Source organism: Apteryx mantelli, chromosome 13 (assembly GCF_036417845.1).
Source record: "Apteryx mantelli isolate bAptMan1 chromosome 13, bAptMan1.hap1, whole genome shotgun sequence".
Lineage (NCBI taxonomy): Eukaryota > Metazoa > Chordata > Aves > Apterygiformes > Apterygidae > Apteryx > Apteryx mantelli.
Window position 1 is genome coordinate 25,692,374 of NC_089990.1, and position 136,221 is coordinate 25,828,594.

A 136,221-nucleotide genomic window follows, 5' to 3' on the forward strand; every position below is an offset into this window, starting at 1 on the left:
TGGTCAGGGGCAGCGCCAGGGCCAGGGGCAGGACCGCATACACGTTTGTATGTGTGCATGTATATGTGTGTCTATGTGGGTATGTATATGCAGGTATACGTGTGTGTATGTATGTATGTGTATATGCATGTATGTGAATGTATTAGTGTATCTATGTGTGAGCTTACACGTGTATGTATGTGCATAAGTGTATGTCTTTATATGTGTACACGTGTATGAATGTATGTATGTGTGTGCATGTACATGCATATGCATGCATGTATTTGTATGTGTGTACACATGTGTGCGTGCAGGTGCATGCCTGTGCATGTATGAATGTGTATGTTTGTGTGTGTGCATGCACATGCATGTGTGTATTCACATGCATGTATGTGCATGTATATGCATACGTGGGCATGTATGTGTGCATGTGTGCATTCACATGCATGTACTTATGTGCACGTGCATGCATGTGTGCACGTGCACGTTTGTGCATGTGCATGCGTGTGCGTGTTTGTGTGCATGTGTGCGCACGTGTATGTCTGTGCCTGCCTGTGCGTGGATGTGTGCACGTGCCTGCGCGTGCACGCGTGCCCGGGGCGGCGCGTGCGCCCGGGCCGGCAGGGGGCGCTGCCCGCCGCCCCGCGCCTGCCCCGGCGCCGCGCTTCCCCCCGCTCCCCGGCGCCGGGCCGCGCTCCGGCCCGTCCGCGCCGTGTCCTGCCAGCTCCGTAGTTAGCGGCCGCCCCGGGGCGGCTCCGCGCGGCGCCGGCAGAGCTGGGACGGGGCGGCCTCGGAGGCGTGAGCGGGCTCGAGGCCGGCGATGGGCTGCGGGCGCGGAGCGAGCCGGGGCGGCCGGCGGGAGGCGCCGGGCAGCGGCGAGGCCCTGCCAGGACCTGCGGCCGCCCGGGGACGCCGCCGGCGGGCGGGGCGCGCCCGCGCTGTCCCCGGGTCACCCCGGCCGCCGCCGCCGCCATCGCCATGCGCAGCCGGAGCGACTCGGGCGTGCGGCTGGACGGCTACGGCCGCCTGGTGCAGCAGACCATCCTCCGGCACCAGGTGGGCGCGGGGCCGGGGCGCCGGCGGCAGCGGGCCAGGCGGAGCCGGCGCCCCCGCGGCCCCGGCAGCTCCTCGTTGCCGTCCGGCGCCGCCGCCCGCGGCCCCGCTCCTTGAGCGCGGCGGCGGGATCGGAGCTGTCTAGCAGCTGTGGGGAGGGGGAGCAGCCGGCAGTCGGGGCTCCGTGCCGGGAGGGTCGGGGGAGCGGGGCTGGCGGCCCTGCCTCGGGTTGTGCAGGAGAGCTGGGGGCCTGCTCCTGCATCCCAGCCCCTATTGCTGCAGGTCTGCGGCTTGCTGCTCGCACAGCTCCGGTGCTGGTGGCTAAATGCAGCGTTGCGTGTGTTTGGAGGGGTAGCGGGGGAGCACCCAAAGCAGCCTTAATTGGAAACAGCTCTTCGTTGCTGTGTGCTATGGAGCTGAGAAACTACCTGCTCTCAGAGCCATCAGAGACCTGCTGTAGCCGGGTCCTGCAGCCCTGCACTAGGCTGCAACATGCCTTTGAGGACTCCATCTGTGGCTCCTGGGTGGGGGGAAAGTGCCCCAGGTGTCCCAGGGCCCTGGAGAATCTGTGTGTGCCAGGCTGACACCTGAGGCTGGGAGAACTGACATGCTTCACCCCCATCCCCTGTCTGGAGCATGCTTGGGGCCCAGGTACATGGAATAACTGGAAAATGGGTGAATGCTTCTTTGCATGGGGTTGTAGGAGAGGCTGGAGTCAGGCTTGGGGCTCATCCTGGAAGCCATCTCCACACATGTGGAGGAAAAGAAGGTGATCAGGAGTAGTCAGCATGGCTTCACCAAGGGGAAATCATGCCTAACCAATCTGATAGCCTTCTATGATGGAATGACTGGCTGGGTAGATGAGGGGAGAGCAGTGGATGTTGTCTACCTAGACTTCAGCAAGGCTTTTGACACTGTCTCCCATAGCATCCTCATAGACAAGCTCAGGAAGTGTGGGTTAGATGAGTGGACAGTGAGGTGGATTGAGAACTGGCTGAATGGCAGAGCTCAGAGAGTTGTGATCAGTGGCGCAGAGTCTAGTTGGAGGCCTGTAGCTAGCGGTGTCCCCCAGGGGTCAGTACTGGGTCCAGTCTTGTTCAACTTCTTCATCAATGACCTGGATGAAGGCACAGAGTGCACCCTCAGCAAGTTTGCTGATGATACAAAACTGGGAGGAGTGGCTGATACACCAGAGGGCTGTGCTGCCATTCAAAGAGACTTGGACAGGCTGGAGAGGTGGGCAGAGAGGAACCTCCTGAAGTTCAACAAAGGGAAGTGCAGGGTCCTGCACCTGGGGAGGAATAACCCCAGTCACCAGTACAGGTTGGGGGTTGACCTGCTGGAAAGCAGCTCTGCTGAGAAGGACCTGGGAGTGCTGGTGGACACCAAGTTAAGCATGAGGCAGCAATGTGCCCTTGTGGCCAAGAAGGCCAATGGTATCCTGGGCTGCATCAGGAAGAGTGTTGCCAGCAGGTCGAGGGAGGTGATTCTCCCCCTCTACTCAGCCCTGGTGAGGCCCCATCTGGAGTACTGTGTCCAGTTCTGGGCTCCCCAGAACAAGAGGGATGTGGCACTACTGGAGCAAGTGCAGCGAAGGGCTACAAAGATGATTAGGGGACTGGAGCATCTCTCTTATGAGGAAAGGCTGAGAGAGCTTGGCCTGTTTAGCTTGGAGAAGAGAAGGCTGAGAGGAGATCTTATCAATGTGTACAAGTATGTGAAGGGAGGGTGTCGAGAGGATGGGACCAGACTCTTTTCAGTGGTGCCGAGCGACAGGACGCGAGGCAATGGGCACAAACTGAAACACAGACACTTCCATCTGAACATGAGGAAAAACTTTTTCACTGTGAGGGTGACAGAGCACTGGAAGAGGTTGCCCAGAGAGGTGGTGGAGTCTCCTTCTCTGGAGATATTCAAAACGCGCCTGGATGCAATCCTGTGCAATGTGCTCTAGGTGACCCTGCTGAGCAGGGGGGTTGGACTAGATGATCTCCAGAGGTCCCTTCCAACCTCAGTGATTCTGTGATTCTGTGATTCTGTGATTCTCTTGCCTCCTTGGCTCTTTCCTCTGCTGGAGCCGCAGCAAGGCTCTGGAGTGCCCGGACCCTGGGAACGGTCCCATGCCGTGAGCCTTGCGCTGAGATGACTCACCCAGCGACCGCAGAAGGGGGTGAGCGGGGAGGTGAGGAGCTCAGTCCGGGCATTGCAGTCGCAGTGGTCTCTTGTGTGCTGGCTGTGACGTCCCCTCCTCTCTGTGGACAAGGCGCTGCGCTGGGTGTGTGGCCTGCGTTATGAGCTGTCCTGTGGGTGAGCGGCCATTCTCCTGCTTTGTCTCCGATGCTTCCGGGTATTGGGCATCCTGGGCTGCTCTGAGCTGCCAGCCCTTAAGTAGTGTTGGCAAGTGGGCAGCCATTCTGATCAAAGAGGCTGTGCCAAGGCCCTCAGAGTCAGACCAGCCCAGAAGAAAGGGTTTGCCCCTGCTCTGGGCACACACATGACCAGGGAGGGCTGGCGCAGGCAGAGGGAAGGGGTGTGTGAAGGCAGATTCAGCAGCCCAGGTGGAGAGCTGATGCCAGGACCAATGTGATTGCCAGTGAGGATCAAATTCCTGTGCTCCCTGCAGTGGTCTCACTTCCTTACTCCATAGGACGCGGTGACAGGCTTGCTTCCTGCCAGTGAGGATCACAAAGATGCCTGGGTCCGGGACAATGTCTACAGCATCCTGGCCGTGTGGGGCCTGGGCTTGGCGTACCGCAAGAACGCCGACCGCGATGAGGACAAGGCAAAGGCCTACGAGCTAGAGCAGGTAGGAGGAACCTTGTGGGAGAAAGGACTCATCCTGGGGAGTTAGTTGTGACCTCCTGACTGATTTGCTCTTTGCACAGCCCAGCTGTAGGATTGAAAGACCCTGGCAAGCTGTACAGTGAAGACATGGGGACAGAGCTGCCCCCAGGTACTGGGGAAGCCCTAGCTTCAGTGGCAATAGGAGAGGATCCCAGATTGTTCTGGAGCTAGAGCTGAAATCCAACCAGAGATTCAGCTCTGTTTCTGGGGTGATCTGGGGACTCAGCCTCATCTCCCAGAGACTGAGCAGCTGTGTCCTGCGAGCTTGCCCTCCCACTCCCAGCACAGCAACTTGGCCTTGCTGACAGGCCCTAAAAGCTGTTTTTCCCTCTGCCACTTGCCTAGAGAGCAAGGACTATGGAAATGCGAGCAGGGGTTCTGGTTACAGACACTGGAGTCCCGCAAAGGTCAGGGACCAGCTGGTCCTGAGTCAGGGTTTCTCCTCCCTGGACAGGGATTAACAAGCCTGTTTTCCTTGTTCCTGCAGAGTGTGGTGAAGCTGATGCGGGGACTGCTCCAGTGCATGATGAGACAGGTAGGGGCTAGGGATCACCTCTGTGAGTCAAGTGGTCTCCTTGGAGCCCAGCTGAGATCTGTCACCAAAACAGTCAGACCCAGCCATGCTGGGTCTCCCCAACCGTTCCTGATGAGTAGAGGGATGGCCCCTTCCAGGAAGTCTTAAAATAAGCTGACTTGGCCTCTGTCCTGCTGCTGAGCTCTCTTCCTGGTATGATGGGAGTCCTAGTGCTGTGGGCTGGTGTCCAGTAGAGTCTTTGCCAGCTGCTCCCTCTCTTGTGGCCTGGCTGGCCCTGGGGCTGTGTAGCTCCTCTCCCTTAGGGAATTTGGGGCCACCCTTTTCTCTCTGCATGGTGTAAATGCAAACATGTTTTCTCCATGGCTTGCAGCCTTGCTGCAGCAGTGCCCTGTGCTGAGGGTGGTGTATGAGCTCAGACCTGCTGCCTCGGTGCTTCCAGGGGCTCAGACCTGTGGTTCAGGCAGAGAGGCTGTGGGATTCCTACTTCACCAGCTGTGGCTCCGCGTGCTGGGGCTCACGGCATGGGACAGCCCACAGCTCTGGGGTTGCAGGACCTTCCTGGAGCCTGGGTTTGACTGACCCCTGCATCTCTTTGCCCTTCTCAAGGTGGATAAGGTGGAGGCATTCAAGTACAGCCAGAGCACCAGGGACTGCCTGCATGCCAAGTACAACACCTGCACCTGTGCCACTGTGGTGGGGGACCACGAATGGGGTCACCTGCAGATGGATGCCACTTCCCTCTACCTGCTCATGCTGGCGCAAATGACGGCCTCAGGTGATGCTGTTGGAGGGATGCCATTTTGAACTTTGTGGCTCAGAGGGGAAAGGCTTTCTGCTGCCTGTGTGAAGCAGCCCAAACACCCCCAGGGCAGCTGCCATTTGAGCAGGCCCCTCCATGGAGGAGGGAGGAAAGCTTTGAGTGTGCTCATCTCCAGGGCTCTCCAGGTTCTCAGCTTGTCTGTGTGAAGCTTCCTTGGATGCTGGGCTGCTGGAGTCACCACCCCAACCTCACTGTTATCTTATACTCACAACCTCTGAGGCAGATTGGGGTCTTTCGATGCCCAGCTCCCTAAAAGACACCATTTCTCTGAAATCCCAGAGCTGCTGCATGGGGGTGGGAGTGCTGGGGAAAGGGGCCTGCCAGGATAAGGTTGCCACAGAGCAGATATGCAATGAGGAGGAGAGGAGTCAAGTCTGGGTTACCTCAGGCCCTTCCTAGCAGCTTGTAAGCTTAAAGGGACTAAAGTGAATTCTTCCCCCTGCTTCAGGCCTTCACATAATTCACAGCCTGGATGAGGTCAACTTCATCCAGAACCTTGTGTTCTACATCGAAGCAGCCTACAAAACTGCGGTGAGTAGTCTCCTGGGCCAGCAGGCCTTGGCTGGGGAAAAGGATTGTGCCTGGCTTCCCTGGGGGTGGAGATAGCCAGCTGGTGCCTGGGGCAGCTTACAAGTCTCCCACGAGCTGGATGCGAAGTCCTGCGACGCCTGCTGGGAGCACTGCCGATGGGTGCTGTCAGCTGCATGACCAGGCAAGGGGCCGAGGAAAGCTCTTGAGCGGGCTGTACATCACAGCAGCATGCAGGGAGCCGGGTTCTCTGGGGCCAAGGCTCTGAGATTCAAAAGCTTCCCATGAGTGCCATGAACCACTGTCTGCCCCAACATGCTGCTGTCTCTGTGCAGGACTTTGGGATATGGGAGCGTGGAGACAAGACAAACCAGGGCATCACCGAGTTGAATGCTAGCTCTGTCGGCATGGCCAAGGTGAGCTGGGGAAAGGCGCTGGGAGGCCAGGGAGAAGAGGGTTGTGTGGGGATGGCACTGCTGCCGCAGCTGTGGATAGCTGTGAGTTTGGATGACCAGCGGCCTCTTGCCACTCAGGGGATGTAGAGGGGAGGCTGAACTTGTTTAAGTGTTGGAGCTGAGGGTGCTGAGCATGGAGCCCTGCTGTATAGTGATCAGTTCCTGGGCAGGAAACCCTTTCTACTGGTGCACTGGGATAAAGTCATGCTTCTCTCACCTGAGCTTTACTTTTGCTGGGAGCAAAGAATGAATTGGGTTGTGCAGCAGGCATACCTGTTCCCATCCAGGGTCCTGTTGGTATCTGGCTACCTATGGCTTTGGAGATGCGATTCGTCTCTGATCAAGAGTGCTCTGTAGCCTCAGCAGGGTGGAGTGGGTATTTGCATCTCTTTCCCTGTTTAAAGTTGGGCAGCATGTTATGCAGAGGGGCTGGCATGGGGGTGAGCTCTTATGGAAAAGCAGCCTGGTGGAGGACTCACTGCCTTGGGTCTCTCCCTGCTTGCAGGCTGCCCTGGAGGCACTGGATGAGCTGGACCTCTTTGGAGCGAAGGGAGGTCCGCAGTCCGTGATACGGGTACTGTCAGATGAGGTGCAGCACTGCCAGGTGAGTCCTGGCTGCTTCCCAGCGCTCTAGACCTCCAGTAGGCAAGCACTGCCTGTGCCTGGCTGCTCAGCAGAGCATAGGGTGCCTGAAGCAGATGTGTCTTCAGGGAAGAGCCCCGTGTGGGGCAGTCTAGGATGCCCTGGTACCTCTCCAGGGCTGGGATCAGCCTATTCCATAAACTGTGTCAATGCCACAGCAAACCACTCCCTGGAGAGCAGGTGCTGGTTCTCTGCATGTGTTAGCAATGGCCCCACAAGTATACGGGTGCTGTCTCGCAGCTCAACCCTCTGTTCCTTGCCGGTATGTGTACCTTGATTCTTTCACGTGGGTAACATCATCACAGAATTAACTGAGATCTGGTGGGGTTACAACATGAACAAGCCTGTCACTGGTGTGCACTGGGCCTCCCAGTGCCAGCCCTGGCAGTCTAAACAACCCTCCTTCCTCTTTACCCAGTCCATCCTCCATTCAATGCTGCCGAGGGCCTCCACGTCCAAGGAGGTGGATGCCAGCGTGCTCTCTGTCATCTCCTACCCAGCATTTGCTGTGGAGGACAGCAAGCTGGTGGAAATCACCAAGCAAGAGATCATCACGAAGCTGCAGGTGAGCAGCTGTGCCCTTGTCTCACCCTTCCTGGGAAACAACTGCAGAACCACAGCCCAAACCCCACAGTCCTTGCCTCCCCCAAAACACAGGCTGGGAAGGGTTGCCAGGACCTATCCTCTCCCAGTCTCTGCACCTGTGGTAGGAGAGTGCAAGTAAATGGTCCTGAGTGCTGTCCCACTGTGTGGTCCAGGGCTGTGAACATGGTGGCTGAGTGCTAGGTGCATGAGTGATGGGGATGTTTGGCCAGAGGAGCCACCAGACGGGGTGTGAGGCTGGTTCTGGTGTGGCAGTGTCCCCCTCTTTTCTCGGGGAGGGCTTCATGCTTCTGCAATGAAGGCACAAAGTATTCCACAATAGGCCTCCTGCTCGGTATCTCTCTACCTCCCTTCCAGGGGCGCTATGGATGCTGCCGTTTTCTCCGCGATGGATACAGGACCCCCAAAGAGGTAACTGCCCACAGCCCTGGCACCTACTAGGACAGGCTTTGAGCACTGAGTAATGACTGCCCTAGGTTGCGTTTGCAGCCCTCCCAGGTGCAATATAAAGGCTGTGGCAGGGAGCACTGTGGAGATCAGAGCCCTGAGTGGCTCTGACACCCCTACAGCCCCAGGGAGTGTCAGGGGCCTGTTTCTGAGATGGTACATCCCACCCATGCCTGCGGCAGACAGGCGAAGGCTGTCTCTGCTCACATCCCGGGACTTGGGGTTGTTGCGTATCTCTCAGGCTTGAGGGGAGATGGGACTGCTGCCCCATGTGAGAGCCCTGCAGAGGCTGACCAGGTCTCCCAGGGTGGCATGAAGCTTGAGCAAGGGCCAGAGGTGCATAGAGGGGACTATGCAGTGCTCCTTTCCAACAGCCTCCAGTTTGCAGCATCCCTTGGGTCACAGAGCTGCATCTGCCTCTCCCAGGACAGCGTGCAGCTTGTGTACTGCCACGCTTGACTGTGCAGAGCGAGGGGAGACTTGCTGCTTTGGAGAGGAAAAACAGGAAATTTCTATAAGCAACTGTCATTTAATAACCACAGAATCAGGAAATGGTACTTGGAGGCTCTTTTTATGTCACCAGCTGTTGGGCCCTTAACCTGATGGGGGCTCCTGCGGGTGCTTACTCAGCCTGGGGCTCTTTTGTGTGTAACATCAGCGCGAATGCTTCTAAAAGCTTCTCTTCTGCTGTGTCTCTTCAAACCTGACCATAATAGGCAATGTGCATCTCTAGGGCTCTCCAGAGCCAGAGAAGAGCAGCAGCATCTCCAGTCTTATTTTCCCCAGCACTTGTGAGCTTTGCCACCAATCCTTCAGAGGAGCTGTGCCTCGCTGAGGCATGGGAACAGCAGCATTGCTTGCCTACAGGAGCACCACAGCTGCCTGGAGTCAAATGGGAGTTTGGGAGCTCGTCGCCAGCGTACAGGCACTACAGAAAACCTCTGCTGCCTGAGTCTCTGTGGGGACTGCTGTGCCCTTGGCCTGCCTGTTTGCTAAGGCCAGCTCTGCTCCTTCTCTGCTGCACACAGAGTTAGAACAGTTAGTGGAGGGTCAAATGTAGGTTGTTGGAACACTCTATGCTGCATGTATCTGGGAGTGGGAGGATTCAGGAAAGGCACCTCTCCATCCCAACCACTTCTCTCATGTCAGTCTCGCAGTCAAACAGGACAGGGGAAAGGACCCTGCTCTCTGGCCGTGTATGATCAGTAGCAAACTCTCTCATATAGCTGGCATTCCAGTTGGGGCCAGCCCCGCAATGTTCAAGGCAGGCACCGGGGTGCTGCAGCAGAGCAGGCAAGGCGAATGTGACGCAGGTGTCACCGGTGGAGCAGAGGATGTTGTGCTGTTGTACAAGGGCTCTGGGGTGCTCTCCTGGAGACTGCATAGGCTCTTGCTGCCTGGAAAGAGTGACTTCCTCCAGCATGGGTGCAGGAGGCCCAGGAGGGGATGGTTGATGGAAACTATGTGTCTTGGAGGTGAAACTGCTTCTTGACTCTGTCATCAGCCGTCATCCACAGAGGATGGCTGTGGTGGCATTTGAGGCTGGTGTCTCTGGGGGAGCAGGAACCCCATCAGTTTGAGAGGACCCTGTAAGGTTGCTGAGCCTGCCTTGCTGTCTTGCCCTCTCTGCAGGACCCCAACCGCCTCTACTACGAGCCTGCTGAGCTGCAGCTCTTTGAGAACATCGAGTGCGAGTGGCCTCTGTTCTGGACATACTTGGTCATCGATGGGATTTTCAGTGGCAACGTGGAACAGGTAATGGAGGCAGCACGTGTAGAGCAGGGGAAGGGAGTTCCTGGCAAGGGGGGCATGAGGAGGAAGGATACATGGAGCCCTGCCTGGAAGTTGATTCCCCTCTGTTCTCTTCCCAGGTGCAGGAGTACCGGGAAGCCCTTGAGGGGGTCCTTGTCAAGGGAAAGAATGGTGTGCGCCTGCTGCCGGAGCTGTACAGTGTCCCACTGGATAAGGTGAGCTGCCCTGGCCTACAGTGGGGATCTCCTGTAACAGAATCATAGGGTGGGAACTGTTTCATTACCAGGCAGTTAAGATTTTTACCAGCTGATTAACCCAAATCAGTAGTAAAACAGCAAGTGTTCTGCATGGAAACCCCATGTAAAAAGGATGATTGGAGTCATTAAAACTATCTTAAATATGTTCGATAAATAAACTACTTTTTTCTCTGAAGCATGTCTTGCCATCTTAGAAGGGAGTGCTTTGGTGACCCAGTCTGTTGTTCTGGAGTCCTCTGAGACCTCAGGACAAGCAAACCTGCACTGAGAAGCTCCTACTAAACTCCCATTCAATGTCAAGGGAATGTCTGTGTGTGCCTGGGCTGAAAGCATTGGTCTACTGTTCCCCAGGTGGTACAAGAGCAGTGCTCTCCCAGTCAACTCCTGAGAGCATTGCCACAGCGTTCCTGGAACACATCAGTCATTCCTGTGAGATGGGCCATGCTGGGAACCCAGAGGTTCATCCAGCTGACCATGTTGCCTGAAGCGGGTGCTTAGGGGGATTGCAAAAAGAAGGGAGGAATGTAGCCAGGATATTTTCAACCCTCTGTGGCAAATGCTTTTGTAGGTTCTTGTTTTAGGCCTGAAATTGCTGGACTCTAAAATGCAATTATAATATTTGTTTAACTATCCTATGTCTGTGGGATTCCTTCCTGACCTCCTGGCTTGTCTTCCAGGTGGATGAGGAGTACAGGAACCCCCACACTGTGGACAGGATACCTATGGGCAAGCTACCGCTTATGTGGGGCCAGTCCCTCTACATCCTGGGCTGCCTGATGGCTGAGGTATGCTCACCCCTGGTGCTGGGGAGTGCTGAGCAGGCCAGGCTCTGAGCCCCAAATGGGCAAAGGCAGCTACCCAGAGCCACCTACCAGGGCATGTGGGCGGAGGGAGGTTGTTGCCTCCATCCCCCAGGACCTGTTAGAGATGATTGTGTTTGGATTTTCAGTGGGCATCACTTGCTCTGCTCTGCCCTGCCCATGAGATGTTTGTCTCCTCATGCTTGTTCTTTCTCTAGGGGTTTCTAGCTCCTGGCGAAATCGATCCCCTCAACCGCAGGTTTGCGACCGTCCCCAAACCCGACGTGGTGGTCCAAGGTGAGGGGAACAGACCGGTCCCAAACCCCCTCATCCAGAGCAGACTTCTGTGCCCACCAGGACTGGGGGCTCTGCCCATGCCAAATTCATGTGGGTGGCTCTGCTCCTGGGTGGCCACAAGTGCAGCCACATCTCAACCCTGGCAAGGGTTAAGGCATTTAAAGGATTTTTCTCCCTCTCCCTCTGGCTAACTGCAGGCTTGTACACAAAGATGGCTGCATCCGGGCTGCAGCTGAAAGGAGAGGGGGATGTATTTAATTCCCATGAAGTCCTTTGGGGTTTGGAGAATGCAAGGGGGGAGAAGATGGGGTGTAAGTCCTTCTCGTGGACCCCATGTTGTCCCAGGGACAGGTTGAAAACTGCCCTATCCTCTAGCTGCTCAGTAAGGAGGTTTGGGTTTAGTAACTTATTGGAAAAGGGAGCAAGGCAGGCCTTCTCTGTAGTGGAAACTTGTCCCTGAAGGGCTGCTGGACCCCAGACAGTTCTCTCTATGTGATGTGGCACCTTGTGTCCCCAAGGCACTGGGGCAGCACTGTCGCACCATTGTGCTCCTGCCTGCACTGAGCCTGTTCTACTCACTCCACAGTGTGCATCCTGGCAGAGACAGAGGGGATCAAAGCCATCCTGAAGAAGGAGGGCATCCATGTGGAGACTGTGGCTGATGTGTACCCCATCAGAGTCCAGCCTGCCCGCATCCTCAGCCACATCTATGCCCGTCTGGGTAAGCTGGGCTGTGGGCTTCTGAAGCAAAGGGGGTACGGAAGGGTCTGTCCCATCCCCTGGTGCTCCTGCTTATAGATGGTTGATGTCCTGCCCTGTTGCTCCCTGCCTGGCTGATCAGGGCTCTGCCATAGATTACTGGGTCTGGTAACGCTGCTCCTGCCAGAAGGGGAGCAAGGGTTGCAGCCAGTGCTGTTTAGGGGGATTCTGGAGGGGATGAAGCTCTGGTCTTGCAGTTTCAGAATTGCCCCAGGGATAAGCAGAGGCTCTGAGCAGTGGCCTTTGGAATGGACCTGGTACGGGCAGGAGCCAGCTCTTGTTCCTGCACCCAAATCACGATGTTGCGGGCAAGTCAGATGCCAGGAAAGGGTCTCCTGGCAGTCTCTGGCAGAAGAGAGTCCGTAGCCTTGTTGAGATGTTATTGAAAGGGTAGGCAGTAACAGCATGAGAGGATGGATGCGTTGAGAGCTTTCCACACTTATTCCCTGATGCTGCAACTCCTTAGACATGGAGCTTGTTTTGCAGGAGCTGGAGATCCAGCCTGGGCCAAAGGAGAAACCCAATCTGTGACAAGATGCAAGCACTGGCTAATTTAAGCTACCAAAAGGCCAAGTGTGACATTGGCAAAGGGGGGAGGGGAGCAGGAGGATCTGTGTGCAGAGATGGAGGCAAGTGCTGCCCAGCAGCTGCCAGAGCATCTCTCCATGGGCTTAACATGGCCAAGAGGCGATGTTGCTGCACTGCCCTGGGCTCTGGGAGCCATCCAGGAGCCTGGGTATGCTGATATAGGTGGCAGGCAGCTTCCCAGTGTCAGACAGCCCTGTGCAGTGGGGGAATCCCTGGCCCTGCCCCAGTATGACATCTGCAAAGACCTGGAAGCGTGGCTTATTGTCAAAGTCAGGACTGGCTCTATGTCCCTGCTCCAGCAAGAGTCCCTGGGGAGGGCTTGGGGGGCCAGGGCATTATTGTCCCTTAGAGCTATGCCAGCTGGATGCTGGGCCTTGGGATACCCCAACCACAAACCAGGCTTTTCTTGCTGGCTGATAGCATAGTGTCCTGTCTGATACTTGCTACCGCATGCCCTTTTGAGAGGAGGCTTGGAGGAAACGTATTAAAATTTTTCCCCGCAGGCCGCAACAAGCAGATGTGCCTCACAGGACGCCCCTTCCGGCGCATGGGTGTCCTTGGGACCTCCAAGCTCTATGACATCAGGAAGAACATCTTTACCTTTACCCCACAGGTGGGTGGCCCTGCATGGCAGACAGGGCTTGTTCCCAGCTGTCACATGATCTGGAACCAGGTTGAGCTGGGCAAAAGTGCTCAGGACACAGAGCACTTGCTCTGTTCTGCCAAAGGGGGGCTGCAACTGGGGGCTGCCATGTGGTGCCTCTCCTAACCTGCCAAGCTGGTACTTTGGGAATAGCTGCCATCCCACAGCAGTGCTTGTGGGCGTACCGGGAAAGGAAACATTTATTCTGTGCTTCCAGGGGATGGGGTAGTGGAGATGGAGTTGAATCATGTTGGCATGGAGATTTCTCCCCTGAACTACTGGCCGAGCTCTCGAGTTACTGTCCAGGGGGCCGGATGCTCCCTGTACAGCCTGAGTTCCTGGGAGAATGGAGCAGCCCCAGCTCCACTGCTGTGCTGCCTGCCTGCTGCTCAAAGCAGCAGAGTTGGTGCCCTTGGCTGTATATGTGCTGGGAGGAAATGGTTTTGTTGCCCTCTGAGGCTCAGTTCATTGGGAGGGAAGGGAAAATCCCTTTGCTCCATCTGGCAAGGACACCAGGAGGAGGCTTATGGCAAGACAGGGATTCCTCCATTTTCTGGGTCCAGCCTAGCATGGCGACGAGGCAAGTGTGTGGCTGGCACTGTGGGAACTGCATGTTCTCTTGGGATGGACACAGCACAGACTGGGTGCGTGTGGCCTGGGAGATGCTTGTGCTGACCTGCTCTGCTACATCCTCATAGCTGTTAGCGTTAGTGGCCAGTAGCTGCTCTGGGACAGGCACCTGTTGAGGTTCCCTTGCTGGACTGTACTGGCACCTCCCAGGCAATGTGGAATGAGCCATCAGTGCCAATGGGTGTCTCCCACAGGGCTGTACTGGCCTGGCTGAGTGCCCATCAGAAAATGCGTGTGCCAGCAAAGGGGTCTGGTGGTTGTGGAAAGGACTGCTCATGTCTCCTGCTCTCCTTGCAGTTCATAGACCAGCAGCAATTCTACCTGGCTCTCGACAACAGGATGATCGTGGAGATGCTGCGGACAGACCTCTCATACCTCTGCAGCCGCTGGAGGATGACCGGGCAGCCAACCATCACCTTCCCCATCTCTCACACCATGCTTGGTACAGATCCTCTGGCCTCACAGGGCATTTGGCTAAAACAGCCCCAGAAAGCAGCCTCTGCAGGAGGAAAAGTGGATGGATGTGGGACCATCTAGGTGATAGGGACATGGCAGAGATGGACCAGCCAGCAGCATCCTGTAAAGAGCTCACTGCTCAAAGGAATCACACTGAGATGGCAGCTGTCCTGGTAGCTAGCAGGGCTGCCTGCCAGGCATTAGTACATGCAGCTCAAAGGATGTTCCCTGGCACAGTGGTGTTTGGTCTCCAAGCAGCTAGGCCTTTTGGGAAGCCTTATGGAAGCAAGACAGAGATTTTTAGGCCAAGAAAATAATCCCCCTGTGAAAGCATTCTTGGGGCTGTTCCTGCATCCTGGTTTGACTCTTCACCAAGATTGTCTGTTAAAGGCTTTTCCTAGCGGACAAGGAGGAGAAAATAGCAAACAGGAAGGAACAGAAAGCTCTGCAATGGCTCAGAGCAAAACTGGCTCCCCTGGAATAGCGCTCTCCATTCCCAGCAAGCCCTGTGCAGTGAAGGGACTCCCTTCTGCTTTCAGGCCATTTCAGTTCTCCTCGTGTACTTGAAATCCCCTTAAATGTCTCGAACGTGCTCTTAGCTGTGGTCCCTCTATTCCCCCTTCCCCCCCTGCCATCAGCTCCCCATCTGCTGAAGCATAGAAATCTAGAGAGGGAGGGAGAGGCTGTTTGGGTCTTGCAGTGTGATGCTTCAGGCTTCACCTCAGGGTGAAATCCCAGGGCCTTGGAGCGTGTTTTGTCTTGACTTTGCTGGGTATCCAGGCTAGACAGAGTCCTGAGTTTCCATCCTTGGGTGATGCTGTTGGTGCCACAGCCTGGCCACGCAGCCCGGAGCAAGGCTGTGGCCCATGCTGTGGTGCTGTGCATGTCTGAATGCCTGTCTGGCCCATGCATTACTGGGAGCCTGTTTGAGCAAGAGGGCCTGATTGCCTGTTTCTCTGTCCCCAACAGATGAAACGGGCAACAGCGTGCACCCCACGGTTCTGGCGACGCTGCAGAAGCTGCAGGATGGGTATTTTGGTGGTGCAAGGTGAGTGCGGCTTCCTGGGTGCAGGGGAGAAGGCTGGTGTCCTCCAAGAGCCTGGTGGGATGGGTGCCAGCCAGGCCTGAGCACTGGAGCTGAGCAGCAGTTGTTTTGGGGCAAACTGTGGAGGCAGGGCAAGATGTGTTGGGCTGTGCTGTGCCATGGGTGCACCCCGGGACTACAGTCCCACAGAGGAGGTGCAAGAGAGGAGGTATCTCTTCAGGCGGTTAAATCCATGGCCGTAGGATTCCCCTTCCACTTTGGGCAGCCCTTTCAGTGCCCCACATCTGGTACTCTCCGATACCTACATCTGACTGGAGATGCTACAAACAGCTGGAGCAGGCACTGGGATGTTTGTGCGCACTCCCTGGCAAGTGTGTCTATCTCCGCTGAAGGGGCCTGCCCTGAGTCTAGAAGGTGAGCCCAAGGGTACACTGCATCCCCATTCCTCTCTCCATGACTTCCCCTCCTCTCACCCAGGATCCAGACGGGTAAGTTGTCTGAGTTCCTGACAACGTCATGCCGAACACACCTCAGCTTCATGGACCCCGGGCCGGAGGGTAAGGTCTTTGCCAACGATTACGAGCTCAGCATTGACAGCTTTGAGGAGCTAGACCCTGAGGAATGGCTGCATGGCTTGAAGTTAGCAGATGATGGTAAGGGGGAACAGACCAGTTACTTCTGTGACCTGGAAAATGCTAAACTCACCAGTAAACCCCTAACTTCAGGCCTCCCAGCCAGGGCCTGCCATCATGTTCTTAATACACTTGGGTTTCCACCATGTGTTTGTTTTCATCTGACCCTCCATCAATTAACCTTGTCTGTGTGACATTTACAGTGACATTAGCAGGGCGGAGGGGCTGAGTGATTTGATGTGGCTGTTGTAACCCCCTTGCCAGAGGCATTTCCCAGCCAGATGTTGCTGAGGTGGGTAGATGTGGCTGTAGAGAGCACAAGTGATGTTCTTGAATGAACCTTCTAAACCTCTGTAGACTGTTTTATAGGGAGAAGAGGAAGCCTCAGCCTGCCAGATCTGCTTTGGGGGTTTGCCTCAAGTTTTTTGGTTTTGTCACTACAAGTGTAGCACAGAAAGTGATGTTGGCAGAGAAGACACAAAGTGCCTGAGATGGCAGGAAAGAGCCAACAGTTTCCATGTCCCTGAGCAGTCTCTGGGTGTTATTTTCACAAGGCCTTTAGCCCTTCCTGAGCAGAGCTGTTGGGCAGCTGCTCTAGTGTATGCTGAATTGAGGCCTTGCTGTCACAGACTGCCCACTCGGGACCTGGTCTGTACCCATGTTGTGGTAGGCTGATCTTGGCCTGAGACCATGGAGGGATGCAGGTTATGCTGCACCCCTTGCAAGCAGGCCTGGATGCATCCTACTCTTGTGCGACTTGACGATGGTCCTCTTCCCAGCCTTCCCATCCATCTGCTCTGCCCAGCTCCTTCAGTGCACCTGTAGCCAGCATTTCTACCACTGAGACTCTGAATACTGGGCTGGCTTCTCTCGTGTAACTGTCCTCCTCTCACTCTACGCTCTTGGGCTATGCTGCAGCCTCTAGGCCTTTTGCGGGCCCTGGCCAGACTTGTCCAAGGTGTCTGCATCCCCAGCCTCAATGGGTGTGCCCACCTTTGCCTCTCTGCAGCAGCTAAAAGACGCTCAATGTTAAGTTTTTCCTATGGTCAGATGCTACATCCAGACAGCCAAATGGGAAGATACTCTCAAGCTCGATGTCTTGGGGGACTTCTCCAGCATGTCAGCCTCAGCAGAGTCCCCTGCACAGTATGCCTGAGTGGCTGCTCTGCCTGACAGAGCCTCTGAGTGCTGGCACAGAGCATCCCCACCAGATGCGGAAGGGGGATGCTGTGCTATGTTGGCCTTGGAGACCATCTGCAGTTCACCTGCTGGAGCGTAAACGCCTCAGAGTTTGTCTGCTATCTGAAAAGTTGATGCCAAGTCTGCATGGAAGGCTGCAACCTGTCCTGTGTCCTAATATGGCTGTGCCTTGGCTCTCTGAACCAGGCAGCCCAGGTCCCTGGAGCGGGGCAGCCATGAACCACACGGTGTTTGGGGGAATCTTGCAACAAGACTGGCATGCCCCTGGCCCACTGTCTGGAAGCATACACTGACAGCTCACCATTGTGTTGCATTGCCTGACAGCTCGTGTGCTAATATCAGCCTGTGCAGGGGCATCTCCTGCCCTGGGCCATCCCCTTAGCTGTTGTGCAGTACTGTCTGTGTTCTCCTGGGTGAGTGGAGATGTGGCTTCTGAACACCATCCTCCATGTTGCATGTAGTGGCTCTGGCACTCCTGTTCCACCTGAATGCTGGAAACAACGGGAGCTGTTAGAGGCAGAGCAGGGAGCAAGACACGAGCCAGTGGCTAATGAAGGAGAACAGGCTTCTGTCCTGTGAGGTGGAATTGTCTAATTGCTGTTAATTTCTAATTAGAAATAATTGTTGCAAAACAAACTGTTTTGTTCCTATGCTTGGATGAGGCCTCTTCTGTGCTGGCGTGCTCCCAGGTGGTCCCTTCTTGGATGGGCTCTTCCCAGAAGCATGCCTTCCTGTTCTCCCCTGGAGGGACTGAGTGAAAGGGTTTCACTGGGGAGTTCAAGCAAACCCCGATGTCTTTGTGCAGGCTGGAGCACGTGCACAGAGCAGTTACTCTGAGAGGCAGGGACCTGATGGCACTGCCAGAGATGCAGAGCTGAGTCAACCCTTCAGTCCCCAGCAGGAGCCCAGACAAGTTAGCTTAGATGAAACGTGTTCTTCAGCTGGGTGACTTCCCTGGCCCAGGTCTGAAGGCAGGGTCTCCAGGCAGGACTCAGAGGGAGCCCAAGCTTGGCTGGAGCTGGCAGCTGGTGTCCCAGGTAGCAGAGGCAGTGTAGGAACAGGGGTGTCACAGCTGCTGCGCTTCATGAGTCCTGCTGCCAACACCATCTGGCTGCCCATCCGGCTGCTGGTGCTAGCCCTGTGCTGTTGCTTTGTGCAGCAAGCAGAGCTTTGCCCCTGCTGGGGTGCAGCTGGGGAGCTCTGCCCTCGATTTGGGGGGAGGATGCCAAGGTGCAGAGTGACTAAAGCCCTCTCTTCTTCCTGCTCTTCCAGCTGACACGTTTGATGAAGTTGCTCAGTACTTAGACCACCTGCTGCAGCGCACAACTCCCCAGTCCAACCTCCCTCCCACCACCCAGCGGGGTGGGCTGAATCGCTTCCGAGCTGCCATACACACCACCCGTGATCTCATGTCCCTGGCATCCAAGGCTAAAGATCTTCATGTCCAGAGTGAGTAACAGCCTCCTCTATCCTTCCCGGCTTGGTGTGCTTGGCACCCTCCAGATCCGAGTTCAAGCCAGGCCGTGGTGCTGTGAGAGGCTGAGGTGCCTTTGACAGTTTTCCTAGGAATCCAGGACCCAGTGTGACGCTCTGGGAGCTGTGGGGATGTGCTGCTGGCTTTGGTGGTCATGGGCTCTTGTGTGTGGTGCACAGCAAAGGTGGCTGGGCAGACTTGGAGCAGCAGGAGGGACCAAGATGTTTCTCATGCCTCATCTCCCATAGCTTTATCAATCTGTCAGTGAGGCTGTTTCTGGCACAAGGCAACATCACAAAGCAGCCAAGCCCAGGGCCTCACAGGTCTCGCGCCTCTGTGCTAGTATCCGGGGTCTAGCGTGTTTGTGTTGCCCTCCCTGCTATCCTGGGACAGGTCCTGTTTTGTCTCCATAGCTGTTGTGTTACTAACATGGGCAGCTGCTTATTGGGGCGTCCCTTGTGCTCAGATCCCTGTCCTACCTCTGTTTCTCATTCCATCTGTTCATGTGCTGTTGGGAGGGCCTGCTGCCACTGCAGCATGGAGCATGCCAGCAGCAACCATGTCATAGCCCTGAGGAGCTGGAGTTTCGTGGGGCTAACGTGGTTGTGGAACCCTCTCTGCCCCAGCCCAGGCCAGTTCTGGGACCAAACTGGTCCCTCAGGCTGTGAGTGCATCCAGCTCTGCTCCAGCCACTGGCTTGTTCTACCTGGGTCTGTCTGTACAGGCTTGGTTGCTTCCCTGGCTCTAAAGCCAGGCAAGTGCCAAAGGCTGGGTGTGATGAATTGGCCCAGACTGTGCTGGCTGTCTGCTTGGGCACCAGGAAGTGGGGACAAAACCTTGTGGCATAGGCAGCTGCACCTCTGTCAGCAGATAACAGTCCTGCAAGAACCCAGGGCTGCTGTGAGCTGTGTGAGGCAGCTCAGCAGAGCTGTATCCATCTTCCCTGAGCATGCCTTGGTTCTGTTCCCAGCGTGGCTACATCTGCAGTGGGGAGAAAGCCACTGAAAGCAGCAGACTAGTGTTTTGGTGAAAAGCAAAGGCATGCTCAAAGGGCAGACTATTAACGTCTTAGCTGCTTTCTCTGTGACATGAGCCTGTAGGACTGTCTGGAGACTGCAGAGCAGCTGAGCCTTTGCCTGAGGAAAAAACACTTTAAAGCTCATATTAGCTCTGGCCACAGAGTATCTCAGAGCTGGTGTTTGCCCAGTCCTCATGGAAGCTCCTCAGCAAGCATGAGTCATGAGCTGCCAGCTCCCCATGCCATTCCTCTGTGGCTTTGTGGATGGGCTACCACTGCTGACTCCTCTACAGGGGTTTCTGGGAAGCAGAGTGTTAGACCTCCTCTGAGCTGCTTTGTCATGTGGTGACAAGAGTTGAGTTTGAGAGGTGTCCACACCAACCCTAGGTTTCTTTCAGATATTGGGATGTATATCCCCAGCAAGATCTTCCAGGTATCCCAACAGTCTGTGAACTTGCTGAGCTCTCCTCCCCAACATGACGTGGATGGCAAGGTAAGCATGTCCCCTCTCTGTATGGGAGGGCAAGTCCTGCACAGGGCCTGGCTGAGGAGTGCCATCCCTTTGGAGCAGGAGGGTCCTTGTGGGGCTGCTTTGGGCAAGCTTGACATTTCAGGGAGGGGGGGATGTCTATGGACAAGCGGCCTTGACTCTGCAACCTGACTGCACTCCAAGTGCAGGGTGCTGGGAGTGCTAACCAGGACTGTGGCTCTCCCTTCCCTCAGAGCTACGTGCTCAATGCACAGATGAATCTACCCAGAGATGAGGCTGGCAACGTGAACTGCAAGGCACTGGTGGACCAGCTATGCATCTGCCCCACGCTGCAGGAGCAAGCAGACATCCTCTACATGCTCCACATCCTCAAGTATGAGCACTGAGTGCCACTGCTCTGTCCCTCGCATTGCCACCTGTGTCTTGATCACACTTCTCTGGGCAGCCTATCTGCTGAGGGGACCATGGTTCCCCCACCCTTGGACCTGGGCTTGAGCATCCAGCGGTCAGCCCTGGGCTTACAGTCCATCCTGTGGCTCAAAGCAGATCAGTTCTCCCTAAAGCATCCTGGCTCGTGGCAGGTCTGCTCACACCTCTCTCCACAGCAATGTGTAGCCAGATAACCCAGAGTCCGTTCACTGAGTGGAGCCACCCTTGAGAACCAGGGCTGCCAAGCATGTGTTGTGACCTCCAGCGCCCATGCGCTGCTGGGAACTGCCCGGGGGTGAATTGCTGGCTATAACCTGGCATCCCCTTTGTTGCAGGGGGCCCGATTGGCACACTGGGCTTGAGAGCCAGCCCGGGCCCACCGTCAAGGAGCTCCTCACCGAGCTGTACGTGCAGGTGGGGGCCACGCGCCAGTGGGCCCTGATCCGTTACATCTCCAGCATCCTCAAGAAGAAGGTGGAAGCTCTGGACGAGGTAAAACCCTGCTGCCAAGTTTCAGGCAGTGGGGGTGAGATCTGTAGGGGAGGATGCAGCAAGGAGGGCAAGTGAACCTTGGCTACATCAGCTCATGGGACATCTCCCAGACTGTGACTCATGCCAAGGCCCCAGAATCTGTGCAGCGTGTGTCTGTTTCTGTGGCTGAGCTGGAGGGGTAATGCTTGAGGTGACGCTTTCTCTCCCCAGGCCTGCACTGACCTCTTGTCTCACCAGAAGCACTTGACAGTGGGGTTACCGCCAGAGCCACGTGAGAAGACCATCTCTGCGTGAGTGTGGCACTTTTCTCTCCCCATGTGTGCTGGACTGGGGTCGTATGTGAGCCCCTGGCTCTGTCTGCTCTGGGATTTGTGGGCATGGGTGGTTCTGGATGGCTGCCTGCAGCCTGTGTCCTCCTTGTCTGGGCTGTGTGGCATTGAGCTTTCCAGTATCGCAGGGATGGGGCACTCTGTCCCTCAGCTGAACAGACCAGGAGAAATGTGGGTCTCTCTCTGCTCCTGAGATTGCAGCATCTTACTTGTCCTGTCATCGCATCCCTAGCCCAATCCCCTATGAGGAGCTTGTTCACCTCATTGAGGAAGCCAGCGAGAAGAACCTCAGTGTCTCCATCCTGACCCAGGTAAGGGGGCTGGGCAGCAGGGAAGCCACATTGCTGGGGCTGGAGGCTGGCTGTCTACTCTAGCGAGCAGCTGTGGGGTGACCTGCCCCTTCCCCTCCAGGAGATCATGGTGTACTTGGCCATGTACATGCGCACCCAGCCCTCGCTCTTCTCTGAGATGTTCCGCATCCGGATTGGGCTCATTATCCAGGTGATGGCAACAGAGCTGGCACATTCCCTGCACTGCTCGGGTACGTGCGGCAAGACTGGTATCCCGGCTGGGTAAGGATGTTGCTACCAAAGTCCTTGGGACTCTGTCAGCCAGGGAAGAGAATTGCCTTTAAAAATGGTCAGCACTCAGCACCAGGCCAGGACCTTGCATGAAAGCGCCAGGGTCTTCAGCTGGGACTGTTCTCTGGCAGCACAGGCAGGCAATTTCACTGCTATCTCTGTTCAGGCATACTGGGCTGATATGGGAAAGAGTCCCTGTTATAGGCAACACCTGGAGTTAATGTGTGTCTTTGGAGACACCTCCTGTACCAGTATTTCCTCTGCTAACAAACAGCCTGGTGTGTAGGCTAGAAATCGCACAGTGGGGCTGTGGAGGGAGGACAGTATCCCAGCTCTCTCTGTTCTCTCTAGCTGGAGAAGCCACTGAGAACCTGATGAATCTCAGTCCATCGGATGTGAAGAATCTTCTCTTTCACATTCTCTCTGGAAAGGAGTTTGGGGTGGAAAAGAGTGGTGAGTCTCCACAGGGCTTTGAGAGCATCACTGGACAAAACTGAAACTGGGTGAGGAGCATGGCTATCTCCAGGCTTTCCCACCTGTGGTGTATGGGGTACACCCCTGTCCTGCATGTTCAGCACGCAGGCTTGACCGACTTGTTCTGCACTGCAGTGGTCCAGCAAGAAGCCATGCTCTTCAGTGGGGTGGTGCTGAGCAGATTTCCTGGGACTGAGCCTGTGTCCTGTGGGGCTGGCTACCTGGGCTTTCCTTAGCTCAGCACTTTAGTCTGAGCCAGGCCTGAATCGAGGCAGCTCTTTGCTCACAGATCTCTTTGTGGTGCTGGTTGGGATAGAGGGCAAGGCTGGGTGTAGGCCTCAGCACGAGGCCTAAAGGTACCAGCATCCAAGCAGCAATGAGAGACATCCTCTGAGCTGTGGTACTGACTTCCTATCTCTCCTCTCCTCCAGTGCGATCAGTCGACTCATCAGTCACCACTGCTATCTCCATCTGCGAGGTGGGGGCTGTTGGGGCCACCAAGCCCGAGCGTGCCGGCATTGTCCGGCTGAAAAGCGAGATCAAACAGGTAAGCGCAGGTGGTGCTAGCTGCTCCCTTGGAGATCTGTGGGAGACAAGCGGCTCCAGGACAGACATGGTTGATGAGAGAGCAGGAGGGAGTCAAGTCCTGGGCTTTAGAGAGCTTACAGTTGCCTTGAGGACCTCCTTCCAGCTCCAGTCCTGCACCAGGGGGGCTGTGGTGTAAATCTGTTGGTGGTGGAGGGGGTGCTCTGGCAGTGCAGTAAGGGGGGAGCACAGGGTGCTTCAGAAACTGCAGGGGTGGGAAGGACCTCACAGTGTCCCAGGTGTGGATGGTATCCTGGTGGGCCCCTTCCAGCAGCAGAAACTTCATTTCCTTCTTCTCTTTCAGCAACTGGATAAACGTAGGCGGTCTCTGACTCGGAGTAAGGTGAACCCACCCTGGTCCCCCTACAGCCTCAGCTTTTATCCCTAACACCACACACCAGAGCAGCTTCCACGCACACGTGAACTAACGAGCTTTCCTAAATGACGCTGCTGAGCGAGCTGCTGTAGCAGTGAGCTGGCTTCCCCTCTTGGCAGACTCTGGGCTCAGAGTTGCTCTGTTCAGCCTTGGGGAAGGAGGCTGGCTTCCCAGGAAGAAGCCAGTGTGGCTAAACATGCTGCGGAAGCCTGGGGCCAGCACCACCCCTTTTGGGGAGCTCCCCTTTCAGAATGGCACCTGTCATGTTTGGGCCAGATGGGAGCTGTGCTCTGTAGCTGCTACAGCTGGACAGATCTCATTATACCCACAAAAAAATGTGCTGAGCAGGATGGCATGAAGTCCCCAGTGCCATGACCAACTGTGGCCCTGCTGAGAGCTTCACTGGCAAACACATTATCTTTGGAGCCTGCCTGTAGCCTCCCCAGACTGTTTCCTTGCAGGGAAAAGAGGCTTGTGCCCAGCTACAGATGATGAGGGACCACCTCTTGTGCCTGGCCTGTGTCCAGGAGGGGTCCCTAGGCTTGTGGGGCGGGGAGGGGGAAGTCCTCTCCTCATAGTGACAAGGCCTGTGTGGCCCAACAGGCTTCCCTGTGTATGGTCAACCTGCTGCAGTGTGGACACCAGCATCACAGAGAAACAATGCACGTGGCAAGAAGGATCAACTATGTGCAGCAATCTGCTGCAGGCCCTCAAATCTGGCTGAGACTAAATCCTCTTTGCCTGTGCTAGCTGCCAATGGAGCAGTAGCAGCCCTGCTGCTGTCTGCTGGCCAGCAGGAGCATGCCGCTGCCACGGCACTGGCACATGGGGGCCCTGTAGCTGCTCCGTGCCCTGATGCATTCCTTCCCCTCTGACACTAATGTGAGACTTTCTGCAGCTCAACTTTCAAAACTGCCTCAATCTCCAGCTAACCACAACCCCTGGGATAACCACCCCATGATCTGAGCTTGGTCTGTGCCACTGCTGCTGCTCTGCTCGCCACGGTACCCGTTCTGCGCTATCAAGGTTTGATTTCTCTCTCACTTTCTCCTTTAGGCCATCGATGTGCAGTCCGGGGAGGCAGATCTGACGTCCTCTCTGGTAATGTGTGTTTGCTGGATACATGCGTGGTCTCTGTCCTGTTTGTGGCTGCAGAAGGCAGCTGTGCTCAGAGGAGGGGTCTTGCCCTCTGTGCTGTCTGGGAGGGAAGAGTGCTCACTGTTGCAGGGAGCCACAGACTGCAAGGCCAGTGCTAGCAGTGGAGAGTTGGCCCATGTGGATATTTTGAGGGGGCTCTAGCCACCATTGCGATGTCAAACAGCAGTGCAGTGTGCTGATGGCCTGCACAGGGCTCCTGGGGATGCGGTCTTTGAGTCAGGTGCCGGCTCCCATCCACAACAGATGCTATTTGTTGGCCTCTTGTCCAAGCAGTGGCCCAGCCTGCTCCTTCATGCATGGCTAGCAGAAATAAAGCATGGGTTGAGGAGGGCAGGGGAACAGAGCAGTGTGTCTCTCCGCTTGGGGCCAGAGTTAATGCTCCTTTGCCCTGGACAAGCACAAGCCCTCAGGCAGCTGCGGGATGCATTCTTGTGGGGTGTTTAACTCTGCAGTGGTTTCTGTGGTCCTTGTTTTGTCCACCCAGTCTACTGGGCACTCGGAGCTGCTGGGCAAGGGCTCTGCCACAAGCTTGCTGGAAGACCAGGGTGCTAAGGACAGCCGCCAGGGCCAGTGGCAGCGGAGACGGCGACTGGATGGGGCCCTCAACCGTGTCCCTGTGGGCTTCTACCAGAAGGTCTGGAAGATCCTGCAGAAGGTAAGCTGGAAGTCTGGCTGGCTCCTCTCCATGCGTGTAAGTCTGTGGTCCCAGGCACTGGCCTTCACAGGGGGATGTGGGCACCTGGGTTGGTTGTCAAGGTTGTGTAGATGCATGCTTCATAGCCGAGGCCTGCTGCTGGCCCTGGAAAGCTGGGAAAAAGCTGGATGGCTCTCCGGCTGGAGCTGCCCTGGAGGCATGCAGGACCTACTTCATCATACTACGCTGACCCTTGCAAATGGGGCTAGGTCTGCTCAGGTGCTTCACACATTAGGGCCAGGAGCAGAACGGTAAGCTGTTGGAGCCCAGTGCTGGAGACACAACTGAAGCAGCTCCAGGGTACTGCCTGCCCACTGTAAGCCGGGGAGCAGAGCCCTATGCTCTGTGTGGGAGGACTCCAGCCAACACCACTGGAGCACAGATGATAGGAAAAAGAATGACATTATGCTGATCTGAGTGCTGTAAGGAAAGTTTATCTGGGGCGTGTGGGCAGCACATGCAGCCTTTCAGATGGGAACGAGTGGGTGCACTGAACCTGCACATCTCAGCACAGTGCTCCTCAGTGCCGTAACCATGGTCCCTCTGTCTTGTTGTGTAGTGCCATGGCCTCTCCGTGGAGGGCTTTGTTCTCCCCTCTTCCACAACCAGAGAGGTAAGAGGTTTACATGGGGGAAACGGGGTGGGTGGGTTGGCGCTGGCTGCAGGGCTGCACTGGGCAAACGGCCATCATGGCTTGTGCTGGTGATACTGTGCTCTAGGCATGTTTCTTCCTCTCCCTCCTTGCAGATGACCCCAGGGGAAATGAAGTTTGCAGTGCATGTGGAGTCAGTTCTCAACCGCGTGCCCCAGCCGGAGTACAGGCAGCTGCTTGTGGAAACTATCTTAGTGCTCACCATGCTGGTGGACATGGAGGTCCACACTATTGGTGGCATCATTGCTGTGGAAAAGATCTTGCACATTGCCAACGACCTGTTCTACGAGGAGCAGGTATGGGGCTGGTCCTTACGTGGGGTGGATGCAGCCTGCACCCTGGGCAGCTGGCTGTGTTTCTGAAAGCTATGCAGGGTTCACCCAGCTGGAGGGTCCAGTCTGCTCCTCCCCGTTGTGTTTGTGGGGCACAGCAAAGATAGTGGGCCTTCCTCTCGCTGCTGCCATCAATGTGTCACTCTGCAGGTGCCACAGAGGATGCTTGGGGGACTGGTGGAGGCTGGCAGGGGTGCTGCCCTGTTCCTAATACTACCTTTCTCCTTTCATGTCTAAAATCCAGAAGGCTCTGGGTGCTGATGATCAAATGCTGGAGAAGGATCCCACCACCGGCATTTGCAGCCTTCTGTACGACAGCGCACCCAGTGGTAGGTTCGGCACCATGACCTACCTGTCCAAATCGGTGGCAATATACGTGTACGACTTCCTGCCCAACGAAGGTTGCTCCATGCAGTAGTTCTTGGAGCTCTTCTCCCCAGTTTGCAGACTACTTGTGAGGGTTGTTTCGTACAGCTTTTCAAGTCAGGCCTTAGGCTAGTTTGCAAGTAACCTGCATAGTTATCTCGCCTCCCAGCCCTGGCCTTGCTGCTGCTCTCAGTGGGAGAGCAGCTCTCCAGAGGGGCTCTGCAGGAGGTGTGTGTGTCCACACTGACCTGTGTCAGTGTACAGACTGCAGAGCAGGAGCTGGCCCAGAAAGGCTGGACTTTGAAGTCTGCTTGTGTTAGGAATGTCTGTTTGCATGGCTGCTTGGGCTGTCGCCCCCTGGGTAGGGTGGTGTTCAAGGGAGACAGCGAGAGGACACCCCTGACCTGGTGTGTGCACTCTGCACTGCAGCATTCCCAGTCCAGCTGATGCTCCCCCCACCTCCAGTAGATTTGAGGAGTTTTTTACGTGTTCTGTGCTGCTTTTTGCTCCAAACTTGCAGGGTTTATAATAAGGTAACCCAGAGCCCTTACTCCTCTGCTGCTGGTGGAAAACTTGGACTTGCCCTATGAAGCAGCTCTAAATGTGCTGCTTGGTTTCGTGTTAGCTGCACACACCAGCTGGTACGAAATGGGCTTAATACTCAGCTCTTGCTTCTGCTCCCATCCTCAGCTCTCACAGCCTAGGACAGGAGGATGGCAGTGACTTGAGTAGATCAGTGCCCTGCTCTATCTCACAGGTGCTCACAGCTTGAAACCCACATAGGATATTGCTGTTAGACTGATGGAGGTCAGGCACACCATAGATTCCCACAGCAGTTCCTCCCAGCGCCCCTTCTCCCCCAGCAGCATGCAGGCCAGTGGGGAAGGTGGATTTCATGTGTGTTGTCTGATCTCCAGCTTTATTTGGCCTTAGAGCTGGGCTGAGAGTATTTCTTGGGTCGCTTTCAGGAGCATTTCCTGACTGTAGCAGTTACGCTGTTATCAATGGGCACTGATCCGCCAAACCCCTTTTCTTTAACTTCCCCTTCTGCCAAGTGAATTGATGTAACACCTCTTGCCCCACTGGGCATTTGAGATGTTGCTGGCAACCCAAGGAAGTGTGAAGTGAAAGAGGGGGACTCAGGAGTAGCTGAAGTGCTAGAAAGCTTCTCTTCCCATGGGCTTTATCCACATGCGATAACCCTTGCCATGGATCTGAGCCACGGAGAAGAGGAGGCTGGAGGAGACCTTACGCCATTGCTGGATTGCCCTCCTAGTCTTGAGAAAATCAGGCACTAGGATTAGAGCCACCAGGGCTCTTCCACAAGCCTGGGGCAGGGTGTTTGGTGCTTTAGAAAGCACTGCTCTCTGCCTACTGCCGGAAAACAGGGTCCTCCTCAGCTGCAGAGCATCTGTGGGGGTTGTTCTGTCTGCTCTGGGGCAGCTGCGGTCAAAGGAAAATTGGAAACTGTGTGTATGTGCCCCCAGGCCTGTGGATTTTTTTTAATACCTTTTGGGAAAGTGCTAAAAATTCTCCTTCTTGGGAGAGAGCGTGGGGCTCACGCCCTGGCCGCTGGTGGGGTGCAGCACCCGTGGGGCGTACACTGGGCCCCGCCACCCTGTTTACCCGCAGCAACTCGAGCAATTGCGCCCTCAACTCTCTGCCTGGTTGCGGTTTTCAAAGGGGGGCAACCCGCAGAAGTAGTTTTATGCGTGTTAGACGATGCATGCAGGCAGTGGGTTTTTTTTTTTCCTTTTGTAATAAAAACGATGATATAAGAAATATCCACCCAGGTGTTTGACGGTGGTGGGAGCCTGCAATAAAATGGTTCATCACAAGTGTACAGCGTGCTCCTGCGTTGTGGCAGCGCCGGCGGCGTTGGGGACGGGATGGCCCCCGGGCTGGTGGGGCAAGGGCGGGGCGGAGCGGGCATGGCGCCGGGGGGGGCGGGGCGCGGCCTGCGGCCTACCCGTCCCGGCGTGCTGCGGGGCGGGGGCGGAACTACCCGTCCCGGCGTGCTGCGGGGCGGGGGCGGAACTACCCGTCCCGGCGTGCTGCGGGGCGGGGGCGGACCTACCCGTCCCGGCGTGCTGCGGGGCGGGGGCGGGGGCGGAGCGGGCGGCCGGCGGCGCTCGGTGTCCCGGCGCTCGCGGGCCTCATGGCGGCGCCCCCGCCGGTCTATGTGTACAGCGCCGAGTACGTGGCCCTCTGCGACTCCCTCTGCAAAGTGCCCAAGCGGGTCAGCGCCGCGTCGGGGGGTCCCGGGGGGCCTGGGGGCTCTGAGGCGGCGCCGAGGGAAGGGGGCTGGTGGGGGTGTTGGGGAGCGAGGCGGCCGTGGCCCTTGGGAAGGGGGGTGAGCCCCTGCGGGAGGGGCGGGGGTGCTCTGGCGAGGCTGCCGGCAGCTGGGGCCGGGGAGGGTGTTGTCGGGGTGCGGAGGACTTTAGGGAAGGAGGGCTCGGCCCAGAGGGGCTGCGGTGCCGGGGTACCCGTGGCGCTGGGGGGCAGGAGCATGCTCGCACGCACGGGCTGGGATTGGGGCTGGCGGGAGCGTGGTCTTTCCACCGAAGACTTTGTGGGAACCAGCCGAGTTCTGGGTTATGTGAAATAGGGTTGGCTATTGCATAAGAACAGCCATACCGGATCAGACCGCGAGTCTGTCTCTCCCCTTTTGTCGCCTCCAGTGGGTCGGGAGCAGGTGGCTGGGAAACAGAAGTGGTGCTTCCCAGGAGTAGGCTCGCAGGACCCTCCACAGCCACCCCACCAAAAGGTCGTGCGCTGTTCTGTGTTGTTTCCTGTAGCACTGGGAAGTTCTTCCCCAGAGCGGGGCCCTGCTGTGCTACATGCTGCACACCCTCAGTGAGGGTGGCCCTGTCCGGGGATCCTACGTGCAATCATTGTTGTGGGTTGAGTTTGGTGCCAGTTTAGCTATGCTGCTTGGAGAAGTCAGAATTGCCACCTACACTGCAAGTAATTTAGCTCCTAGTAGCTGTTCTTCTGCTGTCTTCTATGTTAGAGCTGCTTACCTTCTTCTTTTTTTAGGCCAGTATGGTACATTCATTGATTGAAGCATATTCCTTACTCGACCAGATGAAGTAAGTGGCTCCATTTTCTGTGAGGAAAATATTATCTTCTCTGCTAAGGTTTGGAAGGTACTGAGTAATTGCTGGTCTTGTGCTGTCCCCACTGGTGGCATGCTTATAGAAGTGTACACATTGTGTATTTCTAGGATCTAAGAAGAGTCTGCTTGTTCCACTAAATGGACAAGATTATGGTAATCAAGGCAAATGTGGTATATGATTACCCTTCCTGGTCTGATGGGGTACTTGTGCTTTCTCAGTACAGCACTCTGCCACCAGTAACTCTCGCAGCTCTGAGCAGAAGTGACGGCATAGAAACCATCCTTGGTGCTGCTCTGAATCCACTGGACAGTGCTGAAATTGAGAGAAATCATGTTGTTTTGCTGTTTTGCAATTTGGGAGACTTTTGGCGAGCTCTTGAGACTGTTCAAGAGAGATAACACTGATATTGAAGTTTGAGATAGAAGAGTAAGAACTCTTCAGTCTCCCGGTAGGCTCTTGAGTTTGGGGGTGGAAAGGGAAAAAAAGACCTAGTGTAGCTTCTCTTGCATAGTATCTCATAACATCTTAAAAAATCCCAGACTGCTGTTCACTAGGGCCAGACAGTCCCTATGGACTTTTTTCTTTTTTTGATTCTGGTCATTTTGGCAGAGTCTGTTTGGGAAATGGTTACACATAGAGTTACAGAGGCAGATCTGGGGAGCTGTTGTCCCCGGGAGCAGGGAGAGATGGTCCCAGCACCTGGGGCTGGCTTGGAGCTGCTAACTTCTTGCATTCTTCCAGTAGCGATGGAGCTGTACTGTCTGTGTGCCTCAAGAGGCCCGGGCTAGAGGGGGCCTCAACACGTTGCAGGGTTTAAGCAGACAGATTGCAAAGCACCCAAGCCCAGGAAAAATGTGTGCAAGTTCCTGAGGTCAGAAATTGTCTCCAGTTTGAGTACAGGCAGAGTTGAGAGTACGGGAGCGTCACTCTTTGGATCTTGCCCCAGCAGATCAGCAGCCTGCAAGAACACTGGGCTGGGCCTTAAGGTTTTGACTCTGTAATTTCTTCTAAGTGTAATCAGAATGTTGGATCTGCTGGTGACTGCCCAAACTGGGAGAACAGACAGAAAAGGGAAAAAAATGTAAGCAAGCTGGGAAGGTTAATGCAGGTAGCACCTGCAAATGTTCTTCAGCAAGGGCAGGTACAACAGACAGTGCCACACCTGGGGTGAAAGGCATGCTCCAGCTCAACAGAGCAGCTTTCTCAATCAAAATGACAGTCTACTGTGGTAGGGGGAGTTGTTTTTTAACAGTAACTACTGAAAAAAAGATTCCTAGTCTGAGGACATTAAATTTGGACATCCCAGTGATACCCTGGTGCCTCCTGTACTGACCCCCTCCCTTCCCCCTCTCTGGCTAGGATAGTCAAGCCAAAAGTGGCTTCCATGGAGGAGATGGCAAGCTTCCACACAGACGCTTACCTGCAGCACCTACAGAAGGTCAGTGAGGAGGGAGATGATGACCATCCAGAGTCCGTGGAGTATGGACTTGGTAAGAAGCCTTTGGGGATGGAGGAATGGAAGGCGCTCAGTTCATTTTCAGCCTGAAGCTTTGTGTGTTGGCCAGAGAGAGCAATCTTTCTTCTTTTCAATGTTTCTTGATTTAGTTTAGTGCATTTTTGCTTTGAGAACTGTTCGCTAACTGTTTTCTTCTAATGTGCATTAATTGCCTGAACAAGGTGCTTTATCACTTCATACTGACTAAAATCACTCCTCCTGAGCCTGCAGAACCAGTGCAGCTCTCTGGATAGGCAGCTGAATTCTGTTTTGCCTCATGTATCTTCAGCATGAGATCAACTGCGTATCAGGTCCAAGGTCTTGTTTGCTGGAGCTGATGTGAGGCAGCGAGTGAGCTCAAGTTGACTATTGGGTTATGTGGGTGAGATTGCAGGGTTAGCATCTAGGAGAAGGACGTGGTTTCACTCATGAAGTGAATACATTGAGAAAACGTGGGAGTCCAGAACAGGCAGATGAAAAGTTCGCATTTCATGGCTGAATTGAATTTTGATGGCTATGTTTAAACAAATTTAACACGGACTTTTTCTGGATTTTTGGAAATATCTGCTAGAGAGCTACAGGCTTAAAACTGTAAGGACTTGGTTGCGTCCCAAAGAGGAGCAAGCCTGATACGGTGTTGCCAAGCCCCCTGCCTCCCTCAGTGAGCAGTCACCTGTCAAGTTAGCATTTTCGGTGTGGCCAGCAGAGGGTACTCTCATCCTCACAGTGCTGCTTGGTGCAACTCTGCAGTGCCCATAGCTGCCAGGAGCCAGAGCCTTTTGCTGCTACTTGGGTGCTGCTTTGGGCATATTGAGCAGGACGCAAGGCCCTGACATGCTGCCCTTCGAAAATAGTTGAGGACTGGCTGCCTGAGCCTGCAAGGCTGCTGTAGCAGAGGACACTCATGAAAAACATCCTGGAGCTGGCTTGTGTGCCCAGGCAGGAGCCAGAACGGCTGCTGTTTGCCTGGTGGCTTTGCCCATGTCTCAGGCAGTGGGTTCTTGCCTGCCTAAGCTTGATAAAGTTTGAGCAATGTGGTAGTAGTTAAAGCAAATAAAGTAACTGTGGGTACTGCCTTTATCTCGATCTGCCCTTTGAATTTCTGAGGCTGCTCTGTCCATGCTCTGAGGAGCAGCCCTGGGCTTGAGCTGAGCTGGGGAATGGCTCCAAAAAGGCTGCTGTAGGGATGAGAGAAGATCATATTCTATGGAGTACCTATGGAGTATCTAGGCTTGTCTTCCTTGTGGGCACCTCAGTTTCTAGAAGGGCAAGGTACCTCAGTCTCTGTGTCAGGGCTTTCCTGGTGGACTAACCGAAGAACTGAGAGTGTTTTTGCAAGGTTGGTGTTAGGGACCAGGAGGCCAAGCAGGCCGGGCACACATTTTAGAAGTTGGCCCAAGACCCTTCTGTGAGTGATTTGAATGCAAGAAAGCATTTTGATTGTTGACATATTTATTTTTACTATTTATGGCACCTGGATCTGCTGTGTGTGTCCAAATGTGGTATCTGCTGTGGGGATCTTGTGCCATGTTTTTTCTGGAGTGCTCAGAACAGAAAGTTAGAGCTGTGCTTGAAGACCCATAGCTCAGAGCAAAGAGGATGTGCTTCTCCCAGAGGGAATGGCCTGCCGTGTCTGATGCTCTGGTTCTTGTCTGTAGGTTATGACTGTCCAGCTACGGAAGGGATCTTTGACTATGCAGCAGCTGTGGGAGGAGCCACCATCACTGCAGCCCAGTGTCTGCTGGACGGCAAGTGCAAGGTAGCAATTAACTGGCCTGGAGGGTGGCATCATGCAAAGAAGTAAGAAAACAATCTCTTCCCTTGTATTTTTTCATCTGGTGTCTGAACCTAGCCTCCTAGCTCCCAGCTTCCTTGTGAACCCTCAGGGTGAGAAGATCCAGTAGTGGCTAGAAGAGAGAGTAAGGTGTGAGAGTGGGCTAGGGAAGACAGGAGGTAGCTAGCAAAGGTCAGAGTGTAGTGGAGAGCAGGCTGGTTTCTGCCCAGTCCTGATCCTATCATGGACTGCAACGTGGGTCTCGGGCAGTTGTATTCAAAGGTCCCTTGAGCCCTCCATCCAGTGATACGTGCTTATCGCCTGGGGGCCAAGTGAGAATTGATTTTGCAAAGCACACTGTGGTCCCTAGAGGAGGGCTGTGGAAAGGCAAATGATTGGTATTGGTTCAACCTCAGAAGAGAATGGGAATGTGGCAATACATTGTCCAAATTGTCTTTTGTGGTTTTTTTGATTTCTTAATAAGAGGAGGAGTGAAATAGTGCAGTGCTGACCTCTGTTTTTTTCCATGCTCTGAGAGTGGCTGTTTGCTCTGAACTCTACTGTCAATAGTAGTCCTCCAGAACAGCGGGAGAGGAAGTAGAAATTTTGTCCCTGAGTCCTGTGGTTCTTCAGTCCTAAAATCACTTGTTTCTGTGGCCCATGGGGTATATGTATTCTTTTAACTTGAATGCCTCTGTCTTCCAAACCATGAGGCCTGTCTGCAAGTACAGATAAGAAAGTATCCTACCCTGTCCCCAAGTAACAGAATTTTCCATGCCAGAGTGGATTGACTGCTCATCTTTTTCCATGCTGTGTCCTAGTAACCTCTGCTGTGTGCAGGCCTGCCACTTTGCTGGCTCTGCGTTTGAAGGCAGGTATGGTTTCTTCTTGACCTTTGCAGTGCCACCCTGTTTCCCTGAGGAGCCCCAGAAGTTAGTGCGAGTCACAGACATAACCTAGCTCTTTCTACATGAGCGTGCAGATTTCCCTTCTTGCAGCAGTGGCTTTTCTGACCTGGCAGAGAAACTCTATGGAAATATAATAATGCTGTACAAATTCTAGCGAGTGGTCTCGATCTGTGGTACTGCTTGCTCTGCTGGGAACCTGCTGCTTAGGCATTTCTTCCACTGATTTATTTAATCGCTTCTAGATCCCATATGAAATTGTTGCACCCATGACGTCTTGTGGCACAGAGTCCTGTGGTGTCAGTAAGCATTATATTCCCTTTCATTTATTTTCGACCTGTCAGCTGCTAGCTTAATTGCATGCCTGCTACATCTCACATGATGAGGCAGAATGCATAATTGTTCCCTATGTGCCTTTTCCGTACTGTTTATGATTTTTCAAACCTTTGTCATATTCATCGTGAGTCATCTCTCTTCTAGGTTGAAGAGTCCTATGCCTTGTTTAGGAGCTTTTTGAAGCACGCTGTGAACTATTTTTATTCATACCAAAGTCCCCCAGAGTTTGCATTTATTGGCAAAGTCTTTCAAAAGTCTTGCCTGGCACAGAGAGGACTCTCTTTTGTCCTGGGTGAGATTCCCTCTGTGCTTAGGATGGGATGGGCTGAGAACCTGTCATGAACTGTTCTGTTCTCATTCCGTGGTGGCCGTGGTGGGGTGTGTGAGGGGTGTTGAAATTTGCCTTACTCTTGGCTGGACCATCAGTTCAGGTTTGGATGATCCTCAGCACTGGCTTTTGGGGAGTTTTAGGAGTTATGGATATTTATAGGGTATTTTATAGGGATATTTATAGGCTCCATTTCCTAATGATTTCTCAAGGGATGCAAACTTGCTGTGCTTTAATTTCTTACCTAGCCAGGTTGTGTACAAAAGCCTGTTTGTAGCACAGGGTAATGCCAACATTACACATTAGCTCACGCTGAGAAACTTTTAATACTTCTTTCTCAGCCATACCCAAACGGGTTGTAGTGTGCTTCTGTGCTCTCCTGGGCCGGTTGTGCCACCACGGGCCTTCCTGGTGAACACAGGGAGGCTCGAGGCTGAGTGTTTGTTATCTGCCCCGTTCTCCTCTCGGGATTGGGAACAAATGGCCTGTCCTTGCAGCTACCTTTGTGGTAGGAAATGTTGGCATAAGCCTGTGGTGCAGATGTGGTTTATCCCTTCTGTGGGTCATGCTGGTGTTGTTCAGTGAGGCTGCCAGCAGAAGGCAGCTTTTACTGGTTGTAGTCGTGAATAATATGAACCTGGTCTTGGGTATAAGCACTTCACTTGATGGCTCTTTCTCTGCAGCGTTCTTCAGCCTACAATGCAGTGTTGCAAGACAGCTGTCAATCATTTTTGCAAGTCATCAGTACACAGGAGGAAGCATAGGTGTGTGGGATCCAGTTAAGCATCAGGGAGGCTTCAATGGGTGAACATGGCATGCTGCACACAGATCTCTCTCTGTGGTGGCAAGTTTCTGCCCAAAGGAGCCCAGGATCAAACCTTGAGGTTTGTGCAGGAATGAGAGTTGTGCCTAGTGCTGTGTCTGATACTGCCTGAACTGTAAGTCACGCCAAGCTGATTGCACAGGGAAGAGGTTAGCAAAGCCATTTTGTCAGTTTTCAGTCTGTTTCCCTTATATGGGTATTTTCTCACTTGCTGAAATGACTTTTATAAACAGTGAGGGAGCAAAAGAAAGACTGATGTGCTTCAGAGAAGGAAATATAAAAGGACAGTCCTCAGGTCACACTGTTTATCAGGTGCATCATCAGAAATGAGAGGTTTTTTCACGCAGGCATCAACAAATTCAAGTTGTGCCCTTTTAGTTTTATTTTCAGGGCTCCGTGGAGTATTTGGTGACTGACTGCCACCAGACTTGTGTGTAACCCTGTAGATGGGAGAAGACTCCCCTGTGAGATGCTGTCCAGCTCATCATTAGCAAGGCCTGGTTTGCCCTGCCCTGGCCTGTGAGTGGAGCTGAGTCTGAGAAGAGAGCGGAGGTTAGCTGTGCTTGTCAGATTTTTCCATCATCAAAGTTAAAAGCTTTATGATTGTATTTTTCTGATATTTCTGTTTTTTTATGTTTTGGGAGTTTAGCTTTTATGATAGATATCATGAAATCGTTCATAGTCTCTCCTATCCTCATAGTTTTTTCTGTCTTCTTAGATGATAGGCCCAACCTGGCAAGACACAGTAGTCCAAGTTCCTGCAGGTGTCATATTCAGCCAAGCCTTCCCTTTCCCCCGTATCTGTTGTCTGTACTCGTTAGCTTTTGATCTAACCAAAAGTGTCAAACCCTTCCAGACAATGTGGCTTTTAACAAAAGTGGACTGTTTCCCTTTATCAAGAGCAGAGTGAGCTGGGGGGCATCTCCACACAGATATAGATACAGAGCTGTGAAATTCACGAGTTAAATGATTCCAAATTTCTTACCCTTCCCCCTTTTTAATAGTGGAAATATTGTTGCTATAAAAAGATAGGAGCCCTCTTCTTTAAAAGTGACTGAAGAGATCTTGCAAGATCCCTTTTTTGCACTGGGCTCTCAGGGCATTGGGCAAACAGTTTGAACAATGGTGATAAGGGAGGAAGCAGCAGAGAAGACACAAATACAGAAATTTGCCTTTTCTAAAAGTAGAAGTAGGTTTCTCAGGGAAAAGTTAATTTGGCTGGGCTGTTTTCAGGTTCCCAGTTGTAGTGTTAAACAGCTTCACACCTCGGCCTGATGCTTGTTGTTATCCTCTTCTCCCTCAAGTCATGGCATTTGTTGGAAAGCAAGAAATCAACCTGCTCTTTGAAGAGAGAGACTTTGATAAAGGGCATCTTATTCAAAAAGATCTACCCAAGTGAGCTGCTTGGAAAACGTTCTCCAGAAGTTACTGGTGAGCTCTGTAGAGTCTTGCTGAGCTATGCCAGGGTAACACCAGGCCATTTTGTGCATCAGTATCCCAGATTAAGTTCTGTGCAAAAGCATCTATACAGGTGGAGTGAACTGCCAGTGTGGTGGTGTTTAGGGAAGGATTCTTGATTCTTAGCTCCCAGAGCTAATTTGCAGGATCAAGCTTTAAAAAATTAGCTATTTACTACAAGCACATTTTCCAAAATTTGCTGAGAAACACTCCTTGGGTGTCTTGCTCCTTAAAGTTGTATTCCCAAGTAGGACTGTATTCAGAGGAGATTTCTTTAGCCATTTTTATAATGTCTTGCTAGTAGTGTAAGTGTTTCATTAAAGCTTTTGAGCTACCTCTGAGGTGCTCTGTGATTATAGCATGCTTCCATTTCCCCTTTACCATTAAGCCTCTCCTTCAGAGGCTGTGAGGTTTAATTTGTCCTTTAGGAAAGAGCTCTCAGATTCTGCAGTGGAAGGTCCTGAAGAAGAGCAAAGAGTCGCTGTCTCAAACTCAGCCTGAAGTTTTCTTGTCCCGGCCTGTCCTTATGTTGTCTGTCAATAGCTCAAGTGGCTGTTTAGATATGTGCAGGCCTCTAGAAAGTTTATAGGTTGAAGCTTCCAGCTCTTCTGGTATGTATTATAACATTTGAGTGAGAAGGGGAAAGTCCCAAGGCAGGGGCTGGGCAACTGGGTGCCTGTTTCCAAGGAGCTAAGATGATGAGGCTGCTCGGGCTCTTAAGAAACTTCACTGGCTGCCAGAGGTCTGCAGTCTTAGTTTCCACAAGTGTCACCTGGAGTTTTTGTAGCCTGATACACTCCCAGAAGTCTGGAGCATTTGAAAGGGGGGTTGGATCTCTACTGAATTTTCATAAAACCTGTGTTCCAGGACCTTCGGTATTGTGGGGCCGGAGTGGTGGGTTGGTCTTTTTTATTTTCTTCTGCCCCTCCCCACTCAACAGAACAGCAGGTGCAAACATTTCCAGTGCTGACCACAAAAGAGAACCAGGGTGAAGAATAACAGAGGAAGCAGCTTCTGGTCTTGTCCTCAGGGAGCCTGGCCCTGTGCTGCTGATATTCTGGGCAGAGCGCATGGAGAAAGAAGTGCAGTGGCCCAATGCATACAGATAATGGAAAGAAAATGGAGGCTATAGAGCTTTAGTGCTGAAAGGTCCTTTTTCTGATCAGTCACACTCAGCTCTCCTGTCCTGGTTCCCCAGGTCCCTATTCTGATAAATCCAATGGGGTGGGGAGTGTTAAAGAAGAAGCACCTTCTCAACGCTCCAGCCTACTCTCTTTTCCTTTCCTGAGTTGTTTGACTTTGTCTGGAAGATATTGGACCCCAGCTGCTGAAGAAATGCTGTTCTGGATGAGTTGGGCCCAAGATTTGAAGTCATTTCTAGTTTGTGCATAAGGGCTTAGCTGTCAGGAGGCATCTTCTCAGCTGTGGGCTCTGTAATCCTTGCTTCCAAAACATCTCAGGCTCCCTTTACTCCCTGAGCAGCTGTGAGCTCCAGTTCTCAATCTCCGTGCTGCAACACAGAACACATAAATACAGTGTTTGAGTATGAAGTTTAACATGAGGTTGTAAAGCCTGATTCAGTGGTATTAAAACACATCCCAGTTGTTGGCAGGTGAAGACTTGTGAAAACGTAGAAGCTGGGGTGGATCTGACCCATTCCCAACTCAAAGGGATGACTTATTGCAGCACCCGTTTAAGCATCTTAGCCAACCTGGTACTTACCCTGCCACAGCTGAGGTTTCAACCCCTTCCACAGTCAGCTCTGCCCTCCAACAGCAGTGTGATACTGATGTCCACCTTACTTATCACTTTCTTAATTTCACCTCATAGTGACCCCAATCTAACGAGCTGCTCCTTCTTTCCCTGCCTTCTTGGAGTTACCACCTTTGATTCCTCCTCTCTTCCTTTTGCTGTTTTGTCTTAGCCAAGTCATTCAGTCTGCTTTTGTAAACCAGCTATCCCTGAATGTTGTGACTGATTGTCTCTGAACTCCCTCCCAGTCTGTCCAACAATTTTTGGACCACGTCAGGTGAAAAGTTCTACAAGTAGCTGCATTCAGAAGGACCGTAAGCATCTGGCTCTGAGATGTGATGTCCCATTCTCAGTCCCTTTGCCATTTATGTCTGATATGTTATATCAGTTTTCCCATCTCGGTGGCACTCAGCATCAGTGCTTTGGGCTTTTCTCTTGCCATCGACTCTGTGGGAATATTTCCCGCTTGTTTTTTTTTTTTTTTTAATTTCAGGCAGAATTGAACTTTCCTGCCTTTGTTTCCTTTTCTGTGTTCTGCAAGTTTCATGTTTGCAGTGCATTTCAGTTCAGGCTTATTTGTAACTTCCATCAATTTTCTGTTACTTCCCTATCTGGCCAATTAATAAAGCTAGGAGTAATTGTAGCAGGTCCTTGTCAGCAGTCTCTTTGCGTCTTCCCCCCACTTCCTTCCTGCCCACTGAGGAGTGCAGTTATTGCCCCTTGGTTTCTATTTTTTGTTGTCTCTCAGACAACATCTCTGTCTAAATCTGTGCAACTTCTTAAACTACTGAGATGCTGTATCTAACAGGTTGGCTAAAATCTAATTGTTCCCAATGCAGAGTTCCCCCCTCTTTTTTTTTAATAAAAAAATCAGGTTTGTCTGAGTTTTCTGAAGGCTAAGTCTTTGCACTGCTTAATGCTTCAGGCTCCAGTAGCCACTAGTCTCACAGTAATTCCCCTCTTCCTGGTGTTTGAATTCAAGTTGGCTGGATGGCTGTTCGGAGAGACACTCTTTCCTCTTTTTCTTTCAGCGTTGGTATTGCATTCATTCCTCAAGTTGCTGTGTTTGGTACCTCCCCGTTTCCCTCAAAGAGCATCAGCAGTCTAGGAAGCTCACAGAAGTCTGCCAAACTGAAAGTGCGTCTTTGTCTTGCGTTTAGCCCCAGCAATTTGAGACCCAGCAACAAGCAGCTGATTGACCAGGCTATAATCTTTCTGTGGGAGAGACAAAAAGAGAGACCATTTATCTAGCAGGTGCACATTGTTGGGAGACATGCAGTTAGCTGATTGCAATCGAGTGCACGGCTGCTAAAGGCGATGAGCTGCTCCGCTGTCTTGAGAAAGAGTAAATGTCTGTTGTCACTATGTGGCTTTTTTGTAAGTTGCTTCTCTTTCTGCAGCTTGAGTGTGAGCGTTTATGCATATGAACTTATTCAAGACCCACAGTTGGTACATGAACGCAAAATACACATCCTTTTGTCGACAAAGAGCTGCTGTTGGTGGCAGGGAGAGCAGGCTTAATTACTTCCCAAGGTCATAAAGATGGAAGTGGTAACCGTTGCCACCTTAGGTTTTTGAAATTCCCAGTTTATTAGGATGCCTTTGGGGCAGAGGCTGAGATGATGAGTTGATGCCTATTATTGATCTGGCACTGCCCTCCCTGCTGGCAGTGATGCTCGAAGCTTGTCCCTGTCATGAACCTAGGAGCAGAGATTCCAAGTGCTGGCCCAAAACTGCAGCTCCGAAGCTGGGCAGCCTCTGTCCAGGCAGGTGTCCCAGTCTGTTTGGCCTTGAGGCTGAAAGAGGTCACATGTAACAGTGTGAGGAGAGTGCCGTGGGGCCCCACAATGCTTTGCTTAGGTGTGGGCAGGAACTCCTCAGTTTTCCTTTCCCCAAGCAAAAACCTCTGGAAACCTCACTCCAAAAGGATGTGTGCAGTGCCTCCCTGCCTTGTTTTGCATGCTAAAAGCAGATGTTTCCTGGATGTTCTCCCTACTTTTCGCAAAGCTGCATCTCTTTGGCCTGATCTGCACTAGCTTGTCTCCTAGAAGCTTCCGCTCTTGGTCCTGGTTGCAGCAAGTGCTGGCTTAGATGAGAGGTTCGGTTTACAGAGTTAGGAGAGTTAAATCCGTCAGTCTCTTGAGATTGGGCTTAGATTTTTGGCAGCCATTAGCATTTTAACTGATGTGTCAGCTGGCTGGGAGAGACCCTCCCGGGACTCAAAGTCTAGCAACTGGCTCTGCCAGTGTTCCCACCTGCAGTGGACTTGCCTTGATCTATATCAGAGGGCAAACTGGATTCCAGGGCAGGGTGAACGTCAGCAGCTAACGTGAACCTGAGGCAGTGCAGTTTGGGCCGGGGCAGATGAAGCTGTTGGGAATGGACTGTCTGCTCACAGTCCGTACTCAGGGCATTGCTCCCTGCAGGGGAGCAGGACGTGAAATAGTTCACCTTGCTTCCTTGTGGGGTAGGGAGGAATATAGAGTGTAATTACACTTCAAGAAGATTCTCAGGATACCTGCTAACATCCCTGTTTTTAGCATCACTATGGATGAACAGAGCTAGAGCATCCCTGAAAAGAATCCATGCTCAGAGAGATTTGCAGCAAGTGTCAGAAAGTGCAGTTCTGCTGCCCTGTGCGTGCTCTCACTTTCTCCAACTGTTTTCTGGGCATGGGAGCATCAGGGGGAATTGTGCAGAGTACTGTAGCTGAAAGTCAAGAACCATTTCTAAGAGGCACATCTTGGACTGTGGAGTGATTTGAGCCTGGAGAAGAGCAGCTTGGGCCCTCCTGTTACAAACTAAAAGGCTTTGGCTTAAATCAGCTGTCTGGGGTTGGCCTAAGAATGCACATGGAGCTTGGCTTTGGGGTGGCAGCTTGCAAAACTGTGATGAGTAGGTGTTTTTTTGCTGTGTGCCTGAACCCAGTTTATGGTCTGATGGCGAGTGGTGACCAGGGACTTGACTTAGAAGCAAGTCCAGAGTAAGGATCAATAAATTTTCTTGTTCCTTTGGTGCCAGGAATATGATAGCTCCTCCGTGATGCAAGTGAAAGATAACAGTTTCTGTGCAACATTTGGTCCTCTGTTTAGCTGCTGGGGGCTCTCCTCTGGCTGAGCCCAAGATCAGTGTTGTGAGGGGCTTCTCATGGGGTCTTCATATGTTTTCATTTTCCTGGGAAGGAAGGATAATGTTGTTTTGGGAGAGGCTTAAACTTCGCACACTCTGGAAGGGAGTAGCAGAGTATCACCGTTTCCTCCCACTGCCTTGAACCTGCTTCTCACTCACAAGAGCTTCTCAGGAGCTGTGACCCAGACAGAGCAGTGACAGGGTGGCTAGTGGACTGAACGGGGATGCCTGCCTGTGCCTGTCCAGGACTCAAAGGAAAATATCAACTGGGACTCTGCAGGGGTCTGTCCTCTTGCCGCAGTGGGACTGAGACAGAGGGGCAAGGAAAGTACAGTAGGCAGCAGGTTTGACTTCTTTTCCAGTGGCTCTGAATTGCTTTAAAATACTTCAGCTGCAGAAAGCTGAAGTTTTATTTGTACAACAGTGAAATGGGTAGAGACATCTTGCCAAGTCCTCTGTTGTCAGAGCCTCTCCTCAGCAGAGTGGGCTGATGCTTTAGCCAGCTGATGGCAAGCCCAGGCCTTAGAAGCGATTGGTGTAAGCAGTCATGTTTTCTGTGCTTCCCAGCCCTGATTTCTGCTGCTCCTGACCAATCTCTTGATGGCTGCTGGGCCTTGGCTGGGTTGTGCATCCTTCTCTCTATCCCTGCAAGGAAGAGCATTGCAAAGTGCGGGTGGGAAAGGCGAGATCAGCAGTGGTTGTGGTGGTGATGTTCAGCCTCATAACCGTTTTTTCACAGAGACGAAGCTTCTGGCTTCTGCTACCTGAACGACGCTGTCTTGGGGATCCTGCGGCTGCGCCAGAAGTTTGACCGCATCCTTTATATCGACTTGGATTTGCATCATGGGGATGGTAAGGCCCAGTGCAGGCTGCAAACAGCACAGCAGCACAGACTATGAGGGAGTAGCAGCAGATGTGAAGGCCTGTTGATGCAGTAGAGTTTATCTGCTGCAACAGCAGTGGCTTTATCTCCTTTCAGTGCAATCAAATTCCCTCAATCCACTTCTGTCTTGTCCTGGTTTATAGATTTGCATCATGCCACTCATCGGTTTGGTGTTACTAAAGTACACTGCTCTCTCATGAAGTTCTTCTGGGCAGCGGTCTTGTATCTAAAGTGGCAAACTGCACTAACGATGTGTCCTAATCCCCTCTGTCAGAGGCTTTCCAGAAAGAGGACCTCCTCCCGCCTCTTGTCTCCCATCTCAGAAGAACAGCCAGTGATGATGTTTGATTGTTTAATGTCACCAGTGCAGGATTGCAAGAGGGAAGCAGTCAGTAATAAAAGATGCTTTTAAAAGAAGGCTTGACGCTATAAAACTAAAGCCAGAGCGGGCCTTGCTGAAGCTGCTCTTTGCTTCAGGGACATTATTTCAACACCATTTAACACTTCCTGCTTTCCTAACTTTTATGGTGTGTTTCATTTTGCTCCATTTTCCCCCCACATTTGGTTTCTGTTAAGTTCTCCTGTTATTTCTTTTCCTCTCCTCACCCCCGCTATTTTAATGTGTCTTTTAGAAAACAAAAATGTTGTGTTGAATTGCAGCAGTGCTAAGAACGAGCAAGAGAGCCCAGTAGCTCTGTTTCTAATCAGAGCTGAGCCCTGGCCAAGGCATCCTTCCTCAGCTCCCTCCCCCAGCCTTCCAGGCCAAGCAGTGCAGCCCAGTGCTGCTAACATGGGCACTGGCCTGAGGTGTTGCGATCCATTCAGTAATGATTAGCATAAGACCAGCCAAATTCATTTCAGTTGTGACCTTTGCTACATCTGAATGCAGGTCTCCGTTTATTAAGGATAGATTTATTGAGCCACATCTGGTTTTCTGTTTCATTAGTTCCGTTCCTGCTCCACTTTGCTGCCCCTTGTTTGTTGAGTGGCTCATTTGTGTGTTTGGGCTCTGCCACTTACGTGAAAGATCCATGAAAGTTTTTTCTCTTCCCTCTTTTGATAGGTGTTGAAGATGCCTTTAGTTTCACCTCGAAAGTCATGACTGTTTCTCTGCACAAGTTTTCACCAGGATTTTTTCCAGGCAAGTTCAACTTGAGGTTTGTGTTAATTCAGTTTACACATTACTGACAAGGCCCCAGCAAAGGCAAGTCTCGTCCCCTCAGTTCAGCAGAGGTTTCTCACTGCCTTCCTGTCTAAGTGCCTCTCCTATTGACCCAGGAGAAAGAAAGAAGGGAGGAACTGCATGTTTGGGCTAATCTCTGGCAGAGCTGCTGCTGGGCTGCCACCTTCCCTTGAACATGCGTAATGTCAAGTAGCTGAGGTGAGAGATTGGCGCTGGTTTTACATTGGTTTTCCCAAGGAACTGTGGGAGAGTATGTCTGCCCTGGGGTGCAGCAAGAGGCTGGACTACACTGACAAAGCGAGAGGGAAAGATGTGTTCCCCCTTTACCAAGGGGAGCTAAGATTAAGTGACTTGTCCAAGGAGATCAGGCAGAGATAGGGTCCAAACCTTGAGTCCTGGTCTATCCCTTAACCGTCAGACCATCTTTTGCTCTTAAAAAATGATGGTCTCTGAAGTCTCCCAGCTGGATGGTTCATGCCCAGAAGTCCAAGAGTCCTTTCTGGGGTGCCTTCTACCTCCCCACAGGTGCCACAATCCATTTCCTGTGGCAGCCTTTCTGTGAGTGATGTAGTTTCTGCCATCAGTCAGGGGCTCCCTTGAAAGTGAGAGCCTGCAGGACTTGAAAATTTAGTTATAGAGTAGGGCAGACAACTAGACCCAGGTGCATCAAAACCCTTCTTTATTGGAGATGGTAAGCAGACTTCTCCACAGGCATGCCAGGCCCTGGCTATCTGTTCTCGTGTGAGACATCCCAGACCTCTTTCTCTTGTTGCTGATCCCCTTTCCGTCTAAACTAACTGTTGGCCATTTCTGTTGTTCAGGCACTGGTGACGTGACAGATGTTGGCCTGGGGAAAGGTCGCTATTACAGCGTGAATGTGCCTATTCAAGATGGCATTCAGGATGAGAAATATTACCAGATCTGTGAAACGTAAGCCCTCTTGCTCTGATACAGTTTGTTTTCCAGGGATTTCAGAGAACAGAGACTGCACAGATTTATTTATTTATTTACTATTTTTAATTAAAATCCTTCCTGTAGATTAAGGTTTGTCCTTTCCCTTGCTACAGTTTTTGATTACAATGAAGACAGATAATCTTCAGACATCTCAGAGGTCTCGTCCAAATCCTTGGGCAAACTGAATATACAGAGGCCTTTGTTGTGGGTGGGAGGGTCTCTTTGCCATGGGTCAGCCTTGTGTGTTTAAGGAGGGATTGAAAAGGGAAATGTACTCTTCAGCCGTGGACATTTGTCTGTACACTTTTTTTTTTTAAATAAATGCTCTGAACTCCTGAACATTCGTGAGAGACACGCTTGGGGCTGAGCTAAAAGTGTTTTCATAGCACCTTTTGTCTACCCTCGAAGAATGAAAGGCTGAAGCTGTTCCTGTCTGTGATGGAACTGCTTCCTGGCAGGCCCCTCCATCGCTTGCTTGATGGGTGACATACCTCTCAAGCTGTTGTCCATACTGAAGCTGAACTGCTGGGCTTGTTCTTTTCTAGAGACTAGCCTTAGCTCAGGGCTGCAGGACATGGTAGCACATCCATCTCTTAGCTGTAACACCTGAGGGCTAACAGCACTCAGGATTTATAGCCTGGTAGGGCAGTCACACTGTGGCATGCCTCCTACTGTCTTGTTGATTGCCACTGCTGGTGGTATGGCAGCCCTCTTCCTGCTGGGGGTTGTGTTTCCAAAAGGCAGGGTGGCTTTAGGAGCCAAACAGGGAATTAGGAGCCCAGTCAGGACTAGCCTGTTGCATACATTCCCAGTTGAAGGACATCAAAACCTACCACAGGTTTCAAGCTGCATATCAACAAAGCATCTAAAAAGAAATTCTGAGATCTCTTGGGCAAACAGGAAGAGTTCTGTCCTGGCCAGGAGATAGTCATATACATGATCATGGGTATCTCATCCAGCTGATGTCAGAGGATGATCACAGATTCAAATTGCACATGCTTTCCAAAGCTGGATTGGAATTGGAGCTGGTGACCTCCTCTGACATGGATTTCTGTAGGTTGATTACACCCTGCGCAGAGCATTTCCTTGTATTCTTCTTCTCAGTGTCCCCTGCTGGTGAGAGAAGACCTGCTCCTTGGCAGGCCTTTCCTCTTTGTGGAGGTGCTGCCAGCTCAGGCATTCCCAGAACAAAAAGCCAGGGAAACATTATGCAAAACCATCTCATCTCCCTGTGTCTTGGGGACAACTGCTTCCCTTGTCTCTATGGAGACTTACCCACTGCAGCACAATGATATAAATAAATAAGGAGGAAGTTTGCTCTTGGAGTCTTTGAGCATGTGCACTTTGAACTTGCCTCTCCATAAATTACACTGCTTGTGTTTGATTGCTTTTGTTGTAGTAGATAAACTCCTATCCTGTTTCTGGGTGGTATGGCACACGGATAACTGCCTATTGTTTCTGGAAATTGAATGACTTGGGCTCCAATTAAAATACATTGTTAATAATAGCTACTGTGTGGAAGAGGGGCAAAGTGTGACTTTTTTTTGGAAAGTCTGACGTGTCTTTAAAAGTTTGAAGACAAAGGCAGCCAGAGCTTCCGAGCTGCAGTAAGAGTGACGGCACCAGTGCTGGATGCTGAGCTGCTGCAGTATGCAACAGTTGTAACTTGTGCAGAGATGTATCCAAGGCATGTTTCCACTCACAGCCCTCTGGGAACCTAGCTGCTCACATAGCTTCTCCATCAAAAGAAAAGTTATGAGGGTCTGGCTAATCGTAAGAGCATCCAGAATAGCTCACTTGTTTGATCACCTTCCAAAAATGCCCAAATTAATAAATCAAATCAATTCTGATAGTATGTCAGTACATTTACCTGGAATCTAAATATTAATCTTTTGAAGCTCAAAAGAAAGAAAGGTGCAGCATGTGAGAAACATTATAAGTGCAGAAAACTAAACTAAGAAATAATCCAGAGACATTCAAAGACCTTATATATATTCAAAAGACAAGGAGAAATCTGAGATATTTTAAATTGCTGTAGCACTTTATATTGCAAACTCGCACTTAATTATACCAGGAAGAGATATTTAATTATCTGTTTCTCTTATAGTACTGTCCATAATGTTAAAAAAAAAAAAAAATCTGAGTGGTGTTTGCTTGTGTTGTTATAAATGATGCACGCCCACTGTGTTAACACTGTGCATAGGCATGAATGTAGGGGGGATTCTACATTAGCTAGGGCAGGCTGAGCTGTGTGACAAAGATCTGCTTCTCTGGAAGTTGTGTCGTGTCCATTACTTCAGTGGAGAAACAAGATAGTAACATAAGTCACTTCCAAAGAAAGCAGACAAAACCTTTATAGCACCAATACTTTGATATGCCTTGCATGCGATCAAGAAAGAAGATATTATTCCTGTATTTACAATGTATTATTAATAGTTACACAATGAAGAAAGAATGGTTGGATGGGATATTTTGTATCCCAGCAGCCAGAGGCCAGTTGTCTTGATTCCTTTGGACTCTGTTTCTGAAGATGATCTGCCTTTCATTGGGATACCTGCTGACTGCCTGGTGGTAAGACCATGGTATGGGTATCTCATCCTGTTGGCCGTGGTGAGGCTGGTTGCTCTCAGAGGCACAATGTGTGACAAGCAGGGCCAGTTCCTCCCTATCTGATCTGACGTGCTGTTTCCTGTTCAGCAGGCTTTTGGTGAGAGGGAAAAGTAATACTTTCTTTTAAGTTCTTTCAGAAGCTAAGTAAGGGCTTTCCACCTCTGTCAGTGTGTGGGCATTTGTAGTGTCCTAGTGGCAACGTGGATCTCTGTAGATCCAATTTCAGTCTCCTCAAAGGTGGCTGACTTTCTTTCAGTGCCTCGTGTGAATCCTGTAGTTGAGCCCCAGACTGGAAATCCCAGACTTGACTCTTTTTTTTGAAGCACAGGTTTCCCACTTGCAGGAATAAGGCTAGAATAAGGGAAACTGCAGTACCTCTTTCACAGTACCACTAACTGCCTGTTACCATCTGTGACAGGTCAAAGGTGCGTACCGACTTGTCCTTCCACACATTTCAGTGTTAGGGAGGATGTCAGCAGAGAGGCAAGTAACCTCTTCCCAGCGGAGTGCCTGTCTAACGCAGTCAGTGGCAGGGGGAAGTAGGGTCAGAGACTTGAGTGCAGGTAAAGCATATGAAATGCAGGAGAAAATGCAATTATTGTGTGCCTGTGTCATGTATCTAGTGGGGCTCTTTCACATAGTACTGGTATATAAATGGGACCTCCTGGGGAGAGACTGCTGCCTCTAGGTGTAGGGTGCAGAAGGCTTAAAAAGCACCTTGTGGCCTCCAAAACAGGGCTTGCATGTCTCGGAGGCAGTGCTAGCCAACAGCCTTGTGAAAAGCTGCCTTTCTCTTGTCCCCCTCCAGCTTTCTTTCCCCACTAGCCTTGCACTGGCCAGGCCTGTTTTATCTTTCCCATTCCCAGTTCTCTTAAGTTTTGGAGCCCTGGAAACCTGAGTGCAGGTGGCAAGAGCAAAACTTGGGCCCTGTGGGTTGGTAGGCAGCCAGCAGCAATGTGCTGGGTGTGTTCCCTGGAATGTGCATAAAATAGCAAAAAGGGGAAGCTGGAGGTCATTCAGAAACTAAAACCAAACTGTAGATCAGTTTTTGAGGGAGTAATGTTGGGAACAGGCCAGAGCTGTCCCTGCTGCTTCTATGGAGAAGAGTATTCAGAGAAAGATTAAGCACGGCTGCTTCACTCCTATCGTGGCATCCAGATGAATGCTTGGCCTGTTTTAAATGCTGAGCATGCTAATTTTTCCAATCATTGACCTTAGACCATGACCAGCAATAACTCTGGATATGGGATGGGAATGGAAATGCTGTAATTATATGGGATCAGTTCTGGATCTGGCCATTGGGTTTAGGAACTGAGCACTACAGATTCCAGAATGACTATGTTATTTGGAGGCTGTGGGATTAGGAACATGGCTTGACAGCTGGGTTTAGGGTCTGCTTGGACATTTTAGGGTCTTCAACTTCCTATCCTGTAAAGGTTGAATGCGGCAAGGGACAAGCAGCGAATGCAAGAGACCTAACCCACCATCTGGGCTTCACTGGCTTGATCTAGTTTTCATCATGGAGCAGAGCTTAGATCCTAAATACACTTCCAGACTCTGAAAGTTTAAAATATATATAGTCCCACAAACATAAGTGTTGCAGAAAGTTCACATTCTGAGCTTTTCAAGGTTTAGGATGAAATTTTGAAACTTAGGCTGAGAATCCAGATCAAGGCTTTCTTTTGAACAACTCCCAAGTCTAAACCTTGTGAAAAGGTCCAGTTTAACCCACTGGATCATGCTTTTTTCTGTGTGCCTGTGCTGGTAGGCTGTATGCATATGGTGGGTTCAGGCACAACCAGCAGCTCAAATCTGCATTCCAGTTGTGGAAATGAGGCTGGCTGGTTTCTTTAGCTTGTAGACAAGGCTGGTATTGTTCCTTATTGCAGCTGTCACATGTGCTTTAGTGTGTCCTGGATCTCACTAGGACATGTACGAAGCACAGACAGTCTACAGCAGGGTGGCAGGCTCATGGGAACCAGGAGGTGAACCAGCATGGAGAGAACTCGCTGGCACTTTGAGAGCAGCAGGGCTCTGGGCCGTTGGGAAGCTCTGGTTCTTGTCTGCTTGCAGAGGGGGAGAAAAGAGGAGCAGCTGGGGCCATGTGTCAGTGTTAAGGGGACAGTGGGTATAGCTTGATGGCTTGGTGGGGATTGAATGCAGCATCCTGGAGGTCAGAGGAGTATGTCACAATCACAGAATCACAGAATGGTTGAAGTTGGAGGGGACCTTTAGAGATCGCCTGGTCCAAACACTCTGCTCAAGCAGGGTCACCTAGAGCAGGCTGCCCAGGACCATGTCCAGACAGCTTTTGACTATCTCCAAAGATGGAAAGCCCACAACCTCTCTGGACAACCTGTGCCAGTGCTCAGTCACCCTATCTATCCAAGTAGATTAAAGACCTCTGATTTGGGGAGCTCTTTCCCATTCTTCCAGGCTGACAACCATCTCTTGACACTCAGAGGAAACGTTGAGCAGCACTGGTCCTCTTCCAGTGGCAATCCCACTAATGCTGTGACATTTTGACTGCCGTTCTGGGTTTGCTTGAGAAATTGCAGAAGCCTATTTTCTTCCATCCTCCCCATCAGCCGTGGAGTCTTTCAGCTGTTCTTCTGACCTCTCTGTGGGTAACAAAAGGCTACTTCTCTGTCAGCCACTTCCTGTTTTCTTTGGGGGCTCAAGGGGAGGGGGATTGAATTGGATGCTGGTGAAAGACAAGTCCTGGAGAGGTCTGGAACCTGCAGCATCTGTTCATCTCCACTACAAGGACAGGCAATGCAGCCCTGCCTTTGCACACTGCCCTGGTTGGGCCAGAAAGGAACTGCTGGGGTCACCTACATTGCTCATGTGACTTCCCTGAATTAATTCCTGTTAGAACAGGGGCAGAACATCCCCTTTGCAAGTGTGTCAACTGAATACACTTTGTCATGATCTGAACCAACTGGTTACAGTACAGTCAGTGTTACACTGCTTAACTTGGTGGTTTAAGCATGGCTGTGAACAGACCCCATTCTGGTGTGTAGAGCAGCTGAAGTCATTGGACTTCCTAAAAGAGCAGATGTGTATGTAATGGGCCTGGGGTATGCAGGAGTCCAGGTTGCACAGTTCTTTTCTGGCTGTGCAGTTCCCTGGTGGCAGTGATGGAGGGGAGCGGGCAGGGGATATACCATCCCACTGGAGGTAGCTGTCACAGGTCAGAGGTTACAGCACCCACAGCTGAGAAACTGTGAGAGATCTCTCCCACACTCCTGATGCGTTTTCATGCAAAGTCAGTTGTTCTAGCTGGGTTTAGAGTCTTGCCTTTGCATGGATGTACATCAGGAGTTTCCTGTTCAGTTCTTTCTGATGTCTTGTTTTTTAGGGACAATGGCACACAGCTAAGCTTGCACATGCTGAACCAGCAACAGCTAGACCCAGGAGGGCTTGTTTAACTGCACCCTGAGGCTGACTACATGTCTTTTTTCAGATGGTTGAACATGTTTTCCCAGACAGGCATGGAGCTCTGACAGCATGAATGACTTGATCTTATTGAGGGATGCTGACAGAAGGGGGGAAGAGTCCCATTCCTTTCTCCTTGCACTTGGCTGCCCAGTCCTTTCTTCTCTTTCTCCTGGGGTGACCTTGCAATGAACCGGTTTAGGGAGTCAACCCAGCAGAAAACTAACCCTGGTGAGCAACTTTCTACTAGTGCAGTTCTCTGAAACTGCTCACTGTGGGATCAGAGCAGCTCAAGCATAAGCAGAAGGAAGGGGATGGGAAGCATGGGTGGAAGGGACTGCCCTGCTGGTGCTCCATCAGTTTAGCTTTATTGTCAGCTCAAGCTTGTAGGCTGCATGCATGTGAGTGTCTGTAAAAATTTGGAAGGAGCTGAGGCTGCAGAAAAGCCCTTCTGCTGACTTCCCAAAACACCAGAAAGAGTTACTCTCTGCCTGAGCATAGCACAGAGTGAGAAGGGGGCTAAACTATCTTCATGCATTAATGTAGATCCCAGGAGTTACAGGCAAATGCTGTCATGTCAGGGAGATTTTTATCATTTAGGTAATATCTGCAATGTGCTTTGAAGATAAAAAGCCCTGGGAGGCAGCAAACTTTGTTTAAAACTCCTCATGCAGCCAACAAAAACCTGCAGGGATGTGCTAAAAGACTCTTCTCTGTCCTTGCTGGGAGATCTTGCTGAGAAATAGTAGGAAGTCTTGGCTCAAGGCTTGGTTCAGAGTGGCTGGAAACAATTTGTATATGTCCAAGTGGGTTTTTGGGGGGAATAATTGTAGGATTCATGTGGTAGCAATCACATTTTGGTGGAAGTGTCTGTCCTTGCACAATAAGACAACAGCCACATCAATGAGGGGGCTGTGCGAGCATGGGACCCCCCAGGCTTTGCTGCTGAGAGGTGAACATTCCACTGTCCATGTTGTTTCACGTGCATCTGCCCTTTTCTGGTCAATCTTTGAGAAATGTAGAGCATCTTGAGGAAAAAACAAATTATTTGGGTTGGCCACTGTCTGATGCCTGTCTAGCAAAAGTGGATAATTGTGTCAGAGAGAGATGGGGAAAGAGGGTCCCAAAGACAGCCCATGGGAACTAGCTGTGCTTGCAGAGGTCTGACTGCAGGCTATGAAAGCCCTCAGCAGCAGCAGGAAGTGCCAAGAAGCCCTTGAAGGAAGCCAGTTCAGTCCTCCTTACTTCAAGAAAGAGTAGTACAACCTGTGCCTTGGAGTGGGAGGGCTATGTGAGCAGAGGGGAAACGCAGCACACACCCCTTGCTTGTATGCAGACGCTGACATCAACTTCCTAGTGGGGATTTACCCGTTTTCATAACCCTACTCTATCTTTGGTTGGTAGTTCATTATGTGGATATGTTTTTTTCTTCTCCAGCCGCTAATGATTCCTGTGGTTCCTTATAGTTGCCATAAATGAAGCCTATACAGTGTAGCATGGCCTTGTGCTCTTAAGTGCGGGTTGAGTTTTTCCCAGAGGTGCCTGTATGTCAGTGATTAGGGCAGCCTTTAATTTGTGGTGCTTGTAGAGCTGGTGGCCTTAACCTTGCAGTCATCTGCCTTCACAGATTGCATTATGCTCAGTGGGGTTCCTTGTCTGGGTGAAGTGACTTGATAAGTTGCCTGGCATGAATGCTCTGTAAATGTAAGCTCATTGTCATGGGGAAGCAGCTCGCCAGTTTGACACCAGACTGGTTTATAATTGCATATCAAATAAGATCTGGAGATACTTAGATTCTCTGTTTTCCTCTCTTAGCGAAGGCAGAAGCATTTATTCCAGGGATCACATCTGTTTCTACTTTAGGAAAATAAAAACACTGTTGAGAAAGGAACATGTTTTTCTCCTTTATTTGCCCTGTGTTTTGTGCTAGGGAGCACAGCATTGGGAACAGTATTATTCCCTTTGTGTTCCTCTTAATACCAAAAATCTCCTGAAGTAAAGCCAAATGCATGACATGCCCAACTGCCTTCTCCAAGAAAGAATGTTTCTAATAACAAATGATCAACAGGATGCCATCCTTGCTGCACTCCAGCATCTGCTAGATCCTCAGGGAAATGTGTTTCTGCCTTAGGAGCCATATGGGAGAGGGTAGAGTGAGAACCGGGACAGAGTTCTCTGTTTGTCCTGTGCTGTCTTTGTGAGAGGTGTTTGACAGTTTAGGAGTGTTTTTTCACCAGACACCACTCCTCATTCTGACTTTGCCAGGGAGGAATGCCCCTGGGTTCCAGCCCTTCTGTTCAGAGTGGCTGATGTTGCAAAATATGTCGTTTGATGCTACAGCTAAGCTGATGAGCTCTTTCAGAGGGCTAAACTCAGTGGTAGAGAGTGATGGAAGGGGAGGCTAACTGGGAGCAGAGGGAGCATGACTGGTATGAAGGGCATGGGAAAACATAGCCAAGGGTGGGGAGCGAAGGCAGCACTCTGTCAGGGCAACTTAGATTTGCTTAAACCATTGTGCAGCCTCAGGTGAGTTTCTACTGGGAGCTCTGAAAAATGTCAAACACGCAGTTATGCCAGGATCTGGAAAAAGGTGGTTTGGTTTGGTAGTTTAGGTGAAGGCAAACTCTCTGGGTGATTTGACTTGACGTGACAAGTCTGGAGTAGAGAATGCTGACGCTCAGGAAATCTTGAGAGGCATCAAATGACTTTCAGGGAACAGAACTTTGGAGGGAAAGGACCAGGCTTCCCTAGCCCAGCTCTGATCCCACAGCCTCTGATTAAAGCCTTGGTCCCTAGCTCTGTGTAGTGACAGAAACCCAGCTCTTTGAGATCTTTTCTCAGGAAGCCACAGGGTCTTTTTTTAAAATATTATTTTCGCTTTACTTTTGGGTGTTGGCAAGGAGGCAGAGAAGTCTTTTTTTGTGGGCCAATTAGGGTCTGGGGATATGTGGGAAGGTCCTGGCTTGGACTCAGTGCCTCTGTATGGCTTTTAAAGCTGCCAATGTGCAGTACATGTGAAATGATCAGCCATGTGACACCCAGAACAACCTTTGTCCTGGCATTTTGGGAGGTGGGCAGATTCTGTCCATCTCAGAACTGAGCATGCCAGCATTCAGAAAGGCAGAATGCTGCAGTGCTGCTGTCTGCAACAGCATCCTTTTGCAACATGTGCTTGTGGTAAACCCCACCACTTCTTTCCGCAGTGTGCTGAAGGAGGTGTATGCTGCGTTCAATCCAGATGCAGTTGTGCTGCAGCTGGGGGCAGACACAATAGCTGGAGATCCCATGTGCTCTTTTAACATGACGCCTGAGGGAGTGGGCAAGTGCCTGAAATACGTTCTGCAGTGGCAACTGGCAACTCTCATCCTGGGAGGAGGTGAGTACGCACATGTGTCGTGCTGTTCATAAAATAACAGGTTTGTCCTCTTGTGACCATTCCTCAGGAGCATGCTCTTTGGGCTCAAAGCCCACCTGAATTTAGAAGGGTGGCTCGTATGGTTATCATGAGGAGGGCACTGTATAGCTGGTAGAGTGCTGTTTTTACACAGACATGAAATCCTTGCTATCAACAGGTCCAAGTCTCAATCCTGACCCCAACATCCTGAGTTAAAGGTTGGCTCCTCTTGAGGGGAGCAGAGTCCTTTAACCCCAATGAACTCTGACTCTGGCTTCTCAATGCCATCTTTGAGTCCTAGCTCTGCTGATCGGCCCTGCAGGACTTCTCTTTAAAAGTGAGCGCTGTGTTCCCAAACCTACTTTGGGCATCTGGCAATGAATGATCTCTTTTGGATTCAAGCAGGGGCTTGGGAAAAGGATTGGCTGCTTGCATGGTATAGCAGGACTCTTGATACCCAGTGAAAGCTAAGTTTGACTTGCCTCTGCCATGCTGGGTTACCAGCTGCTTGTCCAGTGGGGAGAGCACAGTACAGGCCTCTTGCAACAGAGCATTTCAGAACAATCAAAAGCACTCTGTGTCAGGGAGAGCCTCCCAGCTCTGTGCTTGAAGCCTCATCAATTCTAGCTGTTGTCCTTTTCAGGAAGGGAGAAGATCAGATATAGTACGTTAAGCCTAAAATTTAATGCGCCTGGTGCAGGCTATTTTGGAAAGGTTCCAAGTGTTCGGTCCTGCTGTGACTATCTGTGTATGCTGGGGAAGACACCTTTCAAACAGAAAGAAACCCCAAAACTTTTGCCAAGAAATGAGAGAAAACTATTTCTCATGGTGAAAACATCAAAGGAATGTCCCACCACCACAGCTTGCAGAGGCGTTTGAAGTGGCAGCTGGGGGATGGAGTCAATACTTGCTGAAAAGCAAAGGGAGGGGAAAGTTGAAAAATATGGTCATCCTCTCCTTTCAGTCTTCACTGCTGGATAAAACTCTTGAGAGTCTCTCACAAGATTGCTTTAAGCTAAGTTTCCTCCTTGTGAGGACATGTCCGGTTTTGACCATTACCATACTGACTGTGAGACCTCATTTACTGGTAAAGCAGTCACAAGTTGAACTAATTAGCTTCATATTTGTCCTCTCACACATGGTAGTGCTGGAGAGCCCACCAACAAATGGTTGAGCTTGTGCATCATTCTTCATGGGTCAAAAACTGACGTTAAAACAGTAATCCCTAGTCTCCACTGCTCTCATTGCACTCCTTTCCTGCATGTGAACACTCCTCATCATCAGGAGAGAGCCCAGTGCATAAAGCTGAGTGCTCGAGCCAGGTCTGAAGAGGTGGCTGGAAGAGGCTGTCTGCTGGCCTGTGCCATAACTGGAATGACCTGTGGTTCAGTTCTGGAGGTGTGCCCCTTTTGTACAGGACCATTTGGATTTGACCTTGTGTAGCCAGCAAGAGCAAAATACAGTGATTGTGCATGGCTTGAGTGCCTGAAATAAGCTTTATTCATGCAAACTGCTAGCTTTACCCCCACAGTTTGTTCCTTCTAGTAAAATCTCTCCCTCTCTCATTCCTCTCTTCCCTTTCCCCCATCTTTCCCCTTCCAAAATCTCAATTCTTGCTGGAGACAGGAGGCTACAACCTTGCCAACACAGCTCGTTGCTGGACATACTTGACTGGGGTCATCCTTGGGAGAACGCTGTCCTCTGAGATCCCCGATCATGAGGTAAGGCTTTGACAAACCCTCCCTTCTCCTTGTGAGAGAGCTGAGTCATTCCACCTAATCTGAACTGCATCCTTGCCGCTCAATGCTGTTTTGTTGAGAGACACTCCTGTAACAATAACACACTGTCCCAGCAGCATAGTGGGTGCTTGTTTCCAAAACCCGAGACTGTCTGCATCTTTTTGCAAGGCATCTCAGAAGCCAATCAACTTCAGAGTCTCAGATAATTACAGAGCGGATGGGGGGGGGGGGGGGTTACCTGTTTGCTCAAAGAGCTCTTTAGGATGTGCACATACTTTTGCAAGGAAAGAGCCAGACCTTTCTCAAAGCTTAATTTTTAGCCCTGCTTTCATCAACTTACAGAAAGTACCAGGTGCAACTTCCAAACTTTACTGACCAGTAGTCTTCCAAAGGGCCATGAGGCAAAGCGTTATTTACATTCACATATGAGCTATCTCAGAAGGCTCAGTTCCAGTATTGATGTTCTTACAGTTTTGAGCAGGGCTGGATGACCAATTCGAAGGACACAATCTAGGCTGAATTTGGTTGGGATAACTATAGTTTCATAACTGTTTCTCCCCAAGGGCTTGTTAGTGCTCTTTGCTTCCCAAATTACAGGTCCGTGTTATTGACCCTACAAAAACAAACCTGTACATGCAAAGCAGTTCAAACCTATAGTGATTACAGAGGAGAATAATATTTTGTCTTTGTCTGAGGATCTCATAGACCAGTATGCATGAGGAATTAAAGTGTATATGTGGATTAAAATTGGAAATGCATCATTATAAAAATTAGCGATTACAGATACAAGGCACTTTTTGAGAGGTGTCCTGCTTAAATATGATCCTTTAACCAGATACCAACAGAAACAGGATCCAAACTGGAATAAGAGAATCTTTTGTATATGTGGGAAGTCCAAAGGGTGGGTACCTCTGTAGGAATTAACTGCCGGAGATGTTTAGACTTGGCCTTTTTGTTGTTGATTTAGCAGTGTATTTGTCATATTAATGATCCCTGCACAGAGTGCCCTGAAGGATAAGAGCAGTGTGGAAATGAATTGGTTGCAGGATGTCACAAGGTGCACAATGGGGTTCTGTGTGCTCTGCCTGCTGTAGCCCCTTCTGGGAAGGCCAGCGGTTAGCCTGCAGAGCTGAACTGGCTGCGAGTTCTGATGCTGATGGTGGCCACCCTGGCCAGGTTCCCCTTGCAGCAGAGCAGTGCTTGTGATTTAGTTTTAGGAGTTGAGATGAGCTGTCCTGGTTTCACCCTTCTGTAGGAGCATGTTTCCAGAGATGAACTCAGACTGTCTATTGGCTCTGTGGTGCAGCACTTGGAGAGGCATGAGATGGAGGGAGGGGAACTATGGGCTGCACTGCATGAAGCTGTCTCCAAGTGCTGTTGTTCCCACTTGAGCATCTGTAGGAGAATTTTTGTGGCAAGCTCAGAAAACCCAGTGCCTTCCAGGAGCAAGTGCATCTTGACTCCAGCACCACAGAAAGGATTTAGTACGAATCGTCTCTAGGGTGGTGACATTAGCCAGCAAACCAGCTGGTGAAGATCAGAGGAGAGACAGCATGGAGAGACCTATTTAGAGATATACATATGATCAAAACACACTAAGCCTGCTGGGATGATTGCCTTGATAATATATTAGAAGCATCTTCCTCTGTCTAGAGCCTTAGTCTGCCCCATCTCTCACTTTCTGTCTGTATTTCTTGTTGTGCTATCCTCTGTCTGAATACGTGTTCTTGGCACCTTGCTGCAAGCGAACTTTTAGTCAACTGTTATTTCACTAGCCCATTCTTCCCATCTGCTCCTCAGATTGTGAGCTGTTCTAGAACATGACTGCAGCACTTACTGAATGCCAGATTAAGTGGCTGGAGTGGCTGTTCAGCACAGCCAGAAAGGTCCTGGGTGAATGGAGTTTGCTGGAGCTGAACCAGAAAAGATAATTCTTCCCTGCTCTGCTAGAATATACTTTGGGTCCTCAAAGAGTGCATGGAGACATTGGCACATGATTAAGTAGTTTGATTATTTTAAAGCCTGTGGCTTTGTCCTTCACCAAAGGTGCTAAAGAATGTAACCTTGGTGATAAAGTAACCTTGTTAATAAAGAAATAGCCTTGGTACGAGATTTGAGCTGTTCTGAATCAGATATCAGCTAAAAGATGGTGATATTCATGTCAGTAAGGAGCAGCAGCTTGCCGTGAGGCCCTGTAGCAGGGAATCTCCACATCTCTCGTGACTTGAAAAAAGTGGGTAAGCAAACTGCAGTGGGGTTCAGATCCTCAAAGACAAGGCCCCTCCTTTACCAAATGGGAGCAGTGAAGTTCTTTTTGAGCAGTACAAGGTAAAGTATGCCAAAACACCTTAGGTGTTGCAGGGGTTGTCGACCTTTGGGGTGCACAAGCATACACCTCTGACCAGTTCTGTGGCAATGGTCATGTGAACAGCACTCCGAAAGGCCACTGTGGAAACCTGTGCTCTGCTCTAACTTGGGAGCACAGGTTTAGTCTTAGACTCTTCCATCCCAGGAAGATACAGCTGCAGGCTTTGGGTGACCTTTCACGTAAAGGGGGAGAAAAAATGGGGTGAAGACAGAGGCATGTGATGAGAAATGTCTCAGAGTGTAGCGCATTTATTGCTCTTAGGCAGTCACAGTAATGAACCTTCTGTTACAGCTCTGCCTCTGCTCCTTATGTAGTAGAACAAATGGATATACTCTCCCTGGCTTTGAGGCATTGATGAGTTGCTAATTAAAAGGCACTGGGAAGAGTGTTCCTTGTGGATGAGTATGTTCCACTATTATCCACCACCGAGCCTCCTGGGAGCTGGTACTGGTTTGCAGCTGAAGGTGAGATTTGGGGCTGTGGTGCATCCCCCATGTGTGTGGAATACCTTGCAGCTGTCTATGGCTTGTGCAGGTCCTCAGTACTGGAACAAGGCAAGAACCAATTACCACGCTCATATCTTTGCCTGCAAGTGCCCTTTGTGGCCCTGCTTCACAGTAAGGAAGGTATATATCCTAGGATGGGTGTGAAATTTTTATCTTCACTAGCTGGGCATTGGCTCATGTCCTCTGGCAGGAGACCGAGAGCCTCATTTCTAGTCTCACTAACAGCTCTGGATGCTATTTTTCATATAAATATATAATCCTGTTTTGAAATGTATTAAGCAGTTTGTATCAACAAGCATGCTGAAGCCCAGAGCCACAGTCCAAGGCTTATAGTTTTTCAAAGGATTTCTTTTATCAGTTTTAAATCTGTTTTCTTGCCTCTTTCCATCAGAGATGGTCTGTGTTTTAGCTCTTGAACTAGAACCAAGATCAACAATTTCTGAAACCAACTGTCTTGAGAAGATCGTTGAAGGATTGTGTTTGTTTTCTTTAATATAACTCTGATGCAGTTATCTGCCCCCTCTCTCCTCCTAAATTGGATCATTTCATAATGCTGGACATAATATTTACTTAGCTAGGAGTAAAGGTCCCTCTAATGTTTTCATATTGGATGCTGCAAGGTCATTTGCGTTGAAACTGAGATGTCTGAACTTTGCCCGTTGAAGGGTTATATTGGCAGCTTGCGCTGAGCCTGGGAAGCCTTGCCCAACAACCATGAGGTAAATCAGCTTGCATTTGCTCTCATGTTACTACACAAAGCATGATGATAAACACAGTGCACTGCAGCACGCAGTACTGAATTGGCATCTGATTGTCTGCTGTCCAAATTCAGATGGAGCACGTATGCTTTGAACGATTTTACTGATCCACAGTGCTTTTTTGTGATTGTGCTCTGTCTTCTTGGGAGTGGTGAATAAGGCAGTTGAGGAACCTTTCCTAACATCTAACTAGCCTTGTTTAGTTGCCCCCAAAAAGCTCACCAGCCAGGGATGGTAACATTAAAGGACTCCAGCAGGAATGGAGAAAGGAGGTCAGGGAGGGAAGAATCTCAGAGCATGATGCTGATGTCCTTGGACATCTTTGTGGACCTTGGTAGTTCGTAAGATGCAGGGAGGTAGGCCTAGAAACAACTGCAGAGAGGTATTAATCCACATATTCATGCTGCAGAGAAACAGAAGAGGAAAAGTAAAAGTAATAAGTGTTATAGTTGAGGCAAATCTGTGTTTGGTTGTAAGAGTAAACCATTATGAAACTCTTTCATAAGTGATTCTGGGATTTTTTTGAAAGGTTTGGTGTTCTGGGATTTTCCAAAAACGGAAGGCCGAGAGATCTGAGTATCCTTGCTCTGAGAGTGCTCAGTGTAAGCAAGGTGGCCTGGTGGGCCCTGACCCATCTAGCAGAGGGGTAGTGCTCTCAGCCACGGCCTTGTGACTGATGTGCTACTTCATACTCTCCTCTTTAAGGTTGTTTACCAGAAAAGAGTTAAAAGTAGCTCCGTTTTGCACCCATCTGGGGAGATTTCACCTCCATGTGATCGTGTGCTCTGGCTGCACTCACAGGAATCAGGTGTTTTGTGTTAGCTACCAACTGCATGTATCCAGGCAGCAGCAAGTCTGCAGCACGTTCAGTATTTGGGGTCACAAAACAGCGCTTGCAGGGTGCTTTTTTGAGTGTGATGCTTTGGGGGAAGGGAGATGTTAGCATCTAAAATAAAGGGACCGCCAGCCAGTGACCAGCACAGGGGGTGGTGATTATACAGGGCACCGCTACTGTGGGAGGAGGTCCTGGGGCAGACAGAGTCCCCCTGGGCCAGTTTGTATAGGTCTTCACTCTTGAATTCAATCTTTTTATGCTCTTTTCATGAGCAGGGATCAAAGAGGCAAGCTGCGGCCCTGCTAAGATACCACAAACTGAACACAGTCACGTTCCTGAACTGCCCCTGCCCCTTCTCCAAGGGACCCCAGGAGGGTTAGAAGCAGGAGGAGCAGCAGCTCGGCCCTGTCTAGGGAACAAAAAGCACTTTGTACCTGCTGAATAACCTCCACTCCACTCCCCACTCCGCCAGCTGCTGCTGCTGCTCCCAGAAGTGAGCAAGCAGGAGGCTGGGCCTTTCCAAGAGAATGTGAGGGGCTCGAGGCAGGGTAGAGGATGATTTGCATTTAGGACAAAAAAAAAAAAAAGCACAATCACAAAGCCCTGATTGTAAGTGTAGCCCTTTTGTTGTTCCTAGTCTGTGCGTTGAGGCGCGTTCCCCTGTCTGCTGGCTGCTTGGCTGCTGGTGAGCTAGGCGCCTGGCCCAGCAGACTGCACTTCTCAAAAAGCGCAAGCTCTTCAGCAAAACTGAAGAGAACTTGGAAGTGGAGTTGAGCCCTCTGCAGATAAGGCCATTTCCCCTTCCCAGCCTGAGCAAGCTTTCTTTCCAAACTGTGTCTGCGATTTTTTGCACGCACTGCAAGCAATGGTTGTTTCACACTTGGATTCACTGCATGCGTTTCTCTTGCTCGCTGACTTTGCTCACCTGGTTCATCGCAATGCTCTTAAATAGTATGGGAATGTGATGGGGAGGACTGTGCCTCCTTCGCCATGTCAAGTGAGCAGTACTGTCCAGAAAAGTGTTAGTTTAATCTCCTCTCTGCCACAGTGGCCAATAGCAGACACATGGGGATGAGTGTAAACAACAGTGCAAATAGAGTTTCTCAGCTTCCAGCTTTCAATGATTTAAGGCCAAGAAATATCCTACCGTCTCTGTATCTAAAAGTTCTTTGTGGCATTTCTTCTGTGATTTTGTCCAGTTGTTTGTTTGAATGCAGACTTTTAGTAATCACTGTGTCCTTTGGCAAGGCATTCCACAGCTTAACTGTGCACTCTGTGGAGAATCTCCATGTTTTCTTTGAGCCCACTACTTTACTTCTTAATTTGTTATGAATGCTTATCCCAGGGTTTTCCCTGTCGGCATGTTTTGCAAAACATGGCTTATCCAACAGGAATAGGATATGGCGTTGTCCTCATTTCGCAGATGGGATCTAAGGCACATGGCCACACATCCATTATCTTTGTTGTCTCATTGGTAATGCTTGGTTTGTGAGAGGATTCAATGTTATTACAATACGTAGATGTTTAGGCCAGTCCTGGATGCTCAACACTCCTCCAAATCTGTCCAAATCAAGTTAGACCCTAGGCAAAAAGAAATGCAAGGTTAGTGGCTGCGTGTGCACAGTATGCTTTATGGGACCTGCCTAGCACACACTGGAAAGCTAGGCACAGGCAAGGGGGAAATTCACACTTCTCCAGGGCAGCACATTTGAGACTATCCTTTAGGTGTCCGTAATTTCTTGCTCACCATCCAGTGCTTGTCAGGGCTGCGTTGGCTGAGACGTTGGTGGGGAGCGAGGTGGGGATGCCTGGTTGTATGCCATACCCTGATCCAGTATGCATCCTGCATGGGGTAGCGCTACAGATGGGGGCTTTGATCCCTCCATTCCTCATTAAAAGTCCATAAACGAAGCCCTACAAACTACCAGTGGACAACAAAGATAATGGATTCTTTGGACAGTGACGGCTGTGTGCCTTAGATCCCCTCTGTGCCCTGGGGACAGTGCCATATCCTATTCCTGTTGGATAAGCCATGTTTTGTGAAACACATGGAAACTCTGACAGTGAAAACAGTAAATGAGGTGGGGCGTTATACAGGACCCCTCTTTGCCACATCACCTTGAGCTACCTGGAGCAGGTTGATCCACCCCAATGAATGAGGATGACAGGTCCAGTGGAATAATAGTATCTGTAGCACTGAGATTTCAAGTGTTGAAGATAACTGTGCCAATGTTATGGATGGATTTTACATACATGCAGCAGTGTCAGCCTGCATCTTCTGAGCTTTCTGCCTGCTGAATACAAATCAGCAGTTGAGGAAGTCATGGGTAGATTATTTCTGCCGGTTCTACCCATCCTGTGTATTAGGCTGTGTAAGTTTTACTGTATGGATAAAAAATATTTTTGGGGGGAGGATTGCTAAAGGATACCCATAATGGGGTATGTTGAATTGGTAACAGTTGCCAGGACTTCTATTTTAAAAATAAATGAGTTAAAAAAAAATACCAGTCTCATGAAAACTAGACATGGAAAAAATAATTGCTTTAAGATATCAAAGCTCCCCCTCCAAAGTAAACTGGCACCCAGTGCTGAACGTTCCCTTTTGTTTATGCTCTAGGGCTTTATCTGGGTTTAGATAATGGAAGCAGTTGGGCTTCCACCACTTCCCTTAGGAAAATTCCACTTTCAAAAATATTTCCATAACAGGAAGTGCTCAGATTTTCGGTTAGTTCCCTCAGTTTGGTTTTGTCCCAATATTCCCAGTGCCATCAGATCAGATTGCGGCTGCCTAGCTCTCAGGACTTAGGCCTTGCGGTTTGAGACTCCAGCAGCTCCTTTTGCAGTGTATATATTTGGTTCTTGCCGTCCTTTCTCCCCCAGTAAAACCTTTCTGGCACTCTCTCATTTTAGTTGGAAACTGCATCTTTGGGTTTATAGCTTAATTTGTTTTCGTACTTTCAAGGAAAATGGGAAGCAGTGCAGCTTTGCAGCAAAACCGTGAGTAATTTCTCCAGCTGATTTGCACTCAATTGCTTGACAGTGGGTTAGGTCTGGGCCTGAATTTCTGTTAGCAGAAAGACTACATCACAGAAATGTGCTGGTGATGTCCACGCTGGGGTTGCTGTTATCCCCACTCTGAAGTAGAGACAAATGCAACCATTTCTGGTTATTTGGTCCTGTGTTTGGCTGAGGGTGTCTGGCAGAAAAATTACAGCAGCAATAAGCACCTTCTTTGATGTGGCTTCCAAAGACCACCCCATATCCTGGAAGGCTGGAGAGGAGAGCAATTGTGTTTTCCAGGAATGGAAAGCTTTGTTGAAGCTCAGCTACAGTATCCCCTCTTGATTCAGTCTAAGTTTGGGTACTTAAGTAAGTGGAAGTTTCTTTTAAACACTGCGACACTGCCGTGGGCAGGGAGGCAGGAACCTTGGTGCAGTCTGACAGCTGCAGGCAAACTGCAGCTAAGCTGGCGTCCTTCTTACTGTTTGTCCAGTTTTCTGCAAGATCAGAGGCCGCAGTTTATCGCTAGCAGTCAGTAGTCTTCGCTGCCATTAACATTGCCTTTTAATTTGGATGCTGTCCCCAAGCTGGCTCCTCTCCATACAGACCAAACTGCTTGATTGTGCTCTTTTGGGTTTTCAGCTTGAACCAGCTGGATCAACTGAGGCTGCAGCCTGGTGGCTGCTTTACTCAAGCGGGTAACTCTTCCTTGTTGCCAGGGTCCTCCAAGGTCTTCTCACAATTCCCCCTGTTTGCCTAGAGACAATTTCTTCTACCACTCACTGGGAAAGCCTAGCTTACCCAAGGTCCTGGGATGTGCCCCCAAAGCCTTCAGGACTAGGAGCAGCAAGTGCAGTCTGCGAGCAGTCACATCTGATCACATCCCCATGCTAAGGTGGTGGAGGTGCTCGACCTTGAGTGTTGAACTGAATGAGTGAATTCAGCCATAGTGATGGCTCTTGAGTTACCTGAGAGCTCTGATGGAGCCTGTCACCCTGACATGAGCCTTTCTGCCCTGTTCTGTGCACTACTGTAAAAATGGGGAAAAGGTTCAAGTGCTCTGGCCTGAAAGGCTTCTCTTTGAGTCAAAGTAGGAGACTTGCCTTTAATCAGGTTGGGGGGGATGACACTGTCTCTGGGAGACAAGCCCAGACTCATTATAAGAAATATATGTAGATTTAGGTTTGTCCACATGAATTTGTATGGGCTAGTTCAAACTGACATAACATTAGACTGTATTTGAGCAATTGTTGTATATAGTGTGACCTGAAAATACCTTGAAAAGAAAGATACTGTTTCCATCTGCATGGTAGACTTGAGGAGAGGGACTAGAGCTTGGATGTGGAGTGGCTTTGCCAGCCAGCCTTGTGCACTGGTGATGGGAATGTTGCCAGCCATGGGTGATGTTTCTGGGCATCGCTGTGCTTTCTCAAGAAATAGAAGACTCCCTAGGGTATCGAAGATGCTGCTAATTTCAGGCTTAGCCAAGTGCCAAAACCTTTCTCTCCAGCTATCTAATAAATGTCAGGAAACATCATCCCCAGTCTGCAAAGGGCAAATTCTTTCCTTCTCCTTCAGCTTTGGGAAGAAGAGCAGTGCAGTAAATTACCCTGTGGCAGAGGTGGCCCTACAACACAGCGACACAGTGCCCCTTGTGCCTGTGGCAGCTCCAACCTTTCGCAGGTAGCCTTAAAAATGCTGTACCTCTTCTAAGATACTCCAGATTCCACCATCTCCAAACACAAACCCATGTGGGGCAGTGGGAGTGAAGATTCTTCTGGGGGTTTTACATTTCTTGTGCCTTAAAGTGCACCATCCTGAAGGCCCAGCAGTCAGAGAGCTGTGTGCTGCCTCCTTTGCAGGCCAACGCAAACACACTGTCAGGCAGCTGCTTTGTTTGCCTCCTCAGAGCCTAAAGTTTATGATAGGAAACAGCTCTGCATTATTTCCCAGTCATTGTTTTGCGGCCTCTTAGCTAATGCAGGAACCAATGCATCCGCCTGTCATTCATGGAGGAAGAACAGTCAACTGCAAACCTCGCCAACTGGAGCTGTTTACCTGTCAGCGGGAAATTAATAGCTGAGGCTGATAAGTGAGTGAAGCTGTGAAAAGGCTGGTCTTTGTGTTGGATGTGACGGTTAGAGCCTGGGACCAGTAGGGGCCAGCTGGGAAAATGCTGTTGCTTGCTCATTTGCAGAAGGCATGTACAGCCTGACCAGTTGAGAGAGGACAGTTTTTCTTGGTCAGGCTTCAAAATTGGCTTGCACACCTCTCCATTGCAGCTGTCAAGGAAAGGTCCCTTTCTGTCCCTTAAGCTCAGAGGATATGAGGGTCGGTGTGTCTCTCCTTCCCAGCTCTTGTCTTAGCAACTTTGGTCTTCACCTCTGTGGTATCCCTGCCTTTGGATATATTAATCTGTGCCTAGTAGTGTCTTCATGCCAAGGGAAACAAGTGTAGGGGTAGTGGAGGCCAAGAAATGCCCCTGATCATTTTGGCACTTTCACCTGTGGTGTGAGGAAGTTCATTTGTGTTACCCCTGCCTCCTCTCCTTCATTATGACTGCTCTGCCTTTTATGTTTCCTGGTTCCAGACAGTGATGAGGGTGCAGGAAGTGTCCCAGCCTGTCCTCGCTTCCTTCCCAACCTCATCAACCCTGCCATGGAAATCCCCGCTGGTTGATGGAAGTCATGGGAGAGTCCCTGCCACCTGTGGATGCCCCACATCAGGGCTTCTTGAGGAAGTTGATGAGGCCTTCTACAGACAGCTGGAAGTAGCCTCACGATCCCAGGCCCTGGTTCTCATGGGGGACTTCAACCACCCCGATATCTGCTGGAAAGACAACACAGCTAGGTACAAACAGTCCTGGAGATTCCTGCAGAGCATTGGTGACAACTTCTTGACACAGGTGGTGGAGGAGCCAACAAGGAGAGGTGTGCTGCTGGACCTCGTACTAACAAACAAAGAAGGACTGGTGGAAGATGTGAAGGTCGGGGGCTGCCTTGGCTGCAGTGACCATGAGATGGTGGAGTTCAGGATCCTGCGAGGAGGCAGCAGGGCACCAAGTAGGATCGCAACCCTGGACTTCAGGAGAGCAAACTTTGGCCTCTTCAGGGACCTACTTGGAGGAATCCCATGGGTGAGGGCCCTGGAAGGAAGGAGTGTTCAAGAGAGTTGGTTAATATTCAAACATCACTTCTTCCAGGCTCAAGAGCGGTGCATCCCTATGAGTAGGAAGTCAAGCAAAGGAGGTAGGAGACCTGCATGGATGAGCAAGGAGCTCCTGGCAAAACTCAACCAGAAGAAGGAAGTCTACAGAAAGTGGAAAGGGGGACAGGCCACTTGGGAGGAATATAGGAATGTTGTCAGAGTATGCAGGGATGCGACGAGGAAGGCTAAGGCCCGTTTGGAATTAAATCTGGCTAGAGATGTCAAGGACAACAAGAAGGGCTTCTTCAAATACATCAGCAGCAAGAGGAAGACTAGGGAAAATGTGGGCCCTTTGCTGAATGGGGTGGGTGCCCTGGTGACGAAGGATGCGGAGAAGGCAGAATTACTGAATGCCTTCTTTGCTTCAGTCTTTACTGGTCAGGCCAGCCCTCAGGAACCCCAGACCCTGGAGGCAAGAGAGAAAGTCTGGAGAGAGGAAGACTTTCCCTTGGTGGAGGAGGAGTGGGTTAGAGATCATTTAAGCAAACTTGACACCCACAAATCCATGGGCCCTGATGGGATGCACCCACGAGTGCTGAGGGAGCTGGCGGACATTATTGCTAAGCCACTCTCCATCATCTTTGAAAGGTCATGGAGAACAGGAGAGGTGCCTGAGGACTGGAAGAAAGCCAATGTCACCCCAGTCTTTAAAAAGGGCAAGAAGGAGGACCCAGGGAACTACAGGCCAGTCAGCCTCACCTCCATCCCTGGAAAGGTGATGGAGCAGCTCATCCTGGAAGCCATCTCCACGCATGTGGAGGAAAAGAAGGTGATCAGGAGTAGTCAGCATGGCTTCACCAAGGGGAAATCATGCCTAACCAATCTGATAGCCTTCTATGATGGAATGACTGGCTGGGTAGATGAGGGGAGAGCAGTGGATGTTGTCTACCTAGACTTCAGAAAGGCTTTTGACACTGTCTCCCATAGCATCCTCATAGACAAGCTCAGGAAGTGTGGGTTAGATGAGTGGACAGTGAGGTGGATTGAGAACTGGCTGAATGGCAGAGCTCAGAGAGTTGTGATCAGTGGCACAGAGTCTAGTTGGAGGCCTGTAGCTAGCGGTGTCCCCCAGGGGTCAGTCCTGGGTCCAGTCTTGTTCAACTTCTTCATCAATGACCTGGATGAAGGGACAGAGTGCACCCTCAGCAAGTTTGCTGACGATACAAAACTGGGAGGAGTGGCCGATACGCCAGAGGGCTGTGCTGCCATTCAAAGAGACTTGGACAGGCTGGAGAGGTGGGCAGAGAGGAACCTCATGAAATTCAACAAAGGGAAGTGCAGGGTCCTGCACCTGGGGAGGAATAACCCCATGCAGCAGTACAGGTTGGGGGTTGACCTGCTGGAAAGCAGCTCTACTGAGAAGGACCTGGGAGTGCTGGTGGACACCAAGTTAAGTATGAGGCAGCAATGTGCCCTTGTGGCCAAGAAGGCCAATGGTATCCTGGGCTGCATCAGAAAGAGTGTTGCCAGCAGGTCGAGGGAGGTGATTCTCCCCCTCTACTCAGCCCTGGTGAGGCCACATCTAGAGTACTGCGTCCAGTTCTGGGCTCCCCAGTACAAGAGGGATGTGGCACTACTGGAGCAAGTGCAGCGAAGGGCCACAAAGATGATTAGGGGACTGGAGCATCTCTCTTATGAGGAAAGGCTGCGAGAGCTGGGCCTGTTTAGCTTGGAGAAGAGAAGGCTGAGAGGAGATCTTATCAATGTGTACAAGTATCTGAAGGGAGGGTGTCGAGAGGATGGGGCCAGACTCTTTTCAGTGGTGACGAGCGACAGGACGCGAGGCAATGGGCACAAACTGAAACACAGACACTTCCATCTTAACATGAGGAAAAACTTTTTCACTGTGAGGGTGACAGAGCACTGGAACAGGTTGCCCCGAGAGGTGGTGGAGTCTCCTTCTCTGGAGATATTCAAAATGCGCCTGGATGCAATCCTGTGCAATGTGCTCTAGGTGACCCTGCTTGAGCAGGGGGGTTGGACTAGATGATCTCCAGAGGTCCCTTCCAACCTCAGTGATTCTGTGATTCTGTGATTCTGTGAATGTTCAGCACATTGCTCAGTCTTCTGGCAGGGGGTTGCACAGGTCCTGCCATACGTCAGAGCAGGAGTTTGAGATCTGCCAGCCTCTCACTGCTGACTCAGTGTGCAAGACCTGTGCTGGGGCCAGCGTGGGACAGCTTGTATTGATGCTATTTGTGCTGTCATTCTCCATCAGAAGAGTGTTCCTCCAGGGCTGGGGACTTCCCAGGAACAGTGAAACAAGAAAGCAGCACAGTCTGGTTTCTGATGAAAGCTGGAAAGTACGTACTGGTGCTAATCTCTCCTGGAAGCATGCTACTGAATCCTGTCTTTTGGGACACAGCATAGTCAGAAATGTTAATGTGCAACAGCACACACACATATGTCCTTAGCAGAGGGAGATTCCCCTGTAATAAGGCACCTACAAGAAGCACTGATGCAGGTATACAGGTCTGGTGATCAGGTTATTCTGACAGAGAGCACAGTGTGAGGGAGCTCCCTATGCAGCTGCTGATGGGAAGAAAAGTTCAGGCCTGGCTTCCTGAGACCTCTGTGCTGTTTAAGGGCAGAATAATGTAGCCACAGCCTGGTTTGTTACGTCAGTGTTTTCTACCCCTTCACAATGAAGAGCTGCATATGAGCATGGCAGCATGTGACCCCACACACTTGATTTCCAGATGAGAAGTTCGGAGGTTTGGTTTGGATCTTTTAACTCTGAGATGCCATGGGAATGCCTGTCCAGGTGTTCAGTGGGTTGCTGTTTGGAGCAAGTGAACTCCATCCAGCAACTCAATGCCCAAGATGCATGTGTCTTCCCCTTTCCCTCAAGGGTTTCTGCACGTTATGCAGTGTGGCCAGGGCCCTCATTCTGCCAGGCTGCATTTCAGCTGGGATGTGGGGCATGGCTGTGGGCTCTCTGTTTGACCTCATTTGAAGCATGGAGAGAGGTACTTCAGGGCTTGGCTCACATATGCATAAGACTGCCAAGCATTTCATCCCCCTCTCTTCCCAGCACATGTCTGTATGATGCTGCCTGAATTCAGGCTGCGCAGCCACTGCTACTCCACAGGAAAGCACGTGTGCCTTGAATGAGGATCTGACTGATTCTGAATTTCAAAGCGACTCCTGCTCTTCCCAGGCCAAAGGAAGTTGTCCAGCTCTGTTGTGAATAAGCACATTTTATGATAGGGTGCTTCGGAGAAGTGCCTCTAACCTGAATGGTGTTTAGGTGGCCCTATTCTAAAAGGGCTCTGTTCAATCACTTTAAAAAGCCACAGCTTGAGCCAGGAAAGCCAGGTGAAAACAAAGGCATGCTTTATCCCACTCTGCATCTGCAAGATGGCCATTGACTTGTGGAGGGCTGGGACAAAGTTAGGATGAAGCTCCCATTCTCTGTTTTTGTCCAGGGAAGAGGTTCTGAGCAATTGGGCAGGTTTGCTGATGGATGGGGTGGAAGTGGGTGGCTGGTATAGTAGGATTTCTCTGCCAGATGCTTCATTTACAGATGCGAATGCACACTGCCATCCCTCTGAGCCCTCAGGGAAGTAACTTGCAGGTCTTCTGCGCCTCCACTTCTTGCAAGAGGACCCGAGGCTGTTGTTAAAGTCAATTCACTCTTTGCAAGCTGCCTATAGAAGGGATGAGCCAGCTTGGGAACTGACAGCCAAAATAATGTAGGAACTTTTGCACTCTTGCTTCTGTTCATGGCTCTGCATTACAACAAAGCTATCTGAGAGACTGCTTTTTGCTGATTACAGTTGTCACAGAAATAAATAAATGGCAGTAAGATGGGTGATCACAAATGTATGTTTTTGAGGATGCAGAGTTTGGAGTAATGCTTGTACATCATCCTTGCGAGCCCTAGCCCATCTTGTTCTGTGATTTACTTCACTTAAAATGCACTTTATCTTTTTCTAGCAGATTCGTCTCGCCTCAGAGCATGATAGAGGGGAGTCAGGAACTAGCCAGTGCTTTGCCATTGCCTTATTGCAGTGCCTAGATGAGGCACTTTCCAATGTGATATTCCCGTCAGCTTTTTTGTATGTATTAAGTAGTTAGTTTAGACCTTATAGACCTTAGGTCTGTAGACTATGTCTTACTATGTATTTGTTTAGCAAGCGTGGCCCTTCTCTCTGATGGAAATCCTTCTCTTCCCTTCTGTCCCTCCTTGGCTCACCGTATTCAGAGCAGGCTTTTTTTTTTTTCTTAGAAGATGCTAGCTGAAGATAATGTGGTTCCTCACCTTACAGTTAGTGCAAGTTACACACTAGTGCCTTGAGGGGCTGCCTGTTTCTTGCTGTTCTGCGATTGAGAATGAGAGGTTATCATCTTGCACGAATCTTGCAGAGCCTCCGGAGAGAAAATCCCAGAGTAGCTACAGCTGACTGATTTTGCGTGTTTTGGGAGTCCTTCTGAGCTGTAAATTTTTGCCCTCTGTAATCTTTCCCTGAGATAATCCAGGCTGCCTGCATTGTGCTGTAGGGACAGGTTAGCATATATATGGTAAACTGGTGGAAGCAGGTTTGAAAAAAAATACATCATGATGGTGGGAAATTGGCTGGGAGTCTAATGGGCATGTCAGATGAAATATTTACACAGCTATGAGATAACCTGAAGGGAAACAGTACGTACTTTCTGTGTGTATATGTATGTATGTGTTTGTGCACACACAGAGCTGATGTCCATTTGTCAGATTCCCAGGTTTATTCTGCTGCTTCTGGCAAAGATCCACTAATGATTTAATAGCTTGTCAACACCTATGCACAGAAACAAAGGTTGGTACTTCCTGATTTCTTATTTTCTTTGCTTTAAATAGGAATTCCTATTCTGATTAACATGAAACCTGGAAATTGAGCTGTCAGACTGGGCAGCTCTTTGCATTCGGCACCGAATTCCTGAATGTGATCAGCTTGAATGCAATCCAGGCACCGCTTTCCTGCTATACAAACCCAGAGCTCTGCTGGCCTTTCGAAGGAAGCTGTTTCAAGTTCATGGCCTGGGACAGAGCACTGCTAAAGCACATTGACATGAAGTAGGGAGGTTGTTTTGCTCTCAGTGTTTTTCTCTCCCCGTCAGCCAGGTTTAGCATGTCCTTTCAGTGACAAGAGGCCAAATTCCACAGTTATATACAGCACTTTGCTACACTTACAGCATTGAGAAGTTCAGGGATTTTTTTTTTTTTTTTTACAAGTCCAGGTCCTGGAATTAAATTATTATGAGAGAAAGTCAATATTCAGGGATGGGAAACTTGGAGGGGTTTGAGGTGGTTCCTTTTTAATTCATGATTTTGTGGCGAAGGGCTTGGAAAGAAGACAGCTGTGGTCTTGAGATCCGGAAAGCATTTGACTGAACAACAGTATAATGGTGTTTAAATACTCTTACAGTATCTGGAAGGACCAGCACAGAATTTCTTTGAACGTTCAGTGCTGGCAGTGCAGTGGGTTATAGTCCAACTGTAGCAGCATCCAATTGACACCAGTGAGCTGTTGGTACTAAAATCAGGGGGAGAATTTAGACTTTTATTGGTAGCTAATTTTTTTTGCTATTGGCATGGTTGTCAGATCTGGCATTATTCACAAGAAAATACCCTTCCCCTTTAAAAAATTATTACTTCTGTCCTTTTTTTATTTCTTCTCTTTGCCTTTTCTTTTCTCTGTTTCTCACTCTTTTCCTGGCCTCTACACCTACTTGTTTCTTCCTTCAACATGTCTTTCCCTGCAGTCACTCCACACTCCCATCTCTTGAACCATTACTCCCACCCTTTTTTGGACCGTCAGAGCAATCAGTAGTCATGCAACTACATTGGGCATTGCTCCTTTCTTTGTAAACTTCAGGTCCGTTGGATCTGTTCAGGGCTTTAGAATTGCACATCAGACACTTCTGATCCTCTAGTTTGCTGTTTCAGCATGTTTAAGTTTTAAAAGGGAGAAGTTGTGAGTTTCCAGGTGAGCTGCTGATTCAGACAGGGATTTTGAGCTTTCCTTTTCAGTCTTGACTCTCAGCACTGGTTTTTCATCTCTGAAAATCAACATTTTTTCAGCAAGAAAAATAACATATTTTCCCCTGTGACAACTAAATGGTTGGGTAAGAAGTACAGGCACCTGGTTTTGTCATTGCAGAAGTGTGGGCTTTTCTGCTTGTAACATCCTCCTTGTTCTGACCAATGAAGAAATAAAATGAGTCTTTTCTGGAGCACTGAAAATCGCCTCTTGAATCCCCTTCAGGCTGCAAGGGAGTGAATCCAAGGTGCTTGTACCTCTTTTGCAGTAGCTTCAGAAATATATTAAGGCTTAAGCCTCCCACCTCAAAGAGAATCAAAGTTACTGATTTGGTTTGGTGGATTTTCTACTCTGAGTCCCTCTGACTGATCAAAACAAGTGAAATCCAAGGTGCTACTTATTGCTTTTCTCCACTGATGCGTGGCCAAGAGGATTACTTTTGTTGGTGCTTTCTCAGAGACAAACAGCACCTCTAGCTGCAGCTATCAGAGGTGGTCCTGTACTCAGCTGCCCACCTGTCCCATGGGCAGAGCTTCTTGCCGCCAGAGCAAGGCAGCAGAAGTGGGCAGGGGCTCCTGCCTTTGTGTCTGTGCCCTGCAGGCCTGTGTCTCAACCCGATTCTCAGTGCACATGAGCTTGTGCTTGGTCTGTGACCTGGGTGATTGGACATGTATTTTCTCCTGCCATGTGGACAGTTGTCTCAGGCAGAGAGGCAGGAACATGTTAAACAGCTGCAACTGTTTTCTTCAGAGCATGTGCATCAAAGCCCTGGGATAAGTCATTTCAAGATTGCCCAAATTTGCCCTGCTGACCTGCTTTGTGGTGAATGGTGTAAAACCCAGCCAGCTCTTCTGCATGACTGCACCCTTCAATCCATGCTGGGTAGCTCAGCACATGTAGCTGTTCTACAGGATGTTAGTTATTTGATACTGAAAGCTTCTCAATTGCAATAAACCACATCAGTGTAAAAGCTATATAGCCTCAGGTACTTTTTTTCCTTTAATGTAGATCTTGGAAGCCAATTACTTGAAGCTGTATTTGTGTTCTGTTTAACTTGATGCCACTGAAATCACAGGGAGATGCAAAATGATGCCTTCATCAGAATTAACTATGCCTCATTATTGCCCAGGTTGGAAGTATTAGACTGATGGCACAAAGTCTGCTGTGCCACTGCCTGTGTAACCAGCAGCTTGTGCAGCTGACACCAGTTACTATTAGATCTGGAACTTCTGCATTTTTAGCGTGCTGTTTCACGAAAGCTGCAGTCAAGATTTTATGTGTATTTCCTTTTTTCCTTCAAATAAGACAGCTTATTTGGTTTGTGGAGTCTGTGAGCTTTGCCAGCAGAGCCTGTACGCTCTTGGAGTAGCTGTCACCTGCACACACTACATGAGCAAACTCAAACCAGACTAGGGCTCTAGCTCTCAGTGAGGACTTCCCCAAAAACATGTTGGCTCATTCTGCTGTAGCCATTTTCAGTCTTTTTAAGTTGAAAAAATGTTCAGTGTTCTCCTCTGATGTCAGTATTTCAACAAGGGCTTCCCAAAGCGATTTATGGGCAGAGATGAAGAAAGGAAAATGTGTGGCTCTTTTAAGAAAACTGTGAAAACAGTCTGCTTGAAAAATATGTCAGTCCCTGGGCTGCCTGTGGAGAAGCTTGGAAGAAGGAAAGTTAGTCCGCTAATTAACTAAGTGTGCGCTCCCATGCTGTGTGATACAGCCAGGTAAGCCTCCCATTCAGACTAGCCCTGGGTCCGTCTCTGATTTGAATAGTCCCTGTAATTCTTTAATCAGCTAAGAGCAATCAAAATGTAATGCAGCTTCCTGCTGCCTCACATAGGTTTTGGAGACAGACAGAATCTCATTCTGATAGTATTGAAAGCATAGATCAAATTAATGACTTACTAAAAAGGAAATATTGCACATTTTTTTAATCAGCTGGCTGGGTTTATGTGACCAAACATTGTGCAAATGAACCTGTGCATCTGCCAAAAATCTGCCTTTTACTCCTTTTTCAACAGGGTATTAGGTTGTCCCACAGAAAAGTCTGGCAGGCCGAGCAGCAGGCAGCAAGTTTCCTGCTCTGACCTGGCTGCCTTGCCCACTCTGCACAAAGAGCTGATCTGCTTACAGAGCACCTCCTTAACGCTGATTCACAGCCTGGTAAAGCCAGCATGATTTCAGGTTTGCTTTAAAATGCTGGATTGTAACCTGTAGCATTCAGGAGCCATTTCATTTTCCTTGACAGTACGGGCATAGTATGAGATCCACTTGGAGAGGCTTTCATTACCTCTGCTAGCACAGAGATGTCAGTCTTGTGTTGCCAGATCTGCCATCTTCAACCTTTAAAGAAAACCCCAACCCTGTGCATCGCTGAATCACCTTGGGGGACTACAATGCCTTGAGTTTTCCTTCCTTTGATAAATTAAATCTGGAATAGCTCTCCAAGGGATGGAATTACTGCATGGAATACATAGGATACCCTTTTACATCTAAGTGCGGTGCAGCAGGTCTGAGTGTGACTTTACAGCTGAATTTTTAACCCTGGCATGTCCGCTTCTTTGCTCAGTGCTGCATGCTTGTGAAATAAGACTGCTAGCAATAATTTAGGGGATTCTACATGATCATGCAAAGGTGCTGTGGATCTTCTTGTTTAGACTTAGCTGCACAATTCCAGAAGTCAGCCAGGAGAGATGTATTATTAATGTTGAACTGCACTGATTTTACATCTTCCAGGTGCTGGAAGGCACAGTCGTACCAACACAGCACTTGGACTATGCAAGGTGGGGTGGGGAACCAAAAAGAAGGATATCTGATAAGCAGCATTTCAATCTTGTTCGTAAAAAGATCATGTTTGCAAGTAACCATATGTAAATAGATGTCAGTGTCTTTCCCAGGTAAGGCAGAGGAACAGACATGATATTGCTCATGGCTGCAGCACTGAGCTCTGCTTCCCAGGAACTTGAATTGTAGCGGTTGCTAACTTCAAGTAGGCAGAGGCACTGCAGAAGCACGTCTTTGATGTAGTTGATCTACATGTCGCCCTCAAAAGGAGAAAATATGTTTTACCTTTTTACAAACAGGTACCCATGGAGAGCCATCCTCCCGCCTTAGCCAGCCAGAGACCTCTCTTTTGACTCTCCTCTCCTCTTTCTGCAGTTTTTCACAGAGTATGGTCCTGATTACGTATTGGAGATCACACCAAGCTGCAGACCAGACCGCAATGAGCCACAGAGAATTCAAGAAATCCTCAATTCCATCAAAGGTGAGTTGTCCACCCCAAGCCAGCCCTGCTGGTTCAGGGGAAGACTGATGGCTTCCTGGTCCTTTCAGAGAGGACTTTAGAAAAGCTCATTGGAGTCTTTCTTGCTGACTGGAAAGCTGAACCCCATTTGCTTGACCACTCATGCAGTGTCATCTGTCTCCTGCTTAACTTGGGATTCTCAGCGCTGTGGGTCTCTATTAGCAAAAGCTGCCATTGCCTTTCCTTTATTAGGGCAGTTCATGGGCAGGGAAGGAACATGGGGCCTGGTGATTATTAACTTCTCAGTGTTTAATAAAAATGTCAGTGGACACAAGTGTGGTTACTAAAGCCGGGGGATATGTACCTTACCATAGCAAGGTAGTCTAAGTAGGTGTATCTGTGAATGCACAGTACAGGTGTCTGTCAATCTGCATTTCTAGCAGAAACAAAACATCTGATTTGGGGAAAAAGCAGGGGACAGACTTACATATCCTTTTCCTGGTATCTTTACCCAGCTTCTAGGATTCAGTGGTTTGGGGGCTTCCTAAGCCAGGGATAGGTGTCAGATGCATACTGGAGATCCACCAAGGAACCTGTCCTTCATTAACTCCTCTATTCCTCTTCCAGACTCGTTTCTACTTTGGGTGCTCGCACATTATATAGCAGCAAGTGTTGTGGCTGGAGTGTACAAAAGTACCTTCTTTTCTGTAAAACTTGGCGCTGGGTAATTTCACTGGGTGTCATCTTGTTCTTGTATAGTGAGAAATAGGAAGTAACTAGTTCCTATTCACCTTCCCAATACCAATCTGTGATTTCCTAGACCCATGCCACACTTCCACCACCATCTCTTTTTCAAGCTGAAGGATCTCAATCTGTTCCATCTCTATAAGCAGCACATCTTCATCTTGGACTAACTGGGCCCAGCAGCAGTTATTTAAACCCACAGGGCTTGCTGCAGTTCCCAAAGATGCAGGACTATCCCATGATCCTAACTGAGACAGTTTGGGCCATATCTATTCCTTTCTTTGCCCAGGGGTATAAGAAAACCTTGTTGTTGATTTCGATGGCTATCCAAATCCTAAAGGATGTTGGTGTTTAGAGGAAATATGGAAATTAGAAAGATGTCCCAGCTCCTTGTAGGAGAAAAATAGGAGTTTCTATTTCATTATTTTTTAAGTGCAAAAGTGCCTAGTTTATAATAGCATTACGCCAAGTACCATGAACCTTCTTAGGCCAAGCTGGAAACGTATAAGCTCCATGTGTCACACAGTTACCGAGACTTTCACATCCACTGACTTTGAGAAAGGAAACAAAGAATAAAGGGACTAAAAGTCAGTTGAAGTTGATTAGAATTTTACAGGGGATCTATTTTCACCATCTCACACAGAGTTTGCAAGAGGTGGTGGAACAGGCTGGCACAATGACAGTATCCAGTGAACATGTATTTGTACAAAGCAGTGGGGACGCATCTGCACTGTGCCTTGAGAAAAGGCTTCAGGGCCCACTGTCTCAGAAGGGCTGAGAGCATTTCATGAGAAAGGGACTTCTGAAAAGTCAAAAAGATATTGCTACCAGCTCAGCAGATCATCATCCTGGGGACAGCCACTGCTCTAGAAATCCATTGTGTTGGGGACAAAGAGGAACCAGGAGACTGATTATGACACCAGTTTGAGGAGTAGATGATCATCCCCTCTGTCCTGTCACTACGCAGCACTCAAAATTAGGAATGTCTTGGAGTTCTTGGATCTCCTGATTTGTGGCTTGTGGTCAGTGCTTTGAAATTAAAACTCCTTGGGGACAGCCCTGGAGAAGGAAGAGGACTTCGAGCTGCTCTGGCATTTCTGTTCATCCCTTCTGCCAGCACCAGCTCATGAAACCTGTCAAGGAAGGGAGGGAGTTGCAGAAAAGATGGCAGGTAAGAACAAGCAGATACCTGGAAGCCCCCACCTTCTGCCTGGCCACATTTAGGTGGCTCTTGGGAAAGCAACAGGCTGCAAGTGGGGCTCAGATCAAATGGACTGTTCTGGCCAGCCTGGTCTGTCCTGTATGCCATGTTTTGTACTGCACAGGATGAGTCCTTGGGAATGGACCAGTTTAATAGGAGCCACATGCCCAAACTCTTTTAAGACCTTGTCTCACAGACAGCCTAAATTAAAACCATTTTTTGTTGAAATCTTCCCAGCACAGGGACTGCTGCCCACAGTATGTCTGGTAGTGACTTCAGTTATGCTTCTGTTAGCTTGTTAAGAAGATGTTTGTTTGTTTGTTTTAAGTAAAATGAGGTTTGTAAATAAATGGCATCACTGCAAATAAACAGCTGCAATGCAAGATGAATCATTTGCTGAATGTGATTGCAGGTGTCATCAGCCTCAGACACACATGCCTGCACAGGGACTTCCTACAGAGTGGGGCAGCTAGTCACATCCAGACAGAAAAAGCCATGCGTGTGCACCTAGAGCAAGTTTCAGCCTGGTTGCAGGGGAGGTACTGTGCCAATTACCCTGTAAGGAAGAGAGAAATCTCTTAGTGCACTGCCTGGAGCTGGGAGTTAAAGTTTAGATGCAGGAGGACCTTGAGGCTGCGCAGTGCTGAAAGAAAAGCAGATGCTTTGGGGGGGAAGTGTTCCAGCTGCTTCTTGTGCATGTTTTTCATTCCTTCTAGCACCACAGTTGTCTGAGTTCAGGAGAGGAGAGTTCAGCATATTTAGCCCCCCCCTGCACCCTGTCTAGCTTTCTGAGAGAAACTCTTCTCCGTTCCCCAGCCTAGTTTTGCCTTCCAGACATACTTCCCAGTTGCAGACAGTCATGTTACCACAGCTTGGTGGTATTCACTTGTCAGCTGAACTGCAGTAACCATGTGTATGTTCCTAACCTTTTTCAAGCCTGACATAGAACGCTTTACCTTCCTCTACTGCCTTGGTTTAAATCATCACTTGTTTTCATCAGAAAGTCCAAATTCTGCATGTTAATGCCATAAGCTCACATCCTCTTCCTACATCCAAGTTCAGCTGGAGCTTCTCATTTAGACGGTACTTCTGTCCACATCACAGTGAACTCTGCAAAGCAAAAATATCCCTGGCACACGCTGTCAACCGTGGCACAGGTCTTTTCTCTGAGTGCTTTGCCCTGGAGCAAAGTTCCCATCCTTTGATGCCAAGAGAGCACTGGTGCTCTTAATTAGGTCAAAGCAAGTCAAAAAACAGCCATGTCTTCTCGTGTCTTACAGACAGAAGAATAAAAGGCAGATGGTTAGACTCCACGCTTGCTGAAATGGGCTTGTAACAAGGAACACTACCAACCTCACCTGGCTCATGTTCAGCCAGTTGTGCACTGTTCCCAAGCCTATGTGAGGCACTACTGCCTAGGAAGGAATCCCAAATCTTCAGAACTGGTTTGTGCTCATCGTTTGGAGATAGGTGACTTTGATGTGGGTCTGCTGAAATATTTCTTTGGGCCTGTCCAGTCCACCTCATGATCACAACCGCTCTGCACTGATAATCTGCACTCTTTGTTATTTACAGTTCCCACAATCCTTTTGTTTCCTACAAATGATGATTTTTGCTTCCTCCTGGTCTTGTCACAAAAGATCGGTCCTTCCTCCTTACTGTCATCTGCCAAACTGCTCCTTGGAGCACGAGAAGCTCGTTTATAAGCCCTGTTCCCTACTGCTTGGCCTGTGGGCTGTTAAGGGAACTGCAGTTTAACTAGAACCCCTTCCTCCTGCTGTCTGATCTCAGAAGAGCTGCTTATCAGACTGTCTCAAAAGCAGGCAGGTGTAGAAGGCTGATGAAGACATAAGGAATAAAACTGCCTAGAACCGAGATTCGTGGAGATCATGCCCTCCCTCCTCAGTGTCCTTTCTTCAGCATCAGATCTGAGAAAAGGACCAGGGCCTCTGATCATTGGAAACAGGGATGGGAGAGGGAGCAGGGCACTTGAGGGTATGCTCTGCCTGGATGATACCTCTCTGTATCCTCAGCGAACATCTCCAACACATCTCACAGCTGGTTCCCCTGGGAACCGAGTGCATTCCTGAAAATGCTGCAGCAGCATGGCCACTGCAAGTGCTGGATCTGATGGGATATGTGTTCTGTGCCCAGGAAGGAGGCTTCAGTGTTTGTAGAAGGAAATGCATTTAGTGGCTGTGGATTTGTAGGGAAGGGAGGCAGACAGGTGAATCCTCGACATCTGTCTTCCCTGCTTGCAGCTTTCTAAGGAGCCAGATGTGTGCTTAGCTGGAGCAAGTGTGTTCTGGGCCCCATCCTGTCTGTCCTGTTGGTGAGGGCTCCTCCTGCCCTATCGCCTTCTGACTGTGTGAGGGTCTGTGGAGGTTCCCTCTGGCTTAAGGCTCCCATGACCGAAGGCTGCCTTCTCTCTCATCAATGCTAAAATCACAGGGATGTGGTCAACCTTTCTAGACAGAAGTCTGGTCTGTGGAATATTCCTGGCTCTTTTGAAATCCTTTTCAGTAGGGCTTCTTTCCCCTCACGCCCTGTTCTTTTTGTCCGTGGGTGCGCAGCATGTTTCAGAATGGCTTGCATGACCTGCAGCCAGCCCTCCACAGACTGTTGTTCTCACAGTCAACGTTGGTGTCGCAGTTCAACACACAGTTGGAGGACTGCAGCAAAGCAGTTCAGAGTTGGTTGTGTGTATTGGGGATCTTCTCCCACAAGTCTCAGCCCTGTGCTAGATGTGGACAGCTGTGGCTGGCACCCCATCTTTAATACCCTCCCCTGTTAACAGAGATCAAGAAAACATGAAGAGATTTGAGATGCCTTTGGCCTCTGTACAACTTCCATTCAGCCTGACGTCAGAGGAGTCCTCTCTGGAAAAGAAGTTTCTGCCCAGTCTTTTGAAAACCCTGCAGCCCCTATGCAGGAATGAGCCGTGTGCCTGCTGGTTGGCCCAGTGTGGTCACGGTGCTCAGAGGATGGCTGGCTGAAACACGTGCAGGGCAAGCAGTGGTGATCCAGTGTGCCTGACAAGCTTGACTGGCTGCCCAAAGAACAGAAAATAAAACAGATCCTCAGCAGTGCCAAAACCACACAATAAGTGGGAGCAGAGGCCTAGCCCCCAAAACCATCAAGCCAGGGAAACAGGGGACTGTAACAGAGACCAGAGTATCCCACTCCCCAGTCCTTGTTTGTTTTTCTTTCCTCTCTCCTTTCATTATAGCTTTTGTTTGAATTATTTAATGAATATAAATCAGCTAGTGAAGACAGCAGTGAGACAAAGGAAGCTTAGCAGAGCCAAACTGGTTGTCTGCTTGGGAAGGGGTCTGAGACTCTGAGTCTTGGTCCACATAAGGGGTTGGCCAAGAGAGGCCCTCATCAGTGCTTCACTAGCCTATTTCAGAGGCACCGTCTGCCCCAGGCCTTGCTGTGATTTTCTCAGTGGTGGCTGGACCCCTGGAAGCCTTCCTAGCAAAGCCAGATCTCTTGGATAGTCTGGGCTTGTTGCTCAGGACCCAAAGGTTTCTCAGCTGATGTTGCACATGGCTGAAACAGAGCAGGAGGCTGCGGGTAGTAGAGTCTGGGATTCCCACCATCGTACCACCCGGTGAGAGCAAAACCGATGACTGTGGCAGAGAGGAGAGCAGAGAAATCCCTTTCCTCACTCCCCAGCTGCCAGGAAGAGGCTGACTCAAAAGGATGCCGTTGCACTACTGTGCTGCTGGTTGTGTTCCAGTCGGCAGGAGCCTGGGCTGCTGTCAAGGCAGGCGAGACGGCTCTCCTCCATCCCCAAGCTCTCTTCCTCAGCTCCCTCACTGGCAAAAATGGCCTTGCCACTGCGCAGAGCGCCAGATAAGGGGGCTGACCTGGTGGAGAGCTTAGTCCCTTCAAGGACTGTTTTCCCCCTGCAGTGGACTGCTTTTCCGCTGCGCTTGCAGTGGCAGCAGGAGCGAGTGGGGCAAGGAAGAACCAACCCCCCTCAGCACTGAAACAGTGATGGGTTGAAGGTGGCACTGCCGCTACTCGGAGAAGAAGCCCCCTGGGCAGGCTGCCAGCCAGGCTAACAGGAGCAGAGCCATGGCTCCTGCCCTCTCCAAGACTGCTGTTAATTCTCAGCATTGCTTTGCTGCCTGCTTGGTTCTGCTGGGCTTTATGTCCCAACCTGCTCCAGCAGTCACCACCTCAACTGCTGTGCAGAGCAGTTAATATGAGTGCGGTGCATTCAGTCCCCTGGCATGCAGTAAAAGCCTTTATGATCTGCCTGGGATGTAAAACAGCATGTCTAAAGGGAAATTGTTAATGGTGAGGCAGTTGGGGGGAAGACGGGGACTGCCAGCCCAAGCCTGCAGGCTTTCTTTAGCAAGCTTAGCTATTACATACTTGAAGGTAACTGAGTGTCGACTGCCAGATGCTTTGCCCAGGGTCCCTCAAAGCCCCAGCTACTCTTTCTTGTTTCAAGCCTAAAGAGAAACCTTGAGCTGCAGTTGGCAGAAGCATGTGTAGTGTCCCTGGGGCCAGCTCCCACTGCACTGGTGTCTCTCCGTCGGCCCTTGGGGCAGAGCCAGAGATGCCTTGCTCTCCTCAGAGCTGTGTGCGGGGCTGGGGCTCACCTAGAGGCAAAGGAAGACGGTTTCCAGGATGTGCTAGCGCAGAGCTGGGGGGTGGCTGAAGGTTAGGGGAGGGGAGCTCCAGCCTTTGCTTCAGCTCCTCCGTGACTCTGAGCAAGATAGCAGAGCAATGTTTGCAAGGGCATTTAAGCCCCTGCCCTGTCCCCCTACCCCCAATGCTATGAGTTACAATGGGATTTTGGCACCAGGTCAGCTTTTCAAAAAATAGCTATTGTTCTCTCTGCCCTTTACCTAACCCTGCTGCCTCTGCCACCCTCTGGGTAAGGAGAGGGGACAGGGGCGTCTCATGCTGTGTGAAAGTCACTGTTAAATGTGAGCCAGGCAGTGCCAGTGGGCTGTGGACTGCAGCAGTGATGCGGCCTGATGCTTCCTAGAGGGGAGGCACTGTCCACCCCTCAGCAGGATTCTCTGCGTCAGGTGTGCTGGAGGAAACAAGGCTTAAAAAAGAAAAAAAGAAAAAGAAAAAACCTCCATAGATGTTGTCAGGCGTTGGGACTGTCCTCTAGCCCTGCTGGAGACAGCAAGCCTGAAAGCTTTTGGAGCCCAGGGCTGGTAGCCGTGTGAGCTCTTGCCACCTTTGTGCCATGCCTGTTCCTGTCTGTCTTCTCCCTGCCCAGAAAGAGCCAGGGGCAGGAACACAGGGCTCTGCAGTGATTTTTCACTCTAGGTGCATGTTGTGATGTGTCGGTGTTAGAAACAGAGTAGGAAGAGGTGGGTTGGGAGATGCCACAGCTCTGGGTGCCCAGGGACATTTGTTCTCAACCACAGGCCAGGCCCAGGGAGGACGCGTCTCCCCTGCTGATAGGCAGCCCTGTTGTGTGCGGTAGGGAAGGAGGAAGGGCAGAGCTGTCCATCCTCTCTGCAGACTGTCAGAAACCTTGGAGAGAAGGGTTAGACCTTTGGGCTCAACTTGCTCTTGTGTGCGAAGGTGCAGTCCTGGGAGGAGATGGAAAGGTGCTGCTCTCCTTGAGAGGTGCCTGGCTGTGTCTCTGTGCAGTCCTGGGCAGGGTGTCTGAGCGCTGCCAGCTCTCTGTGTCCCTTCAGGGCCCTGCCTTCCAACACCGACCAGCCTTGGTGACCTGGAGCTGGTGCGATCTGCCACTGTTTGACTTCTGGGTTGCAAGGCTCGGATCTGTCCCTTGTGTGTTTCCAAACTGAAGGCCTCTCCCTATCCTTCACAGTGGGTTGATATTCCCAGGGAGGATTGATAGGATATGCATGGGCATATCTCACTTATCCTCCATGCCATGCTCCAGCATCATTTCTAAGCTGGAAGGGTTGGATCTAGTTTGTACTCTCCTGGCAGCATATCTGTCCCAGGGGAGGGGGACAAGGCAGCAGGAAATGAGTGTTCCCATCCGCTGCTGACCAAAAACTTCCAAACCAGTGACTAGCCTGCAGGAAAAACTCTTAATGGAAGTGGTGGCGGAGTCTCCCTTTGGCAGGTCCCCAAATATAGCTTGAAAGAGGGTGACAGCCTCTGCGAAGGGAGCAAGATGTTGGCTGGCCAGCCAGGAATCAGGTCTGTGCGGAGGTCAGGTCTCCTGTATTATTTCCCAGTTTGTCAGCCCTGCTGGTAGAGAGGGAGGAGGCAGAGTCCCCCGCGCAGAGGTAGCAGCATTCGGCGCTGCAGGAATACACACCCTCCTGGGGTACCCACGGGGAGAGAGAGGGGGAGGTACCAGGAAAAGAAATGCACTGCAAAGAGGCCTGTATAGCCAGCAAAAACCTCACCAACCTCAGGATGAGTTAATCCATCATGGTTAAAGTTAGTCTCAGTGGAAACATCTTTTCTGCCTCCTTTTGTTTGCAGGGAATCTGAAGCATGTTGTTTAGCGGAGAAGGAAAGTTCAAGCATCCACAAGAGTGTTTCCCGTGTTGAAGACAGCATGTTTATGTGAGCGGGCTGGTGGAAAGTGTGGCTGCAGGGGAAATTCGGCAGAAATTACTTTTTGTTGGTTGGTTGATTTGTTTCTCTTCAAAAAAAAAAAGTTGACGAGCGTCACGAGTGCCATGGCGCTCCCTGGGCAGGAGAGCGTGGGCCTCACGGCTCCAGCCTTCCCATGCCGACAGAGCCTCACTTGCTCCCTTCTCTTTCCTTTTTTAACAACAGAGAGTTTATTCTCACAGCTGGTTTTAATGGTTTTTAAGAGAGGGGCTGCTCAGAGCTGTGAACCCTCCACAACTGGGCACCAGCACCAGCTTTTACCACGTTGCCTTCCTGGCAGGACCATGGCCTTCACGTGCAGCCTCTGAGATGCTCACCTAGACAGAGGTGCTGAGGGCCAGCCAGGACCCAGGACACTGGCTGTGCCTGTTACCTGCAGAAGATCACAGCCATTGGGTTTTTAAACTTGGGCGTTTTTATAAATAAAGTACTTGAAATACTCCTGCCCTTTCTTTTCTTGTGTCCACCCTGCCTTCCAGTGAGCCAATGCTCTCTTGTACAGCACCTACCATGGAGCATTCTGTCAAGGTCCCACAACCTCTCTGGAAATGAGGTGGATGTGGGGGACAACCCAATGAAGGGAGGCAGGGGAGAGCTGGAGGAGCCCTTTCTATTCTTTCCTTCCCTGCAGCCCGTTAAGGCACCATGGCCAGCTTGGTTAACAGGCTGTGAGCTCCCTGCTCTGGCAGCACATGGAGGTGGGAATGCTTGCCCTGCTCTGCAGTGGGTTGCGGTCATCTTCCTCAGACTGCAGTGACAGCCTGAGGAACGCAAGCTGTTCACATGCCACCTTGGATGATGCTACCTCGTACCACCAGGTGCGAGTGTCCGAATCGTGTCTGTGCCAGGCTCTAGCTCCCTTCCTCCCCCAGCCTGGTCCAGCTTGTCTCATAGCTGCACACCAGTTGCAGGCCTCTCATGGAGCCATGCCTGTGGGGTATTAGATAAAAGCTTAGCTATTAGCAACCCAGGCAATATTTTTTTTCTGTTGTTCTAAGTCAGGAAATTTCCCCTTCTCCACTGGGCAGTTACTTTATCATCACCAAGAGCTGGAGCAGGAGTCCCCCAGTAACATCTGTCCTTGCAGCAGCCCCTGGTTGCATATAAGCTCACAGTGCTGAAGCCACCTGGGAGCCAGGCTCATCTAGGGGTGATGGCAGCACCCTGCATCCCCATGGCTGGGGTTGCCGTGATGAACCCAACAAGGTACCCCTGGCTGCAGACCCTCAAATCAGGAGAGCTGCACTTGGATTTGTGACTGTCCCTTCCGGCTCCACCAACGTAAAGCAGCACAGACCATTTGTGGTGACAGGTGGGCTCCCGAAATCCTGCGCAGAGGGGCCAGGCCTGAGGGATGCTGTCTAGGGTGTCAGGAAAAGAGATGCAGGGCAGGGTGGCAGTTGCTGTCCTGGGAGATCTCACATGTGACAGAGGCTTAGGGGAAGCGTTTGACCCTCTGGATGCCCCAGTCCCCCCTTGACAGCTGTTACTCAGAGCCTCCATGCAGGGGGCAAGTAAGCTGGTACCGGGGCAAATTCCTCCTGGCGCCTGGCCCGGCACCCTGCCAACAGGGCAGGCCAGGGACCAAGGCCTCTGCTGGCCTTGTCCCCTCATTCACCTGGTCTGCAGGGCTTTTATTTGTATCGTTTCTTTTTAAAGATGTCTAGTTGGTGTGGGAAAGCAAACTTCCTGTTGCTTTAATTAGATTGTGCTGGAATAAATAGCAAGACGAAGGGACTCCCAGCCTGGCCTGGCTTTGTTTTGATCTCTTGTTTTTCACTTCTGATGCAAACAACAGGAAATCCAACATGGATGGAATTCAGCTGGATGTGGCTCCCACGTCCCTGCGGACTGACCGGTGACCCCCTGCCTCCTTCTGCCTCCCTGCAGGATGCTGACTCTGGGACCAAGCTGGCCTGTCAGTGTTGGAGGTGGCCCATCTCTCCTTCGGGAGATATGGTCCTTTAATAGAGAAGAAACAGATCTGGGTTAAAGTGGGGCCCTTCCTAGCCCCATTTCCCCCTCACTGCTGGGCAGATTGTGCTCAGAGCATGGCAGTAGCTGCAGGAAGCCCCTGGGCATGGGATTATATAGGTACATCAGTGCTGTGATGGAGGGCTGGACCACTCCAAGGTCTCCCTGCTGAGGACACAGGCCCTTACAAGGCCTAGATGTGAGCTCAGGGGTGGCTGGGCCTCTGCGAGGTCACCTGCCAGGGTGGAGAGGCTTGGACTGTGTCCTGCACCCTCATCACTGAGCTCATCACACCCCATTTCTTCCTGTGTGGGACAAATATGACCCAAAGTTAGTCACCAGCCTTCCAGGCCTGCTGCTGTGGCACAGAAGGGTGTGGGTGAAGGAGATCCAGGGGCTGTCCCTCCTCTGCCCCATGCCCATGGATCATGGCTGCTCTGATGCCTCCTGTCTTCGAGCCTGGCACTAGGCACAGTGGTGTTTGGAGCCTGTGCTTTCAGGTAGGGGAGGCTCTGACCCACACGTGCAGACTCACAGACCCTGCGGGTCTTGCCCAAAACCTTCCTGCATACAAACTGAGTGAAGCAACTGTGCTGTCTGCCTGAGTCTGCTGGCAATCCAGGAGGACAGGTCAGGGTGGGAGCGCTCCCTCTCCCTCTGCTGTCTCCCCCCAAACTCAAAAGCTCAGCCAGGCTTAACTTTCACTGCCTGAAGTTGTGGGAAGGAGAGACTGGGGACCCAGGACGTGGGGCCATGTGCACAGGTCAGTGGCAGGAGGGTCATATTGCCATCAGCTCAGTTCTCCTTGCCAAAGGATCTCCACACCCAGAGGAGATGTCAGCCCTGGGAATCATTTAGACAAGAAAAAAGTGGCATGTGAAAGCAGATGAGCTGTCCTGCTGCCCCTCCTGCACTCGTCTCTGAGCCCTCTGTGCTCTGCTCCGGGGTCAGGCACAAAATTGTTCTGAGAGCTGCGGGAGCTGCTTCGGGGCAAAACAGGGCCTCCAGCCCCAGGAAAGAGACTGGTTGAGGTGGGCACGCTTGTGCATCCTGGAAGGAGCAGCCAGCCCGCTGCAGTATGTGCTCAGCTCCTGGGAAGCAGCCAGGTTGGTCCTGAAGGACTGCAGAAACACATACCCCTTTCCCAGGGATGCCCTGAGCCACATCCAGAGCATGGCAGGAGCAGCGCAGCCCTCAGCCAGGAATGCCCATGTCCCACCAGCCGGAGCTGGATGGGATGTACATGTGTTAGAGACAGCAGGAGCAGAGCTGAGCCTGGCCGCTATTTTCATAACCATTTTCCATGGGAAAATCCTGCTCCCCAGCCAGAAGCACACTCTTAGTTTCCTCCTGCCAGCCCAGTACCAGGGCACAGCTGGGTGCCAGCGGTGCAAACTGACCATAGGGGTGAGGTGCTCCTGCCCCACAGTCCCCGGCATCCCCAGGGAGCCCCCTGTGGCTCTTGCTCTGGCCCAGCTGAGAAAAAAGGGCCGAGACTCAAATCCACCAAAAACTGGAAAAACAAACAAACAAGGAGGAAACCTCCTAATGTCTAACAAATGGGGCTGTAATAGCATTAGGTGAGGGACTGCAAGGAGAGCTGTGCTCAGGGGGCTGGACAGGGCCGCATGTAGAGGTACGGCACCCAAATATGACCGGCTCACCTGCCTGGAGGCAGCTGGGGAAACTGAGGCACAGGGCAAGGGAACCCCTCTGCTATCTGTGTCCGTGTCCCTGGGTGCCGAGGGGCATTTGGGGCTCAGTTTGGTGGAAAGTGAGAGAAGTGCAAAGGGGTGAGACAAAGGCTGGGGAGGGGGTACCCCAGTCCCCTTCCCTCCCCCATGGACCTCTCCACCCCCATGCCCCCCTCCAACTGGCTGGTCAAGGCTCATGTCACCCTCCCCACCAACTGGCACCAACTGCCCCCCTTTCTGCCCCAAGCCTGGATGGGGGGACTGGGGGGGGGGAGGGGGTCCCAGTCCAGGGCAGGGAGGAAACACAGGGGTTCCCAGATGGGTAGGGAGGTCAGGGACAGACCCAGGCTGGACTGAGGGCACGGGGGCTGGGGGGCAGGCGGGGCACAAGGGGTGTCGTAGCCGGGATGGGGGGGACATTGGGGGTGCCAGGCCAGGCCAGGCCAGGGAGGACACGGAGAGCCCCAGCCCGCCCGGGGGCCACACGGGGGCCGGAGGGGGCAGGCGCTGCCGGCACCGCCCCGGGGGCCGCCCCGTCCCGTCCATCCCAGCCCTCCCCTCCCCGTCCCGTCCCGTCCCGTCCCGTCCGTCGGCCGGCCCCGCTCCGCTTCGCGTTTCCCCGCGGCCCGGCCGCGCCGCGGCCGCTATAAAGCCGGGCGGCGGCGGCGGGGCGGGCGGGCAGCGGAGCGGAGCCGAGCGGAGCGCGGCCGCCCAGGTAAGCGCGGCCGCGGCAGCCTCCGCCGGGGCGCCCGCAGCCCGCGGGGCCGCCGCGACGGGGGGCGGCTGCCGCCCGCTGCCTGCGGCGCCTCCGGGGCCCGGCGGAGCGCGGCTTCCCTCGACGCCGGCTCGGGGGCTCGCGGGGCCCTGGGCACGGAGGCTGCTGCCGCCCCGCACGGGGTGTGCAGGCTGCCGGCCCCGCTGAGCCCTCCCGTGTCCCTCGCAGGCGCCGGAGATGAGCTCCCTGCTCGCTATGAAGGACCGCAAGGTGGTGACCATCCTGCATTACCCCAGCGTGGGCATGAACGCCAGCAAGGCCGGTGGTGGGCCACACCTCGCTGGCGTGGCGGCGATGCCAGCCTCCGCGGCCCCAGCACCCGCAAAGGCGTCCTCCTTCGCCCTGCAGACGGGCCCCCATCTCCTGGCCAGCATGCACCTCCAGAAACTCAACAGCCAGTACCACGCCATGGCGGGGCCGGGGCCCCCAGCCGAGCCTGGCTTGCGACCCGGCTGGGGCTTCGGGGCTCAGTCCCTGGGCCCGGGGGCTCTGGCACCCCCGGCTGGCACCCACAGCCCTGGCATCATCGACTCGGACCCCGTGGACGAAGAGGTCCTCATGTCTTTGGTGGTGGAGCTGGGCCTTGACAGGGCCAATGAGCTGCCGGAGCTGTGGCTCGGGCAGAACGAGTTTGACTTCACTGCGGACTTCCCGGCTGGTTACTGAGGTTGGGAGGCGACTGGGAGCTCAAGGGCCGGTTGACGCGGGATGTGCTCGGCTTGCTGGCTGCCCGGCCCCCATGGTGGCCGGGTCCCCACGGGCGGCTTCGTGCTGCTGAGATGTGCTGGGTGCACAGATGTGCCCAGCTGCCAGGGCTTCCCCAGCTGGGGGCAGGGGCAAGGGATGGGGCCAGAGGCAGGGAGGGGGCCCTGTGCGTGCATGGAGTCGGACTGGTGCGAGAGGAGGGTGGGAAGGGGCTGCCCTCGGGGCTGGATGATGGTTTGAGCAGTGGAGGGGCTGGTTTGCTGTGGCCAGCCAGGTGGAGGTCTCAAGCAGCTGTTTAATAAAATCCTAAAGGACTTGTCCTGCCTGGCAGTGCCCCTCTCCCTGCTGTGCTCAGCACTTGGCCTTGGGGGGTGGCAGGTCCCTGTCCTGTTCTCCATGTGGGGGAGCTCGGGGGGGGTGCTGGGGTCCCATCCCACTCCCTGCCAGGGGGATTCTGGGGGGTGGCAGGTCTTTGGGAACAAGCATGGGGTGGGAGGAGGGCCTGCAGGCACAGCCTGTGCCTCCTTCCCGCCTGTCTCCTGCCCTGGGCCAGGCTGTGGCTAGCCTGGGAGAAGTTCCCTGCTTGCCGCACCCATCGTGCCACCCTTCATTGCCCGCGAGGATGAGACCACTTTCCCATCTTGTCCTGCTGCATCCCTGCATGGGGGAGATGCTGTGGGGACCTGCCAAGGTCTTGCAGCCAGGAGCGCCGAGCCTGGGGGGTGCAGCCCCCTGTAACGGGGTGCCCGACTCCAGCCAGCTCCACGAGAGGCTGCTCTGCTCAGTTCCCTTTCTGGGGACATGGGTACCACTGCGGTGCTGCTGCCTGTACCAAGAGCCCCACTGCACTGAGCAGGGAGATACTGGCCTCCCTAGGGAGGTCAGATGGGCTGTGGGGGACCATTGGCCCTGCAAGCTGCTTCCCAAAGCTGATGCTTAGGCCCTGAGCCAGGTTTGAGTCGGGTTTGGGGAGTCAAGCGAGGCCTATGGGATCTCAGCTCCATCCTGTGGCTGTAGCTGAAACACCGGGACAGATGCTGATGCTGCAGCACTGGACGGGCTGTGATAGACCCTCCCTGTCTAGTGGCGGGCAGTGGGAGAGGGGAGGGCAGTGGTCCTGCACACATGTAGCGACTTTGATAGTCCTGGTGCAGACAAGGCCATGCTGCTCAGCACAGGCCCCTGGGGCAGCACCATGCTGAATGAGCCCCATGCAGCTGCTGGACTCTCCAAGCTGAGATCCATGATACGGCTGAGGGGGTTTAGTATAATCAGGAGTCTCCAAGTCCCCTGGCACCTCCATCAGGGTGGCATCTGACCCCCTGACACTCCATTCCCAAATGACAGGCGCCACAGAGGTAGAAACGCAGAGGTAGAAACCGAGGCAGAGGATGGGGGCTGCCCCCCAGCCACAGAGTGAGAGGAGGGATCAGGTCTCCCTGCTGTGGGCACGGAGAGGCCCTTGCCCTTGTCTGTCCCTGTCCCTGTGTCCCACCTCATCCGCTCTGGGGCAGGGGGTTGGACGGAGGCTCTGAGCTGTGGCTGTTGGCATCATCACAGACACTGGTTTGTGGCACGTCCCGCATGGGGCAGGCTGCCCACCCGGCCATCCGCTGCTGGAAACTGTCCCTAGCTGGGGCTGCTTCCTGCAGAGAGGCGATGGGGCACCGCGCAGGCCGGGACTGGGGCCCATGAGAACCCCCCCCCCCATAGGCGGCACACCCCTAACAGGTGGGCGTCACGGGAAACAGGGCTGTTGGGCAGTCAGCAAAACTGTCCCGTAATAAAAGACCTCATGCAGCCATCCCCGGCTCCTGGAGTCACGCAGTCAGGGGAGGACACCCCTTGTGTTCAAAAATCAGCTCAGATCTGAGGGAAGGGATTATCTGGAGCCCAAGAGGAAGAAAAAAAAAATCCCTGTGGTGCTAAGCTGCAGCTTGGGGACGGGCAGGCGCACGGCTTCCCCGCGGATGTGGGGACCGGGGCCTGTGGTGAGCATTGCCCTCGCCTCCCCTGGGCCCGGCAGGAGCCGTCCTGTGCCACGGGCCCCTCCTGGGGTCCCACCCTGTGCTGTGGCAGGGGCCTGGCAGCTGGGGGCCGGGTGGGCTGGAGGGGGCCAGCGGGCGCCCTGCGGCGCTGCTTTGGGGCCCGGCTCCCTGGGCCGCGCCGGGGGCTGCTGCACCCACGGGTGCCCCTGGCTCCCGGTGCCCGCGGGGGCCTGGGGATGGGGCAAGCGCCAGGCCCCGGCGCGGCCCCTCCACGCGCCAGCCCCCGTCTCCCCGGGCGCGTGGGGTCCCACGGAGGGCTGGGTGGACACAGAGAGGTAGCTGGGGGGAGCCGGTGCGGATCCCCCCGCCCCGCCGTTGATTGCGGAGCCGTAATTAAAAGGGGCGGGGGGGGGGCTGCTGCGGGAGGCGGCGCTGGAGCCCGCCGGCCGGCAGGGGGCGCCGCCTCCCCGCCCGCCCTCCCCGCGCTGACCCCGGGCGGCCGCCGTCGTGCGAGCGGATATCCGTGGCGCGCCGGAAGCGGCGGCCCTTTCGCCGGGAGAGCGCAGCCATGGTGAGGCCGCTGCGCCGCCGCTCCCGCCCCGCCATCCGCCGCCATCCGCGCTGCCCCGCGGCTGGGCCTCTCGGGGGGCGGCGGGAGGGCGGGAGCCCGCTGGGGGAGGGCCCCCACGGGCAGCGGGCCGGGGCCGGGGCTGGGGAAGGGGCCCCGCTCGGGGCCTGGCCGCGGCCGCTGTTGGTCCGTAACGTGTGTCCTTCTCTAGGCCCGCGGCCCGAAGAAGCACCTCAAGCGTGTGGCGGCGCCGAAGCACTGGATGCTGGACAAGCTGACGGGCGTTTTCGTAAGTGCGGGGGGGGGCTGGGGCCGCCCCGGGCGTGGGAGCGGACACTCAGCCGCCACGCTGAGGCCAGCTTGAAAGCAGCCCCCGGGGGGCCTGAGGAGGGAGCGGTGGGGGTGTGCACTACTGGGCATCGCTGCCCCTCACAACTTATAGAGGAGGATCCGTGCTGTTTGTTTTTCCTTTCCTGCTGCTTTTCTGTGTGGGTTTCTATAGAGGAGCTTCTTGCTGTGTGCTGGGTGACAGGCAGGAGAAAAACCCCATCTGAAGCATTTTGTGAGAAGCGCAGATGGGATCTGTCTGTCTCAAGTTCTGCTCAGCTTCCTTGTAGCTTTCTGCTGCTTTCCCCTGCACCACTTTACAGTCCAAAAGGATGAGTGGGCCCTGCTTTGGGTGAAGGGTTTGCAAGACAGGTGGGAAACATCCCATATGTTTGCTCAAATGTGCATTTAAGGTGATGGTGGTGAACTGAGGCAGTTTGGTAGTGTAATGGGGAAGGGGGTATCTGCTATCAGATATTCTGTGAGTAGCTCTTCTGTTTCCTCTTGCTCGTAAGGACTAAAGCAGTGAGGTAGTAAGGCCTGGGCTCTCTGCAGCAGTCGTCAGATGTCCTGAGAGGTGTTGGAGTGCTTTTATTCCTATGGAAAGTGACGCTTGATAGCTGCTGGTACGTTTGAGCAACCAGAGTAAGACTTTTTTCTGTTTGCAGGCACCCCGTCCATCTACAGGCCCTCACAAGCTGAGGGAGTGCCTTCCACTCATCATCTTCCTGAGGAACAGACTGAAGTATGCCTTGACAGGAGATGAGGTCAAGAAGATCTGCATGCAGAGGTTCATCAAGATAGATGGCAAAGTTCGCACAGACATCACCTATCCTGCTGGCTTCATGGGTTAGTGAAGAGGGTTGGGGCACATACTAAATTTGGTGAGCAGTTGTGGAGGATCCACGCCGGAGCAGGTACACCCCTGAAGGGACTGCAACCTGTGGAGAAACCCACGCTGGGTTTTTGTCCCCAAAGTCAACGTTTTTATTTATTATATTATTTAGAATCTTTTCCTTCAGGGACATGTGCAAGGCATCTGCTCTGCAAAAGGAATGCTGATGTTTTCTCAGTTTTCTGAATGCCATGACCTCTTCTCAGGAGACTATTAACAGTTTTGCTTCCAGTTCTCTGACTGGATCACCAGTGGGGAGAGTGCTTCTACAAATGCATCCTAGTTTCAGAACTTATTGAACAAATTGCATAAAGCTGCTGCTCCAGATTCTCTTGGCATGACAAGTGACTATAGCTATTAGCTTCTCTCTCTTGACCTGTTTATTGCTGTGTTTTTCCTTTGTTGGAGTAGACTGGTAAACTACAGATATTTCATGGGGCTGTTCTGGTACACCGGGGGGAATGTTTTGTGAGGCTGGCAAGATTTGGAGGAAAGGTGCTTTCTAAGTTTGCCTGAAAAAAACTACATAAGCAGTTGTTACAATTTCATTTATAGTTGTGCTCTGCTATGAATATCAACTGTATGTATGAATACTTAAGTGTTAACTCATTTTATTTCTATCTCTGAAATCAGATGTCATCAGCATTGAGAAGACAGGCGAGCATTTCCGCTTGGTGTATGATACCAAGGGCCGTTTTGCTGTTCACCGTATCACAGCTGAAGAGGCCAAGGTGAGGGGCTTGATCTTGGTGTAAACGTGGACCACACTGGGTTTTGCTGGGGCAGTGTCTCATGTCTGGTATCTCCTGAATAGGAGCTGTTTTCTCTTTTCCCTGAGAGCTCAGTCTGTGACACCTTTCAGGAGACTGGGGAACATCTCCTTTCTTGGTTAGGGTATGGAGTCTTCAAGGAGGAAGGTCTGTAGGTGATGTGAGGGCAACTTACAGCCCTCTGCGTAGGGGTGTTTGGTGCTTGAGTGATTGCTGTTGGCATGGGTTGGAGTCCTTTTACGGGCAGTTTTCTCCAAGCCCTTTTAGGTTGATGGGCATGGCTTTACTGTGGTTTAGCAAGCCTTAATGTAGAGCAGCACAAGGTAACAGTGATCAGAAACTGTGGAGACCTCGTTGCTGCTGTACTGCCCGTGGTGCAAAAGCCAGACTGTCTTAATTGAAGTTTTGCCTTGTGGGCCCCTGAGGGTCTGATGATAGTGGAAGTGCTGCCCTGGCTCTGCCTCCAGCTGGACAGTGGGGGCCTTTCTGTGTCATACCTGCATGTATGTTGCTGCTTCAGTATTCTTGCAAGCAACAGGTTAGTTCTTGGATGTGCTGAATGCTTGCAGTACTTGAACGGACAAAAGCATTTGAATCCTAGGACCACTTTGATACAACACAAAGCAAAGCTGCTGCTTGTGCGTCTTTCAGTTGAGCAGTTAGAAGTGGAGTATCCAGCATAAAAGGCTCTGCAGGCATGAACTGCTCAGAGACAGAAATGAGGTGGTTCTGGAAACAAGCTTGCCCCCAGGCAGGAGCTGGTTTCCAGAGGCAGTTACTTGATGCTTTGAGTCTTGTTGATCGAGCAGTGACAAGCTTCATACACTTAGCTTTTTGGTTGAAGCTCTGAGGGGCTGTGTGTGCACACACAGCTTGTCCCCTTTATGGTCATCCAGAGGCAGAAAGGGCCTTAAGTTGAATGGAACAGGTTGAAGCAGTACTAGTTGTGAGGACTTTGCTTTGGCAGTGCTTTTCAAAGCTTGCTTGTGAACTTCTGGACCGGCTTTGGTGTTGAAAAGGGTTCTTGAACTCTTCTAGAACAGACGCAGGAAGGTATTTATAAAACTGCCCTCTGTCTACAAGTGACTCCTCTGTACAGTTCCTCAGCCCAAGTGTGTTGGTGTTTCTAAGCTGCAAGCCTGCACTCTGGTTCATGTGCCCCAAATGGAAGGCTATACAGGCACACAGCGATGCTGAGGGGAGGGCTGTCTGGTGGGCTGCTATGCTCTCTCTGGCTGTGCTGGGAGTGGCTCCGGCATGTGTTTGTGGCCCTGGGATTTATTTTTCTCTCTGGCTACCAATCTGTGTTGCACCATGAGTCCCAATGTGGATGTGAAGGAGTTCAAGTTAAAGGCTGCAGGGAGAGCAGACTGTCTTTGAGAAGGGGTACAGATTTCTTGTAGGCCCTGTGGAAAGGCAGCCTTTGCCTCCCCTGTGTGACCAACAGGGCTTTCAAAGCAAAATAAGGCAACTCCACCTTTGCATATGCTTTCCTAGGAAAATGCATCCAGTGTTTGCAGGGAGACCCGAGCCCTGAGCGGGAGTCTTCAGAAGGGTTGGCATTTGTTTGCAGTATCAGGTTGTGTGCTGGTACTGATATGATTTCTTGGGTAGCTATAGAAAGCTGTTCCCAAAACACGGGTATTTTCTGGTGGGGCCGTGGCATAGTTGCGTGGCAGCCTTGCGAGAGGAATTACTGGGGCTGTGAACTGAGCAGCAGTGAGTTGCTGTCTGGTCTCCTCTGGGGATCCCAAGTCCTGAAATGTGTCGGAATGCTTTGCTTGGGGACTGAGGCCTGGTGTGACTGGCAGGCTTTCTGAAGGGGAGGACATGTGCGCAAGAGTGCCCTGGGCTGTGGTGCAGCTCTCTGCCTCAGCTGAGCAGAGTTGGCTTTTGTTTGCAGTACAAGTTGTGCAAGGTGAGGAAGATCTTTGTGGGCACCAAAGGAATCCCTCATCTGGTCACCCACGATGCCCGCACCATCCGCTACCCAGACCCCCTCATCAAGGTGAATGATACTATCCAGATTGACCTGGAGACAGGCAAGATCACAGACTTCATCAAGTTTGACACAGGTAGGTCTCACCTCCTCTGTCTGTAAGGTACTGTGTTCTCCAGAGGCATTGCTGGTGGAGAGCAGTGTGGAAGTTAGCTGCAGCTGCTGGGCACCTTCCCTTTGAAGCAGAGATGGCAATGGTGGCAGCCTTGTGAATGGCTTTGTTGTTTCTATGAGGCATCTCCAGCTATAACTGCAGTTGGGATTCCTGTTGGAATGAGGATCTGTCAAGCTACTTGCCCAGTAGTAAAAAAGGCCTTTCCTTGGTGTTCATGCAAGTGATCAAGTGATAGGGAATGTTTTTTATAGGCCTTGGGGCTTCACTGGAGCGTGCCAAGGTTCCCGCAGGATGTAGGCATTAAAAGTTGTGCCCTTGTGTTCTGGTGGCCGCTTTGTGTCCCTGTGCTGCTCTGCCCATGGCGTTCTTCTGCAGCAGTGCTCCTGAAGGACCCGTGTGGAAGTGGTTCATCTTGGCACCTTGTGCAAACTCTTGTCTCACCAGCCTTTCCTTTGCCTTAGGTAACCTGTGCATGGTGACTGGTGGTGCCAACTTGGGCCGTATTGGTGTGATCACCAACCGGGAGAGACATCCTGGCTCATTTGATGTGGTTCATGTGAAGGATGCCAATGGCAATAGCTTTGCCACCAGACTCTCCAACATCTTTGTTATTGGCAAAGTAAGTGTGCACAAACAAAAGGAGGATTGGTCCCCTCCTGTTGTTGGGGGCTGCTGGCTGAAGATGGGAGTTGTTCCTGTCTTCTGTAGACAAATGCCTTCCCACTCTGGATGCCTGCAGAGTGAAGCTCCAGTTGTGGCATCAGCCCTGGCTCTGTTGCCTGTGGTTCTGTCTTCTGCAGGCTGATGGGTCTGGGAAGGGGAGGTTGCTGTAAATTTAGAAGGGATGGCGATGTTTTCAAGAAAAAGCCGTGTGGCTTTTTAAAGCACGTTAAAGTTTGGAACTGTGCCTTTCAGGTGGTGATGCAGTCTTGGCAATGACTCGAACTGAGAGTCCCGAGAGGCCTTTTCCTAAGACTTCTTCTGTTGCCACCCTTTGTGGCCTCTTTTGTTCAGGCTCTGAAAGGGCTGTTTTGGTTTTAGCTAAAATGCCTTCCTCAGGGATGTAAATAAAGCAGTAGTAGACTTTTACACTGCAGTTCCCCACTGGGCTTCTATTGGGCAAATGATGTGGCTATTTCTGTCTGGCCAAGCTCCAGGAGGATCAGGATTTTGCTCCTTTTTCTCCCTGGGAGGGCAAGCTCTGTTCCTCTCTGGGTTTCTTGGTATGATGTGTTGTCTTCTTCCTTGCTTCAGGGCAACAAGCCTTGGATCTCCCTGCCCCGTGGAAAGGGGATCCGCCTGACCATTGCTGAAGAGAGAGACAAGAGACTGGCAGCCAAGCAGAGCAGTGGGTAACTCCAGCTTAGGCGCAGCAGCAGACCTTTCTATTTGTCAATTAAACTGTTTACCAAACTGAAGTTTGTAGGTGTTGTCCTTCCTCTGCACTGAGTCTTGTTCAGTCTCGGTCTGAGAGCTGACTACTCTGCTGGCCTCCAGGGACAGACCTCTCCCTCCTGTTCGGTCCTGGAGGCTTGTGCTCCATCGGCTATAGTCCCAACCATGGATGCTGTCTGGAAAGACATGTTGGCAATGCTATGACTCTTTGCAGGAGGTCTGTCCCTTCCAAACAGAAAGGATTTATTTGGGAATGACTGGCTGCTTTTGCATGGGTGCTGGGCCCCAGTGGGGAAAAAATATCAGGAGGTGTAACCCAACTGGCTTGAGGTGGTGGCAGAAACCCTATTTGCCCTGCTGTTGCATTGCTGCCTCTGCCTGTGGGCAGAACCAAGGGGCTAAAGCTATGGAAGGGGCTCAGACCTCACATGGCAGCAGAAGGGTTGCGGGGGACTCAAGTATGGCGAGTCCGAAGGGACAAAGCACCTGGCGTGTTTTGTCCATTGTTGCCGGGAGTGGGGGGTGGGGGGGGGGCCTTCCTACTGTGGGCTGTCAGTAACATTAGGCTAGGCTGGTCCTGAGCTTTGCTGGGGGATTCCTTAGCTCGCAGCTTACCTGGGGAGGGATGGAAACCCAGAAGTGCTGGGAGGGAGGCTGTGAGAAGTGAGCAGCAAGACAGTGCAGACTCACAGGCCTGGATGGCTGAAGAGCAGAATTTGGCCCTGAAGGGCCAAGTGGCCCAGGACTATGATCTCCAAGGAGCACTTCTTCAGGCCTGCGGACAGTGAGGCATCAGCACTGGTAGAGGAAGATCAAGGTGAGAAGCATTGCAACTGGAGGGACAGGAGTCTGTGAAAGCAGGCAGGATGCAGCTGAAGGTGCATGGGGAAGCTGGCTAATGTCATTGCAAGGCCCCTTTGTGTGATCTCTGAAAGGTCCTGGCGATCTGAGGAGGTTCTTCGGGGCTGGAGAAAGGCAAATGTCACAGACATCTTCCAGAAGGGCAAGAAAGAGGATGGGAGGAACTAGAGCCTGCGCAGTCTGACATCAATCCCTGAGAAGGTGATGGAGCAAATCCTCCTGGGAGCTGTCTCCAGAGAAACGATGGCCGCGAACAGGCTTGGGAAGAGCCAGCAGGGATTTACCAAGGGCAAGTGGTTGCCAGGCAGACCCTGACGCCTTCTCTGATTACCTGTGGGGATGAGAGGAAAGTGGTGGAACCTGGTCTTTTGCAAGCTTTCCAGCCCAGTCCTCCACAGCCTCCTTATCACAGAAGAGTTGTGGTTGGAAGGGACCCCTGGAGATCATCTGACCCAACCCCCTGCTTAAGCAGGGTTGCCTAGAGCAGGTTGCCCAGGACCGTGTTCAGTTGGGTTCTGAATATCTCCAAGGATGGAGTCTCCGCTAACTCTGGGCAACCCATTCCAGTGTTAAACTACCCTCAGAGCAAAAACTTCTTTTCTTCTTGTATTTGGAAGGAATTGCCTTCTGGTTCAGTTGGTGCCTGTAGTGGTGTCCAGTGACAGGACAAGACACACAGAATAGGCTGGCCTCATTCCCTTGACACCCTCCCATCAAGTATTTATGCACACTGATAAAATCCTCCCTGGACCTTCTCCAGGCTGAAGAGTCCCCTAGAGGGGATGCCTCACCTTCCTTCAGCTGCTGGCAGCACTCTTCCTGGAGCAGCCCAGGATACCATTGACCTTTTGTTGCAAGGGCAGGTTGCTGGCTCATGTTCAGCTTGCTGTCCACCGGTATCCGCAGGTCCTTCTCTACCAAACTGCTCTTGAGCTTGTCGGCCTCCAGCCTGTACTGGTGCCTAGGGTTATTTCTCCTTAGGGGCAGGACTCTGCACTTCCCTTTGTTGAACTTTATGAGGTTCCCGTCTGCTAGTTTCTCCAGGCTGTCGAGGTCCCTCTGACTAGCAGTCCAACCCTCTGGTGTATCAGGCACTCCTCCCAGTTTTGTGTCATCAGCGAACTTGCTGAAGGTACATTTGGTGCCATCATCCAGGTCATTAATGAAGGTGTTAAACTGTTTTGGCCCCAGTATCAACCACTGGGGGAGGCCATTAGAGGCTGGCCTCCAGCTGGATGTGCTGCTAACCACACCCCTCCGAGCCTGGCAGTCCAGCCAGTGTTCTGTCCACCTCACTGACCACTTATCTAGCCTGCACTTCACCAGCTGTCTACGAGGAGGTTCTGGGACACAGGGTGTCAAAAGCCTTCTTAAAGTCAAGATAAGCAGCATCTACTGCTCTCCCCTCTTCCACCAAGCCACTCATTTCATTGTAGAAGGCTATCAGCTTGGTTAGGCATGACTTCCCCTTCATATAGCCATGCTGACTAGGCCCAATAACCTTCCAGTCCTTCACATGCCTGGAAGTGGTAGCCAGGATTTCTTGCTCCAAAACCTTCCCAGGGCTCGAGCTGAGGCTGACAGGCCTGCAGTTTCCTGGATGCTCCTTCTTCCCCTTAGAGCCCAAACAGGTGAGAGATGGGCTGGATATGTGACAAGGAGATGGGTGCAAAACTGACTGATCATTTGCTTGGGTTCCTCCCCTAGGCTCAACGTGGGAGAGACTGCATCTGGGACTAGTATGGGGCTCTGCTGCCTCTGACAGACACAGACGCGCTGGAGCAAGCCCATCAGAGGCTCCCAAGCTGGTCGGGGGCTGGAGCACCGGGGGTAGGAGGAGAGGCCAAGGGCGCTAGATGGGTTTGGCTTGGAGAAGAGAAGGTGCGGGGGGATGTTACTGCTGCCTGCAAGTGCCTAACGGGAGGGTGGGGAGAGGGTGGAGCCAGAGCCTTGGCAAGTTGCAACTTGGCAAGTTCCCGGGGACAGGGTGGGATGCAATGGCACGGGTTGCATCATGGGAAATTCCCATCAGAGGTAGGAAGAAACCACATAGCCTAAGGGTGGTGCAACACTGCAGCAGGGGCCCAGGGTCATGGGGGAATCCATGCTTGGGGACAGTCACACCTCGATGGCGCCAGGCCTAGGGAAAGCTGACCTGGCAGCAGGTGGGAGCAGAGATGTTCAGAAGCCCCCTCCCGCCCCAGCCGCTCTGTGTTTCTGTAGCTCAGTGAACGGATTTGTCTCCAGCTCTGTCTGGCTTCACTGGCATTGCCTGCACTGGTCTGCCTCTTGAGAGGTCGCTGACACCAAGCAACAGAGCGGAAAAAGCTCCCCAAGTTTTTATTGCAAGCAGAAGTTGGCCATACCCTGACAAGTGCTTGTGTGTGCATCTGCGTGTGTAGGACATCTGTCCTTGAAGGCCCCCGTCTGTGGCAGGGTTGTTGGGTCTTCCTAGCGGCAGGAGTGCTCTGGGGCAGTATTTCTGTCGCCCCCAGGACAGAGCGTGGCTCTGGCTGCCCATCTAAGCCAGCAGGTCCTCCTTACGTGCCATGAGCTGAGGCTGGAAGTGGCACGTGCTCTGGGGCGAGCTGAACACCTCCGGCGCGATCGTGTGCGTCTGTGCTGCTCTCCCTCCTTTGCGCTCCTCATCGACAGGAACAGCCGCGATGTCAGGGGAGGCACCTGGCACTTGTGTCCCGGCCCCGTCCCTCTCGCTGCCCCGTGAGACAGCTGCAGGAAAAAGCTCTGCGCAGAGCCCGAAGCAGTGTCGTGAGGAGCGAGGGTCGTTGCCTGGGAGCCGGTGGGTCTGGGAGAGCAGCGATGGCTGTGGGAGGAAGGAGAGGCGTGGGTGAGGGGCTGTGCGAGCGCAGGACAAGCACCTGCTGCCCCCTGCCACCAAGGGCTTTCCCAAGACGTTGTGGCTTAGTGCAGCCGGCCTCAGTGCCCCTTGCTGGGCCAGGCTGGGCCTTCTGCCCACAGAATGGCTCTCGACTCGCATACGTACCTGGGTCACCTTCTGGCATGTCTCTGGAGGAGGAGGATGGATTTGCACCCACTTTGTGCTCAGAGGGAAACTGCAAGGGGAGAGTAAAAAAGCAGAGGTGAGTGCCATCAGCTCACAAAGCTCAGGGGACTGGTGGCCTGGCATGAACGGGGGGGAAATGGTACACGGCGTGGGGATGCTGCGAATGGCCGCGAATGGCCAAGGGAAGGGTCCTGTGACTGGTGGGCCAACGGGACAAGGCTTGTGATGGGGCTGTAACAGCAGGGCTGGGCTGGAGGCCGTAAAGAGCAGGGCGGCAAACGGCGCCAGAGGAAGGGGGCTGGCAGGGTGGGTGTGGGAGATGGCTGCTGCTGTGGCCGGCCCTTTCCCTCCTCGCTCTGCATCCATCCCCCAGCTAGAACGCAGTGCAGGGCGTGGAGGAGGTGTCAGTCCTTGTGTCTTAGGTGGGCTGGAAAGGAGAGCACCAGGCATCTCCCCACCACGCACACCCCAGGTGGACCTCACATGTCTGCTCCCTTTGATGGTCAGTGCTGGCCACCTGCTCCTTGCTCACCCGGTGTGGAGGGCCTCCAGCCAAGGGCGAAGATGCTGGTTTTGCTTCTGGGGAGCCTGACGTGGGGAGGGGTGCACTGGTCCCCTCTTGCCGAGAGCCTCCGGCCAAGGGTGAATCTTCTGCCTCGGCTCCTGTGGCCACTGCCTGGGGCAGAGGCGCGCACTGTGGGTTGCCGGCTGCCTCTCTGTCAGCATCTGTGGCCTCGCTGTCAAGCGAGCAGGGCACGTCCTCGTGGCGCGTGTGTGTCCGCGCCAGTAGGCTCTGGAGGCTCGGTCGGACCCAGATCACATAGACAGAGTCAGATTCCTCCAGCTGCTGCTCTTCTGGCAGGTCCTTGTCAGCATCCTGCTGCCTCGCTTCCTCCTCTGTGGATCCGCCTTGCTCTTCCTGCAGCGCTGCCTGGACTCTGGTCCCTGCCGCTTCCTCCCGCTCCTCCTTCAGAGGCTGCTGTTGTGGGCCCCTTGCTGTTGGTGGCCGTGCTAGCCCTGCTGGCCTTCTGCCTCTGCCCAGGAAAGCTGGCACGCTTGCCCCCACGAGCATGGGGAGCAGGTCCTTGCTGAGGCGCCAGGGCTGTACTTTTGGCACGTGGCGCCGTCTGGTCCTGGGCTGTGCTTGGCAGGGGTGCCGAACTGAGCGTGTGTGCCACCAGCCCCTGTGGCGCAGCCACACTGAGCTCCTCCGCAGCTGCATGCGCACGTGGTAGTGCCTGCTGGCTCTCCTGCTCATGTCCACGGCTAAGTTCAAGGCTGCAGAAACGAGCGAGTCGACTGAGTGCTCAGGAGAGGCAGCAGATGGTGTGGGGCTGTGCGGAGCAGGGCCTGGGCTCTCAGCCCTCCCTGCGATGTCCAGGTCACGGAGGGGCTGACCAAGGGCGGCCAAATCAGGCAGGGAAGACGATGAGGAGTCGGCTTGGGCCATTTCCCTGTGGGGCCCGGCAACGCTGTCTTCTGCAGAGCCATGCGGTACCTCAGTGAAGGAGAGGCTGGAGCTGGGGCTGGTGCTCTCGCTGCTGGTGAGTCCAGCCTCCTCTGCCATGACCCTGCCACTGGTCTCCAACTGCAGGCGATCGTCTGCGGCAGAAGATGGTGTTTCCCCGTGTGATGTCCCAGCAAGAGGCGCTTGCACGCTGGGAGGCTGCAGGTCTCCGCTCTTTGACGCTGAGGACTCGCTCAGGATTGAGTCGTGGCTGTGCACCCTCGCGTTGCGGGCCTGTGGCAGACTTGGCAGCACGGGGTATCTTGTCCAGGACTTGTCCCACTCCATGGATGCTGGGCCACCTTGGCTTGCCCCTTCAGCAGTGCTCTGGGCTCCCTGGAGAAGGGAGTGTCCTGAAGGCTGCTGGCTGATCGGGGGAAGAGTGATCCTGCTGCCGTGGCCTTGCGATGGCCTTGGTGTTGCCAGTGCTGCTCTGGAAGAGCTAGGCCTGGCCTCTGGCGTGGCGGGGAAACGCTCTTCCCTTGCCCTGGTGAGAGCAGAAGCACCCTGCTCGAGTAGTCGAAGGGGAGCACCACTACCAAGTGGGAGGTTTTCCCTGCTGTCATCTTCGGTGAAGTTCTCAGCAGGCCATTGAGGTGCATCAGGCCTGCCTCTGGCAGAGCATCCCGAGGATGTTGGCAGAGCGGGCAGCTTGAGTAGACTTGGAGATGCTGCCATTTGACCTCTACCTGTGTGCAGGGACACATCTGCCTGGGCTGCTGCCCTGGTGGGGAGAGGCAGCAAGCATGGCACAAGTGGCACCTCTTCACTTGTAAAACTCCCGCAGGGCAGGGCCTCCGCGTGCTCCACCCTGACCGTCTGCAACAGAAGGCAAGGAGAAAGGCCGAGTTACTGCGGTGCTTTCTCCCACGCGCTCCTTCCTTCCCTCCCAGCTGGCAAACCTCCCTGCTGGGAGCCCCAATGGCAGCGCTCAATCACGCGGGCGGCTGCCACCCTGCTCCCAACCACAGGCTGCAGAGGGGGCTGGTCAGTGCCGGGCAAGGGACAGGCAAAGGCAGTGCCCACAGGGAGCCCCACGGCGTGCCCTTGCAGAGTGCCGTGCGGAGCCGGTGGTCGGCCTGCCGGGCGGCAGGGACCTCCTGTTCCCTCCCAGCACCTGCCGCCTGCTTCTCGGCAGCTCCGGGCAGTCAGCAAGAGGCTTTGCCAGCGCCTCTGGTCAGCTCGGTACCTTTGTGCTGCTGTTTTCGGAGTCCTGTGAGCTCTCCGGGCGGGACAGCGGAGGCAGCCTGTCCCTCTGGCGGGACGAAGCCGAGCTCTGGCTCCGCTGCATCGCTGCGGGTGGCTCCTGGTTGCCCACCTGTGGGGAGGAGGTGCACGCTGGAAGTGGCTGTGATGGCACAAGCGGCGCCTGAAGTGCAGGAAACCCCAGCCCCGTTTCAAAGGGAAGCTCATGGCCGAGCACGGCCAGCCTGAGCGTGGCCCAGAGCTGCTCTCTGACAATCAGCGCAGAGCTGCAGGGGCTGTGTGTGGCTTGGGGCACCCACTGCGTCAGCTCTGCCCGAGAGAAAATCCCCAGGGCCCCGAGGAAACACGCCCTTGCCGCAGGAGCTCAGGGCTGGCTGGCTGGCTGGCACCAGCTCCCCTTCCCCACTGCCCTTGTGCTCTGCATGCAGGTCCCACGCCTGCTGCCTCCTCTCCCTCCAGCCCCATGGCTCACCTCGCTGCGCTCCCGCCTGCTGGGGTGCCCACCTGCGGGCTGGGAGCAGGGCTTCGCCTCCCGCTCCATGGGCATCTCCAAATACGCTGCCGGACACCTACCACACCGGCACCAAGAGGAGCTGCTCCCTCCTTGACGGAGTCGCTCTCCTCAGAGTGGGGACCCCGGGGCGCTCTGGCCCTGGCAGGTCACCACGGGGACGCCCCTCTCACAATGGCCTTGTGGGCACGATGCCACCGCCATCACAGAGCCCTGGCCGTCGCCGTGGGGACCTGCATGGCCTTGTGTGGGCAGTCGCTCACGGGGACTCCCCATCACTGCGTCTTTGCCTCCAGCCCTCTGGGCCCAGTTCCTGAGCCCACCTGGGAGATGGTGTCTGGGGAGCAGGAGGAGTTTTCCTCTCCCCAGCTCGGTGCTCCCCCGTGCCTTTTCCCCAGTGGGGCTGGCACAGAGGGAGGGAGCAAGGGAGCCACAGGTGCCACCCGAGGAGTTTTCTGCCAACTCTGGTCAAGCGGGCAAACCACTGGCAACTCTTCTACTCCTCTGTCTGACAAATGCAGCCCCAGAATGCACCTCCCATGCCAAGGGAGTGAGCTGCTTGCTCCCGTTGGGACTGGAAGCAGGCCCATGCAGATGGGCTGTAGTACTTCCTGCCTCCTGAGGAACAGGAAGGTTTAAATTGTTCCTTCCAGTGAAGAGCCTGGATGCTCTTGGAGTGAAGGCCATTCGATGTTGTAAGGGGGCATTGGAGAGAATTGACCCAGCGCAGCGGTTTTGCTGCAGGGAGCACAGGCTAGCAGTGAGAGCTGGGCTTGCAAACAAATGAGACAAATGTGCCTGTGGCTATGCTCTCAGCTTGGAAATAAAGGCCTAGCTGCCACACCATTTGCCCCATGGCCAGCCTTCCTGCTGGGGGATAGCCCACAGGCCTGATGGTTTCCCCTGTTAAATGACTGTTGATGTAAGTATGTAGGTCTGCTCCCTTCCCAAGGATCTCCTTGATGCAAGGTTTGTTTTCAGCCTTCCCCACCTGGCCAGCCTGCAGCCTGCAGCTATAGGTCTGCAAGAGATCCTTGTTTCACTCAGCTCTGTGACAAGCGCGCTCTTTGCAGCGATGGCATCACCTCCAAAAGATAGCAAAGGCCTTCCCCAGCTTGTCCGCAGGTGCAGAATTAGCTGAGCATCTCTGGCCAGGTCCTTGGACTGGTTTGAGTCCTACCTCATGACTGGATAGAAACACTGCCTTTCGCTGGGTGCCTGTCGCAGGCAGTAGGAGTGGTGCTGCTCTATTTATTTCTGCACCACTCTCTTCCTGTTGTGCCCCTGCAAGCTGTAACTTGCCACCCTGACACAGCAGCCTTCAGGCTTGTTTCCAGGCCTACCTTATATAACCTGTCGAGGGCCACACAAGACAAGGGACACACTGTCACTGCCACAGCTTGGCACAGCAGCTCAAGGCACTGTGGCTCCCCAGCAGCAAACTGAGGCAGTTTGGTAGTGTAATGGGGAAGGGGGTATCTGCTGTCAGATATTCTGTGAGTAGTTCTTCTGTTTCCTCTTGCTCGTAAGGAGTAAAGCAGTGAGGTAGTAAGGCTTGGGCTCTCTGCAGCAGTCGTCAGATGTCCTGAGAGGTGTTGGAGTGCTTTTATTCCTATGGAAAGTGACGCTTGATAGCTGCTGGTACGTTTGAGCAACCAGAGTAAGACGTTTTTCTGTTTGCAGGCACCCCGTCCATCTACAGGCCCTCACAAGCTGAGGGAGTGCCTTCCACTCATCATCCTCCTGAGCAACAGACTGAAGTATGCCTTGACAGGAGATGAGGTCAAGAAGATCTGCATGCAGAGGTTCATCAAGATAGATGGCAAAGTTCGCACAGACATCACCTATCCTGCTGGCTTCATGGGTTAGTGAAGAGGGTTGGGGCACATACTAAATTTGGTGAGCAGTTGTGGAGGATCCACGCCGGAGCAGGTACACCCCTGAAGGGACTGCAACCTGTGGAGAAACCCACGCTGGGTTTTTGTCCCCAAAGTCAACGTTTTTATTTATTATATTATTTAGAATCTTTTCCTTCAGGGACATGTGCAAGGCATCTGCTCTGCAAAAGGAATGCTGATGTTTTCTCAGTTTTCTGAATGCCATGACCTCTTCTCAGGAGACTATTAACAGTTTTGCTTCCAGTTCTCTGACTGGATCACCAGTGGGGAGAGTGCTTCTACAAATGCATCCTAGTTTCAGAACTTATTGAACAAATTGCATAAAGCTGCTGCTCCAGATTCTCTTGGCATGACAAGTGACTATAGCTATTAGCTTCTCTCTCTTGACCTGTTTATTGCTGTGTTTTTCCTTTGTTGGAGTAGACTGGTAAACTACAGATATTTCATGGGGCTGTTCTGGTACACCGGGGGGAATGTTTTGTGAGGCTGGCAAGATTTGGAGGAAAGGTGCTTTCTAAGTTTGCCTGAAAAAAACTACATAAGCAGTTGTTACAATTTCATTTATAGTTGTGCTCTGCTATGAATATCAACTGTATGTATGAATACTTAAGTGTTAACTCATTTTATTTCTATCTCTGAAATCAGGTGTCATCAGCATTGAGAAGACAGGCGAGCATTTCCGCTTGGTGTATGATACCAAGGGCCGTTTTGCTGTTCACCGTATCACAGCTGAAGAGGCCAAGGTGAGGGGCTTGATCTTGGTGTAAACGTGGACCACACTGGGTTTTGCTGGGGCAGTGTCTCATGTCTGGTATCTCCTGAATAGGAGCTGTTTTCTCTTTTCCCTGAGAGCTCAGTCTGTGACACCTTTCAGGAGACTGGGGAACATCTCCTTTCTTGGTTAGGGTATGGAGTCTTCAAGGAGGAAGGTCTGTAGGTGATGTGAGGGCAACTTACAGCCCTCTGCGTAGGGGTGTTTGGTGCTTGAGTGATTGCTGTTGGCATGGGTTGGAGTCCTTTTACGGGCAGTTTTCTCCAAGCCCTTTTAGGTTGATGGGCATGGCTTTACTGTGGTTTAGCAAGCCTTAATGTAGAGCAGCACAAGGTAACAGTGATCAGAAACTGTGGAGACCTCGTTGCTGCTGTACTGCCCGTGGTGCAAAAGCCAGACTGTCTTAATTGAAGTTTTGCCTTGTGGGCCCCTGAGGGTCTGATGATAGTGGAAGTGCTGCCCTGGCTCTGCCTCCAGCTGGACAGTGGGGGCCTTTCTGTGTCATACCTGCATGTATGTTGCTGCTTCAGTATTCTTGCAAGCAACAGGTTAGTTCTTGGATGTGCTGAATGCTTGCAGTACTTGAACGGACAAAAGCATTTGAATCCTAGGACCACTTTGATACAACACAAAGCAAAGCTGCTGCTTGTGCGTCTTTCAGTTGAGCAGTTAGAAGTGGAGTATCCAGCATAAAAGGCTCTGCAGGCATGAACTGCTCAGAGACAGAAATGAGGTGGTTCTGGAAACAAGCTTGCCCCCAGGCAGGAGCTGGTTTCCAGAGGCAGTTACTTGATGCTTTGAGTCTTGTTGATCGAGCAGTGACAAGCTTCATACACTTAGCCTTTTGGTTGAAGCTCTGAGGGGCTGTGTGTGCACACACAGCTTGTCCCCTTTATGGTCATCCAGAGGCAGAAAGGGCCTTAAGTTGAATGGAACAGGTTGAAGCAGTACTAGTTGTGAGGACTTTGCTTTGGCAGTGCTTTTCAAAGCTTGCTTGTGAACTTCTGGACCGGCTTTGGTGTTGAAAAGGGTTCTTGAACTCTTCTAGAACAGACGCAGGAAGGTATTTATAAAACTGCCCTCTGTCTACAAGTGACTCCTCTGTACAGTTCCTCAGCCCAAGTGTGTTGGTGTTTCTAAGCTGCAAGCCTGCACTCTGGTTCATGTGCCCCAAATGGAAGGCTATACAGGCACACAGCGATGCTGAGGGGAGGGCTGTCTGGTGGGCTGCTATGCTCTCTCTGGCTGTGCTGGGAGTGGCTCCGGCATGTGTTTGTGGCCCTGGGATTTATTTTTCTCTCTGGCTACCAATCTGTGTTGCACCATGAGTCCCAATGTGGATGTGAAGGAGTTCAAGTTAAAGGCTGCAGGGAGAGCAGACTGTCTTTGAGAAGGGGTACAGATTTCTTGTAGGCCCTGTGGAAAGGCAGCCTTTGCCTCCCCTGTGTGACCAACAGGGCTTTCAAAGCAAAATAAGGCAACTCCACCTTTGCATATGCTTTCCTAGGAAAATGCATCCAGTGTTTGCAGGGAGACCCGAGCCCTGAGCGGGAGTCTTCAGAAGGGTTGGCATTTGTTTGCAGTATCAGGTTGTGTGCTGGTACTGATATGATTTCTTGGGTAGCTATAGAAAGCTGTTCCCAAAACACGGGTATTTTCTGGTGGGGCCGTGGCATAGTTGCGTGGCAGCCTTGCGAGAGGAATTACTGGGGCTGTGAACTGAGCAGCAGTGAGTTGCTGTCTGGTCTCCTCTGGGGATCCCAAGTCCTGAAATGTGTCGGAATGCTTTGCTTGGGGACTGAGGCCTGGTGTGACTGGCAGGCTTTCTGAAGGGGAGGACATGTGCGCAAGAGTGCCCTGGGCTGTGGTGCAGCTCTCTGCCTCAGCTGAGCAGAGTTGGCTTTTGTTTGCAGTACAAGTTGTGCAAGGTGAGGAAGATCTTTGTGGGCACCAAAGGAATCCCTCATCTGGTCACCCACGATGCCCGCACCATCCGCTACCCAGACCCCCTCATCAAGGTGAATGATACTATCCAGATTGACCTGGAGACAGGCAAGATCACAGACTTCATCAAGTTTGACACAGGTAGGTCTCACCTCCTCTGTCTGTAAGGTACTGTGTTCTCCAGAGGCATTGCTGGTGGAGAGCAGTGTGGAAGTTAGCTGCAGCTGCTGGGCACCTTCCCTTTGAAGCAGAGATGGCAATGGTGGCAGCCTTGTGAATGGCTTTGTTGTTTCTATGAGGCATCTCCAGCTATAACTGCAGTTGGGATTCCTGTTGGAATGAGGATCTGTCAAGCTACTTGCCCAGTAGTAAAAAAGGCCTTTCCTTGGTGTTCACGCAAGTGATCAAGTGATAGGGAATGTTTTTTATAGGCCTTGGGGCTTCACTGGAGCGTGCCAAGGTTCCCGCAGGATGTAGGCATTAAAAGTTGTGCCCTTGTGTTCTGGTGGCCGCTTTGTGTCCCTGTGCTGCTCTGCCCATGGCGTTCTTCTGCAGCAGTGCTCCTGAAGGACCCGTGTGGAAGTGGTTCATCTTGGCACCTTGTGCAAACTCTTGTCTCACCAGCCTTTCCTTTGCCTTAGGTAACCTGTGCATGGTGACTGGTGGTGCCAACTTGTGCCGTATTGGTGTGATCACCAACCGGGAGAGACATCCTGGCTCATTTGGTGTGGTTCATGTGAAGGATGCCAATGGCAATAGCTTTGCCACCAGACTCTCCAACATCTTTGTTATTGGCAAAGTAAGTGTGCACAAACAAAAGGAGGATTGGTCCCCTCCTGTTGTTGGGGGCTGCTGGCTGAAGATGGGAGTTGTTCCTGTCTTCTGTAGACAAATGCCTTCCCACTCTGGATGCCTGCAGAGTGAAGCTCCAGTTGTGGCATCAGCCCTGGCTCTGTTGCCTGTGGTTCTGTCTTCTGCAGGCTGATGGGTCTGGGAAGGGGAGGTTGCTGTAAATTTAGAAGGGATGGCGATGTTTTCAAGAAAAAGCCGTGTGGCTTTTTAAAGCACGTTAAAGTTTGGAACTGTGCCTTTCAGGTGGTGATGCAGTCTTGGCAATGACTCGAACTGAGAGTCCCGAGAGGCCTTTTCCTAAGACTTCTTCTGTTGCCACCCTTTGTGGCCTCTTTTGTTCAGGCTCTGAAAGGGCTGTTTTGGTTTTAGCTAAAATGCCTTCCTCAGGGATGTAAATAAAGCAGTAGTAGACTTTTACACTGCAGTTCCCCACTGGGCTTCTATTGGGCAAATGATGTGGCTATTTCTGTCTGGCCAAGCTCCAGGAGGATCAGGATTTTGCTCCTTTTTCTCCCTGGGAGGGCAAGCTCTGTTCCTCTCTGGGTTTCTTGGTATGATGTGTTGTCTTCTTCCTTGCTTCAGGGCAACAAGCCTTGGATCTCCCTGCCCCGTGGAAAGGGGATCCGCCTGACCATTGCTGAAGAGAGAGACAAGAGACTGGCAGCCAAGCAGAGCAGTGGGTAACTCCAGCTTAGGCGCAGCAGCAGACCTTTCTATTTGTCAATTAAACTGTTTACCAAACTGAAGTTTGTAGGTGTTGTCCTTCCTCTGCACTGAGTCTTGTTCAGTCTCGGTCTGAGAGCTGACTACTCTGCTGGCCTCCAGGGACAGACCTCTCCCTCCTGTTCGGTCCTGGAGGCTTGTGCTCCATCGGCTATAGTCCCAACCATGGATGCTGTCTGGAAAGACATGTTGGCAATGCTATGACTCTTTGCAGGAGGTCTGTCCCTTCCAAACAGAAAGGATTTATTTGGGAATGACTGGCTGCTTTTGCATGGGTGCTGGGCCCCAGTGGGGAAAAAATATCAGGAGGTGTAACCCAACTGGCTTGAGGTGGTGGCAGAAACCCTATTTGCCCTGCTGTTGCATTGCTGCCTCTGCCTGTGGGCAGAACCAAGGGGCTAAAGCTATGGAAGGGGCTCAGACCTCACATGGCAGCAGAAGGGTTGCGGGGGACTCAAGTATGGCGAGTCCGAAGGGACAAAGCACCTGGCGTGTTTTGTCCATTGTTGCCGGGAGTGGGGGGTGGGGGGGGGGCCTTCCTACTGTGGGCTGTCAGTAACATTAGGCTAGGCTGGTCCTGAGCTTTGCTGGGGGATTCCTTAGCTCGCAGCTTACCTGGGGAGGGATGGAAACCCAGAAGTGCTGGGAGGGAGGCTGTGAGAAGTGAGCAGCAAGACAGTGCAGACTCACAGGCCTGGATGGCTGAAGAGCAGAATTTGGCCCTGAAGGGCCAAGTGGCCCAGGACTATGATCTCCAAGGAGCACTTCTTCAGGCCTGCGGACAGTGAGGCATCAGCACTGGTAGAGGAAGATCAAGGTGAGAAGCATTGCAACTGGAGGGACAGGAGTCTGTGAAAGCAGGCAGGATGCAGCTGAAGGTGCATGGGGAAGCTGGCTAATGTCATTGCAAGGCCCCTTTGTGTGATCTCTGAAAGGTCCTGGCGATCTGAGGAGGTTCTTCGGGGCTGGAGAAAGGCAAATGTCACAGACATCTTCCAGAAGGGCAAGAAAGAGGATGGGAGGAACTAGAGCCTGCGCAGTCTGACATCAATCCCTGAGAAGGTGATGGAGCAAATCCTCCTGGGAGCTGTCTCCAGAGAAACGATGGCCGCGAACAGGCTTGGGAAGAGCCAGCAGGGATTTACCAAGGGCAAGTGGTTGCCAGGCAGACCCTGACGCCTTCTCTGATTACCTGTGGGGATGAGAGGAAAGTGGTGGAACCTGGTCTTTTGCAAGCTTTCCAGCCCAGTCCTCCACAGCCTCCTTATCACAGAAGAGTTGTGGTTGGAAGGGACCCCTGGAGATCATCTGACCCAACCCCCTGCTTAAGCAGGGTCGCCTAGAGCAGGTTGCCCAGGACCGTGTTCAGTTGGGTTCTGAATATCTCCAAGGATGGAGTCTCCGCTAACTCTGGGCAACCCATTCCAGTGTTAAACTACCCTCAGAGCAAAAACTTCTTTTCTTCTTGTATTTGGAAGGAATTGCCTTCTGGTTCAGTTGGTGCCTGTAGTGGTGTCCAGTGACAGGACAAGACACACAGAATAGGCTGGCCTCATTCCCTTGACACCCTCCCATCAAGTATTTATGCACACTGAAAAAATCCTCCCTGGACCTTCTCCAGGCTGAAGAGTCCCCTAGAGGGGATGCCTCACCTTCCTTCAGCTGCTGGCAGCACTCTTCCTGGAGCAGCCCAGGATACCATTGACCTTTTGTTGCAAGGGCAGGTTGCTGGCTCATGTTCAGCTGGCTGTCCACCGGTATCCGCAGGTCCTTCTCTACCAAACTGCTCTTGAGCTTGTCGGCCTCCAGCCTGTACTGGTGCCTAGGGTTATTTCTCCTTAGGGGCAGGACTCTGCACTTCCCTTTGTTGAACTTTATGAGGTTCCCGTCTGCTAGTTTCTCCAGGCTGTCGAGGTCCCTCTGACTAGCAGTCCAACCCTCTGGTGTATCAGGCACTCCTCCCAGTTTTGTGTCATCAGCGAACTTGCTGAAGGTACATTTGGTGCCATCATCCAGGTCATTAATGAAGGTGTTAAACTGTTTTGGCCCCAGTATCAACCACTGGGGGAGGCCATTAGAGGCTGGCCTCCAGCTGGATGTGCTGCTAACCACACCCCTCCGAGCCTGGCAGTCCAGCCAGTGTTCTGTCCACCTCACTGACCACTTATCTAGCCTGCACTTCACCAGCTGTCTACGAGGAGGTTCTGGGACACAGGGTGTCAAAAGCCTTCTTAAAGTCAAGATAAGCAGCATCTACTGCTCTCCCCTCTTCCACCAAGCCACTCATTTCATTGTAGAAGGCTATCAGCTTGGTTAGGCATGACTTCCCCTTCATATAGCCATGCTGACTAGGCCCAATAACCTTCCAGTCCTTCACATGCCTGGAAGTGGTAGCCAGGATTTCTTGCTCCAAAACCTTCCCAGGGCTCGAGCTGAGGCTGACAGGCCTGCAGTTTCCTGGATGCTCCTTCTTCCCCTTAGAGCCCAAACAGGTGAGAGATGGGCTGGATATGTGACAAGGAGATGGGTGCAAAACTGACTGATCATTTGCTTGGGTTCCTCCCCTAGGCTCAACGTGGGAGAGACTGCATCTGGGACTAGTATGGGGCTCTGCTGCCTCTGACAGACACAGACGCGCTGGAGCAAGCCCATCAGAGGCTCCCAAGCTGGTCGGGGGCTGGAGCACCGGGGGTAGGAGGAGAGGCCAAGGGCGCTAGATGGGTTTGGCTTGGAGAAGAGAAGGTGCGGGGGGATGTTACTGCTGCCTGCAAGTGCCTAACGGGAGGGTGGGGAGAGGGTGGAGCCAGAGCCTTGGCAAGTTGCAACTTGGCAAGTTCCCGGGGACAGGGTGGGATGCAATGGCACGGGTTGCATCATGGGAAATTCCCATCAGAGGTAGGAAGAAACCACATAGCCTAAGGGTGGTGCAACACTGCAGCAGGGGCCCAGGGTCATGGGGGAATCCATGCTTGGGGACAGTCACACCTCGATGGCGCCAGGCCTAGGGAAAGCTGACCTGGCAGCAGGTGGGAGCAGAGATGTTCAGAAGCCCCCTCCCGCCCCAGCCGCTCTGTGTTTCTGTAGCTCAGTGAACGGATTTGTCTCCAGCTCTGTCTGGCTTCACTGGCATTGCCTGCACTGGTCTGCCTCTTGAGAGGTCGCTGACACCAAGCAACAGAGCGGAAAAAGCTCCCCAAGTTTTTATTGCAAGCAGAAGTTGGCCATACCCTGACAAGTGCTTGTGTGTGCATCTGCGTGTGTAGGACATCTGTCCTTGAAGGCCCCCGTCTGTGGCAGGGTTGTTGGGTCTTCCTAGCGGCAGGAGTGCTCTGGGGCAGTATTTCTGTCGCCCCCAGGACAGAGCGTGGCTCTGGCTGCCCATCTAAGCCAGCAGGTCCTCTTTACGTGCCATGAGCTGAGGCTGGAAGTGGCACGTGCTCTGGGGCGAGCTGAACACCTCCGGCGCGATCGCGTGCGTCTGTGCTGCTCTCCCTCCTTTGCGCTCCTCATCGACAGGAACAGCCGCGATGTCAGGGGAGGCACCTGGCACTTGTGTCCCGGCCCCGTCCCTCTCGCTGCCCCGTGAGACAGCTGCAGGAAAAAGCTCTGCGCAGAGCCCGAAGCAGTGTCGTGAGGAGCGAGGGTCGTTGCCTGGGAGCCGGTGGGTCTGGGAGAGCAGCGATGGCTGTGGGAGGAAGGAGAGGCGTGGGTGAGGGGCTGTGCGAGCGCAGGACAAGCACCTGCTGCCCCCTGCCACCAAGGGCTTTCCCAAGACGTTGTGGCTTAGTGCAGCCGGCCTCAGTGCCCCTTGCTGGGCCAGGCTGGGCCTTCTGCCCACAGAATGGCTCTCGACTCGCATACGTACCTGGGTCACCTTCTGGCATGTCTCTGGAGGAGGAGGATGGATTTGCATCCACTTTGTGCTCAGAGGGAAACTGCAAGGGGAGAGTAAAAAAGCAGAGGTGAGTGCCATCAGCTCACAAAGCTCAGGGGACTGGTGGCCTGGCATGAACGGGGGGAAATGGTACACGGCGTGGGGATGCTGCGAATGGCCGCGAATGGCCAAGGGAAGGGTCCTGTGACTGGTGGGCCAACGGGACAAGGCTTGTGATGGGGCTGTAACAGCAGGGCTGGGCTGGAGGCCGTAAAGAGCAGGGCGGCAAACGGCGCCAGAGGAAGGGGGCTGGCAGGGTGGGTGTGGGAGGTGGCTGCTGCTGTGGCCGGCCCTTTCCCTCCTCGCTCTGCATCCATCCCCCAGCTAGAACGCAGTGCAGGGCGTGGAGGAGGTGTCAGTCCTTGTGTCTTAGGTGGGCTGGAAAGGAGAGCACCAGGCATCTCCCCACCACGCACACCCCAGGTGGACCTCACATGTCTGCTCCCTTTGATGGTCAGTGCTGGCCACCTGCTCCTTGCTCACCCGGTGTGGAGGGCCTCCAGCCAAGGGCGAAGATGCTGGTTTTGCTTCTGGGGAGCCTGACGTGGGGAGGGGTGCACTGGTCCCCTCTTGCCGAGAGCCTCCGGCCAAGGGTGAATCTTCTGCCTCGGCTCCTGTGGCCACTGCCTGGGGCAGAGGCGCGCACTGTGGGTTGCCGGCTGCCTCTCTGTCAGCATCTGTGGCCTCGCTGTCAAGCGAGCAGGGCACGTCCTCGTGGCGCGTGTGTGTCCGCGCCAGTAGGCTCTGGAGGCTCGGTCGGACCCAGATCACATAGACAGAGTCAGATTCCTCCAGCTGCTGCTCTTCTGGCAGGTCCTTGTCAGCATCCTGCTGCCTCGCTTCCTCCTCTGTGGATCCGCCTTGCTCTTCCTGCAGCGCTGCCTGGACTCTGGTCCCTGCCGCTTCCTCCCGCTCCTCCTTCAGAGGCTGCTGTTGTGGGCCCCTTGCTGTTGGTGGCCGTGCTAGCCCTGCTGGCCTTCTGCCTCTGCCCAGGAAAGCTGGCACGCTTGCCCCCACGAGCATGGGGAGCAGGTCCTTGCTGAGGCGCCAGGGCTGTACTTTTGGCACGTGGCGCCGTCTGGTCCTGGGCTGTGCTTGGCAGGGGTGCCGAACTGAGCGTGTGTGCCACCAGCCCCTGTGGCGCAGCCACACTGAGCTCCTCCGCAGCTGCATGCGCACGTGGTAGTGCCTGCTGGCTCTCCTGCTCATGTCCACGGCTAAGTTCAAGGCTGCAGAAACGAGCGAGTCGACTGAGTGCTCAGGAGAGGCAGCAGATGGTGTGGGGCTGTGCGGAGCAGGGCCTGGGCTCTCAGCCCTCCCTGCGATGTCCAGGTCACGGAGGGGCTGACCAAGGGCGGCCAAATCAGGCAGGGAAGACGATGAGGAGTCGGCTTGGGCCATTTCCCTGTGGGGCCCGGCAACGCTGTCTTCTGCAGAGCCATGCGGTACCTCAGTGAAGGAGAGGCTGGAGCTGGGGCTGGTGCTCTCGCTGCTGGTGAGTCCAGCCTCCTCTGCCACGACCCTGCCACTGGTCTCCAACGGCAGGCGATCGTCTGCGGCAGAAGATGGTGTTTCCCCGTGTGATGTCCCAGCAAGAGGCGCTTGCACGCTGGGAGGCTGCAGGTCTCCGCTCTTTGACGCTGAGGACTCGCTCAGGATTGAGTCGTGGCTGTGCACCCTCGCGTTGCGGGCCTGTGGCAGACTTGGCAGCACGGGGTATCTTGTCCAGGACTTGTCCCACTCCATGGATGCTGGGCCACCTTGGCTTGCCCCTTCAGCAGTGCTCTGGGCTCCCTGGAGAAGGGAGTGTCCTGAAGGCTGCTGGCTGATCGGGGGAAGAGTGATCCTGCTGCCGTGGCCTTGCGATGGCCTTGGTGTTGCCAGTGCTGCTCTGGAAGAGCTAGGCCTGGCCTCTGGCGTGGCGGGGAAACGCTCTTCCCTTGCCCTGGTGAGAGCAGAAGCACCCTGCTCGAGTAGTCGAAGGGGAGCACCACTACCAAGTGGGAGGTTTTCCCTGCTGTCATCTTCGGTGAAGTTCTCAGCAGGCCATTGAGGTGCATCAGGCCTGCCTCTGGCAGAGCATCCCGAGGATGTTGGCAGAGCGGGCAGCTTGAGTAGACTTGGAGATGCTGCCATTTGACCTCTACCTGTGTGCAGGGACACATCTGCCTGGGCTGCTGCCCTGGTGGGGAGAGGCAGCAAGCATGGCACAAGTGGCACCTCTTCACTTGTAAAACTCCCGCAGGGCAGGGCCTCCGCGTGCTCCACCCTGACCATCTGCAACAGAAGGCAAGGAGAAAGGCCGAGTTACTGCGGTGCTTTCTCCCACGCGCTCCTTCCTTCCCTCCCAGCTGGCAAACCTCCCTGCTGGGAGCCCCAATGGCAGCGCTCAATCACGCGGGCGGCTGCCACCCTGCTCCCAACCACAGGCTGCAGAGGGGGCTGGTCAGTGCCGGGCAAGGGACAGGCAAAGGCAGTGCCCACAGGGAGCCCCACGGCGTGCCCTTGCAGAGTGCCGTGCGGAGCCGGTGGTCGGCCTGCCGGGCGGCAGGGACCTCCTGTTCCCTCCCAGCACCTGCCGCCTGCTTCTCGGCAGCTCCGGGCAGTCAGCAAGAGGCTTTGCCAGCGCCTCTGGTCAGCTCGGTACCTTTGTGCTGCTGTTTTCGGAGTCCTGTGAGCTCTCCGGGCGGGACAGCGGAGGCAGCCTGTCCCTCTGGCGGGACGAAGCCGAGCTCTGGCTCCGCTGCATCGCTGCGGGTGGCTCCTGGTTGCCCACCTGTGGGGAGGAGGTGCACGCTGGAAGTGGCTGTGATGGCACAAGCGGCGCCTGAAGTGCAGGAAACCCCAGCCCCGTTTCAAAGGGAAGCTCATGGCCGAGCACGGCCAGCCTGAGCGTGGCCCAGAGCTGCTCTCTGACAATCAGCGCAGAGCTGCAGGGGCTGTGTGTGGCTTGGGGCACCCACTGCGTCAGCTCTGCCCGAGAGAAAATCCCCAGGGCCCCGAGGAAACACGCCCTTGCCGCAGGAGCTCAGGGCTGGCTGGCTGGCTGGCACCAGCTCCCCTTCCCCACTGCCCTTGTGCTCTGCATGCAGGTCCCACGCCTGCTGCCTCCTCTCCCTCCAGCCCCATGGCTCACCTCGCTGCGCTCCCGCCTGCTGGGGTGCCCACCTGCGGGCTGGGAGCAGGGCTTCGCCTCCCGCTCCATGGGCATCTCCAAATACGCTGCCGGACACCTACCACACCGGCACCAAGAGGAGCTGCTCCCTCCTTGACGGAGTCGCTCTCCTCAGAGTGGGGACCCCGGGGCGCTCTGGCCCTGGCAGGTCACCACGGGGACGCCCCTCTCACAATGGCCTTGTGGGCACGATGCCACCGCCATCACAGAGCCCTGGCCGTCGCCGTGGGGACCTGCATGGCCTTGTGTGGGCAGTCGCTCACGGGGACTCCCCATCACTGCGTCTTTGCCTCCAGCCCTCTGGGCCCAGTTCCTGAGCCCACCTGGGAGATGGTGTTTGGGGAGCAGGAGGAGTTTTCCTCTCCCCAGCTCGGTGCTCCCCCGTGCCTTTTCCCCAGTGGGGCTGGCACAGAGGGAGGGAGCAAGGGAGCCACAGGTGCCACCCGAGGAGTTTTCTGCCAACTCTGGTCAAGCGGGCAAACCACTGGCAACTCTTCTACTCCTCTGTCTGACAAATGCAGCCCCAGAATGCACCTCCCATGCCAAGGGAGTGAGCTGCTTGCTCCCGTTGGGACTGGAAGCAGGCCCATGCAGATGGGCTGTAGTACTTCCTGCCTCCTGAGGAACAGGAAGGTTTAAATTGTTCCTTCCAGTGAAGAGCCTGGATGCTCTTGGAGTGAAGGCCATTCGATGTTGTAAGGGGGCATTGGAGAGAATTGACCCAGCGCAGCGGTTTTGCTGCAGGGAGCACAGGCTAGCAGTGAGAGCTGGGCTTGCAAACAAATGAGACAAATGTGCCTGTGGCTATGCTCTCAGCTTGGAAATAAAGGCCTAGCTGCCACACCATTTGCCCCATGGCCAGCCTTCCTGCTGGGGGATAGCCCACAGGCCTGATGGTCTCTCCTGTTAAATGACTGTTGATGTAAGTATGTAGGTCTGCTCCCTTCCCAAGGATCTCCTTGATGCAAGGTTTGTTTTCAGCCTTCCCCACCTGGCCAGCCTGCAGCCTGCAGCTATAGGTCTGCAAGAGATCCTTGTTTCACTCAGCTCTGTGACAAGCGCGCTCTTTGCAGCGATGGCATCACCTCCAAAAGATAGCAAAGGCCTTCCCCAGCTTGTCCGCAGGTGCAGAATTAGCTGAGCATCTCTGGCCAGGTCCTTGGACTGGTTTGAGTCCTACCTCATGACTGGATAGAAACACTGCCTTTCGCTGGGTGCCTGTCGCAGGCAGTAGGAGTGGTGCTGCTCTATTTATTTCTGCACCACTCTCTTCCTGTTGTGCCCCTGCAAGCTGTAACTTGCCACCCTGACACAGCAGCCTTCAGGCTTGTTTCCAGGCCTACCTTATATAACCTGTCGAGGGCCACACAAGACAAGGGACACACTGTCACTGCCACAGCTTGGCACAGCAGCTCAAGGCACTGTGGCTCCCCAGCAGCAAACTGAGGCAGTTTGGTAGTGTAATGGGGAAGGGGGTATCTGCTGTCAGATATTCTGTGAGTAGTTCTTCTGTTTCCTCTTGCTCGTAAGGAGTAAAGCAGTGAGGTAGTAAGGCTTGGGCTCTCTGCAGCAGTCGTCAGATGTCCTGAGAGGTGTTGGAGTGCTTTTATTCCTATGGAAAGTGACGCTTGATAGCTGCTGGTACGTTTGAGCAACCAGAGTAAGACTTTTTTCTGTTTGCAGGCACCCCGTCCATCTACAGGCCCTCACAAGCTGAGGGAGTGCCTTCCACTCATCATCTTCCTGAGGAACAGACTGAAGTATGCCTTGACAGGAGATGAGGTCAAGAAGATCTGCATGCAGAGGTTCATCAAGATAGATGGCAAAGTTCGCACAGACATCACCTATCCTGCTGGCTTCATGGGTTAGTGAAGAGGGTTGGGGCACATACTAAATTTGGTGAGCAGTTGTGGAGGATCCACGCCGGAGCAGGTACACCCCTGAAGGGACTGCAACCTGTGGAGAAACCCACGCTGGGTTTTTGTCCCCAAAGTCAACGTTTTTATTTATTATATTATTTAGAATCTTTTCCTTCAGGGACATGTGCAAGGCATCTGCTCTGCAAAAGGAATGCTGATGTTTTCTCAGTTTTCTGAATGCCATGACCTCTTCTCAGGAGACTATTAACAGTTTTGCTTCCAGTTCTCTGACTGGATCACCAGTGGGGAGAGTGCTTCTACAAATGCATCCTAGTTTTAGAACTTATTGAACAAATTGCATAAAGCTGCTGCTCCAGATTCTCTTGGCATGACAAGTGACTATAGCTATTAGCTTCTCTCTCTTGACCTGTTTATTGCTGTGTTTTTCCTTTGTTGGAGTAGACTGGTAAACTACAGATATTTCATGGGGCTGTTCTGGTACACCGGGGGGAATGTTTTGTGAGGCTGGCAAGATTTGGAGGAAAGGTGCTTTCTAAGTTTGCCTGAAAAAAACTACATAAGCAGTTGTTACAATTTCATTTATAGTTGTGCTCTGCTATGAATATCAACTGTATGTATGAATACTTAAGTGTTAACTCATTTTATTTCTATCTCTGAAATCAGATGTCATCAGCATTGAGAAGACAGGCGAGCATTTCCGCTTGGTGTATGATACCAAGGGCCGTTTTGCTGTTCACCGTATCACAGCTGAAGAGGCCAAGGTGAGGGGCTTGATCTTGGTGTAAACGTGGACCACACTGGGTTTTGCTGGGGCAGTGTCTCATGTCTGGTATCTCCTGAATAGGAGCTGTTTTCTCTTTTCCCTGAGAGCTCAGTCTGTGACACCTTTCAGGAGACTGGGGAACATCTCCTTTCTTGGTTAGGGTATGGAGTCTTCAAGGAGGAAGGTCTGTAGGTGATGTGAGGGCAACTTACAGCCCTCTGCGTAGGGGTGTTTGGTGCTTGAGTGATTGCTGTTGGCATGGGTTGGAGTCCTTTTACGGGCAGTTTTCTCCAAGCCCTTTTAGGTTGATGGGCATGGCTTTACTGTGGTTTAGCAAGCCTTAATGTAGAGCAGCACAAGGTAACAGTGATCAGAAACTGTGGAGACCTCGTTGCTGCTGTACTGCCCGTGGTGCAAAAGCCAGACTGTCTTAATTGAAGTTTTGCCTTGTGGGCCCCTGAGGGTCTGATGATAGTGGAAGTGCTGCCCTGGCTCTGCCTCCAGCTGGACAGTGGGGGCCTTTCTGTGTCATACCTGCATGTATGTTGCTGCTTCAGTATTCTTGCAAGCAACAGGTTAGTTCTTGGATGTGCTGAATGCTTGCAGTACTTGAACGGACAAAAGCATTTGAATCCTAGGACCACTTTGATACAACACAAAGCAAAGCTGCTGCTTGTGCGTCTTTCAGTTGAGCAGTTAGAAGTGGAGTATCCAGCATAAAAGGCTCTGCAGGCATGAACTGCTCAGAGACAGAAATGAGGTGGTTCTGGAAACAAGCTTGCCCCCAGGCAGGAGCTGGTTTCCAGAGGCAGTTACTTGATGCTTTGAGTCTTGTTGATCGAGCAGTGACAAGCTTCATACACTTAGCCTTTTGGTTGAAGCTCTGAGGGGCTGTGTGTGCACACACAGCTTGTCCCCTTTATGGTCATCCAGAGGCAGAAAGGGCCTTAAGTTGAATGGAACAGGTTGAAGCAGTACTAGTTGTGAGGACTTTGCTTTGGCAGTGCTTTTCAAAGCTTGCTTGTGAACTTCTGGACCGGCTTTGGTGTTGAAAAGGGTTCTTGAACTCTTCTAGAACAGACGCAGGAAGGTATTTATAAAACTGCCCTCTGTCTACAAGTGACTCCTCTGTACAGTTCCTCAGCCCAAGTGTGTTGGTGTTTCTAAGCTGCAAGCCTGCACTCTGGTTCATGTGCCCCAAATGGAAGGCTATACAGGCACACAGCGATGCTGAGGGGAGGGCTGTCTGGTGGGCTGCTATGCTCTCTCTGGCTGTGCTGGGAGTGGCTCCGGCATGTGTTTGTGGCCCTGGGATTTATTTTTCTCTCTGGCTACCAATCTGTGTTGCACCATGAGTCCCAATGTGGATGTGAAGGAGTTCAAGTTAAAGGCTGCAGGGAGAGCAGACTGTCTTTGAGAAGGGGTACAGATTTCTTGTAGGCCCTGTGGAAAGGCAGCCTTTGCCTCCCCTGTGTGACCAACAGGGCTTTCAAAGCAAAATAAGGCAACTCCACCTTTGCATATGCTTTCCTAGGAAAATGCATCCAGTGTTTGCAGGGAGACCCGAGCCCTGAGCGGGAGTCTTCAGAAGGGTTGGCATTTGTTTGCAGTATCAGGTTGTGTGCTGGTACTGATATGATTTCTTGGGTAGCTATAGAAAGCTGTTCCCAAAACACGGGTATTTTCTGGTGGGGCCGTGGCATAGTTGCGTGGCAGCCTTGCGAGAGGAATTACTGGGGCTGTGAACTGAGCAGCAGTGAGTTGCTGTCTGGTCTCCTCTGGGGATCCCAAGTCCTGAAATGTGTCGGAATGCTTTGCTTGGGGACTGAGGCCTGGTGTGACTGGCAGGCTTTCTGAAGGGGAGGACATGTGCGCAAGAGTGCCCTGGGCTGTGGTGCAGCTCTCTGCCTCAGCTGAGCAGAGTTGGCTTTTGTTTGCAGTACAAGTTGTGCAAGGTGAGGAAGATCTTTGTGGGCACCAAAGGAATCCCTCATCTGGTCACCCACGATGCCCGCACCATCCGCTACCCAGACCCCCTCATCAAGGTGAATGATACTATCCAGATTGACCTGGAGACAGGCAAGATCACAGACTTCATCAAGTTTGACACAGGTAGGTCTCACCTCCTCTGTCTGTAAGGTACTGTGTTCTCCAGAGGCATTGCTGGTGGAGAGCAGTGTGGAAGTTAGCTGCAGCTGCTGGGCACCTTCCCTTTGAAGCAGAGATGGCAATGGTGGCAGCCTTGTGAATGGCTTTGTTGTTTCTATGAGGCATCTCCAGCTATAACTGCAGTTGGGATTCCTGTTGGAATGAGGATCTGTCAAGCTACTTGCCCAGTAGTAAAAAAGGCCTTTCCTTGGTGTTCACGCAAGTGATCAAGTGATAGGGAATGTTTTTTATAGGCCTTGGGGCTTCACTGGAGCGTGCCAAGGTTCCCGCAGGATGTAGGCATTAAAAGTTGTGCCCTTGTGTTCTGGTGGCCGCTTTGTGTCCCTGTGCTGCTCTGCCCATGGCGTTCTTCTGCAGCAGTGCTCCTGAAGGACCCGTGTGGAAGTGGTTCATCTTGGCACCTTGTGCAAACTCTTGTCTCACCAGCCTTTCCTTTGCCTTAGGTAACCTGTGCATGGTGACTGGTGGTGCCAACTTGTGCCGTATTGGTGTGATCACCAACCGGGAGAGACATCCTGGCTCATTTGGTGTGGTTCATGTGAAGGATGCCAATGGCAATAGCTTTGCCACCAGACTCTCCAACATCTTTGTTATTGGCAAAGTAAGTGTGCACAAACAAAAGGAGGATTGGTCCCCTCCTGTTGTTGGGGGCTGCTGGCTGAAGATGGGAGTTGTTCCTGTCTTCTGTAGACAAATGCCTTCCCACTCTGGATGCCTGCAGAGTGAAGCTCCAGTTGTGGCATCAGCCCTGGCTCTGTTGCCTGTGGTTCTGTCTTCTGCAGGCTGATGGGTCTGGGAAGGGGAGGTTGCTGTAAATTTAGAAGGGATGGCGATGTTTTCAAGAAAAAGCCGTGTGGCTTTTTAAAGCACGTTAAAGTTTGGAACTGTGCCTTTCAGGTGGTGATGCAGTCTTGGCAATGACTCGAACTGAGAGTCCCGAGAGGCCTTTTCCTAAGACTTCTTCTGTTGCCACCCTTTGTGGCCTCTTTTGTTCAGGCTCTGAAAGGGCTGTTTTGGTTTTAGCTAAAATGCCTTCCTCAGGGATGTAAATAAAGCAGTAGTAGACTTTTACACTGCAGTTCCCCACTGGGCTTCTATTGGGCAAATGATGTGGCTATTTCTGTCTGGCCAAGCTCCAGGAGGATCAGGATTTTGCTCCTTTTTCTCCCTGGGAGGGCAAGCTCTGTTCCTCTCTGGGTTTCTTGGTATGATGTGTTGTCTTCTTCCTTGCTTCAGGGCAACAAGCCTTGGATCTCCCTGCCCCGTGGAAAGGGGATCCGCCTGACCATTGCTGAAGAGAGAGACAAGAGACTGGCAGCCAAGCAGAGCAGTGGGTAACTCCAGCTTAGGCGCAGCAGCAGACCTTTCTATTTGTCAATTAAACTGTTTACCAAACTGAAGTTTGTAGGTGTTGTCCTTCCTCTGCACTGAGTCTTGTTCAGTCTCGGTCTGAGAGCTGACTACTCTGCTGGCCTCCAGGGACAGACCTCTCCCTCCTGTTCGGTCCTGGAGGCTTGTGCTCCATCGGCTATAGTCCCAACCATGGATGCTGTCTGGAAAGACATGTTGGCAATGCTATGACTCTTTGCAGGAGGTCTGTCCCTTCCAAACAGAAAGGATTTATTTGGGAATGACTGGCTGCTTTTGCATGGGTGCTGGGCCCCAGTGGGGAAAAAATATCAGGAGGTGTAACCCAACTGGCTTGAGGTGGTGGCAGAAACCCTATTTGCCCTGCTGTTGCATTGCTGCCTCTGCCTGTGGGCAGAACCAAGGGGCTAAAGCTATGGAAGGGGCTCAGACCTCACATGGCAGCAGAAGGGTTGCGGGGGACTCAAGTATGGCGAGTCCGAAGGGACAAAGCACCTGGCGTGTTTTGTCCATTGTTGCCGGGAGTGGGGGGTGGGGGGGGGGCCTTCCTACTGTGGGCTGTCAGTAACATTAGGCTAGGCTGGTCCTGAGCTTTGCTGGGGGATTCCTTAGCTCGCAGCTTACCTGGGGAGGGATGGAAACCCAGAAGTGCTGGGAGGGAGGCTGTGAGAAGTGAGCAGCAAGACAGTGCAGACTCACAGGCCTGGATGGCTGAAGAGCAGAATTTGGCCCTGAAGGGCCAAGTGGCCCAGGACTATGATCTCCAAGGAGCACTTCTTCAGGCCTGCGGACAGTGAGGCATCAGCACTGGTAGAGGAAGATCAAGGTGAGAAGCATTGCAACTGGAGGGACAGGAGTCTGTGAAAGCAGGCAGGATGCAGCTGAAGGTGCATGGGGAAGCTGGCTAATGTCATTGCAAGGCCCCTTTGTGTGATCTCTGAAAGGTCCTGGCGATCTGAGGAGGTTCTTCGGGGCTGGAGAAAGGCAAATGTCACAGACATCTTCCAGAAGGGCAAGAAAGAGGATGGGAGGAACTAGAGCCTGCGCAGTCTGACATCAATCCCTGAGAAGGTGATGGAGCAAATCCTCCTGGGAGCTGTCTCCAGAGAAACGATGGCCGCGAACAGGCTTGGGAAGAGCCAGCAGGGATTTACCAAGGGCAAGTGGTTGCCAGGCAGACCCTGACGCCTTCTCTGATTACCTGTGGGGATGAGAGGAAAGTGGTGGAACCTGGTCTTTTGCAAGCTTTCCAGCCCAGTCCTCCACAGCCTCCTTATCACAGAAGAGTTGTGGTTGGAAGGGACCCCTGGAGATCATCTGACCCAACCCCCTGCTTAAGCAGGGTCGCCTAGAGCAGGTTGCCCAGGACCGTGTTCAGTTGGGTTCTGAATATCTCCAAGGATGGAGTCTCCGCTAACTCTGGGCAACCCATTCCAGTGTTAAACTACCCTCAGAGCAAAAACTTCTTTTCTTCTTGTATTTGGAAGGAATTGCCTTCTGGTTCAGTTGGTGCCTGTAGTGGTGTCCAGTGACAGGACAAGACACACAGAATAGGCTGGCCTCATTCCCTTGACACCCTCCCATCAAGTATTTATGCACACTGAAAAAATCCTCCCTGGACCTTCTCCAGGCTGAAGAGTCCCCTAGAGGGGATGCCTCACCTTCCTTCAGCTGCTGGCAGCACTCTTCCTGGAGCAGCCCAGGATACCATTGACCTTTTGTTGCAAGGGCAGGTTGCTGGCTCATGTTCAGCTGGCTGTCCACCGGTATCCGCAGGTCCTTCTCTACCAAACTGCTCTTGAGCTTGTCGGCCTCCAGCCTGTACTGGTGCCTAGGGTTATTTCTCCTTAGGGGCAGGACTCTGCACTTCCCTTTGTTGAACTTTATGAGGTTCCCGTCTGCTAGTTTCTCCAGGCTGTCGAGGTCCCTCTGACTAGCAGTCCAACCCTCTGGTGTATCAGGCACTCCTCCCAGTTTTGTGTCATCAGCGAACTTGCTGAAGGTACATTTGGTGCCATCATCCAGGTCATTAATGAAGGTGTTAAACTGTTTTGGCCCCAGTATCAACCACTGGGGGAGGCCATTAGAGGCTGGCCTCCAGCTGGATGTGCTGCTAACCACACCCCTCCGAGCCTGGCAGTCCAGCCAGTGTTCTGTCCACCTCACTGACCACTTATCTAGCCTGCACTTCACCAGCTGTCTACGAGGAGGTTCTGGGACACAGGGTGTCAAAAGCCTTCTTAAAGTCAAGATAAGCAGCATCTACTGCTCTCCCCTCTTCCACCAAGCCACTCATTTCATTGTAGAAGGCTATCAGCTTGGTTAGGCATGACTTCCCCTTCATATAGCCATGCTGACTAGGCCCAATAACCTTCCAGTCCTTCACATGCCTGGAAGTGGTAGCCAGGATTTCTTGCTCCAAAACCTTCCCAGGGCTCGAGCTGAGGCTGACAGGCCTGCAGTTTCCTGGATGCTCCTTCTTCCCCTTAGAGCCCAAACAGGTGAGAGATGGGCTGGATATGTGACAAGGAGATGGGTGCAAAACTGACTGATCATTTGCTTGGGTTCCTCCCCTAGGCTCAACGTGGGAGAGACTGCATCTGGGACTAGTATGGGGCTCTGCTGCCTCTGACAGACACAGACGCGCTGGAGCAAGCCCATCAGAGGCTCCCAAGCTGGTCGGGGGCTGGAGCACCGGGGGTAGGAGGAGAGGCCAAGGGCGCTAGATGGGTTTGGCTTGGAGAAGAGAAGGTGCGGGGGGATGTTACTGCTGCCTGCAAGTGCCTAACGGGAGGGTGGGGAGAGGGTGGAGCCAGAGCCTTGGCAAGTTGCAACTTGGCAAGTTCCCGGGGACAGGGTGGGATGCAATGGCACGGGTTGCATCATGGGAAATTCCCATCAGAGGTAGGAAGAAACCACATAGCCTAAGGGTGGTGCAACACTGCAGCAGGGGCCCAGGGTCATGGGGGAATCCATGCTTGGGGACAGTCACACCTCGATGGCGCCAGGCCTAGGGAAAGCTGACCTGGCAGCAGGTGGGAGCAGAGATGTTCAGAAGCCCCCTCCCGCCCCAGCCGCTCTGTGTTTCTGTAGCTCAGTGAACGGATTTGTCTCCAGCTCTGTCTGGCTTCACTGGCATTGCCTGCACTGGTCTGCCTCTTGAGAGGTCGCTGACACCAAGCAACAGAGCGGAAAAAGCTCCCCAAGTTTTTATTGCAAGCAGAAGTTGGCCATACCCTGACAAGTGCTTGTGTGTGCATCTGCGTGTGTAGGACATCTGTCCTTGAAGGCCCCCGTCTGTGGCAGGGTTGTTGGGTCTTCCTAGCGGCAGGAGTGCTCTGGGGCAGTATTTCTGTCGCCCCCAGGACAGAGCGTGGCTCTGGCTGCCCATCTAAGCCAGCAGGTCCTCTTTACGTGCCATGAGCTGAGGCTGGAAGTGGCACGTGCTCTGGGGCGAGCTGAACACCTCCGGCGCGATCGCGTGCGTCTGTGCTGCTCTCCCTCCTTTGCGCTCCTCATCGACAGGAACAGCCGCGATGTCAGGGGAGGCACCTGGCACTTGTGTCCCGGCCCCGTCCCTCTCGCTGCCCCGTGAGACAGCTGCAGGAAAAAGCTCTGCGCAGAGCCCGAAGCAGTGTCGTGAGGAGCGAGGGTCGTTGCCTGGGAGCCGGTGGGTCTGGGAGAGCAGCGATGGCTGTGGGAGGAAGGAGAGGCGTGGGTGAGGGGCTGTGCGAGCGCAGGACAAGCACCTGCTGCCCCCTGCCACCAAGGGCTTTCCCAAGACGTTGTGGCTTAGTGCAGCCGGCCTCAGTGCCCCTTGCTGGGCCAGGCTGGGCCTTCTGCCCACAGAATGGCTCTCGACTCGCATACGTACCTGGGTCACCTTCTGGCATGTCTCTGGAGGAGGAGGATGGATTTGCATCCACTTTGTGCTCAGAGGGAAACTGCAAGGGGAGAGTAAAAAAGCAGAGGTGAGTGCCATCAGCTCACAAAGCTCAGGGGACTGGTGGCCTGGCATGAACGGGGGGAAATGGTACACGGCGTGGGGATGCTGCGAATGGCCGCGAATGGCCAAGGGAAGGGTCCTGTGACTGGTGGGCCAACGGGACAAGGCTTGTGATGGGGCTGTAACAGCAGGGCTGGGCTGGAGGCCGTAAAGAGCAGGGCGGCAAACGGCGCCAGAGGAAGGGGGCTGGCAGGGTGGGTGTGGGAGGTGGCTGCTGCTGTGGCCGGCCCTTTCCCTCCTCGCTCTGCATCCATCCCCCAGCTAGAACGCAGTGCAGGGCGTGGAGGAGGTGTCAGTCCTTGTGTCTTAGGTGGGCTGGAAAGGAGAGCACCAGGCATCTCCCCACCACGCACACCCCAGGTGGACCTCACATGTCTGCTCCCTTTGATGGTCAGTGCTGGCCACCTGCTCCTTGCTCACCCGGTGTGGAGGGCCTCCAGCCAAGGGCGAAGATGCTGGTTTTGCTTCTGGGGAGCCTGACGTGGGGAGGGGTGCACTGGTCCCCTCTTGCCGAGAGCCTCCGGCCAAGGGTGAATCTTCTGCCTCGGCTCCTGTGGCCACTGCCTGGGGCAGAGGCGCGCACTGTGGGTTGCCGGCTGCCTCTCTGTCAGCATCTGTGGCCTCGCTGTCAAGCGAGCAGGGCACGTCCTCGTGGCGCGTGTGTGTCCGCGCCAGTAGGCTCTGGAGGCTCGGTCGGACCCAGATCACATAGACAGAGTCAGATTCCTCCAGCTGCTGCTCTTCTGGCAGGTCCTTGTCAGCATCCTGCTGCCTCGCTTCCTCCTCTGTGGATCCGCCTTGCTCTTCCTGCAGCGCTGCCTGGACTCTGGTCCCTGCCGCTTCCTCCCGCTCCTCCTTCAGAGGCTGCTGTTGTGGGCCCCTTGCTGTTGGTGGCCGTGCTAGCCCTGCTGGCCTTCTGCCTCTGCCCAGGAAAGCTGGCACGCTTGCCCCCACGAGCATGGGGAGCAGGTCCTTGCTGAGGCGCCAGGGCTGTACTTTTGGCACGTGGCGCCGTCTGGTCCTGGGCTGTGCTTGGCAGGGGTGCCGAACTGAGCGTGTGTGCCACCAGCCCCTGTGGCGCAGCCACACTGAGCTCCTCCGCAGCTGCATGCGCACGTGGTAGTGCCTGCTGGCTCTCCTGCTCATGTCCACGGCTAAGTTCAAGGCTGCAGAAACGAGCGAGTCGACTGAGTGCTCAGGAGAGGCAGCAGATGGTGTGGGGCTGTGCGGAGCAGGGCCTGGGCTCTCAGCCCTCCCTGCGATGTCCAGGTCACGGAGGGGCTGACCAAGGGCGGCCAAATCAGGCAGGGAAGACGATGAGGAGTCGGCTTGGGCCATTTCCCTGTGGGGCCCGGCAACGCTGTCTTCTGCAGAGCCATGCGGTACCTCAGTGAAGGAGAGGCTGGAGCTGGGGCTGGTGCTCTCGCTGCTGGTGAGTCCAGCCTCCTCTGCCACGACCCTGCCACTGGTCTCCAACGGCAGGCGATCGTCTGCGGCAGAAGATGGTGTTTCCCCGTGTGATGTCCCAGCAAGAGGCGCTTGCACGCTGGGAGGCTGCAGGTCTCCGCTCTTTGACGCTGAGGACTCGCTCAGGATTGAGTCGTGGCTGTGCACCCTCGCGTTGCGGGCCTGTGGCAGACTTGGCAGCACGGGGTATCTTGTCCAGGACTTGTCCCACTCCATGGATGCTGGGCCACCTTGGCTTGCCCCTTCAGCAGTGCTCTGGGCTCCCTGGAGAAGGGAGTGTCCTGAAGGCTGCTGGCTGATCGGGGGAAGAGTGATCCTGCTGCCGTGGCCTTGCGATGGCCTTGGTGTTGCCAGTGCTGCTCTGGAAGAGCTAGGCCTGGCCTCTGGCGTGGCGGGGAAACGCTCTTCCCTTGCCCTGGTGAGAGCAGAAGCACCCTGCTCGAGTAGTCGAAGGGGAGCACCACTACCAAGTGGGAGGTTTTCCCTGCTGTCATCTTCGGTGAAGTTCTCAGCAGGCCATTGAGGTGCATCAGGCCTGCCTCTGGCAGAGCATCCCGAGGATGTTGGCAGAGCGGGCAGCTTGAGTAGACTTGGAGATGCTGCCATTTGACCTCTACCTGTGTGCAGGGACACATCTGCCTGGGCTGCTGCCCTGGTGGGGAGAGGCAGCAAGCATGGCACAAGTGGCACCTCTTCACTTGTAAAACTCCCGCAGGGCAGGGCCTCCGCGTGCTCCACCCTGACCGTCTGCAACAGAAGGCAAGGAGAAAGGCCGAGTTACTGCGGTGCTTTCTCCCACGCGCTCCTTCCTTCCCTCCCAGCTGGCAAACCTCCCTGCTGGGAGCCCCAATGGCAGCGCTCAATCACGCGGGCGGCTGCCACCCTGCTCCCAACCACAGGCTGCAGAGGGGGCTGGTCAGTGCCGGGCAAGGGACAGGCAAAGGCAGTGCCCACAGGGAGCCCCACGGCGTGCCCTTGCAGAGTGCCGTGCGGAGCCGGTGGTCGGCCTGCCGGGCGGCAGGGACCTCCTGTTCCCTCCCAGCACCTGCCGCCTGCTTCTCGGCAGCTCCGGGCAGTCAGCAAGAGGCTTTGCCAGCGCCTCTGGTCAGCTCGGTACCTTTGTGCTGCTGTTTTCGGAGTCCTGTGAGCTCTCCGGGCGGGACAGCGGAGGCAGCCTGTCCCTCTGGCGGGACGAAGCCGAGCTCTGGCTCCGCTGCATCGCTGCGGGTGGCTCCTGGTTGCCCACCTGTGGGGAGGAGGTGCACGCTGGAAGTGGCTGTGATGGCACAAGCGGCGCCTGAAGTGCAGGAAACCCCAGCCCCGTTTCAAAGGGAAGCTCATGGCCGAGCACGGCCAGCCTGAGCGTGGCCCAGAGCTGCTCTCTGACAATCAGCGCAGAGCTGCAGGGGCTGTGTGTGGCTTGGGGCACCCACTGCGTCAGCTCTGCCCGAGAGAAAATCCCCAGGGCCCCGAGGAAACACGCCCTTGCCGCAGGAGCTCAGGGCTGGCTGGCTGGCTGGCACCAGCTCCCCTTCCCCACTGCCCTTGTGCTCTGCATGCAGGTCCCACGCCTGCTGCCTCCTCTCCCTCCAGCCCCATGGCTCACCTCGCTGCGCTCCCGCCTGCTGGGGTGCCCACCTGCGGGCTGGGAGCAGGGCTTCGCCTCCCGCTCCATGGGCATCTCCAAATACGCTGCCGGACACCTACCACACCGGCACCAAGAGGAGCTGCTCCCTCCTTGACGGAGTCGCTCTCCTCAGAGTGGGGACCCCGGGGCGCTCTGGCCCTGGCAGGTCACCACGGGGACGCCCCTCTCACAATGGCCTTGTGGGCACGATGCCACCGCCATCACAGAGCCCTGGCCGTCGCCGTGGGGACCTGCATGGCCTTGTGTGGGCAGTCGCTCACGGGGACTCCCCATCACTGCGTCTTTGCCTCCAGCCCTCTGGGCCCAGTTCCTGAGCCCACCTGGGAGATGGTGTCTGGGGAGCAGGAGGAGTTTTCCTCTCCCCAGCTCGGTGCTCCCCCGTGCCTTTTCCCCAGTGGGGCTGGCACAGAGGGAGGGAGCAAGGGAGCCACAGGTGCCACCCGAGGAGTTTTCTGCCAACTCTGGTCAAGCGGGCAAACCACTGGCAACTCTTCTACTCCTCTGTCTGACAAATGCAGCCCCAGAATGCACCTCCCATGCCAAGGGAGTGAGCTGCTTGCTCCCGTTGGGACTGGAAGCAGGCCCATGCAGATGGGCTGTAGTACTTCCTGCCTCCTGAGGAACAGGAAGGTTTAAATTGTTCCTTCCAGTGAAGAGCCTGGATGCTCTTGGAGTGAAGGCCATTCGATGTTGTAAGGGGGCATTGGAGAGAATTGACCCAGCGCAGCGGTTTTGCTGCAGGGAGCACAGGCTAGCAGTGAGAGCTGGGCTTGCAAACAAATGAGACAAATGTGCCTGTGGCTATGCTCTCAGCTTGGAAATAAAGGCCTAGCTGCCACACCATTTGCCCCATGGCCAGCCTTCCTGCTGGGGGATAGCCCACAGGCCTGATGGTTTCCCCTGTTAAATGACTGTTGATGTAAGTATGTAGGTCTGCTCCCTTCCCAAGGATCTCCTTGATGCAAGGTTTGTTTTCAGCCTTCCCCACCTGGCCAGCCTGCAGCCTGCAGCTATAGGTCTGCAAGAGATCCTTGTTTCACTCAGCTCTGTGACAAGCGCGCTCTTTGCAGCGATGGCATCACCTCCAAAAGATAGCAAAGGCCTTCCCCAGCTTGTCCGCAGGTGCAGAATTAGCTGAGCATCTCTGGCCAGGTCCTTGGACTGGTTTGAGTCCTACCTCATGACTGGATAGAAACACTGCCTTTCGCTGGGTGCCTGTCGCAGGCAGTAGGAGTGGTGCTGCTCTATTTATTTCTGCACCACTCTCTTCCTGTTGTGCCCCTGCAAGCTGTAACTTGCCACCCTGACACAGCAGCCTTCAGGCTTGTTTCCAGGCCTACCTTATATAACCTGTCGAGGGCCACACAAGACAAGGGACACACTGTCACTGCCACAGCTTGGCACAGCAGCTCAAGGCACTGTGGCTCCCCAGCAGCAAACTGAGGCAGTTTGGTAGTGTAATGGGGAAGGGGGTATCTGCTGTCAGATATTCTGTGAGTAGTTCTTCTGTTTCCTCTTGCTCGTAAGGAGTAAAGCAGTGAGGTAGTAAGGCTTGGGCTCTCTGCAGCAGTCGTCAGATGTCCTGAGAGGTGTTGGAGTGCTTTTATTCCTATGGAAAGTGACGCTTGATAGCTGCTGGTACGTTTGAGCAACCAGAGTAAGACGTTTTTCTGTTTGCAGGCACCCCGTCCATCTACAGGCCCTCACAAGCTGAGGGAGTGCCTTCCACTCATCATCCTCCTGAGCAACAGACTGAAGTATGCCTTGACAGGAGATGAGGTCAAGAAGATCTGCATGCAGAGGTTCATCAAGATAGATGGCAAAGTTCGCACAGACATCACCTATCCTGCTGGCTTCATGGGTTAGTGAAGAGGGTTGGGGCACATACTAAATTTGGTGAGCAGTTGTGGAGGATCCACGCCGGAGCAGGTACACCCCTGAAGGGACTGCAACCTGTGGAGAAACCCACGCTGGGTTTTTGTCCCCAAAGTCAACGTTTTTATTTATTATATTATTTAGAATCTTTTCCTTCAGGGACATGTGCAAGGCATCTGCTCTGCAAAAGGAATGCTGATGTTTTCTCAGTTTTCTGAATGCCATGACCTCTTCTCAGGAGACTATTAACAGTTTTGCTTCCAGTTCTCTGACTGGATCACCAGTGGGGAGAGTGCTTCTACAAATGCATCCTAGTTTCAGAACTTATTGAACAAATTGCATAAAGCTGCTGCTCCAGATTCTCTTGGCATGACAAGTGACTATAGCTATTAGCTTCTCTCTCTTGACCTGTTTGTTGCTGTGTTTTTCCTTTGTTGGAGTAGACTGGTAAACTACAGATATTTCATGGGGCTGTTCTGGTACACCGGGGGGAATGTTTTGTGAGGCTGGCAAGATTTGGAGGAAAGGTGCTTTCTAAGTTTGCCTGAAAAAAACTACATAAGCAGTTGTTACAATTTCATTTATAGTTGTGCTCTGCTATGAATATCAACTGTATGTATGAATACTTAAGTGTTAACTCATTTTATTTCTATCTCTGAAATCAGGTGTCATCAGCATTGAGAAGACAGGCGAGCATTTCCGCTTGGTGTATGATACCAAGGGCCGTTTTGCTGTTCACCGTATCACAGCTGAAGAGGCCAAGGTGAGGGGCTTGATCTTGGTGTAAACGTGGACCACACTGGGTTTTGCTGGGGCAGTGTCTCATGTCTGGTATCTCCTGAATAGGAGCTGTTTTCTCTTTTCCCTGAGAGCTCAGTCTGTGACACCTTTCAGGAGACTGGGGAACATCTCCTTTCTTGGTTAGGGTATGGAGTCTTCAAGGAGGAAGGTCTGTAGGTGATGTGAGGGCAACTTACAGCCCTCTGCGTAGGGGTGTTTGGTGCTTGAGTGATTGCTGTTGGCATGGGTTGGAGTCCTTTTACGGGCAGTTTTCTCCAAGCCCTTTTAGGTTGATGGGCATGGCTTTACTGTGGTTTAGCAAGCCTTAATGTAGAGCAGCACAAGGTAACAGTGATCAGAAACTGTGGAGACCTCGTTGCTGCTGTACTGCCCGTGGTGCAAAAGCCAGACTGTCTTAATTGAAGTTTTGCCTTGTGGGCCCCTGAGGGTCTGATGATAGTGGAAGTGCTGCCCTGGCTCTGCCTCCAGCTGGACAGTGGGGGCCTTTCTGTGTCATACCTGCATGTATGTTGCTGCTTCAGTATTCTTGCAAGCAACAGGTTAGTTCTTGGATGTGCTGAATGCTTGCAGTACTTGAACGGACAAAAGCATTTGAATCCTAGGACCACTTTGATACAACACAAAGCAAAGCTGCTGCTTGTGCGTCTTTCAGTTGAGCAGTTAGAAGTGGAGTATCCAGCATAAAAGGCTCTGCAGGCATGAACTGCTCAGAGACAGAAATGAGGTGGTTCTGGAAACAAGCTTGCCCCCAGGCAGGAGCTGGTTTCCAGAGGCAGTTACTTGATGCTTTGAGTCTTGTTGATCGAGCAGTGACAAGCTTCATACACTTAGCCTTTTGGTTGAAGCTCTGAGGGGCTGTGTGTGCACACACAGCTTGTCCCCTTTATGGTCATCCAGAGGCAGAAAGGGCCTTAAGTTGAATGGAACAGGTTGAAGCAGTACTAGTTGTGAGGACTTTGCTTTGGCAGTGCTTTTCAAAGCTTGCTTGTGAACTTCTGGACCGGCTTTGGTGTTGAAAAGGGTTCTTGAACTCTTCTAGAACAGACGCAGGAAGGTATTTATAAAACTGCCCTCTGTCTACAAGTGACTCCTCTGTACAGTTCCTCAGCCCAAGTGTGTTGGTGTTTCTAAGCTGCAAGCCTGCACTCTGGTTCATGTGCCCCAAATGGAAGGCTATACAGGCACACAGCGATGCTGAGGGGAGGGCTGTCTGGTGGGCTGCTATGCTCTCTCTGGCTGTGCTGGGAGTGGCTCCGGCATGTGTTTGTGGCCCTGGGATTTATTTTTCTCTCTGGCTACCAATCTGTGTTGCACCATGAGTCCCAATGTGGATGTGAAGGAGTTCAAGTTAAAGGCTGCAGGGAGAGCAGACTGTCTTTGAGAAGGGGTACAGATTTCTTGTAGGCCCTGTGGAAAGGCAGCCTTTGCCTCCCCTGTGTGACCAACAGGGCTTTCAAAGCAAAATAAGGCAACTCCACCTTTGCATATGCTTTCCTAGGAAAATGCATCCAGTGTTTGCAGGGAGACCCGAGCCCTGAGCGGGAGTCTTCAGAAGGGTTGGCATTTGTTTGCAGTATCAGGTTGTGTGCTGGTACTGATATGATTTCTTGGGTAGCTATAGAAAGCTGTTCCCAAAACACGGGTATTTTCTGGTGGGGCCGTGGCATAGTTGCGTGGCAGCCTTGCGAGAGGAATTACTGGGGCTGTGAACTGAGCAGCAGTGAGTTGCTGTCTGGTCTCCTCTGGGGATCCCAAGTCCTGAAATGTGTCGGAATGCTTTGCTTGGGGACTGAGGCCTGGTGTGACTGGCAGGCTTTCTGAAGGGGAGGACATGTGCGCAAGAGTGCCCTGGGCTGTGGTGCAGCTCTCTGCCTCAGCTGAGCAGAGTTGGCTTTTGTTTGCAGTACAAGTTGTGCAAGGTGAGGAAGATCTTTGTGGGCACCAAAGGAATCCCTCATCTGGTCACCCACGATGCCCGCACCATCCGCTACCCAGACCCCCTCATCAAGGTGAATGATACTATCCAGATTGACCTGGAGACAGGCAAGATCACAGACTTCATCAAGTTTGACACAGGTAGGTCTCACCTCCTCTGTCTGTAAGGTACTGTGTTCTCCAGAGGCATTGCTGGTGGAGAGCAGTGTGGAAGTTAGCTGCAGCTGCTGGGCACCTTCCCTTTGAAGCAGAGATGGCAATGGTGGCAGCCTTGTGAATGGCTTTGTTGTTTCTATGAGGCATCTCCAGCTATAACTGCAGTTGGGATTCCTGTTGGAATGAGGATCTGTCAAGCTACTTGCCCAGTAGTAAAAAAGGCCTTTCCTTGGTGTTCATGCAAGTGATCAAGTGATAGGGAATGTTTTTTATAGGCCTTGGGGCTTCACTGGAGCGTGCCAAGGTTCCCGCAGGATGTAGGCATTAAAAGTTGTGCCCT

At 52.6% G+C, this 136,221-nt stretch overlaps 7 protein-coding genes across 13 annotated transcripts in view; all 7 read left to right on the forward strand.

Moving 5' to 3' along the window:
• Window positions 1-957: 957 nt before the first annotated feature.
• Window positions 958-28,239, forward strand: PHKA1 (phosphorylase kinase regulatory subunit alpha 1). 3 transcript variants are annotated; one of them, XM_067304471.1, is made up of 33 exons: window positions 958-1,035; window positions 3,680-3,838; window positions 4,364-4,411; window positions 5,018-5,186; window positions 5,680-5,762; window positions 6,095-6,175; window positions 6,720-6,818; window positions 7,275-7,421; window positions 7,817-7,870; window positions 9,539-9,661; window positions 9,778-9,873; window positions 10,593-10,700; window positions 10,934-11,012; window positions 11,599-11,733; window positions 12,863-12,972; window positions 13,930-14,074; window positions 15,058-15,136; window positions 15,611-15,786; window positions 18,238-18,414; window positions 19,856-19,950; window positions 20,181-20,320; window positions 20,712-20,868; window positions 21,079-21,158; window positions 21,430-21,508; window positions 21,609-21,738; window positions 22,130-22,231; window positions 22,684-22,799; window positions 23,142-23,180; window positions 24,270-24,314; window positions 24,856-25,026; window positions 25,625-25,678; window positions 25,813-26,013; window positions 26,294-28,239. In XM_067304471.1, the coding sequence occupies exons 1-33, from the start codon at window positions 958-960 to the stop codon at window positions 26,465-26,467; spliced, it is 3,729 nt and encodes a 1,242-aa protein (XP_067160572.1). In that variant the 3' UTR covers window positions 26,468-28,239. The 3 variants fall into 3 exon arrangements, with proteins under 3 accessions (XP_067160572.1, XP_067160574.1, XP_067160573.1); XM_067304473.1 differs by having other exon boundaries at window positions 15,611-15,690; XM_067304472.1 differs by lacking the exon at window positions 23,142-23,180.
• A 272-nt stretch (window positions 28,240-28,511) lies between these two features.
• Window positions 28,512-84,641, forward strand: HDAC8 (histone deacetylase 8). 5 transcript variants are annotated; one of them, XM_067304474.1, is made up of 11 exons: window positions 28,512-28,654; window positions 29,455-29,507; window positions 30,894-31,024; window positions 32,688-32,829; window positions 42,274-42,386; window positions 43,481-43,558; window positions 44,422-44,530; window positions 53,806-53,978; window positions 55,623-55,717; window positions 75,589-75,694; window positions 84,066-84,641. In XM_067304474.1, the coding sequence occupies exons 1-11, from the start codon at window positions 28,574-28,576 to the stop codon at window positions 84,086-84,088; spliced, it is 1,104 nt and encodes a 367-aa protein (XP_067160575.1). In that variant the 5' UTR covers window positions 28,512-28,573; the 3' UTR covers window positions 84,089-84,641. The 5 variants fall into 5 exon arrangements, with proteins under 5 accessions (XP_067160575.1, XP_067160578.1, XP_067160579.1 ...); XM_067304477.1 differs by having other exon boundaries at window positions 30,894-30,972; window positions 32,688-32,788; XM_067304475.1 differs by having other exon boundaries at window positions 28,532-28,611.
• A 3,863-nt stretch (window positions 84,642-88,504) lies between these two features.
• Window positions 88,505-89,675, forward strand: CITED1 (Cbp/p300 interacting transactivator with Glu/Asp rich carboxy-terminal domain 1). Its single transcript, XM_067304070.1, has 2 exons — window positions 88,505-88,583; window positions 88,812-89,675. The coding sequence occupies exon 2, from the start codon at window positions 88,821-88,823 to the stop codon at window positions 89,307-89,309; it is 489 nt and encodes a 162-aa protein (XP_067160171.1). The 5' UTR covers window positions 88,505-88,583; window positions 88,812-88,820; the 3' UTR covers window positions 89,310-89,675.
• Window positions 89,676-91,844: 2,169 nt separating this feature from the next.
• Window positions 91,845-97,428, forward strand: LOC136993308 (small ribosomal subunit protein eS4). Its single transcript, XM_067304479.1, has 7 exons — window positions 91,845-91,907; window positions 92,116-92,193; window positions 92,900-93,080; window positions 93,760-93,857; window positions 95,800-95,971; window positions 96,472-96,629; window positions 97,265-97,428. Exons 1-7 carry the CDS (start codon window positions 91,905-91,907, stop codon window positions 97,364-97,366), a joined length of 792 nt encoding a protein of 263 aa, XP_067160580.1. The 5' UTR covers window positions 91,845-91,904; the 3' UTR covers window positions 97,367-97,428.
• Window positions 97,429-105,425: 7,997 nt separating this feature from the next.
• Window positions 105,426-110,727, forward strand: LOC136993299 (small ribosomal subunit protein eS4-like). Its single transcript, XM_067304449.1, has 6 exons — window positions 105,426-105,437; window positions 106,199-106,379; window positions 107,059-107,156; window positions 109,099-109,270; window positions 109,771-109,928; window positions 110,564-110,727. The coding sequence occupies exons 1-6, from the start codon at window positions 105,426-105,428 to the stop codon at window positions 110,663-110,665; spliced, it is 723 nt and encodes a 240-aa protein (XP_067160550.1). The 3' UTR covers window positions 110,666-110,727.
• Window positions 110,728-118,723: 7,996 nt separating this feature from the next.
• LOC136993300 (small ribosomal subunit protein eS4-like) lies at window positions 118,724-124,025 on the forward strand. Its single transcript, XM_067304450.1, has 6 exons — window positions 118,724-118,735; window positions 119,497-119,677; window positions 120,357-120,454; window positions 122,397-122,568; window positions 123,069-123,226; window positions 123,862-124,025. The coding sequence occupies exons 1-6, from the start codon at window positions 118,724-118,726 to the stop codon at window positions 123,961-123,963; spliced, it is 723 nt and encodes a 240-aa protein (XP_067160551.1). The 3' UTR covers window positions 123,964-124,025.
• Window positions 124,026-132,021: 7,996 nt separating this feature from the next.
• LOC136993301 (small ribosomal subunit protein eS4-like) overlaps window positions 132,022-136,221 on the forward strand; it is a 5,302-nt gene continuing 1,102 nt past the window's right edge. Inside the window, exons 1-4 of the mRNA XM_067304451.1 lie at window positions 132,022-132,033; window positions 132,795-132,975; window positions 133,640-133,752; window positions 135,695-135,866. Of these exons, the coding sequence (XP_067160552.1) occupies window positions 132,022-132,033; window positions 132,795-132,975; window positions 133,640-133,752; window positions 135,695-135,866 (478 nt within the window). The remainder of the gene's footprint in view (window positions 132,034-132,794; window positions 132,976-133,639; window positions 133,753-135,694; window positions 135,867-136,221) is intronic.

Excerpts from the sequence above, each read along its gene's own strand:
- HDAC8 (XM_067304474.1), top strand. The coding sequence starts at position 28,574 with ATGGCGGCGCCCCCGCCGGTCTATGTGTACAGCGCCGAGTACGTGGCC. Across the intron at positions 31,025-32,687 it reads GTCCGTGGAGTATGGACTTG|GTTATGACTGTCCAGCTACG; the intron begins GTAAGAAGCCTT and ends TCTTGTCTGTAG. Across the intron at positions 44,531-53,805 it reads TATTACCAGATCTGTGAAAC|TGTGCTGAAGGAGGTGTATG; the intron begins GTAAGCCCTCTT and ends TTCTTTCCGCAG.
- PHKA1 (XM_067304471.1), top strand. The coding sequence starts at position 958 with ATGCGCAGCCGGAGCGACTCGGGCGTGCGGCTGGACGGCTACGGCCGC. Across the intron at positions 9,874-10,592 it reads ACAGTGTCCCACTGGATAAG|GTGGATGAGGAGTACAGGAA; the intron begins GTGAGCTGCCCT and ends CTTGTCTTCCAG. Across the intron at positions 21,159-21,429 it reads CGTGAGAAGACCATCTCTGC|CCCAATCCCCTATGAGGAGC; the intron begins GTGAGTGTGGCA and ends TCGCATCCCTAG.
- LOC136993300 (XM_067304450.1), top strand. Across the intron at positions 119,678-120,356 it reads CTATCCTGCTGGCTTCATGG|ATGTCATCAGCATTGAGAAG; the intron begins GTTAGTGAAGAG and ends CTCTGAAATCAG. Across the intron at positions 120,455-122,396 it reads TCACAGCTGAAGAGGCCAAG|TACAAGTTGTGCAAGGTGAG; the intron begins GTGAGGGGCTTG and ends TTTTGTTTGCAG.
- LOC136993308 (XM_067304479.1), top strand. Across the intron at positions 92,194-92,899 it reads ACAAGCTGACGGGCGTTTTC|GCACCCCGTCCATCTACAGG; the intron begins GTAAGTGCGGGG and ends TTCTGTTTGCAG. Across the intron at positions 96,630-97,264 it reads ACATCTTTGTTATTGGCAAA|GGCAACAAGCCTTGGATCTC; the intron begins GTAAGTGTGCAC and ends TCCTTGCTTCAG.
- CITED1 (XM_067304070.1), top strand. The coding sequence starts at position 88,821 with ATGAGCTCCCTGCTCGCTATGAAGGACCGCAAGGTGGTGACCATCCTG.
- LOC136993299 (XM_067304449.1), top strand. Across the intron at positions 106,380-107,058 it reads CTATCCTGCTGGCTTCATGG|GTGTCATCAGCATTGAGAAG; the intron begins GTTAGTGAAGAG and ends CTCTGAAATCAG. Across the intron at positions 109,929-110,563 it reads ACATCTTTGTTATTGGCAAA|GGCAACAAGCCTTGGATCTC; the intron begins GTAAGTGTGCAC and ends TCCTTGCTTCAG.